Source organism: Numenius arquata, chromosome 2 (assembly GCF_964106895.1).
Source record: "Numenius arquata chromosome 2, bNumArq3.hap1.1, whole genome shotgun sequence".
NCBI classification, from domain to species: Eukaryota; Metazoa; Chordata; class Aves; order Charadriiformes; family Scolopacidae; genus Numenius; species Numenius arquata.
Genome location: NC_133577.1, coordinates 6,348,939 through 6,458,138, shown reverse-complemented (window position 1 = coordinate 6,458,138; position 109,200 = coordinate 6,348,939). Strand labels below are relative to the sequence as shown.

General features: G+C 40.0%; 2 protein-coding genes across 11 annotated transcripts; one reads left to right on the top strand and one right to left on the bottom strand.

The window, feature by feature from the left end:
* Positions 1-18,420: 18,420 nt before the first annotated feature.
* On the bottom strand, positions 18,421-44,231 carry ABRACL (ABRA C-terminal like). Of its 3 annotated transcripts, XM_074169048.1 has the most exons (4): positions 43,953-44,231; positions 42,502-42,633; positions 21,740-21,806; positions 19,652-20,212 (listed from the first exon to the last, which is right to left on the bottom strand). In XM_074169048.1, exons 2-4 carry the CDS (start codon positions 42,517-42,519, stop codon positions 20,028-20,030), a joined length of 270 nt encoding a protein of 89 aa, XP_074025149.1. In that variant the 5' UTR covers positions 42,520-42,633; positions 43,953-44,231; the 3' UTR covers positions 19,652-20,027. The 3 variants fall into 3 exon arrangements, with proteins under 3 accessions (XP_074025150.1, XP_074025149.1, XP_074025151.1); XM_074169049.1 differs by lacking the exons at positions 42,502-42,633; positions 43,953-44,231 and adding an exon at positions 23,931-23,970 and having other exon boundaries at positions 18,421-20,212; XM_074169050.1 differs by lacking the exons at positions 42,502-42,633; positions 43,953-44,231 and adding an exon at positions 24,896-25,329.
* Positions 44,232-44,530: 299 nt separating this feature from the next.
* Positions 44,531-106,912, top strand: REPS1 (RALBP1 associated Eps domain containing 1). 8 transcript variants are annotated; one of them, XM_074164265.1, is made up of 20 exons: positions 44,531-44,809; positions 60,950-61,073; positions 65,429-65,625; positions 73,994-74,147; positions 80,708-80,835; positions 81,319-81,481; positions 81,791-81,854; positions 82,712-82,866; positions 88,013-88,134; positions 93,273-93,353; positions 96,347-96,434; positions 97,065-97,166; positions 97,474-97,543; positions 99,523-99,641; positions 100,344-100,408; positions 101,523-101,708; positions 103,481-103,576; positions 104,181-104,329; positions 104,972-105,077; positions 105,926-106,912. In XM_074164265.1, the coding sequence occupies exons 1-20, from the start codon at positions 44,600-44,602 to the stop codon at positions 105,992-105,994; spliced, it is 2,448 nt and encodes an 815-aa protein (XP_074020366.1). In that variant the 5' UTR covers positions 44,531-44,599; the 3' UTR covers positions 105,995-106,912. The 8 variants fall into 8 exon arrangements, with proteins under 8 accessions (XP_074020366.1, XP_074020358.1, XP_074020352.1 ...); XM_074164257.1 differs by having other exon boundaries at positions 97,471-97,543; XM_074164251.1 differs by having other exon boundaries at positions 87,995-88,134; positions 97,471-97,543.
* Positions 106,913-109,200: the final 2,288 nt, after the last annotated feature.

Sequence of the window (109,200 nt, the reverse complement as noted above, 5' to 3'; positions counted from 1 at the left end):
TCCCCAGGATCTGTCTCCTGCATTGAGGGGAGCGGCAGGCAGGGGATCGGTCTCCCGCTGTCACTAACGATGTGTAAACACCTGGGTTTGGGGATTTATAACGAGGTCTCAGGAGATGGGTTCTGCTAATACTAATTGCTGTTACTCGTTTGAACAGAAAGATCGGTTTAGACATCTGTGGTAGGGAAACCGCAAAGCACTGCAGAGCTGTACGTGAATCATAGAATCACAGAATGGTTTGGGTTGGAAGGGACCTTAAAGATCATCCAGTTCCAACCCCCTGCCATGGGCAGGGACACCTCCCACCAGACCAGGTTGCTCAAAGCCCCATCCAGCCTGGCCTTGAACCCCTCCAGGGATGGGGCAGCCACAGCTTCTCTGGGCAACCTGTTCCAGTGTCTCACCACCCTCCCAGAAAAGAATTTCTTCTTAGTATCTCCCCTCTTTCAGTTTAAAACCGTTACCCCTCGTCCTATCGCTCCACACCCTGATAAAGAGTGAAATTGAGGAACGTGGTGGTGTGTGTGTTTGAGCGTGCTCGAGTTTGAGCGCCAACAACCTTTGAGTGCCAACAACCTTTGAGTGCCAACAACCAAAGGTGAAGGTCCTGACTCCAGCAAAGCATGAGCATGATGCTCAGCTTGTGCTGAAACCCGTTCCTGCCTCCCCAGATCTTATTTCCCAGGACCAGGATGGTTGCAGCTACAGCACAGGCATGGGGTTTCTCCACCAGGCTTACCTGTCCCTTCCCAGTCACGAGGTAAAGTCCTGCGTGGTGATAACGGTCAGTCTTTCCATATTCCAGGTCTGAAGACATCATCAGTGTTTGTTAATAATTGCCTCTGCCCTCGGCTGTAAGCTCAGTGCTCGCCGTTCTCCCACCGTCCTCGCTCTTGCAAACAGATGGGCCCCGTGTACAAGTCATGTCTCAGTTGCTTTTAGCAAACAAAAGCAACGATCAAAATCAACCACTGCGTCCACAAAGAATAATGAGGAATTAAGAGTCTCATCCAGCGTACCGGGAGGCTCATTTGCATTCCCTGATCTGGCTATTCCTCATTTTTCCATTTTATGGAAGGATACTCCCCCACTCCCACCCCATACGTCTTTCTGTCCCTGAGACAAGAGAGCTAAAAGGCCTTCAGCCGTGGGTGGGGGGTACGATCGTGTTCATCACATCTCCTTTATACATAACCCTTACGCATCACGTACTCCTGCCACAATTATCATTTAATTCACGCTTCTCCAGAAAAAAATACACCCGTCGCCTCGGCGGTCGCCCTGTTGATCATCTCCGGCTGCGGGGGCCGGTACCGGGCAGGTGGGAGGACAATGGCTGGCAATTCATTTCTCTGCACCAGCTGTTCCCCTCAGCGTGCGCCCAGCCCGGGCCCTGCTGATGAATTTTATTTTTAAGAGCTAATCCAGACCGATCATTCTGAAAGCGTGCCTAAGTGTAGTGAGGGGTAAGTATATTTTGTAGAAAGGCGTATTCCGGGCTTTAAATCTGTCACGGAATAGCTTAGAGGTCTACGTGAGCTTTTGAGGTACGGGCTGGTGGGATGAGGTAACACCAGGTAGTGAATCTCCACCCTGCTATCGGCGTCCACCAAATTCCAGCATATGGGTCAAATCGTGACTTGAGCCACCAGCGACAGCAGTCACGAGTCCAGAACCTGACAAAAAACTGGGTGGATGCCAAAGAAGAGCCCGCAGTATATCTCAGCCCTACAAAGACCCCGGAGCCAGCAGGGAGCCCCTTCCCTTGGGTCTGCTTGTGACCACGGGAGTCGGTCTGCACCGAGCAGCTTAGAGGTCCTAGGACAATGCTGCTCCCGGGTTTTTGTTACATGGACCCCAAAATGAGGAGAGGAGAGGAGAGGAGAGGAGAGGAGAGGAGAGGAGAGGAGAGGAGAGGAGAGGAGAGGAGAGGAGAGGAGAGGAGAGGAGAGGAGAGGAGAGGAGAGGAGAGGAGAGGAGAGGAGAGGAGAGGAGAGGAGAGGAGAGGAGAGGAGAGGAGAGGAGAGGAGAGGATGCTGCTGTTAAGGAGTTCGTAATGCACTGATGGCCCAGGAAAGAACAGAAGATTTTCTAACTAAATCTCAAGAGGCCCTTGAAGCTTAGATTGAGGATCCAAGCCCTGGTCATTTGCTTTCAGGAGCGTGAAATCGGTAGTTTCCCATTTAAAAGGCAAATAAGACTATCTGGGTTTTCAGGGAAATTCTGGTTCTGGCTTCAAGTTCTGCTGTTCACCAAAAGGTTATCTGTGGGGTTTTTAAAGATTGCTTTGAACAAGATGTTTTGTAACAAAGGGGGAGATAAAATTTGCAGTTGTATGAAAACAATGCAAAAAAAAAAGAGAAATCAAACTCGGAAAATCTTTTCTTGGCCTCGATGATGTCATTCATACATCTCTTCCAACTACTTGCTTTTAAATTAATTTTTCAGCTAATTGCTTTACTTCCAAACCTTTTTCATTAATATTAAATGGAGGCAAAACCGGCTGTCTTAGAGCTATGGCAGTTACATTTAACTCGCATCAATGGAGCTTTTCCTTCCCCTCTTCCTTCTCCCAGCTCAGTCTATTATATTATCAGTCAAAATTCCCCACCAAAGAATATATACTCCTGCCTCTGAGATTTCTGCTCTCTTCCCTCCAGCTGAGAGGAGGAATTTGCCAGTACTTTGACCTTTCTCTCTCTACTAATCTAACTTGAGTCGGTAGATGCCAAAGGTGGCTTAGTTATTTCATATTTTTCCAGTTTTATCTGCTGACCTGCAGAATAGTACATTCTGTTCTTCTACGGGCCAACAAAACAAGGGAAATGGGATGCTGTAAATACAGTAATAAAACTCCTGAATAAATGAAACTTTGAGAGAGGTCACTCCGAAATAGCTTCAATTCCGATAGACCCTGTATTAGTGACTCAAAATCACGTACATAGCCAATTAAACCAGTAGTTCACGCTGAAGATACAGAGATGGGAACTGCTGCCTGGTTTTTGTGGATATTGACTTTCCTTCCAGGAGATCTGCCTTCTCTTCCCAGGATGTTGAGCAAACCATCCTTTCTCTTCAGTTTAAATTTTCCCATCCGATAGAATTAGCACCACGATATGGCTGTCCTTTGTAAAATGCCTCGAAGTCCATGGGCGAAGCCAAGCCTTACACTGAAAAATCACCAGCAGTATGCATTTACAGAGCAACTTCCGAGAGCCTCAGAATGCTATCCTGAAATCATACACAAAAACGCATGCATTAATTCAGGAGTGTTCAGGTTAGATAAAGTTGTCTGAAAAGGCCATATTCCCAGTTCATGGACAATTAGATTTTTTTCATTTTTTTTTAAATTCATATCTGGCCCAAATCATATCAAACTTAGAAACGATTTATATTTCCCACAAATAGGAAATTCCAAGGGAAAAAAAAAAATAAAATAATCATAAATGCCAAGGAGGGATGGCTTCCAAAAGAAATTACATTCCCGAGTGAATCCTGCTTTACAGACAATGGGTGGCTCAGGTGGGGAGTAAGGAGGAAAAGAAAATTAGTCTTGCAGGATGCCTGAAGAGAACCAGACACGTCTTGTGTGTTTAAATTACCACTCCTCTTCTTTTGGTCTTTTAACCCTAATGTTTATCCAAAATTCAAGGTTCTGTAATCATTTTCTTTTAGAAAGAGAAATTTATGATGAGAGAGGCGGGTGTCTTTGACGCAGCTCCACTTGTTTACAAATAATGCAAAAATCTTGCTTCCTCGAGCAGGGCAGAAACCAGCAGGCTGGAGACAGCTTCTCAGAAGGGGGTCTGATGTGAACCAGCCACAAGCGTTCGGCTCAGCAACATCCCAGATTTTCCGAGCACCATCTTCTCCACACTCATTCACACCGTAACCCCTCTCATGTTCACAGGTCCCCCTAGGCTGCTCACACGGAGGAACCATCCAGGCAGCAAGTGTTGCACCTTGAGGTGTCTCTCCAAGCCCCCGTTGCTGGGCGCAGCATCAAAATAGCAGAGTTTGGCTCTGATGATTTCAGAGAATAGTTGAAAAAAAAAAAAAAAGCTCTCAGTGCAATCTGAAAGCTCAAAAAGGAGAAGATAAGAGAACCCCCAATGTAGTTTCTTCACCGCAGAAAAATACCATTAATGTGAGGGCATTTGTTACCCCGGGTCTGGCTGCAGTTTTGAACATCTGAAATTGGTGGGTTTTCAGGATCAAACCCCATTGGGTAACAATTCAGTACATTTCTGCCACAAGAAATACTCGGCATGGTGTGAGCAGGATGGGGATGGGTGAAAGTGATAAATAACACAAAGGTGGTACACAGATGCCAACAACATCTCCACTTGGCACAGCCATCTTTTGCCAGACTCAACCTCCTTGCCGTTCCTGTCACAGGTTGAAAGGTCTCTCTTGCTGTAAGCAGAAATCTTTTTTTCAACTCCCAAAGGAAAAGTGGATCATGTGTCATGGACTCTCACACCAGGAAACGTGCATGAACTCAGTGTAAATGATAATAACGTATAAATGGAATTTCCAGCAGCAAAAAATCTGCTACCAGTCAGGAAGGAGGAACTACAAAAAAATGGAGAAGTCTTTTTCGTTATCTAATTTGCCATCATTCCTTGATTTATAGAATCATAGAATCACAGAATAGTTTGGGTTAGAAGAGACCTTTAAAGGTCATCTAGTCCAACCAACCCCTGCAATGAGCAGGGACATCTTCAACCAGAGCAGGTTACTCAGAGCCCCATGTGAGAAACCGACCTTGAATGTTTCCAGGGATGGGGCATCTACCACCTCTCTGGGCAACCTGAGCCAGTGTTTCACCACCTTCATCATAAAATATTCCTTCTACTTAGTCTAAATCTTCCCTCTTTCAGTTTAAAGCTGTTACCCCTTGTCCTATCACAACAGGCCCTGCTAAAAAGTTTGTCCCCATCTCTCCTGTAGCCCCCTTTAGGTATTGAAAGGCCACAATAAGGTCTCCCCGGAGCCTTCTCTTCTCCAGGCTGAACAACCCCAGCTCTCTCAGCCTGTCCTCATAGGAGAAGTGCTCCAGCCCTCTGATCATCTTCGTGGCCTCCTCTGGACCCGTTCCAACAGGTCCGAGTCCTTCTTGTGCTGAGGGCTCCAGAGCTGGACGTAGTACTCCAGGTGAGGCTGTAGGCTCTGGGGGTAGACCATTAAGGCTCCTTTCACTTTTTTCTGTAGTGTAGACCTCTGCACTACAAAAAAGAGAAGCTGGCATTGGACCGTGTAGGGATGCCCTGAGCTCTAGCAATTCTGGCAAATCCACAGAGATTTTATGGAGGATAGCCCCAGGCACATGATCAGAAGAGCAGACAGAGTGAAGGTGATTTTCAGTCTTTGGAAACACTGAGAAAAGCTGAAGTTTCTTAGAAGAGCTGAGCATTTTTTCTAAGTTCCCTCACCTCTAATGAGCAAGAGTACTTCTGTCGGGTATTGAGTTTAGATTTAGATTGCAGTGTTGTTCACTACTCTCTTACAAATGTCAAATAGATTTAATGTCCAGACCTGTAAATCTTTTGCAGTGAAACAGGGAAAAAAAAATGAAGTTACAGAATGAAGACGGGTTAATGGGAGTGTGTACGCATGAATGGCCCGTAGGGTTTTCTCATTAACTGCTGTGCTGATTTATACTGTTGTCATCGCAATCTTTTTGTGTTATGTTTCATTATATTCAAAGAATGTTGTTACAATTAGTTTGAAATTTGTCTTCACAGGAGGCATTGCCCTCACTGAAGGACAAGTAGGATATTCCTGGACAACCTGTAATGCAATTTGCCACCTACGGCTGCCAGGTCACGTCCACTGGATCTTCATCACCCGGCAGAGGGCCAGCCCAGAGTCTGGGGAATGGTTAACAGGGTGATTTTGAAACACCCACATCTGTACTAAGCCTTCAGGTAAAAGACAGACAGACAACCACCTTTGTGTGGGACTGAGGAGGGGAAAGTCCAGGCACCTCCCTCCCCGGTTCAGGAAGAGTTGGAAGCAGCTGCTTCTGCCAGGGTTCGTGCTCACGCTGCCGAGAGCAGCCCGAGGACGGCCTGCCCAGGGAATATCTGTGCAGGCACTGCAACTAATCACACTCTGTACATCACACTGTAAAAACAAAGACCAATTAATCATCATTTCACCTTGCCAAGTAAGTCAATACTACTACCCTCATCTCACACACAGAAAAAATGAGTCATCAAGCCATCACAGAAAGAGCTGGGGCCAGTGCCAGGACCAGGAAAGAGGTCTCCAAACCCTCCAGCATCCTAGCTCTCCTCCTGCTCCACTCGGGCAACAGAAGTGATCTCCCGTGGAGTCAGACTCGAGCTGGCTCCTCTGGAACAGGGTAAGGCAGCAGCCAACGTGTCCGGATGTCCCATGGACCACCTGGGGCAGCAGGACCCTGCTCTTTGCCAGGAGCACATTGCACTTCCTAACTTTTGACTTCTTGTTACCTGTTCTTTGTTTGTTGAGAGGAACTGGGGTCTTGAGGAGCCCCATGCAGTAGTTCTAGGGGCTTCTGCTCTTTTCTATAGTAGCAAAATAGCAGGCACAAAAAATAACAGTGGCAACCTTAGAAGACTAGCTAATGTTTCATTTCAATTTGATTTTCAGCATTTCTTATATGTGCATACAAACACAGGTGCAGATTAAAAGCTTCTCAGGAAAAATAAATCCAATAGCCTGGACTTTCCTTAAACTCAGAGGCATCACAGCAGATGCTTTGCAGGTCCCAGAGCTGACTCTGTCCTTCTCAAACGCAGACCAATACAAAGCTCTTGCTCCCGGTGCTATAACTCAGTTCATCCTGTAGACTCACAGCTCGTAGGCCCATGAGACTGCTTGTCTTGAATTAAGCATGCAGGTATTCTTCAGCCTCCAGCCCTTTCCTCTCACAGCAGAACAAAGAGAGAAACTCTAATAAATAAATAAATAATTTTTAAAAGCCTGACATCAAACTTTGCAGAGAAAACAAGATGCTTGGCCAAACCTACTTCTCTGGGGGAGCTAACAGTTGATTTGCCCTACGAACACATCAGTAATTCTCTGTGCTACAAAAGAACTCTGTGGTTCAGCTTGTTCTCTCTCGGGGCTGGAATCCCCATGCCATATACTCAGGAAGGGATCCTTTTATCAAAAAGCTTTGCTCTTTGCACCACAAGTATTTTGTACGTAGCCGATGTTGCCCTTCCATTATACCCTTGAACGGGACTGACTGCAACGACGTGGCAGCGATGTGGTGACAGCAGAATTTAGCCCCAGTTGGATGGGGATAAGGCAAACACGTAGATTTGGGCACTTACACTCAGGAGGGCTAATATCAAGGAGAAGGTCTCTGTCAGCATTAGCAGCCCAGTGGAAAAACCCTGCCAATCCACATTCAAAAGACCAGTCCTCAAGGAGGGCGTTGTACGAGGATGCTGGAAGAAAAGGAAAGAAGGGTTCAGAGGCTGCAGTCACTGGCCCAGCAGCAGCAATTGGAGCTCACTGCAGTTCTGAGGTTGCCTACTCCAGCTGTACGGGAAAACGAAAATGCGGTAAAGAGAATATGAGGAAGAGAGAAGGATTTGAACCTGGCTGCTGGAGTCCATCTCCAAACAGACCCAGCATGAGTGAAGGTAGTGTTTATACACACAAGGGTAGAGGGGACAGATTTTGTGCCTGCAGCTGATTAGGGAAGGCAATAAGATCTTTCTGGAAGGTAAAAGGACAACCTGTTCTGCATTAGGAAAAAAAAAAAAAAAATAGGAAAACAGGAGAATTTCCACACTGGAAATTCTTACCCCACCTGTGCAAATACCTTAGTATCCGTTGGCAACAAATCTGGAAGGTCCATCTGTTTTCAACCAACACACCAACACCCACTGATCCAACACCCACATGCTCTTAACTCTATGCCCCCCACTTTACTAGATCATAGAAAGGGAGGAGGAGGGAGAAATCCAATGGATTTACTCTAATCCCTGAATGCAGCTTTGGATCTGCTTTGTATGGTCTCTGACCCACCCCCCGGGCTATATAAACAATACCCCACGCTGAACAGGCGATTCTGTACAGCCCATGGGGAAGAAAAAGGAGAGTAGAAAGGGTAGTGAGAAACAGAGACTGATACAGTTTAGGTAAGCATAATATAATAGTGGCAGAGTTTGTATATTTTATGCCAAAAAAAAAAAATCCCACCAGTTTTCTGGGCCTTTTCACTAGAACTTGCTGAAGGTAAGACGCAGAGAGTAGTTTTACAGACTCTGACACATTTAGCCTAATGATAGAGCAAAAAGCTTGGGAAATACCTTTCACATTCGAATGTACGAAATAATACATCTCGTGGTTTGTATCAGCCTGGCTTTCTACATGCCTAGGATTTAAATGTAAGTCTCTTTGCCAAACATAAGGAGTTTTTAAGGGTGTTAATCACATAGCCCTTTTTACAGTGTGCGAAGTGATTTGAAATCATTGGGGAGCATTAATACCTTGAGGGGAGAGTTCCAGGTTAGAAGACTGCCGTTTGCAGCACTGTTAAGACATATAAATCACTTCAGCTACGGTGGAATGTGATGATTTGAAACCATCGGGTTTGGAAATGGAAAAAAGCCGTGATCTTGAAAGATTCAAACCGCTTTGAGTATGCTGAGCCCAATCCTACAGCTCTGATTGAGACATATTCTACAAACATCAAAGTACAAGCTGCAAGATCAAATACTTTCTGCTGGAAAACTTCCAGTCAAACTTACCCTTTCTAGCTCTGCATAGATTTAGAAACACTGGGCCTAATTGTGCAGCAGCTTGCACTTGGTGTAATCCCCTGCTGTTGTGCAAACTGAGCATAAAACCACCTTTTTCTGATCCAGTAATAATTGTACATCATTTTGCCATCTTCGTGAGGTGCAAAGCCCCGGTGAACGAATGCTTCGTTCTGCAAGGAGAAAGAAGCTGGAGAGAAAATGTTCTTGCTTCCAGGAGATTGCAAGGCTATCGTAAGCAGAAAAAAAAAGTTGGCAAAATGAAGGGCCCCCACAAAATTGTGCAAGTTACGTCAAATGGCAGTAGAAAAAGAATGGAAGCGCAGCAGCTTTATTCCTGCAAGCAAGGTCAGCTGGAGAGTAGGAAAACCTTATCATCTTTACCATCTTGTCCTCTAAGCTCGCTCACAGGCAGGACTTGAGGACTGCAGGGAAAACACAGCTTGCATCCAGTTTATGTACTATTTATGCTGGACCTGCACCGTCTGAGACCTAGTACCGTGCTGATAGGAAATTTTAAGAAAGGAAGGCTCTAAAAAGGACTTAGGAACAAACAGCTGTCAATTGGTGATGCTCAGTAAGATGTAATTAGTGACACTGGATCAGATGGGATGCGTTTAAACATTATACTCGCTTCTAAAAGCCATCGTGTACCCACAGGGAAAAGAACGAAACGCATTTCTAAGTTTATCAAATTTCTAAGCCTACCAAATTCATTCGAAGTTCCCCTGCCTTCTGCCATGACTTAGTTCAAAAGTGAGAATGGTACGAGAGACCAAACTGGACTTGTATGTGCAGGTTGTGATGAGGAGTTACATATTTAGCTTGATTAATATTTTCTGTTGCAAAAGACACCTCGCCTTTTTTAGAGGAGCTCAGTTGCTACCTCTTCCTTGTAGCAAGCCTTTGCAAGTCTGGAGGGGAGTGGTGACAAGCGCTCTTCCATGGAACTCCATTCCAGCTTCGATAACAAACGGCGTTTTTCATGTTGCTGGGCTCCTTCTGCCGTCTGCATTTGCACCACCAAGATCCTGCCAAAATAACCCAGCCCGAGCCCTTCCGAAGGGGGAGGACGGAATGTGCTACCAGGAACAACTCATACATGGATCCAGAGTGAGACTCTTCTTATCCACCTTCCTCACAAAGAATTTTTACGTATATATTCTTATTGATATGGAGATATGCTTATTGACACGTATATATCACAGAATCATAGAATTGTTGAGGTTGGAAGGGACCTTTAAGATCATCAAGTCCAACCATCAACCTAACTTTGATTAAAAAAAAAACACAAAACCATCACTAAACCATGTCTCTAAGCACCATGTCAACCCGTCTTTTTAATATCTCCAGGGATGGTGCCTCAACCACTTCCCTGGGCAGCCCATTCCAAGGCTTAATAACCCTTTCCGTGTAAAACTTTTTCCTAATATCCAATCTGAACCTCCCCTGGCGCAACTGGAGGCCATTTCCTCTTGTCCTATCACCTCTTCCTTGGGAGAAGAGACCGACCCCCACCTCTCTACACCCTCCTTTCAGGGAGCTGTAGAGAGCAAGAAGGTCTCCTCTCAGCATCCTTTTCTCCAGGCTGAACAACCCCAGAATACGCTCTCACATACAGCACTTACATAATATCCTTTAGGTTAAACACTCTAGAACTATCAATAACACCTTCCATGCAGCCTTAATTCAGTTCCTTGTGTAAGTGCAATAAAAGATAACCTTTAATTACATTTTCTTCCTTTTTTTTTTTTTTTTTTTAAAAGGATCCTGTCATATGGTGAGATCAGCGATAAGAAAAAGAAGCAAGACTGGGCAGTAGTGAGGCTCCTCGCTTCATTTGCTCCACTGTGTAGGAAATGCAACTTCTGCAAAGAGCAAAGGCAGGAGACTGCAAGAGAGAGCGTGTCTTTTGGAATAAAGCAAGTGAATATTACAAAATAAAGCTGAAGTCGCGTCCGTGCCGCTGCTACAGACTTCCTCCCTGACCGTAACCACAGTGGTCTCAGTCTGCCTCGCGGACAGTGAAGCTACAGTTTAGACACGACAGGGTGGAAAAGAAGCGTGTGGCTCCTGGGCCAACATTAACGGTGTCTTGCAGCTTTGAAAAAAACAGAGAAGATCAAGTCTTTGGAAGAATAGGAAGGCACAGAAACAGGACACGACACTCAGTAGGATTAGGTATCTACTGATATCCTGACTCTATGTGATATGATACAGTTCTTCCACAATCAAAAATTTGCATTTGGCAAAATTCCCCTTGGGACAGTTTTTAAGCTCCACTCCAACACGTGAAACACCCAAGTTTTCAGAAAGACCAGTTACTCTACTTGAAAACAACAACAGAAAGTACTTCCCCAATTTTTCTTCCCGTTACCACCGGTACATTAAATGACTTCACATCAGAGGGGAGCCAAGGAGCAGCTTAGCAGCTTGTTAGAAGGAATAAAGGAAAGATTTGAAAGCATCTGTGTAGTGATCCTGACCAAGAGATGGCTGTGCATGGAGGAGTCGGTGGCTGTCCCTGCAGGTCCAGCGTGGCCCTCAGCCTGCGTTGGGCTGGCACATCCCTTGACACAAGTGGGCCACCTCGTTATAGATCTCGTTACAGCAGAGAAGCCTGAAGGCAGCTCCCATCTGGTACCAGGGATTGTGCCATCTGCCTGGCCTTGCCTTTATCTGAAAGTCACAGAATCACAGAATGGTAAGAGGTTGGAAGGGACCTCTGGAGATCATCTAGTCCAACCCCCTGCCAAAGCAGGTCCACTCAGAGCAGACCACACAGGCAAGGGCAGCAAAAAGTTCTCCTGCAAACATCCCCTAGGAATAGCGTTGTTTTTTGTAAGGACATTATTTAATAGGTCAAAGGACCAAAAAGGAGGAACGTCTCCTTGGAAGGATCTGCCATGGAAAAATCCAACTGGGGCCTGTCCGATGCTGTGCAAACGTGGAGTGCCTGGTGTCTGAAGGGACCGTAGAATTGCTCACTATCTATGTTCTTCTTTTTATTCTGTCTTATTAAAATGGCTATTTTATTAATCTATTTGGTTTTGAGCCATTTGTTGTTTCTTATTTCTCCAGAAAGAGCCCTGCACCATCTCTCTCTCTCTCTCATCTCGCCATCACCCCTGGTGCAAAACAATGTCTTAAATGAATATTTTTTTTAAACTCTTTGCTGTATTTGTGGGAAAGAAACTCTTGACAAGAAAATATTTGGAAAGCTACTAAATGCAAGTTTAGATGATACTATCGTTTGCAGCATTGCATCAGTAAAGCAGGTGTTCCAGTCAGGAGTAGGGTAGTGGTGTATAACACACATGGACAAATTCAAAGGAACATCACTTACTCTGGAGAGCTTCCACCGCAAAGCCCTGGTGCTGCCTGGAAAGCCACAGGGATGGGCTCTGTGATCAGATGCCTTTACAAGAGCTTTTTCTAGGATTTATGGGCTAAGACCTCTGAAAGGGTTATTTCGTCTACCTGTTATGCAAAAAGATGGAGATATTTTGCAATATAACAGGAGCGGAGCCCCATCTTGCAACGGTGGGCAGGACGGGGCTGAGCACCCAGCAGGATCTCGGGCTCATTCAGGCATTTCAGCCTGGGCTACCGGTGCTGGGGACGGGAACGTCCATAAATAGCGAGTGCAGTGACGAGACCTGTGATTTTTAACCCCATTGCCCCCTTGCTTCTACAGCCAAGGCCATACATGTGCCCCACTGGCTACTAAACATTTGCAAAAATAAAGGTCCTGTGAAATGCAAGAGCACTTATAAATTCAATGCAAAAATTATTATTTCTCTTGTGGCCTTACCTTAACCATAGAATACCCTCAGATTTGAGATTTAATAAAAACCTTGCCCTTGTACCATAGAGAGTGGCTTGGAAATAGGATGCATTCACAGCCAGAAAAAGAACGGGAAGCAAAGAAAAAGCACCTAGAGCATTCTTTGCCAAAGAACTTTCCTAAACCTCATCTTTACATCAGCCTCTCGATATTTTCGCAGCCTGACTCATAAAATGTTGAGTGTGTGTGGGAGAGGGAGAGTGGGAGGGAAGGGATGGCACTGCCATTTTAAAACCGATTATAAATAGATAAAATGCCAACTGTCTGTGTTTTACCCTCAAGACATCATTGAGCAGCCAAGTTTATTGCCATCGTCTATAACTAATAATGCGAAGATTATTAGTTTTGTTTCTTAAATTTAAAAGAGAGTGTCATGAGACTTGAGAGCAACACATGCAGTTTGCAAGGTACGGATTTTTCTAGACTGTTTGGGTGACATTTCTTTTTTTGTTTAAAAGGGGGATTATCAACACAGCAATTTAAAACAACGCGCTTGCAGGATCGCAATGCAACAAAAATCCGCAGTATCACCTATTTCGGGCTGTTTATGCCGTTGACTTCCTCTCGCCTTCTGCTGAAGTGCGTGGGTTTCGTTTTTCCCTTCCGCAGAAGCCCCGGGCGCGTGTGTCATGTGTCGTGTCCCCCACCACCACCTCCGGCTGTCACCCACTGTCACATCCTGCCAGCGCTGGGGCCACCGACCGACCGAGGCGGGCAAGGGCTGGCTTCCACAGCCCGCTGCCTTCGGCTGCTGTAAAAAACACTAAGAGAAGCACGTTTGGTACAGGCCTAAGCTTAGTGATGACAGCGGGACTGGAGTATTGCCATTTCTTTTAACCCTTTGTTTTCTGGGCCACTCATTGTTACACTTTTTTAAGACAAGATGTGTTTAGTAATGTCAACAACTAGACCCCTTCCAGCGTGTGAGTGGGGTCCCAGGCATGATTGGGAGCTCTGGGGTCTGGGGAATAAGTCTTACGAGGAGAGGCTGAGGGAGCTGGGGTTGTTCAGCCTGAAGAAAAGGAGGCTGAGGGGAGACCTTCTCGCTCTCTACAGCTCCCTGAAAGGAGGGTGTAGAGAAGCAGGGATTGGTCTCTTCTTCCAAGTCACAGGCGATAGAACAAGAGGAAATGGCCTCAAGTTGCGCCAGGGGAGGTTCAGATTGGATATTAGGAAAAATTTTTAGACTGAAAGGGTTATTAAGCATCGGAACAGGCTGCCCAGGGAAATGATGGAGTCACCACCCCTGGAGGTATTTAAAAGACGGGTAGACATAGCGCTTAGAGACATGGTTTAGTGATGGTTTTTGTCAGCATTGGGTTGATGGTTGGACTAGATGATCTTGGAGGTCCCTTCCAACCTTGACAATTCTATGATTCTAAGATTCTTTTTCTCACTCTGCAAGGCATTTGAGAGGGAACCAAGCTGATGTGTGCCTCGAACTTACAAATCCCTTCCAACTTGAGATGATATCCTATGGTTCTATCAACCACCGAATAGATTATCGAGAAGAAAACAATTCTGAGAAGTCCCACTACGGCAGTTCCCCTCTCCCTGGCCAGCTGGCTGGGCTTGCTCAAGCATAAAATACAATAGAAATGTTAAGCACACAGAGCGTGCTTTGTTTTCCACAACACAAAGACAGAGACAGGTTAGGGAACGAGACTTTGGTGTTGAGCCCAGACAAGGTGGCAATGCCTGTGGGTACATGAAGGCTTGCATGGTTTTAAGTTCCCAGCAAAGTTTTCCAGTCAAACCTGTGGACTTGGAGCTACCCGAGTACCTTGCAGATGTTATGAATCACATGCTTGAGTTTAGGTACTCGAATGCCTCCGAAGGTACCTATAATGCAATTATTTCCATCTTTGGACCTTGACTTTTGTGTCAACCACTACATAGCGTTGAACCCCTGCTGAACGGTGGTGAGCATCATCAACTGCTATTGTCTTTATGTCTTTTTAGTTTTCTAAGAAAGCTGAAAACAGGTTTCCAAGAAAATCATACTGTGCTCTTAAATACCACTTTATAAAGGAAGTTTTTCAGAACATTAGCTACAGACTAAGGCCTCCAGACTAATAAAGACCTGGCAATAATATGTCTTCTGTCACCAAAGTAGCTTCACAAAAGACCTAATTCTGCAAGATACAAACTCTCAGTTATTCTAGTGTGATCTCCTGTGGCATTTAGCAGCCTTAGCAGAGACCAGAAAATGCAGCTCACTATATTCCCACTCGAACATAATTATCATTTACTGATTGTTTCCCCACTGGGAAAAAAATAGCCAGGTTTTGAGTACATGTTGTACCAATACGTACACATAATACGCATATACAAATATACGGGATATACTACTATTGTCCTCTCTGGAGAACAGCTTTAAGGATGTCAAGGTGGCCCTAAGACTCTTAGCGACACTCAGCTTGCAGCGGTTGTGCAGGAATAAGCTCCAAAAAGGAACAAGGTCATGGACATAACGCTGCTATATTTGTGAAAGTGCTGTACTCGAAAACGCCCAGGTCTGACTCCAAGCGTTTCTCCAAAAGGAAGTTTGATTGGGATCTGATCTGACAAGACTCTGGAGCGTGTTTGTAGCTCGCACTACTCCCTCCCCAGGTACCAGCCTGGTATTTAACCTCCCCGAGCCGCTCAGGTGCTCTGGCAGGGATAAGCATAATTTGCGATGACATCCAGACTACACTGCAAGATAACGCTTCTTCTGGTGCCTTATTCCAAGTACCTGCCAGGAGACCAGCGTCAGCTGCTTAAATAGGCATCTGCAGGGCATCTGTGGCTAACGCTGTGGCAGAACTAAACTGAACTGCCACCCTCAGGAAAACTTCATTAGAAGCATCTCACATTAAGCAGTTTAGATCTTAAAGACACCGACTTTCTAGAAACACTGTCAATCACTTATCCTTAATTAATCAACTCCCTTTTTTATTTAAAAAAAAAACAAAACCAAACACAAGTACCTGGAAACACTGACCATATGGATTCCTTGGAATCACTGCACTGGAGCAACTCTTCAACCTGCTATTGATTTTCTTTGAGAATGCCATTTCAGATCAAAACGCTAAAGTCTTTGCCTTGAAAATCACATCCTTAGATCTAAGTCGTTAGGGGTGCTGCAGCTTTGAGCAAAGGCAGATCGTATTTTTTTAGTGTCACTTGTAACATTAACAGTCTTGACTTGGATCCTGTCTGCATGTTCTGGAGAGCAATAACTAATTCTTTTGTCCTTGTCTTTTTCTCCAGTAACAAATGCACCAAAGGGGACAGTTTGGGTCTTCATCGTAAGCTTAATGGACAGTTTCCAAAGTAAAAATTGACTGGTCTGTAGGGAAGACAAAAAAAAAAACCAAACCACAGAGTATTTCGATGTATATCATCATCTTTTGGGTTGCAAAACAGAGTATGTCATATTGACTTTCATCCTGACAGGTATTCAGGCTTAAATATGTCACTGGGTCATCAAACTCATATTCTTCAACCCAGCCAGATCATCTGTTCCAAAGAGCTGTCAGAACACTGAAACATATTTTTTTGTTCTAGAGGTTCATTTTCCTTCACATTGCTTTGTTCACGCCTAGTTCTGTCCTTTGTGGCTAACTTTGAAATGAATCGCTTTCTTAAACATCAGAAAAAAAAATCCATTACGGAGCAAACGTCCCATATTTGTTCAAGAAGGATGTGAACAAGAATTTTGCAAAATTATTGACTTTGCCAGCTTCCAAAAGAAATGCATGTTGGGGTTTCCCCCCCCCCCCTTTTTTTTTTTTTAAGACCTTGAAACCATGATTCTCATCATACAATTATCAGACAGAGGAATTTCAGGCAATACCAAACACGAATTATGCTGCAGGGTGTACACCAATCCTTTAGGACTGTTCTTTTACACCAGGTGGAGGTGACACAAAGGTATCATTGACGGTTAGTGCTTTGATACGGAGCCATAAGGCCAGTCCTGTGGCATTCACTGGTTCATCTCAGCAAAGGCTCTGCAACTGTTTAAATATGTTTAATAGCCACTTTGTGCTGCTGGAGTAGAAGAGAATCTCAGCCTATTTCTGAAACATCCAACTATTTTTAAATAGAACTGATGAATTTCAGTAGTAATATAATCAGTTTTCAGCATGTAAGAACTTCCTGCTCCTCTTACTCTTGTTTTTCCTTAAAGTGGTTTGGGTTTTTTTGTGAGAAAGAAACCAAGTAAAGATAACCAACTTTACACAGATATGAATGGCGAAAGTGACATTGCTGTCACCGAGAGAAATCTCTTGAAGCGGAAAGAACACCTCCAGCAAAGCTTCGGAGGGGAGATGAGAAATAAGCAACAGCAACGTGCATTTTCAATATTCATTCCACCATGAGAGAGGCATGGAAAAGGAGAAAATATTGCGTACATTTCAACCCTTCCTTTGCTCACATTCCCAGCAAAAACCTATGCTCACAAGAGAAATAACTGCAAAGTTTAAGGTGTTACCACCCTTTGCCAGAGGTTACACAAACCTGCACCTCAGCACCTTCATACCTTAATCAATCAGAACCGCTTTGAAAAGCACATTTCTCTCCAGTCACTGGATTTTGCACGGAAACAACCGAGGTGCGGTGGGTACGTACGCTCCACTCCATCAGCTACTCTGACAGTCCCTGCTGAAGACACACAGTGGTAACATCTTAAATTGTACCAGCCAGATTTGCCTGGAGTTCATCTAACCTCTCTTGGAGGTTCCACCATGCTCTCAGATCCTAAGTAGATGGAGACCAAATTAACTAAACTACTCTTTCACTAATTTCTCAGCATTATCACAGGCAGGCAACAGCCATACCCACAACTCTTTTATGCTGTTGTCTAAGTCCTCTGTATCTTCCTACTTCGAGCAGCCAGAATGACTTGCTGTTCTGGAATCACTGGTGCAAGACCTACAAACTTCCTTCAGACCCATGGCTGGCGAGGTTATGAACCCATCACAGGGGACTTCTGATTGTCCTACTGTTTCCAAAAATAGGTAATGCCTTCCCCATAGTTAGTTTTTCTGCTATCGTGTCAAGTGCTTCAGGAAATACAACTAGTGTCCAGGCCATTTGCTGTGGAAATTATTTCCTTCACAGAGGCGTGGTCCCACGCATGTGAAGCAATGCTAGTATTTGATTTTCTCTGCAAAAAAAAAAAAAATATAATTAGAAATTAAATCAACAGTGCTTGCATGTAATCTGAAGTGAAGAAGCCTACACAGTTCTGGGGCCAGTAGACACATTAAGCGTTGCGCTGAGGGCAAGTTCTTAGATGCACATCCTTGTTCTCGTTGTTCCTCTTCTGCTTTCAGAGGCAGGGAGAAGGAATCTCAACTCCTCTGGGCAGTACAGAATCACATTCGCCTTGATTGTTTTAGTGCCAGGTTTCTCTGTCTCCTTCTACGCAGTGTTCCCAGAAGCCCTCAATATCATAGAATGGTTTGGGTTGGAAGGGACCTTAAAGATCATCTAGTTCCAACCCCCCTGCCCATGGACCCCTCCCACCAGACCAGGTTGCTCAAAGCCCCATCCAGCCTGGCCTTGAACACCTCCAGGGATGGGGCAGCCACAGCTTCCCTGGGCAACCTGTTCCAGTGCCTCACCACCCTCACAGGAAAGAATTTCTTTCTAATATCTAATCTAAATCTCCCCTCTTTCAGTTTAAAACCATTACCCCTCATCCTATCGCTCCACGCCCTCATAAAGAGTCCCTCCCCAAATACATTTATTAGCATTGCTAAGAAGATAAATCCAAAATGAGAGAAATATAAAAGTCTCTTCACAGTCCTGTCTCAGCTCCAACTCAGAATTGAGCCTTAAATTTACTGGGGTTTTTATTTGTTTGTTTTAGTAAATTTTCCAGACTGGGGCCCCTTCAGTCCTTAAAGAGCTGTCAAGAACACACACAGAGAGCTATACCCTGGCTGGGACAGGCTGGTGCCCTCCTGTACCAAAACAACTCAGACAACCAGAAAGCACTCGGTATCCGTCAGCACACTCAGGCTGTCCTGCCAACCCAGACAATGACTCAGGCCTTCACCGAAATAGAGGCAGAGGAAAAAACAACTGTGGTTATATCTGCTAACGCGGAGCTGTCTGGTCTCACCCCAAATGGAGACAGTCTGGGTCTCAGTCCCTCTTCTTTCCACCAGCGCAGGGATGCAGGCACTTGTCAACTCAGATCTGGAAGCAGAAGAGCAGCACTGGAGTGATACTGGAGTGACAAGCTGTGCCGAGATCCTGCTCTGCTTCTCGGCTCCAGCTGGCTCGGACCCAGACAGCTCGAGTTTCTCTGCATATCACTTCCTCACTCTCCAGATTCTGGGGCCAGCCCAGGTCTGTTTGCACACAGGATTTCAGTTGTTTTCCTGTCGCGCGAAGCAGAGCAAACAAAGACGAAAGGGGCAGCAGCTGGAATTACACGGCTTCCTGGAGATTCCATAACCATGTGTGCATTTCCTGTATCTGGAAATAAGGAGACGCTTTGCAAGCATTTTGCACTTGTAAAAGGCTGCCAAGTAAAGGGAAATTCACCCACCCTGCAACTTTAAGAGGTGCAGGGTGGAAGCACAGAGCAGTTTGCTTACCTGCGCTGCTTTCCCCATGCAGCAACTCTTTCTCCTGACTGGAAGGAGCATTTTCACCTGCTAAGAAGAACTAGCAGCAAGCTAGAAAACAACCAAAAGCGCTTATTTTCCTCCCCTCCCACTTTCTGCCTGCAGTGATTTAGAGAAAACATAATTTCTGCGAGGAAAATAATCACAACCTGAAGCTACCGTACCACCTTCTGGTTACCACTGCATGGAAGCATTCCGGGTAGCTCCTCACCCACTTCCTTCAAAAGTCTAGAGGACCAAAAAATGAAAGAATATTACACTGCCAGAGACGAATGAGGTACCTTGTATGTACCTCATAAAAGTCATGCTTTCTGTACAGTTATTTAACTATGTTCCTTACAGGAATTCAGTTTGCTTTCATTTCAGACTGCAAATAAGAAGAGAAACAACAGCAATAAGAATTACATAAATTTAAGCATGTGCTTTTATTTCATACTTTCATGGCACACCGATTTGTAAACATTAAATTACCAGGCCTCTTCTTTGTACATTGAAAATAACCACCAGACTTTTGAGAGCATTACCTGAGATTAAAAATAAAAAAAATTTACAAAAAAGAGAAAGATCTGGCATCTTTTGCCTTACATACAGTACCATTTTAGGAAGAATTACAAAAGGGAATGTTTTCCTATATAGAACAGTTTCCTTTTGACTATAAAGATACAAATTGGATGCTTGGATGTAAAAATACATCCAAACACCTTAGAATGATCAGCCTTATTTAGAGGATGTTGCAAGTCACCGTCTGAAACAATTCCATTAATGCATAGCTGAAACACTGCATCAGTCCTGCAGCAGCATGATATCGACGTTGTCGTGAACACCTTGTAAAAGCAGCTCCCCTTGATAAGTGACAATTTTCCGTCGTTTTGCAGCCTTAAGAGTTCCCACTAGGGCTTCAAAGAGGTTGGCACACTTTTCATCAGCAAAGAGCACACCAAATTTCACGCTCACTTGGCCGTCAGCATCTAAATCAAAGATATAACAGGAAAACACGTGCAGATTTTCTTTCAGTTAGGAGATTACCGGGGAAACACAGTAACAAGCAGCCAGAACGTTGAAAGTAAACCCCATGGTGTTTCCCAGTTTATTAGGGAACATATTAGGAATGCCGGTGACAAACAGTAGGCAAAACTCCTGCCACGTATGACTTTCCCTTTTTTAACAGAGACTGATACCAATGACCAAACACCAAACACCTACTATGTTTATTTTTACTGATGACTTCCTGAAACCAAATGAGGAGCACAGGCTACTGAACCTCTTCAAAACTTAAGGAAAAAATTAGTTTTAAATCATTAAAATATTTTTTTTCCAAATACTTGTCTTTTTTACTTATTAATATTTAAAGTTCACATTGAAAAAGGTGCAACGTGAATTCATTTCTCACACAAAGCAAGAATTTTAAAATAAATGTTAAGGTTAGCTAGGTTATTCCTAAAAGGCAGATGCAGTCATATGAAATGCAAGACATATGTATCCATTTAGGCTTTGAAAAATGAATGGAACTGAACTAAATTGCATCAGAACTGAAATATGCGAGCACAGAATCACAGAATGGTATGGGGTTGGAAGGGACCTCTGGAGATCATCTAGTCCAAACCCCCTGCCAAAGCAGGGTCACCCAGAGCAGGTTGCACAGGAAAGTGTCCAGGTGGGTTTTCAATGTCTCCAGAGACGGAGACTCCACCACCTCTCTGGGCAGCCTCTTCCAGGGCTCTGCCACTCTCACAGTAAAGAAGTTCCTCCTCATGTTGAGATGGAACTTCTTTTGTTCAAGCTTGGGCCCTTTTCCTCTTGTCCTGTCCCTGGGCACCACTGAAAAAAGACTGGCCCCATCCTCCTGACACCCACCCTTTCAGTATTTATAGGCATTGATCAGATCCCCTCTCAGGGATACTCCCTCAGGCAGCACATCCACAAATTGCATAAATATTTTTAAAGAAAGAGAAGTTTTAACAATGAAAAACAATCTTCAGAGAAAAGGCTACCGTCTAAGCAAGTTTAAGGAAAGTTGGGACTACACCCATAACTCCTGGATTAGTTTTAGGCACACAGATCAAATAATACTATGATGAACAGAATTGAAGTGTATGAATTCTGAAGTTCAGGAGTTACCAAGGAAGGAGGTGGAAGGAAAAGGTGTAACTTTCTTCTTTGATGGCTGTGGAGTATTGGGAGTCTAAAGAAAAGAGTAATTTTGCAGTTGATTTTAGTGGGAGCCAGTTTTCAGGCCTATATCCTCTGTCCTGCAGAGGCTTAAATGTTTTAACTTCATAACAGAACTACTTTAAAGGAAGGGACGCACGGAGTACCATATAGTCCAACACCAAGGCTATATGTAAGTTTTCACGTTACCTGAGGCTGTTTAATTAAATTTGCCAAGCTCATAGGTTGATATAACATGACTATATCCATATGACGTGTATGTCATATATATACATGTATGTGTAACATGACTACATCTGTACGATCAGGGATATTACCATACTTACTTTTGGTTCCCAACCGCCGAATCTCCTCAACTAAGAGGTTGATTTCATGTTCCACATTCATTGTGGTCTAAAAAGTAAAATACATTTTGACAAAGTTATTAGGAGACCCATAAATCCTGAGCTGTTGTCAGTTCATCAGGAATGTCACAGCACTTTGGTAAATCCCAGTAGCCTGGAGACACACGGCTACAGGATAATCTGAGATTTCAGTCTTGAATGGATAAAGAGCCTCCACACCTCCACATTTGAGAGGAAGCGAACAGAAGCTACAACCTAAGTACATTCTAAACACAAATATAAGGAGCTAATCTCAAAATATGAAAAATGTGGGAAGGTTGGGGCCAAAGAGTGTGTGTTTGTTTTAAAGAATGAGCTCAGGCTGCCACAGAATCAGAGCACCCTGGTAACGTCACAGCTCTTCAGGGGCTTTGCAACTTTCTGTCAATGCCCTCAATAAAAATGGAACATCTTCCTTTGAATTCCTCTCCGGGATATGTGATAATTTGGTTTTTTTACACCACACCACAGCTTACCACTTACCCAGCTGGTTACAGCAGGTCCAGGAGCACCGTGTCCAAAAGGACATCAGCCACCGCACGCCTGCTACTGAGAGCAGAACTGAACCAGAGATGAACTACGCAAGTGCCTCAAGAAAGTGCAAAAGCAGCACAGACACAATGAAACCTTTAGACGTGGAACACCTTAAGCGAAAAACAGGCATCCAGGTCAGCACAAGGAACTGAGCCCCACAGGCAAAGCAAAGCGACAAATGCAGCTTCCACCGGTGCTTACAACGCAGCCTGGAACGGGAGCTGTAGAGAGCTCCTGGAGCCGAGCACTTGGTGAGCACCGAGGCCCTCTCTATTGCTCAAGAAACTACGATTTCTGCACAGATAAAAAATTGACATCTGGATGCATCACAAACTCTTCTTAAGGGAAAAGCTCCCCCTCCTTTCTTATTTTTCATTGAGTTAAAATAGGGAAGAGTGACACAGTTCCACCTCCTGACCCCTCGTGACTTACCCAAGAGGCAAAAAAAAAACCCCGTTTGTAACAGAGTCTGATTTTCAGCTCCCAAATTCGCTTGCAAAAATCTGTCTTTTTGACATGCAAAACCGAGCAAGCTTAGTATCAGCATGGGCTTCAGGCAAAGCCCCATCCAAACCATGGGTCCATCCCTAACGCAGTGGATATTAACAGGTGCCATGGCAAGAGGATGCGGTGACGCGGTCCCAGCTCTAAAAAAAACCACTGCCTTAAAAGGGCAGGGCTGCAGAGTTTTCAGCCTCTAGGATGATTGCTACAAACTTTCAGATTTTGTTTAAGTGAGCACTAAATATACTGTTACAAGTCACAGAGGAAAGCATGACCCATCCACCAAAGAGCTTAGGCGATCATTATGGATTTGTCAAGCTGCCAATTTTAATATTGCTCATTACAATGGCATAATTAGCTTCTCTTTAGAGATGTTCTTTTAACTTTAAAGGCTTCTTCACTTTAACTCTTTAAATTCACGTTACTTTAAAATTCTTTTCCCTCACACACACACTGCCGATTTAAATAGTAACATTCAGAATTTTTTAACAAATAATTCATTATTTTTCAGGGCTTTGGGGCTCAGAGAACGGCGGCTGTGTAAGGAGTAAGGAAGAAGGGACTCCAGGTATTTTAAGAACACTTAAATATTTACTTTATATTGTCACCTACTCGACAGGCCAACTATTAAACTCTAGAGTTTCGTGATGCCAACACACTGCTGGAAGCCGGCGTGGTTGTTCAGGACGCGGTCGGAAAAACCAAACTTTCTCTTTATTTGCTGGAAATTCACCTCAGGGTTATCGAGCACAAACGCGTCCTCCGAACCAACCGCACCGACCCCTCCCGCTGCGGATCCCGCACCCCCCGAGAAGATGGGGGTCGGTGGGAGGCAGAGCTCGGTCCCCCTCACACCGAGCACCCCCTCACACACACATACATACACACACACACCGCCTCTCCGGGCTCTGCCGGGGCCCGGCCGGGCCGGGGGGCTTCCCCCGCCGCCTGCGCACCGGGAAACAGGCCCGGCCCGGTCGAGGGGCAGCCATCCCCGGCTGCCCGGGCAGCGCCTCTCCCCTCTCGCAGCGGAGGGAAGGCCGGCTCCCCCCAGCGCGGCACCCCAGGCCCGCTCCCCGCCGCCGCCGCCACTCACCCGCTGCCGTCGCCGCTCTCGCCGCGAGGGGCCGCCGCCGGCGGGAGCCGCCTCAGGCAGCGCGGGGGCAGGGCGAGGGGCGGGCGGCGGTAACCCGCCCTCCGCCGGGGCCTGGCCTCGCCCCGCCCCGGAGCTCCCCGCTGCCCCGGTGCGGCCATCTTGGGTTCTGCCGTTCAGCGCTGCGGGAGCGGCTGTGCCCTCTCCCCGCCATGGCGGGCAGCAGCGGCCGCCGGGTCCCCCGCCTCGGCCGCCGGGCCCGGCCCTCGCTGGGCCCCTCGCAGGCCGAGCGCTGGGCCTGCATTCCCCGTTGAATGGCTGTGCCGTTCTCCCCCCGCCCCGGTGAGGGCCCCGCTCCTTCCCGCATCGGTGACTCCCGACTATGTGCCATCGATGGGCTTCACCTCGTTTCCTTCGTGAGTGTGTTCGGGAAAACGCCTCCCGAGGCCAGCCCTTCCCTAACTCCCTCCCTTCCAGCAGGTCCGCTCTCAACATAATACTCTCTGTTGCTTCGGTGTCTTACCGTCACGGTATCATCTCCTCCGGCGTCCCCGGGTGGAGACACTATAGAATCACAGAATCGTCGAGGTTGGAAGGGACCTTTAAGATCATTGAGTCCAACCGTCAACCTAACACTGCCAAAACCACCGCTAAACCACGTCCCTCAGCACTACATCTGCCCGGCTTTTATCTCCAGGGATGGCGGTTCCACCACTTCCCTGGGCAGCCCGTTCCAATGTTTGATAACCCTTTCAGTGAAGAAATTTTTCCTAATATCCAATCTAAACCTCCCCTTGCACAACTGGAGGCCATTTCCTCTTGTCCTATCGCCTGTTTCTTGCGAGAAGAGACCAATCCCCGCCTTGCTACAGCTATGCCACGTTCTTTACACCCCCCACATTTGTTTTCTCCTAGAAAAACAGTTCTGTTTCCACAGAAAATGAATGAGCTAGGTTAGTACCATTTACCTTCGATAAATTCACGTTGGGGTTTATCTAGTTTTTCATTCAGCGCCACGTCCTCGCACTCTGCACTGTGGGGAGAAGGCAATTTAATTTCTTCCGTCTCCTATCTGGGTATTCGTTGCTGCTCTTGTCTCTCTCACTTCCTCTTCACCTCACAGAAATGTTTACATCTCCTCTCAAGGACACAGGCACCAAACCCCGGAGCTGCGTTAACTGCCACAAAGCAACGAAGCTGCCACCAACCCGCCTCTCCGGAAAACTCATCGGGCACAGCTCACGGCATTGCCGTTCCCGGCTGTCTCTCCCACCTTCTTGTCAGGCGTGACTGCCCCCAAAGCACAGTTGGTATGAGAAGCTATTTCCAGCCCTTGCAATTCACATTTTCATCCATCAGCTGCTGGAGGTGAGGCTGAGATACTTTCTCAGACTGTGGGCTGTGCCAGTCAGGTCTGGTCCCTCGCTACAGCCTCCCAGCCCTGCCGCGAGGATGAATAAACGGCACCTGAAACCACTACAGCAAGCTCTGCTAGGGCTCGCTTGGCAGAACCTGCAGCCAGATAAATCAATTCACACAGTGGAAACGATGCCAAGTAGATCACATTTTTATCACTCCAGGGACGTCTAAATGGAGTTCAAGCCCTTTTCCGAGGGATTTTTTTGATGATTTTTTTTTTTTTTGAGGCATTTTTATTAAAAGATTAACTTTTCCTTAGCATAACCACTGTTTATCAGTAACAGAATCTTTGGTTAGTCAGAAAAAAAAAAACCCATGCTGCTTTCTGCTCAAGGAGCTATATATTGAGCAGACAATAGCGCATCAAAACATTTTCCTGAACAGATTAGCTGTATTTAACATCAGTAAGAGGTGCTCTTTAAAAAAAAAGCAACACCAAACCCTGAAGTTAGGAAAACAAGTTGAAGATTGAAAGGGCTCCATTCCTAAATCCTTAATGAAATTAACAAAATTTAAATCTGTCTGAACTGAGTCAAAAGACAGCGGAGAATTCTCAGAAAAATGTAGTATCTGAAGAGCATTGATGCTGGGTGCATATGATGACATCTGTGCTCATATGAAGGCATACTGCTTTTCCTAAGATCTTCGTTGTGTTGGCCAACACAATGCTAAATACTGGAGTAAAAAGCATAGAATTTTAAGGAAAATTTGAGATAAACCTTTTAAAAGAGAATCTAATTAGTGTGTTAGCAAATATGGCAAATATTCCAGTTATTTAGCAGTATAGAATAAAAGTGCTTATTTTCTGTTTTTATTGTTAAAAATATGCTTTAAGTTGTATCACGCACATACTCTAGATTTCTTAATCATCAGAACACCATTACATTTGCACAAATAATGTCCTTTACTCTGCATAATGTGATTATGGATAATTTTGTTTGATCAAGTAATATTTTGGGACTTTTCAGACCAAAGATATTATAATGATGATGATGAAATCTATGTCAGAAATTCATTTCTAAGTCTGTTTTGAATCATAGCCACTAATTTATAAGTAAATCAACTATACATCTGAGAAAGATGAACAAAAATCTGTAATTCCTTATCATTTTCTTTCAACCCTTTTTTTTGAGGAAGTACAATTTGGTTTTTTAAATTCTGTCGTTTGAAAAGAAAGCGTCGTGTACCCAAATATTGGTCTCCAGGAACACAAGGAGATTATCAAAACATGGTATGCTTTCATTACTATTTCTTTCACGGCCCTTCCTTCTCATGTAATAGAAAATAATTCTAGGTAAATCAGTACTCAAAACCATCTGTTACCATGACAATTAAGGGAACGGTGACGCTGCCAAAGTATGAAAATGAGCTGGGCAGCATCAGGACTAAGTGACCGATTATGTCCTTACAGGTGCAGCAGCAGAGAGCAGGAAATGTGAAAATTATGGAGATGATGAGTTTCAGTCATTCTGCTTCCACAGAATGATACTTTAAAAAAAAAAGTTAAAAAAAAGTGCAAAATAGTCCTTTACAAGCACAGAGGACAGACATGGAAATATTACTCATACATATTTCATATAACTGGTTACAGTCATTACCAGACTCATAATTCATATTTCCTTTTCTGCATTTACTGAGTGCTCCCCCAAAATCATTAGATTCTGCCTTAAAACAGACTATTCTAATTTGACCTTCCTTGGTATCTCACTGTACTGTTACTGTCCCCTCGGATGCACCGTTTTACACCAAGGCAGCCAAACACAGGAATTACGCAAGGTTTAAAAAACACAGCTTGACAACACCACAGGACATGTACTGGATCTGATCAGGCAATCAATTTAACCCAACATTCTGCCTCCAGCAGTGACCAACAGCAGGCATTTGGAAAACAGTATAATCAATGAAAACTGTCAGTTGATTCCGTGGCTTCTCTCCTGGCTCCTGGCACTTATCGGAGCAAGTAATTATTGCATCTCCTCCCTTCTCCATCACGTTCATGCCTACAGATCATCTTATTTTCAAGCTGAAGAGCCCTAGTTTTATTTAATATCTCATGTAAAATGGATGCCTTTCCATGTTGCTGACCCTTCTTGTTGTTCTTTATAATTTTTCAAATCCGTATTCTTTTTTGGTATCAAATGAGTAGAACTGTTAGCATTATTCAGCACGTGGGTATAGTATATACAATGACATAATGATGTTTTCTGGTCGGTTCTCACTTGTAATAATGCCCAACATTTTACTTGCCTTTTTGGAGAGTGCTGAGCACCACCCACACTGGTTTCAAAAACAGTTCCCAAAGTGGTAGTAATTAATTTCTCTTTCAGTTGTTTATTGATTCCGAATGGAGCCTGTCTTCTTACCCCAGGAGAAATTAGTTTTCTAAAAGTATTTAATGTTTACAGTAAGCATGTTGTAAATATACCAGTTGTAACAGGTTTCTCCAGAGACAGGCACGTAGCAGCACAGGCTAAGCCTGAAAAATGTAGGAGAAAGTTACAGGGTTATTTGCTAGGTAATGGCCTTTTTTTTTTTTTTTGGTTTTCCAGCATATATTAATTAAATATTCTCACTTTACTAGTATTTCTTGGTAACCCATGCTGTTCTTGTTTTGTACGATACTATTCTCTTGAATTTTTGTTGCATTATATGTGCTTGCAAATAGGCAGACATACACCACGTGTCCGTACACGCAGTTTTCTGTTGAGATCCTCCCCAGCTGAAAAACACTAGAAGTGCTTCCGGCATTTGCAGATTTCACTGCTAGAAGAGATCATCTTATCTGTCTTCTTACACAATCCGGGTCTTACTTTGTTCTTTCAGCACGTTTTTGTTTGACTCGTTGATTTAGCAGAGAGACGAGTTCCTGCCACACGTGCCTGCATCCAACCCCTTTGCTTCAGCACCAGCAACTTACACCAGTGCAAATGTTTGAGATTCTCCTTCCCATCTCCAAAGCTGGACAGAAACTACAGGGCTGTGATTCAACCAGGAGTGAGCGTATGTGCCTTGTCTTAGCCCATCCCCACCACGTCCCTGTGCCGCTGTGGCCTGCCCTGAGTCACTTCTCCACACGGGTGTGCCATATGACGCAACCCATGGCAGGGTTATGACTCAACATGAAGTCCTGAAGCCACTCCAGCCCAGGCTAAAACAGGTCTTTAAAAATATGTCTTTGCAGGATTTAAAGATTTCAAGTGGTAGAGGATCTACTGCATTCCTTATTCCTGTGGACTTTGTAACACTACAGAAAAAGTAAGATATATTTTTTTCTTGGCTGCAATAAGAAATTAAAAACCACAGCAAGTCAATGCTGTTCTAGAAATGTGAGGGGAGTAAGCAATATTCAGAGAGTATTGTTGTTAGAGACAGTCAGAAGAACAACTATATTGTTTGAGACAAGCCAGTCAACCAAGAAAACAGCTCTCTGTTCTCTTACGAACTCCATATCCAAAGCATCTCCGTCATTTTTGGTCCAATCATTAGTCTTACTTGGCCGCTCTCTCTGTCCTAAGTCAGCAGTTGTTTCAAGGGAGAAAATTATTTTATCAAAATGAAAAGCATAGCGATGCTTTGGGAAACTTTCCAAGAATTAAAGATGTAAAGTCATGTTTTTAAATATTAATTGTATGGGGTCTTAGCTTTACTTTTCCTATAATGACCAAAAAAGTCCAAACCAAAACCTTTTACGCTGTTACTCCCCTGCGTCTGTCCAGGAGAGGGGACTTACTTCAGAAATGGCTTCAGGGCATCACACCCTTCTCGTTATCTACTACGTGCCTCAAACAATGTAATGCTGCTGCTTCTTAAATTAAGCACGTAAATCTTTACTACAGTTCAATAGAAAAAAGGAGTACTTAAAATTGTGATGTAAATCACTGAAATTACTTGCCCTACACCTAACTCAAGAGTAAACCTTGTATATATAAATAAATATATTGTATATACATATAAATACTGTATCGGTACAGGCTAAAAGAGGGGGCCCATAACGTTAGCACACACTGTAAAAAAACCTATGAGATGACCCTAATCGTGTGTCTGAGAGTAGTTACTTGAAAACTGTAAGACTGAACTCAAAACCTCCATAAATATGCACAAAATCAGAATTAACAGGGGGTTTATTTTGAGACTGGGTGATGCTTTTCTGCACATAGAGAAAAGGAGGCTGAGGGGAGACCTTCTCACTCCCTACAACTCCCTGAAAGGAGGGTGTAGAGAGGCAGGGGTCGGTCTCTTCTCCCAAGTCACAGGTGATGGGACAAGAGGAAACGGCCTCAAGTTGCACCAGGGGTGGTTCAGATTGGATATTAGGAAAAATTTCTTCACTGAAAGGGTTATCAAGCCTTGGAATGGGCTGCCCAGGGAAGTGGTGGAGTCACCATCCCTGGAGGTATTTAAAAGACGGGTTGACATGGTGCTTAGAGACATGGTTTAGTGACGGTTTTTTATCAGAATTACGTTGATGGTTGGACTAGATGATCTGAAAGGTCCCTTCCAACCTGGACAATTCTATGATTGTATGTGAAGTGAAGAGGATGTGCAGTAAAGTCTTGAGGAAGCAGAGTATCAAAGAGTGTTTGGAGACAGTTTACAAAGAGAAAAAGAAATATATAATAAATGTATAGCTGATATATATATATCAGCTGAAATAGCTGATTATATTTGATGTGTTTTATGGTGTTCTTTGCTACAACAGCTTAATATCTCAGAGAGAGGAACATGAAGACTAACTACTTTCTCAGATTCCTGGTATCAAAAAATCTCCTGTAGCAAGGAAACAGCAGAACATCTCCTGATCTCCAGACAGTGTGGTAACAGCTGAATCACCCACTCCCTCTGTCCTCTTGTTTGGTATGCACAATGGGGAAAAAAAACCAAACCACCTCCCCTTCTCTCTTTCCCTCTACACTTCTACATACACATATTGACATTTCGGGAACTTTTTCAGAAAACCAAAAACACTGGCTTTGCATAAAGATGTCAAATAATGGTAGCGGAGATGACAGTTACATTAATATAGAGTTACTGTTCACATCCAGATCAAATACAGCTCTAGGTGTAATATCTCTATTTATTTGTTTAATATAAATTTCCTTCCTAAAGCTCAAGCATTTATAATGACTCGCGACAGAAGTACATCAAATCTTTTCCTGAAGGAAATCTTATTGAAATGGAACTGTGGATTGACATTTGTCAGAATGCATTTACTTAACATATGAAATCTTGTCATGGCAAAAGTCATTATATTAAATATATATTTTTTTACTGAAATGTCAAGACCTCCTGCTGGCCATGCAAGCATGGTTCACAGAAGTTTATAGATGGCTAAAAACCATAAGAAAACTTTCTTTATCATTGGATCAATGACAGATAATAATAATTTAATGCAAAAATTCTGTTTCCAAGCATTTTTAGGGATAAACCTGTAATTTTGCTAGTCTACATTCCAAGTTCTTAGCTCAAAGACTGTGTTTAAGGTGCACATGGGATCATTTGAATCTGATAATCTTCACAACTACACTGAATTTATGCTATATTTTGAAGTCAAGTACAGGAGCACTTTATTGGTTCCTGCATACGGGGAAGTGTATTTTTAGGGTCAAATTTATATATAACATGCCTTTTAAGAATTCTTTTCTGGTTTCAAGATACAATGCCAGCTCTGAAATCCAAGTGAGATTCAAATTCGTAACTGATCAAACTTTATTAATGTCACTGGCACTGCAGCCACAAGTCTTTTGATCCTAAATAATTTGATTTCCTGCTGTTTGAAACTGCAGCACAGAACAAGGATCAGATTCCCAAGGCAGCTTCCCATAGAACACTGCTAACAGCCTCACCTACTGACCTAACAGCCTAGCAGGGATTTCTGTCACGGTGTAGGAGGTCAAACTGTATGTTAACTCCAAATAGTAGACAAATATCTAACAGGGAAGTACTATAAGAACATCACATTAATTTACATTTTTAAACAGACCATATGGTTTGATAACAAATGATGTGCCAGTTTTCTCCTTCATCTAACACCTCAGTTTTATGAATTTTCATGAATTTTTAATCTGCAAAGTTAGTTGTAATTGCAAATCCCAAACTTCTTGGATAAGTCTTACCCTTTTAAATTTTTCCTTGAGGAAATTTTGTTCAAGCATCTCTGACGTGTTGGAGAAGCTTAGAGTTAAAAACATAGTTAAGAAAATTAAGTATAAGCATCTTCTTGTTTGGTTCATATGCTACGTAATTGTGTTGCATGTATATAAATAATATTTGCTTCTCAAGGCATTGTGACGTCATACTTTGAAGCAAATATTATTTGTTCTCTGGCACACGAATATCACAAATGTATCTCACTTCCCTTATGTTTAATGAAGGAAGCACAAAAGCTGTCTTGCACACAGGCAAGTGTTCTCTTTGTGAACTGTTAACAGAAACTTCCCAATGTACTTCCTCTGAATCCAAGTCTTCCTCACCTAAGTTTAGACCAGCTTCAACTTCCTTCCGCTATTACGAACCAGCACATTACTCCATTTTATAAAGTTCATCTCCATTTTGAATTTAATGGAAGTTTATAAAATAATATAAATAAGATTAGATGACACAAAAGCATGCTTCTGATGGTCTGCAAATTTGGCAGAAACAAGGTGGGGGGTGTGATGATTCCAGAAATTATATATGTATTTCTGCTCTAAAACCCATAAATAACTGTAATTATAGTGCTAACAGGAAACAGAAATGGGAGGAGTAGTTTTATTTTTTATTTAGACAATCAGTTGCATCATAGACTAAGCAAAGTAAGTCAGTGCAGCAGGAGGAACTTCCCAGCTACATAAACAAGGTATGCGTGTCCATCAGAGGGAGAAGGTACATGTGGGCATGGATAGAGTATTTGGGATAAGGTACAGAGAAAATATTAGCCATCTTCCTCAGGAGTACATTCAGGAGAGGTGGGATCTTGAAATAAAAAACAGAACAGGGACTTATTCTCAGTTATTTTAGAGAGTCACATAGCTGGAGCTGTAAAGGACAGTTGACAGAAGTCCTCTGGGTGGAAGAAAACTGGAGAAACAATCTCTAGAACAGAGGCAACTGATGATTAGGTCAATCACTGGATCAGTTCTGTCTAGTGCTAAGCATGCAAAGCCAAAGGCTCCAGCCAGCCAACTTTCCCTTTCCTCCTATTGAATTATTTCACTTGGCAGTGAAAGCAAAGGAGAAAAGAGATCTGATGGGAAAATGTAGTGAGAGCCTACCCTCTTGCTTTTTATTTAAAAGGGTGTGTTGGGACCTTTCACACTCTAACCCTTTAGAAGACCTCTCTTGACCTCAGCTGGCATTTTCTCAGTGCACCTTTCAGAAGAAAGACTGACCACGAGGCACACTGTTAAAGTGGCTGATGTTGCACTAGGATGTACATCAGCCATGGAAAACTGTTTATCTGCAGATGTAGCAAAGTAGGACTGCTCTGAACTGCATAGAGAACAATTAACGCTCTCCCTGAAAAGTCAGCAGGCGTTTAAGAAATCATTGGGTAAAGTGCAAAGGCTAAGATTTTGGGTAGGAGTTGAAAGGTCCCTAATTTTCAGGATTTTAAATTGTATAACTTGTGCATACACCTTGCATTAGTAAGGATGGGATCAGACAGCATCAGATAGGATCTGATGAATGCCTATAAATACTTAAAGGGTGGGTGTCAAGAGGATAGGGCCAGTCTTTTTTCAGTGGTGCCCAGTGACAGGACAAGAGGAAAAGGGCATAAACTTGAACTTAAGAAGTTCCATCTCAACATGAGCAGGAACTTCTTCACTTTGAGGGTGGCAGAGCCCTGGAAGAGGCTGCCCAGAGAGGTGGTGGAGTCTCCATCCCTGGAGACATTCAAAACCCACCTGGACACGTTCCTGTGCAACCTGCTCTGGGTGACCCCGCTTTGGCAGGGGGTTTGGACTAGATGATCTCCAGAGGTCCCTTCCAACCCCATATCCTTCTGTGATTCACCCCACCAGACTTCAGCTACCTGAAAGTAAGGTGTCTATCTGAAATTGGTTACTTGACTAACTCTCTGCATGTAGACACAGTTATGTCTCTATAGTAAAGGAGAGAGATAAACACCTCACCTTCCAAAAAGCAACACTACGGAGAGAGCTTCAATAAGTAGGTCAGAGATGACAACTAAGTTTTAGGTAAAGACACGTGTTCTAAAGACACAATAGTTCTTCGGTCACAGCTGTAAGCTAAAAAACACATAAACTAAAGTACCAAGGCTGTATTGTTGACCCCATTCTGTCAATTAACCAAAGATTCTCTAAGCAAACACACAAATTATCCTCAGTATCAACAGCTTCTCACAATAGCATGTAGTAGTCAATAAAGACTTGCTGCATCAGTTAATTGGTTACTACAGATGAGAATGTTTCCATCACCGAGGCAAACACAAGGTGGAAAGACTAGTATCTCACACCAGAAGAAATGCAGGCGTTTTGTCGTTCACTTGCTTTCTAAGGAATACACATCCTTTATTTCATTACTGGGAAGTAGAGTCTGTATGTGTTCCCAAGCTAAAAACTGACTGCACAAGCTATTTTTCTCACAGGTCAGATGTGAGGAAACAGAGCCATTTCACTTCCTTCAAAACCTCTATATAAAGAGAAGAGGAAAATGGTACCAGACCTATTGTTCTTACAGTTTCCTGCCTCCTTTTTCACTATACCTCATTCGAAAAAGCAAGGGTCTGCCACTCTTAATTCATCGTTATTACTCAGTGTATTTGGATAACTAACAATATATAAATGGCTCTTGTAGCACACAGAAAATATCAGAAAAGCCTTTATTTGATAAGATGGTTGTATGCTAAAGATAGCTGCTGCCTCTGTTTTTCTTTCATATAAAATATAGTAGCTCTTCACTCAACATGTTCTCTCTCTTCCAAGATAATAAGATCGAACTATACAAATCAATAACCTGCCCACAAAATCTCAATAGGCTATTTTTGCATTTCTTTTTCTTAGCTGCTTTTCCTGAGTCTTCAGTCATTTGAATGGCTGGAGTATGATGATCGAATATAAACAAGAGAAAGGCCTGAGTTATGAAGTACATTTGGCCCACTCTCGGCTGCCCTAGTCCCAGGCTTTTTGCCAGGGCTGCAGCAATTCTCATTGGAATGAACTGGGAAGCGGTACAAGAAGTTTCTGCTCTCCCTCAGCGACGAGCTGTAACTGGAGGTCTGGGGAAGCAAGCACGAGCCCACTGTACGCTCCCAACAAGCCCCTGCTATTTATTCTTCCCTGCTATTTGCGGGATCCTCTGCAAAGGAATTGCAGGGACCATGCCCGAGGCTTGTCCTCTCTGTCCCTCAGACACCTATAAATACAAGTGCTAGACATTTCCCAAAGCTGGCCATGGAGTAACCTACTGGTACATCTCTCCCTAGGTCAGGAGAGGAAGAAGAGGATGAGATAGCCTCCTACCTTCTAGCACCTATTCAAGCAGGAGATGAAGGCTACCCCCAAGGCCAGGTAACAGCAGTGCTTGGGTTCCTGCAAAGAATCAGTGTTTCCCTCTACCTCAACCATTTTTGATCTACTGGGGAGTACAGGAGAGACACCAAAAGGGCACACACAAATTAACAGTTACATGAAAAAATGTGTGGACAGCAAAAGATGCAATTGTCTCTCTGTATTTATGCGCATATATTCATTCCAGCCTGCCAGTTTCTAATACGCTCGTGTCATGATTAATTTAAAAAAACTGTAAGAACGAAACCTTTTTCTAGAAGGAACAGGGAGAAATAAAGTACTTGGCAATGATTCCACTTAAATTCAGAGCGCTGAGCACCATGTGGGCTTAGCCCCAATTCTACCAAATATAGTCCCTCTAAAATGACTGGAACAGAACATGATGTTTCAAAAATAAAGAAATGTAATTCCTTTAGAACATTTGAATGTGTGTTAATTAAGTATATTTCCACTCTGCTCAAATAATAGGTTTAGTTCAAATAACATTTATTGATTTTACATTACAGGAGTGTCATTAGCATTTGCTAACTGAGTCAAGTTTAGCAGGAAGTTATGATGGTAAGAGCTTTGCTTCAGGAATTATTTATACACTAACAGGAAAACTACATCTTTCTTCACTGACATCTTGAGGCTCTTAATGCGAACAGAAGCTTCAATTCTTGTGGATGTTGTATATACCTTACTGTTGAACTCAAAAAAATGGGGTTTCTGTGGACAGGAATGATAGTGCAACGAAAATGCTATTGTACTTCAAAATCAATTTCTGCTCCCAAGTACACTCATGTAAATGTAAAGTTATACACCTCAGTGTGAATGGAATTCTAGATTTTACAACATATTTAAGTTGGGAACATGGAGGTGAGGTCAATGACCTAAAGGTAAGTGGGGGTTTGGCCGTAGGGGTCAGGGCCAGCTGCCTTAGGGGCAGCCGCAGCCAGGACCAACCTGGTCCCGTGGGAGCTGCCTTCACCTGAGGCTCTGCTGCAGGGCCTGGACGGAGCTGCAGCCCCACCACATCCCAGCCCTGTCCCCAGCCACGGGACACTGGTCCAGACCTCCCGGCCCTGCCCGGTGCCCTGGCTGGGGGTGGCATGGTGGGACTTCAGTTGGCAAAGATGGCCATTGCCTGTTTTGCCATCACCCTTGGCTCCTGGCTTTCCTTGCTAATCCCTGACAATAAATATGGATAAAGAGAAGTAACTTGAAATAGACCTTCAAAATAAGTCAAGATGTTCGGAAGAAAAAAAAAAAAAGAAAAAGAAAAAGACAGGGAACAGAAAAAATGAAAATTAGAAAGTGTGAAGAAATGAGTCTGTAAAACATATTAAAGCAAGGCTAGAGAGAGAGAGAGAGAGATCTTTAATTATTAGACTCCTTCCTACAGCCACCACAAATGGAGCAGGCAGCATTCTTAATAGCCCTCCTATACCTGACTCAAACAGCAGAGAAATGTCATAACAGCATTGTTTTTAACAAAAGAAGCAGATTTGAAAGCACACTAGGGTGTTTCTGATCTAGAGGACTTTAAGAAAAAGAAATAAACTAGATTATTGCTATCTTAAACAAATATAAGACACAGAGGGAGTTTTACATTTTATTTATCTTAACATATCAAGAGCAGCCCACATCACCATGGAGAAACAGGAAGGGATTAAAATCCTTGGGAAACTGATCTTAATGGAAAACAGCTAAAAGAACAGGCTGAGTCTAATTCTGAACAAGAGGCAGAACCACACTGTGAAATAACAAAGTGGTGAACCCAAAACAGAGAAGGTACCAAAGCACAAGGAAAAGGCGACTTGGAGTACGAACCCCAGGACTACCAATATTGTGGAGGATTGTACTGCTAGTGTGAGGAAAAAATATGTAGAAAGAAAGGTTAAAGGGAGGAATTAAAATCCTTGAGTAACTGATTATAACTGAAAACTCTTAAGGAAAAAATAGTAAGATGGAAACTAAAATATAAGTGAAACGGAAAAGGAAAGATACATCTATACATACAGCTAAAAGCAGAGAGTAGGAAAAGGAAGGAGGGGTGAGAAGTGTGTAATATGGGAAACAGAGATGTGAAATTTTGCTTTCAGGACTTCTTCCCACCTTGTCACCAATTTCTCACAAATTCAGTAATGTGCCAGAAGTTTCCTGAAGTAGCCATTAACAGCCCTACCAGATGGAGATCATTATTCAATGGAATAATGATCCATTAGGAGGGGATAACATCCTCTTCCATCAGCAAGTTACAGTGCACTTCCACATTCAGGGAGCAAGAGGAAAGAGTAAAAAGCACGAGAACAATGAGAACTGCTCAAGAATCCAGGGAGACCGGAGCTAAGGAAATAAAGGCAGTGAAGGAGGTATAAGACTGTTTTCAGACTAGCTGGGGCTTCAGTAATATAAATTCTAGAACTTAAAAACAAGGAATGATATTGAGGGACTACAAAGGTAACCCAAATCATTAAGTAAAAGTAATTTGAATATACGCTTTTTGTACTTCAAGGCAATTGTTATCAATGTCTAAATACTTTTATGAAGAATTATGTATGTTAGGCCCAAAAAGTACAAAGAAAAGTTAAAATCTTACTCCTCCTGACTCTACAAAATTATAGAAAAATTTTATATTTATAAAAGAAGATGTAGACGCTGTCATGAATAATGTGCAAGTAAATACGGCAGCAAGACCAGATGGATTTATAGTTAAATGTTGAAAGGCTTTAAAAGGAGTTTTAACTTCTATAAGAAGAGACTTATTTGATAGTATCATGCAAACAGGAGACATCATCTCCTTTTGGAAGAAACAAGGATAGTTTTAAACTCTAAAGAGAGGTGGGATTTGATCAGCTGCTCAGGCTTTTGAGGTGCTGAGGTAAATATGAAAAGCCAATCTCCCTTCAGCTCATTCTCTGAAGGAATTCCTTTCTGGAACCTACCAAACACATACAGTTGTTCTGGGGTGAGGGTGGGTGCCCCCCACATTCTGAGATGCAGAGATGAAATCTCATGCAGAAATCTGCCAAAATCATAAAGGAGTAAAGGTTTCTCCTTTCCAGTATCTTCCACTTTGATTTTTTTTAATCAAAAAAGTTTTCTTTTAGAGGCTTTTGACTGCTTACTCCTTTCAATCAATTGATGTATTTGAAAAAGGGGCAATTTTTTAAATATGTGCAACTTTTACAAGGACCGTGATAGAGATACAAAAATAAAAAGCTTAAAGGAGAGACTGAGGAAAACGGAGAAGGTGCAAATGGCGAATGATATAGAAAAGGTATTATTTGTTCTCCATTGAGGAAACTTACTCAGAGAAATTATTATTAAATACTCTACAGATAGTAGATGTCTCCAGCCAGGATACATATTTCAGTGGTGACACAGCACGCGAAGGAGGCTGCTGAGAAAGAAGCTATTATTTTCCCTTCCGGGATGTGCCTGCACAGAGGTGCAGGAGGGACCAGAATGATCACATTGTGGTGAGTAACAACATCGCTTCAGAGCCACCGTTTGCTTGGTGAACACTCCTTGCAAAAGCACTCTGCTCATACAGAAGGAAAAAACCAATTCCCCTCTCGTTGTTACTGTCTGCTACATGGCTCTGCATGGAAAGGATTTTTTGGTCCACCATGGAAAATCTCATAGCCTTAAACGTGGGATGCCCTTTTCATGAAGAAACAACTGGTAGAACAGAGGGTTGGTTCTTTGAAATACAGATGCCATTTTGTAGAAGATAAAATCAGCAGCAGGTAAAACCCAACTGTATGACAAAGTTTTTCAAAATTTTAAGAACATAAACATCAAGGTTGGGAAGAGGTTGTAAACTGTAACACACAGAACATACATGCAGAAGTTTACAAAAGTATGGGTACAAACATCTGTAAAGTAGCTATATTTGCATTAAAGTGTTGCTTCCATACAAAGGAAATAAGGATGCTTTTAGAAAAGCATAATGGGGAGCAACAGACGTCATCTACCTGGACTTATGCAAAGCATTTGACACTGTCCGCATGACATCCTGGTCTCAAAATTGGAAAGACATGCGTTCGATGGATGGACCACTCGGTGGATAAGGAACTGGCTGAATGTCCACACTCAAAGGGTTATGGTCAATGGTTCAATGTCCAATTGGCGGCCAGTGACGAGTGGTGTTCCTCAGGGGTCGGTACTGGGACCAGCACTGTTCAACATCTTTGTCGGAGACATGGACAGTGGGATAGAGTGCACCCTCAGCAAGTTTGCCGACGACACCAAGATCAGTGGCGTAGTCAACACGCTGGAGGGAAGGGATGCCATCCAGAGGGACCTGGACAGGCTTGAGAGGTGGGCTTGTGCAAATCGCATGAATTTCAACCAGGCCAAGTGTAGGGTCCTGCACCTGGGACATGGCAATCCCAGGCACAAATACAGGTTGGGCAGAGAATGGCTGGAGAGCAGCCCTGAGGAGAAGGACTTGGGGGTGTTGGTGGATGAGAAGCTCAACATGAGACGGCAATGTGCGCTGGCAGCCCAGAAAGCCAACCGCATCCTGGGCTGCATCAAGAGAAGCGTGGCCAGCAGGTCATGGGAGGTGATTCTACCCCTCTACTCTGCACTCGTGAGACCCCACCTGGAATACTGTGTCCAGCTTTGGAGTTCTCAACACAGGAAGGACATGGACCTGTTGGAACAGGTCCAGCAGAGGGCCACGAGAATGATCAGAGGGATGGAGCACCTCCCCTATGAAGACAGGCTGAGAGAGCTGGGGTTGTTCAGCCTGGAGAAGAGAAGGCTCCAGGGAGACCTCATAGCAGCCTTTCAATATCTGAAGGGAGCCTACAGGAGAGCTGGAGAGGGACACTTTGTCAGGACATGTAGTGACAGGACAAGGGATAATGGTTTTACATCGGAAGAGGAGAGATTTAGATTAGATACCAGAAAGAAATTCTTTCCTGTGAGGGTGGTGAGGCACTGGAACAGGTTGCCCAGGGAAGTTGCGGATGCCCCATCCCTGGAGGTGTTCGAGGCCAGGCTGGATGGGACTTTGAGCAACCTGGTCTAGTGGAGGTGTCCCTGCCCATGGCAGGGGGGTTGGAACTGGATGATCTTTAAGGTCCCTTCCAACTCTAACCATTCTATGATTCTATGACTTATTTCATTTGTAAGTGTTAACATCATCCTCAAAATATTCTTCTGTCTAGGAATAAACTATCCAACCTCCAAAGGTGTCTTCTTTTTTTAAAAGATCAGGCAGCAACAATAAAACAGCTGTAAAGTCTGAGACAGCAGGTATTTTTAAACATCTCCCATTTGTTTCTAGCCTTAATCTACTTGTCTTTCTACTAAAGAATCAGGATAGAACAAGTTCCCATAACTCCTGATGAGCTGCAAGTAAGGGAGTATATTGACAGAGATTGTAAAACCTGCTCCACAGCATTATGTATGCAGAAGAATTTAAAAAGGCAATGACAAATAACCTCGGGGCCATTTTTCTAAACTTGGGGAACCAGGTGCAAGATGGAAAGTGGACCCAAATACATACTTAATAAGGTTGAAAGTTATTTGAAGGTGTCTAAATAAAAAAAAAAAAAAAAATCTGAGCATATAACTTACTTTTGTGCAAACGAGACCCACTAACTCAGAGATAGAGGCCCACCAAAAGGAGGCAGACCCTAGACGTGGCACTCCCATGACACCTGATGGAAGACTAGACCCTGTATATGTGTATGAGTTATGTTTATTTTAAGAAATGAGTAGTCTCAGCATGTGTAACAACTAGTTTTTAGAAACCAATATTAATTTCACGGCTAATAAAAGATACTGAAACCTGAGCAGTGTTTTAACTGGCATTTCCCTTAAATGAATAAAACATTGCTTTTTTTTTTTTTAAGTAGCAATAGATATACATACTTCTGGTCACATAACAAGTTGTAAAAGTATTTCTTTTCTAAAAAAAAATTAATGTTTTATTGATGTACAATTTGGCTCTGATTCTAAGCATTGTTATGGGCAGCAAAACAACCTTGCTCTTCTTTCCATCTGGGTCATTAGACTTGGCCTTCCTATGACAATGATGATTTTCTCTGACTTTGATCTCTCGAAAGGATAACTGCTTTGATATGAAGATGTGTCATCTAAGAGTTGCTTCACAGAAAACAAAATACAGTAAAATTAGGCACCGTGTGGAGTATAGCTTAACTCTTAGCTATTCAGATCTCTGAATTCTAAGAAGATACATTAAAAAGAGAGTATGAAAGGTGCAATACCTAAAAAGCCAAGAAAAGTTCATTTTATTGCTCTGTTTAAATCATTAATTCAAGGCAGTTAAATCAAGTTTTTAATGTACCAAAGGCTGAATCTACCATATCAAAAATGTATCACTAACGATACATTTTGGTGGGTATTTTGCCATAAACCTTCTTCTTTGGGTACCTTGGGAAATGCTGTGATACAGATCTTTCCAAACCAAAAAAACTAAAGATAGAGTTATGGTTTCATTGTTTGGGTCAGTTGCACTGAAAAGTGCAAATACAGAGAAGTTAATATATCTTACAAACATGCAGGAATACTCTTTTCCTCAGTTCATCCTGTAGCAAACAGCATATTCTCCAGCCAAACAAAAGAAATCCTTATTGAGAATCCACTGAAAAGATTTTATTTTTTTTATATCCCAGTAGATGAGAAGTCTGGCCTGACAGGACCAGGCAATGTTCTGAACGGCAAATCCCTCCTTGGACTGGAGGTTTGCAAGGGGCCTATAGGGGGGGAGGTGGGGAAGGGAGATCCCATAGTCAAAGATGCACCCCCCACATGTAGCTCTTGGGAATTAGAAATTAATTTGCTACGTATCATGTCATTCCTATTCTTTCTGCTCAGTCTTCGAACTAGCACAAAGCAAGAGGTGATTGGGAGGTGATCGTCCCCCAGTACTGGGCACTGGTGAGGCCCCACCTCGAGTGCTGTGTCCAGTTTTGGGCCCCTTCCCACAAAAAAGACATTGAGGCACTGGAGTGGGTCCAGAGAAGGGCAACGAAGCTGGTGAGGGGTCTGGAGCACAAGTCTTATGAGGCGAGGCTGACGGAACTGGGGCTGTTCAGCCTGGAGAAAAGGAGGCTGAGGGGAGACCTTCTTGCTCTCTACAACTCCCTGAAAGGAGGGTGTAGCCAGGGGGGGTCGGTCTCTTCTCCCAAGTCACAGGCAATAGGACAAGAGGAAATGGCCTCAAGTTGTGCCAGGGGAGGTTCAGATTGGATATTAGGAAAAATTTTTACACTGAAAGGGTTATTAAGCATTGGAATGGGCTGCCCAGGGAAGTGGTTGAGGCACCATCCCTGGAGGTATTTAAAAGACGGGTTGACATAGTGCTTAGTGACATGGTTTAGTGATGGGTTTTATCGGAGTTAGGTTGATGGTTGGACTAGATGATCTTAAAGGTCCCTTCCAACCCAGGCAATCCTATGATTCTGTGGTTCTAAGAAAGTAAGTTTAGAGCACGGGAGTTGGAAATGAGACTCAAGAATCTGTTTTCCAAAATAGCTACCTAAACGTCTTCAGAGCGGTGCTATTCGCAGAGAAAAGCCCAGCATACTTCCCCAAAGCCTACAACTCTCCAGTAAACCATGACATCAGATTTTCACAGGACACATTGCTATTTTATTGAAATAAACAGTTAGTAAGCTTACCTTAGAATTGTTTGGCATTTGGACATGTGGGAATAGTCCATTCTAGGGAACCTCCTCCCTGTATTACTCTTTGAGTCTTGCATAAACTGTTGCAGCCGAGTGATCCTCATTAATGTCAAAAGAGTGCACCCACTGCAAAAATGACAATAATAAAATAGCAACTCAATTGAAAGAATAAAATTTTCAGACTATTTTTAGACATAAAACTCAAAATTATTTTGGCAATAAAAATATTTTGAGGTCCTTACACTAACTTATGAAGAACTTTATAGGTACAGATATATATATATATTAATCTTTCAAACTCCCCTGCCTGAACTAGCATACTGAACCTGAAAGAAGCAAAGGCACTTGAACCCAATCATCTGCTAATAAGTGATTTAAAAACCTCTTCTACAAATGGCTCTGTATAACTAATAGAACTGCAGTACGTTATTCAGCTGTGGAGGAAAGGTTACATTTGTTTTACTTGCAGAGATACTGATATGACAATAGCTCCAATTAAGTGACCTATGATGCTGTCAGCCTTATCTAAGTCTATAAAATCATAATAACTAGACATAATATTTAAAAAGTTAATTACTCCTTCAGTATAGGCTATTTCGAGGAATTTTAACTTACTGAGAAATGTGATCAATCTGTGTGGTTTCACCATTAATATAATCTGGAGTTGCAAAAGCTCGGTAATGGTACATTTCTGGGAAAATCCTTTTGCCTGTTATTTTAACTGTAAGCGAGCATATCAGTGGTTTTCAGAAACTTTAGTTCATAGCAAAAGGATATACTGTGTATATCAAATGGCAAAGAAGACGAATCTCTACTTTTAAGTTCAGAACATAACACCATCTTAAGAGGCAGAAAGAAGGAGGTGTTTAAGTAGAGTAGTCGACAACAGCGATCTAGAAAAATTGAGAGTTGTGAGGGAAAGTGAAGTGGAAAAGGGAAGAAGATAAATTAAAAATGAGAGGATGCCTCTAAGTGTGAAGTACCAGACTGCCACTTTAGCGGGATTTAAATCATATGAGGTACTCAAAAAGGGTCTAGCGTGGCACTGTGCTTAGGCCAAGTTACTGTGTCAGGGATGTTAAACTCCCTCCAGAAACCCAGGTAGCTTGGAGGGAAGTAACTTTGCTGTTGTTCTGCAGCGAGAGCACAGATTTACTCAGAGAAACACACAAAATCCAGGAAAACGCAGCCAAGAGACAGGCAGAGAGAGATCTCTGGCTGAAGATATAAGTGAGCTCATCTCCATTCTTTCTCGGAAGACTGATGCACCCAGTCACTATCCAGGCCACTTCTTGTTGCGTGTTAGGCGGTGCTGCTGCATAAGCCATTGATGGTGGGGAGGGGCAGCATACTGAGGAAAGTTTCTATCACTTTACTAATCATTTATAGCAGGGCCAATGTAGCAGAACGGATAATTCTTCCCCAGTTACCAGGAAAAGCCGTACCTGTGCCCCTCGGAGGACGGCCGGCTGGGGCGGCCCCCAGCCCTGCCTCAGCCCCTCACGCCGCTGCCGGCGGGGCAGGCGGTTTGCTCTCCAGACTGATCCGCGAGAGCTGAACGCTGCGGAGTTTCTTTGGCAAGCACGGCAGGCGGCCCGCACAGCCAAGGCCCCTGCCAGGAGGAAAGCGGGGTCTCCCCGGGCGAGCACCCCGCGGCGGCGTCAGGGCCCGCTGAAGCGACCGGCCGCCGCCCCCGGCCCGTCTCCCTGCACCGCCACACCCCCAGGGGGCGCTGCGGCGCCGCGCACATCCGGGTCCCCGGCAGCGGCTGTTGGCTCCTTTACCCCGCTAACCCCGCCCTCCCGGGCCTGCCGGCTTCCGCCTCCGCTAGGCGCAGGCGGGGTGAGGGGAGGGGGGGGGGGAAGGCGCGCGCAGGCCGTTGGTGAAGGAGAGGGGCGGGCCCCGGCGGGGGGTGGGGGGGGGAGGGAAGGTGTGAGCAGCCGCTCGCGCGCGGCGGTTGGCTGGGGCGGGCGGCGCTCGGCGGCGTCGTCGTTAACCTCCCCACCCCCCCCCCCCCGACGCGGGCGGCGTGAGGCGGCCCCGCGCGCTCTCCGCCCCCCTCCTCCCCCGCCGGCCCGGCCGCCGCCGTTGGATGCGGGGCGGCGGCGGCGGCAGCGCGGAGCGGAGCCGAGCCGAGCCGGGGTGTAAGATGGAGGGCCTGACGCTGAGCGAGGCGGAGCAGCGCTACTACTGCGACCTCTTCTCCTACTGCGACACCGAGAGCACCAAGAAGGTGGCGTCCAACGGGCGGGTCCTGGAGCTCTTCCGCGCCGCCCAGCTGCCCAACGACGTGGTCATGCAGGTATAGCCGCGGTGGGCTACCCCCCAGGGGCGGCGGGCCCGGGCACCGCCCCGCCGTGACTGCCGGCGGCGAGATGGCCCCGTCCGGGGCTACCGCCCCTCCCCTCCGCCTCCCTCGCCCCCTTGCCCGGCCCGGCAGCCCTTCTGGTGGGGGTCGTCCCGCCGGCGGCGGGGAGGCCGGAGCGGGAGCCTCCAGCGGGCTGGGGGAGCTTTGTCCGGCCACCTGAGCCCCGGCGGGAGGGGAAGGCTGAGCCTCCCCGGCGGAGAGGGGAGGGCGGGGGGTGCAGCCCGGTTGCTGCGCCGAGCATGGCTGTAGAAGGCCCCCGCTTGTGGGGCCTCTGGCTACAAGGTTAGGAAGGGGCTGTTGGTAATCGCTGTTGGTAATCTCTGCCGGCCACCTCCAGCAACTGGTAGGGAAGTGTCTGGTTTGTTTCGTGTCGGCAGAGGCCGTTCAGAGCGTGAGAACCCCACAGCGTTTTGGGGATGCGGGGGAGATTGGTCCCACCGTCTGCTGGGGAAAAGCAACACCGGAGGAAATCTGGGTTTGTATCGGTGGGTGCTAATGACGCTGATTCACTTCACCGAAGCCACCCCGTCTTTTTTGGACATCAGTTCCTGGCAGGTATTAACTTATTTGTAGTCATCAAAACATTTCTAACAATGAAAAATGCGGTGGTAAGAATGACACGGGCCCATATTTGCAACATGTACGTGCACAGTTTTAGCACTTACTTCCTCAGCCAGGTTACGGCTAAAAGGTGTAGCAGTATTGCAGAGCTACCAACATAGAAAAGGGGCAGTCTGCTCTGATGTGCCTTGTGTAATTATTTGGGGAAAGTATTGCCAGGGAATCGTTCTTATGAACAGCTATTTGTAATAATTTGCTGCTTCTGCAGTTCTCTCTGTCATTGTTGAATGCTTTAAAGTTTAAGTAGTATTTTGAACTGCTGTGGGTAAAACTGTAGCTAAAAAGCCCCGCTGCCTTTTATGCAGTTTCATCCTCAGCCTAGTGAGATAAGCAGTGCTTTTAACAAAGCATTAAAGTTACTGTAGCCAGAAATACAGTACACAGATGTCAGCATTCTGTGATTTCAAGGGAGTACTTGCACTTAACTAGGGTTATACTGTTGATGTGCTTTGAGCTCCTAAGAGCAACTTGGTTAGTTAAAATGAGTTTAAGATGCAAAAAAGTGGAAGAAGGCTGAATAAGAAATGATTCTTACTGGTAAAACTAGTAATCTTATTGGATGACTTGCTAGACTGGACTTAATGGCGAGAGAGTCTGCGTGCTCAGTATTATGAGTGAGGTTTCTCGAGGGCCTGTTGCTTTTTGCATGTGGCCAATCAGTTTCAGAAAAATCATCCCAGGAAAGGGAACGTTTACATATTTGTTGTATTTAAAAATCTATTTTCCATCAAAATTGTCTGGATCACTGTAAGGATAAAGTAGGCTAGTGCTAGAGATTTTGTTTTATGCAGGGATTTAATGCAAGAACTTGGAAAGATTTGGAATTTAGAATACCAGTGGCCAAAGATTTTTATCCTTATCTGTGCAGAGGAGGCCAGATATTTTCTTGCAAAGGAGATCGCATCTGAAGAAGAGAAGCTACTCAGGCATCATTCCATGGGTTCTAAATAAATTAACTCAAGAAGCAGACCTGGCTTATCACTGTAGTGATCGCAAAGAAAACTTTGCAGTTAAAATGGCAAACAAGATATTAGATTGCCTGAGGAATGAGACTGTAAATAATACAAAGAAAGTCAGAATGCCCTTAGCAGCCTGACCCATTACAAATATCTTGTGCAGTCACTCTTGGTCACCTGTGAAGTACCTTGTACTTGTGAGGGAGAGAAGCTAGTTGTATTGAATGATATTCTATGATATTGAATAGTTATTATAACTAGTTATAATTGAATTATAGTCTATGATATTGAAGTATGGCTGTACCTCCGGTTAACACAGGCATGAATACATTGGATGGGGGTTCTTCCTAGGGAAATTGCATCTGATGCTTTGGAAGCTGCAACTGTGTAACTAAAACCTCTAGGTGATATAGCTTAAGGAATAAGAAAACCCTGTGAAGGAGGTGGAACTTTGCAGCACCACATGGTCAAAATATTCTTACCTGTTTGAAGCACCTGATGCTTGCAGGGCAAGGAACTTGACTCAGTTACCCAATTCTTATATAACGCTGGAATACAAGTGTAATGCTAGTCACATGAATGCTATGTCCCTTCATAGGTAGGTGTGCAAAACATAGTACAAAGTAACCACTCTTCATACTCACAGAGAACAAGTAGTCCTAAGGAGCTACCTTGAAGTTTTTCCTCTGCAGTACTACAGGTCTGTAGATACCTTTGAATGATTCAGAACTGATTCTGTTGGAAATGCAAATGTGTGCATTTTTAGACCCACAGTTTGTTTTGCTTGCAAATCTGTTGTCGAAAGGCGGGGGACACATGCAACTTTTCCTGCAAAGATTTGTGTTTATGTGAGATATCTGTCTTGCAGGAGGAAAAAGTTAACACATGTGGCTCATTGTTCCTAATCATTTTCATTTCTGCCTCTAAGGGACACTGTCAACTGCCTATTAAATGGGAATAAATGAACATATAGAAGACTGAAACAGTTATGGTTGCTGTGTACAAATCATATGCTTAGAAAGCAACAAAACCCTGGAAAAGAAAAGCTGTACGTCCACTTAGTACACATCTACAAAAGGACAGCCTTGTTACCAGAACAGAAATACCACAAATTATGTTACAACCTCGACTGCACATGTGAGAACACCAGCCTTTATTAACCCATATTTCTGCCTTTTTGTGAACATCCTTGAAATTAGCATGAAGGTAGAAGATTTGCATAGAACAGTGAATAGAAGTACGTGTGTTGGGATAGCAAGTCCAGCTACTTCACAACAGTTACATGAGTCTTTAAATTGCTCTCAGGGTGTGGTTTCACACTGCAGCTAAACCAATCTAATGGTGAGTTAAGAAGGTGGTTTGATCTTCCCCCAGCTGTGTGCTGCTGCTGCTTCTCCTTGCAGAGACATTAGTGCCTGTCCGATGCTGTTGTATGCTGGCACTGGGGGCTGTGCAGGTAGAAAATTAATCACAATTTTTTGGTGATTTTAACTCTGGATCAGTTGACAGTGGGGTTCAATTAATGTCAGTTCCGGTACAAGGAAGGAGGCAGCAAAACCATTTGCTGATGGAGGGGAAGAGGAGAACTTTCCTCTTTCTAGAGCAATTGGGTATTTCAGTTGTGACCTAGCATGGGTTTTATGGTAGCTTAAATCACAAGAAGCTGGAGCTGCCTTGTGCTGACACTGACATTTGTTTGACAGTGAGCTGGTTCAGGGAACTTGTTCAGCCAAAAGTTAGGGGGTTTTGTCAAGTTATTTTTCACTTCACTCAGCTGCCTGAGCTCATGGCTTAGTTGTATATGCATTGTTGTTTGTATCAGCAAGTAGTGTGACACAACAAAAGTGATACCGAGGAGCTGCCATCCTCCTTGTGTATTTATTTCAGAAGCATTCCTTTGATAAAGTTCTGGCCTGATCCTGTAGACTGAATGTTAGCTGAGATTCATTAGGTACACTCCTAGGGTGTATCTTTTAGCTTAGCTTCGTATAAAAGAAGTCTAGTTGCCTATTCTGGAGTGGCTGCACAGTATGACCCAGAGCAGTGAGGATGACCTTTCTGGTCATTCATTGGCTTCAAAAGCACGTTTTGCATCTGCCCTAAAACGCTAGTGTATATTTGCTATTAAAGCCGGTTCTTGGTGCCTCTGTACTGGTGGTGAAGTCGCTTGTAAAAGCTCCAGTCAGCCAAAAAATGTATTGTGAAGTTTGTTACGTGTGCATGGGATTAATATAATAGCTGTCCCATTTGTTCAGTTTGTAGAATTCTTATTTAGGTGATTTAATCACGGAACGTTTTATGAACTTGCACTCTTTGATTATGAATCATAGAAAAGAAGCAAATCAGTTGTGCATATGATACTTGTCTGAAATTAATGAATCAAGGCATCTTGCTTTAAAACACATTACTATAAAACAACAAATATGTGAGTATTTTCATGAACTTTCTCTAAAATAAATGAATTGTCATCTTCATTGTTGGCATTGTACCGCAACATTACCTGACTTCTAATTTAGTGTTAGAAAGACTTTGAAATGATGATGAATTATACAGTTATGCCCAGTTTCTTCAATTACAATATGCTTGCACTAGCCCATTAAAAACCTAGTGTAAAGCCTATTTTTGGGTCTTGTTAGCTAATTTCAAGCTTTTTTTTTTTATTTTTTGTGCGGAAAACCAGCTAAGGTGCAGGCATATGCTGTCTTCTGTTGTTCTTGGGGTGACAGCTTTTGGCAAATATAGGCAACGGAGAACATGGAATGGTGGTTTCCTCAGATGTCAGAGCTCATCTGTGGCATGCAGTGCAATTATAATTGGAACTATGATCCATGGGCAGAACACAGCAAAACAAAATCGCAGGTTCTTGATTTAAAATTTTGGCTTCTTTGTTGGAGAACGGGTGTTGAGAGAAAGGGATCTAAGAAAATACAAACTTGTTAACAGTCATTCTGTTGTTGCATTTAGTGTTTCAGTGCATTTTTCTACACAAAGAGTACCTGTTTATCAAATCAGTAGAATTTACTACATGCCAACTGCAAATGGAAGCTGAGCCATGCTTAGGATTACCTGTGTGGTGGTGATGTGCAGAAGACTCAACCTCGTCCTGTTTAATTTGCTGAATTTATTATCTTTTTTCAGAGCTGGGGGGGTAAGAAGTTAGAAATCCTTATACCCTGCAAATCTCATGCCCTCCTTTCAGTGTATATTTAAAAATACACAGCACTTTCAGATCTTTAAAAGAAATGTACACAGTGTAAAAAGCTTTTCTCTCCTAATACTGAGCTTTACCTAATCTGCAAACAAGTCAAAATTTTAAAAAGAGATCACTTAATTGAATGCAGTCCATATATTTTGGGTTTATAGTTTTTTATTTTGAAGCTTACAGCTTTTTTTACATGAAATTTTAAAATAAATTAGATTTCTTCTGAAGCAATATTCGCAACGGGTTCTTCCCAAGGCATTTTTCCAGTGTAGAAATGTGTAACGATAGCATTTTTCTTACTCGTTCTTAATATTTTGTTAGCCTGAGCTAACAAAACAAAGCTTGTAAGTCTGTAGCCTTTTAGGATTATAATCATATGTAATGTATATATAACATTTATATATAGTATTTATATATTTAAAGGATGTTTGTCCGTATATTGTGCTGTATCTCTGTTCTTGTTTAGGAAATAAGAACTGTTAGAAAATCTGTTGTAAATACAAACAGTACCTGGATCAGCAGTTAAGAATATCCAATTTGTGAATTATGTGGTTTTTTTCCCCTCAAATGTTACTGTAATAGAGTATTTTTCTTTCCTCTCATCTGAGCAGTAGGTTAGTTTTGTTTCTCTGTAATGATGAGGTATATAAGCAGTCTACTTTCTGCTAGTGTGAGAAATTGCTCTTAGTCTGTTTTGCATCCTGTGAACTGTGCTTTGAGTTTTCTGCACATTTCTGGTAAAAATGTTTACTTTAGAGTTACCTTCACAGAGATTGCAGTGGGCTGCAAATTGTTTTCTCTTTACGGTTAATTAGCTTGAGTAGTCTCATATCTCAGCAGCGTTTAGTCAGAGAATAATCATTGTTTTTGAAACGAAAGGCAGGAAGTTACTGGCAAAACTTTAGGGCTGTAGATTAGGTCTGTTAAATTTACATTTGTTTTCAGCTGATTTCTCAGTGTAATTGACTGGCATTCAAACTGTGTAGTCACTTACATAGTAAATAGTTCCTTCGTAATTCCATATGCCAGCACAGCACTCAGCTAATTTCAAGTATCACAGCTCAGCTTTGTTTGAAAGCAGTTTATATTTTTCTTTTTAAATGTGCAGTCAGATGACAGCAGGGATTATTAACGTCCATTCCCACACCACTGGATAGAATTTTAAGATCTCTTCAGAAATATCAGGGCCCTTGGCAAATACAGCTGTCTTAAAATGAAATTAGCTGTACAAAATTGTGGATGGTAAACCTGATCTTTTTCATCATCGATACAAAAGAATCATCTTTGGTATTAGAAGTTTTGAGCACTTCACCCACTGTCTTTGAAAATTGTCAAACGTGCCTTTGGCTTAGTCTAATCCTCAATAAATATTGCTGCAGATATTATAGGACTTAGCTGTCTCTATGACTTTTCAATTATATTTGGGAGCTTTCAAAATACTAGTCCTTACAGACAAGTTTCATGCCTATTAGGTCATAAATATTTGCTGTTTAGAGTAGTCCTTCTTGTAGAATGCCTAGACTTCAAATTGGAGTTCTGCCCTTTGCTTAAAAGAGTTTGAAGTCAGAAGTGAGTGCAGGAGCAGTATGTTGGCTATCAGATTTTTCTTGCTGGAGTTCCAGTAATGATTATATTTCCCACTTGTTCTTTTTCCTTTACCATTTCCTTAGATCATAGGGATATTATTAAGCCAGTGGTGTGTCATTCTTTTTAAAATAACATACTAAGTTGGTAATCGTGTTTGTCACTTGCTTGTTTTTCCAACTGGGGTTAGGTCTAAAGAGTTAAATCATCCCCTGTACTTGTTATACAAAAAATGCCTGTCTGTGTATAGGAACTGTGTTTTGATAGGTTAAAGGACTTGGAAAAGATGGCAGTCTGACCTGAACTTCTGGAATGATTGACTTCTGATGTCTAAAATGCTCCTGAAGTATGGTAACAGAGAAATTAGTAGACTCCGTTTCAAATACGCCTTTCATTTACCCCAGAAAAGGGTGACCATGACAGAGCTGTGTAGAATTTAGCAGTAGGTGCCAACTTTCTTCTTCAGAGAAGTTCTGCTTTAGACTATTAGATGGGAATTTTGTAGAAAAGTCTGTTCTCAATAGACTTCTTAATAGCAATAGCGTGTACCACTTGTTTTTTTCTGAATTAAAATGTCTTAAATCGTTTAAGACCTAGTGTTAGCAGCTGTCTCAAATATAGCTCTGTAAATGTGCAATTTATAGAATTTTAACTCAGGTCTGTTTAAACTTTGATAGACACGTTGTTAAGACTTGTAAAGGCTTTATTGGGAGGAGAGTAGTGCCAAAGCTACTTACCAAAGCTAGGTAACTAATCAACACTGGTCAGATCGATGCTCAGAGGAAAACAGATTGAGATGGGAAAGCAGTGTAAAGTAATGGGCACAGAAGCTTCAGGTAGACTTGCATGGAAGTGCTCTGAGCAATCCTATTTGGCCAGGCCACAGCAGAACCACTAATTCTGGGATTAGAGAAGGCCATAAATCTTCATTTTACGTTAGGAAAAAAGACCCCAGAAACTTGTGTTCATCTTTGAGGCTTTTTTGTCTCAGCTTTGTTCTGGTATAGTGATGAAAGGTGATGTGTGGAGAAAATACTAAAGTAAAAAAAGTAAGAAATTCATTTTTAGCAAGGGATATCAGTCACTGGAAGTCCAAAAGAAATCAAAACATCTTATAAATGCTACTGTCTGAAGCATTTAGCACCTAAGTAGAAATTTTGCGGGAAAAATATTCAACAATGCTGCATGGCAGGAGCATCCACAGTAAGAACATCCATGTGATCTCCCTTGCATTATTTGTTAATGGAATAATAATTTGAAATACTAAATATATTATTGCTGTAAAATACCCCTCCAATACCTGCTGAAGCTAGATGCTTTCTTGGCACTTACATGGACACTTCAGCTGCTACTTCTTGTTCAGAAAATACAACCACTTGAGTGTTGCAGGGTCATCCTGCAGTCTCAAATAGTCACAGACTGGCTCAGGCATTGACAGTTCTTGCTTAAGTGTGTTTCTTCATCTCCTATTGTTTGAACTCTTCATGGCACCACCAGGAGAAAGGAGACACCCTTGTTTTGAGAGCAATTCTTGGCAGTCTGGTACGTGAACATATCTTTCCTTTCTAAGGAGGGTTTCTTTGGGCAAGGCAAAGAAGGTGGAGTTGCAAGTGCTCTTGCTTTGATGTTCTGTTCAGTTGCCTAATTTCAACCCTTTCTGCCCCTTGTAGATGCAAAGCACGCAACTTTCTTGAAGCTGCAGCCTTACAAGAGTTTAGAGTCAAATGAACAAGCTGTTGCTACCAGCCATATGTTCCCATGTATCTTGTAGCTGCTGAGGTGTCCGTTGGTCATACAGCAGACAGATTGAGTTTAATAAAAGAGCAGGTGACTGACACAGGAACTTTTTGCTGACTTACTGAGTGCGGCGATTGTATTGTGTGATCAGCCAGATGAGCAACAGTTAGCGCTCAGAAATGGGGAACTATGCAGCTGAGAGCAGAGGTGGGAGGAGCTGTTTGGGGTAAGCAGTAATGTACAATTGCATAGGAAGAGGAGACAGGTATGTGGAATATCTCCTTTTTAATTCTTGATGCATAAAGAGAGGTTCTTTTAAAATGGTTCTTGTAGGTTCCCAGGCTGTATTTTTCTGCTTCAGGTTTGGTGTTTTTTGTTTTGTGTGTGGTTTTTTTTTAATTTCCAGTTTTTCTTGCTGCTTTATTACCATTACTGCTCATAAGGCACTTTTCTCACGAGCACCTACTCTGCCAGAAAAACAGCAGTAGAGAGAATCTTAATGCAAGCAGATATAACTCTGCCTTGAGGTCTTCCAGCTATGACTTTTTACTTGGGAGGATAGTAGTTGCTTTCTACTGAGTGTTGATCTCGCTGTCTGGATTTTCCTTTGTTGGTGCTATTAAATGTGTCAGAAAGGAATAGGCTTGTTTATTCTGTCCTCTTTTTGAGGGTACTTGACAATAATATGTTTACAAGTTCTAGTTGATTAGGACAGTCTAGATCTTTGGAGAAAGGGCCCCTCTGAATCAATATACTGAACTTCTTTGTAGTTGCATGTAGGGTGCTTCTACCTCATCTTTGTGGATTAGCTGATGGTGGTTACCATGTAATACCAAATTAAGAAGGGAACCACTGGCTCCTAGAGAGCTGTGGAGCTCTGCAGGTAAGATTCATGTGTTTGGCTTGTAACAGCTGTTGCAGGAGCTGTTAGCAAAGCTACAAAGTGATTGCAAACGGAAAAATCAAAGCTACTGCATTAGGAATTGTCTTTGATAAGTGAGGCTAATCCACCATGAACGTACATGCTGCTAGGAACAACAGGAGATGCTGCAGTCCCCTTTTTGAGTGGGTTGAGGTTAGGAATGACATAAAATATAAATGGTTCAAAAATTGCTACAGTAGGTGAAAATTCTGTGGGTTTTTTGTGTGTGTTTGTGGTGTTCAACACATTCACTTAAGTTACGTATTTATTATGTACATCTGTCATAAATCTTGAATTTTCATTGCTTTTTGTCTGCTGCTTTTCTATTAACAGAGTGAAAGTGTGACTCCAAATTTGCCAACCCTTACTCAGGGAGTGGACATCCTTGTAAAACATATCCCAAAGTACAGGGGCAGAATAATTTCTGAGGCTTAAAATTCTGGTTCATTTTTTTTGACCAGCTAATTAACTTCTTTCTTTCTGATGTGATTAATTCTGAAATGTCATTTGATTGAAACAGAAGTATGTTTGAATCTCAAAATGGCCTTAGAATGGAAAAGTTTAGTTCTAAGTATCTATAGAGAATTAATTTTCAGAGCTGATGAGTAGTTTTTTCTTCTTGTTGGTGTTTTAGCAGTAGGCTTCCACTGGATACGTGCAGTGTGAAAATGAAGGGTGGAGAAGTATTAGGAGAGGCTCAGACAGTAGGAGACTTAAAATAGTTCACTGCCAGAGAGTGTGTGTTGTCTTGGAAGTCCTCCAATACTATTGGTTTTATTTCTTTAAAGGCCTCTGTTCTGAAGCCAGGTTTGTGGCATTGACTGAGATCCATCTTCATGGAACAGTCAGTTAGACTTAAAAGGAAGACCTTACAATTCGTTATGCAATGAAGTACAATGTCCCAAATATACCCTGTGCCTGGGAGTTCTTAGTATCAACTAATTAAGTACATTTACTACTGTGCCTCTTAAGTACCTGATCAGATAAATGTATGTATTAGAGGTAATGTTCATGTGCTGAACAGCAAGAATAACGTTTCCTACTTCACACTTACTGAATCAAATATAGCAGTTCTCGATATCCTTCATAAATGCGTTTTGCAAATGATCTTCGGGTAGGTGTAAGCCTATTTAAATGTTTGTCATATACTGCTATTTGTGCTGAAAGATAGAATTCAGAGCAATACTTGAACAGGTTTTTAGCGGCATTTTTTTGTCCCATTTCCAATTTTTTTCTTGTGTGCTGCCACGTGCCAAGGTTTGTGGATCCTTGCAGAGAACTGGGTCAGAGGCTTGACTTGGTTAAAAATAACTCATCAAAAGAAGGATCTTTGTCAGTTCTCTGTCCTGTTCCTGCTACGCAGCGCTGTCAACAACTGTTGCATCTTAGAAGCTACCTGTTGAGTGAGATTTTTCTGAAGAAAAGTTAAAAATTCTTGATGAATAACTAATCAGTATTGCTTTGTCCAGTTGATGATAGATGAGAGACTGTAGTTAGAAAACTGTGTCAGGCTGTGGTCTGTAATTAGTGAGACAGATTGAGATAAATGAAGTGACAGGATTTGATCTATTGAATGGTGGTTGGAGAGTAACAAGATTAGAAGGTAGCGAATTGTTAGGGGAAAAAAAAATGTATTCAATTTAGAAAAAAAGGGCAATGGAGTTTTTCCATAAGTCTTTGATATGTAGTGATGGTCAGGGTTGTTTTTTCTGCTACAGTAGCAATGTTTAGGAAGTGGGTTTTTTCAGCTTCCCTTACACATTCCCAGATTATACTATACTGTAGAGGTAACGGTTAATTTTTGTTGTAGCTGAGATGCGTGAATTACATGACTTCAGGCAAGCACCTTTGTAGGACAACATATTCTAGTACCCAATTTGAGGCTGTATTCCAATAAACTTTTAATTTGGAAAACATCCTGTCATATCTGTTTAATGCTTAAGTTTGCAAAGAGCTTTAGAATTCTTGTCAATTGTTTCTTAGGAGATGCAGAAATAACATTGTTGATATGATAATGTTTCTCGTTTTAAACTGTGAATCAAAATCAATCTGGTCGGTTAAGGTTTTGTTAAATAACCTAAAAGTGAATGTAAGTTATTCTTTTTTACCTTTTTTATCTGAAGTAAACCATTAGCTTTTTAAAAATGTATTGCTTGTTTTCTGTTAAAAGGTTATTGTCAATATGCACAGTAGAACTCAAAAATCATGTGCTAAAAACTGAAGCACAAGTATATTCATATGGTTTGGTTTAACTCAGGTTTTTATCCAATATGTAAAATGAATGTGATAACTTGTTTTGTACCTCTGGTGTATGATTTATATGCTATTGTTCATGGTGATTGTTTCATTTAAATATAAGAGAACACTCTCTTACTGTAAGGGGGATCAAACACTGGAAGAGGTTGCTCACAGATATTGTAGAGTCTCCCTCCTTGGATGTACTCAAAATCCAACTGGTCGTGGTCCTAAGGAACCTGCTGGAGTTGAGCCTGCTTTGAGCATGGGTAGTGAAGTGGATGATCTCCAGAGGACCTTTCCAAGCTCAATTATTCTGTGATTGTACATAGGGTTTCTTTCTGTTTATTAGTTAAAAAAAAAAAAGTCTTATACCGACAATACAAGCATGAAAATTCCTGCCAAATCACAGTAGGACTACTAGAACACCTCAAATTAAGAATTGTGTTAATAAAATCAGGACCAAAACATGTATTCTGAATCCCAGTTCTTTCTTGCTTTGTAGCATGATGTGACTTTTTTTTAATATATTTCTTTTTCTTATTTTTATTGGATAGACTTAGGTTAATGTCCTAGTTTGGATGAGGTGACACAGGAGGTCCTCCTTTGACTTTGTTCATGCCTTCCTCCTGTCAGCATACACCATGTGTATTGTAACTTCCAGCCTTCAAAAGTTGTCTTAAGGTCTTGCCTTTTACCACCCTCTGGTATGGCACAGTAGGTGCTTCAGTAACTCTTTCCAAGCAGCTGAAATGTTTTTATCTTTGCTATGTAGGTGGCATGCGTGTTGCTTCACTTATAGTTTTATCACTGAAGTCACCCCTGCTTTTAAATACTGTTGTACTTTTGCATGAATAATGTTTACAGACAATGGGCTTGATTTGCCTTGTAGAAAAACCCGACAGGCAGGGGGAGTGTGATATTCTGGAAGGACTCTCCCATGGAGGTTTTCTGTGTTCCGGAAAGTGCATTTCACCACGTTGGATAGAAATGTGATTTGCTCCACGTCACCTGGAATTTCTAAAGGTTCTCAAGTCTTAATTTTTTTGTTTCACAAACCTTTTCAAGTTCAAGGACCTCTTATTTAAAGCCTGCAAGAGTTGTAGAAGGTATGTGCTTGAAACACTGCCCTTTGTCAACATACAGCTTCCTATGCGGGTCTGATCTGCAGCAACTCCTGATACTGTTGATGCTGCTGTTACTTCTTTGCAGTACGATGACAGTGTGCAATTTCATAATTTACAGCTACTGCACTGAAGTTTGGTTTTTTTTGTATCAACAGCTTCCAGCAATTCTGGAGCTTCACAGAGTTGTTTGCATTAATCTGGTTAATTGCAGTAGTGTGATCTCAGGATCTTCACATCTAGGGAGATGAAAATGGTCGTGGAGCATTTTGTCTTGAAGATGGCTGTGCATTCCTTGAAGAGTTTAAGGAAATTCCTCATCCTCTCTCTTCTGAAGAAGATGAAAACCCTAAACATAAATCTTAGAGAAGCAATCCCTTGATTATTTTGTTTATTATTATTCCATTCTCCCTCCCCCATCTGTATAGCTTCTTACCTGTTGAATGTTTAAATCCTCCTCCAAGGAGATTATAGGTAGGCTGTTTTGTGTATGTTTGAGCATGCTGTCACTCAGCAGAGGAGTCTTCGCTTAGATGTTTGCATTTAATGATTTTACTCAACCTTCAGTCATGTTTCTGATTGTGTTATATTCTGTGTTTGAAATGGAGGACTCCTTTAGCTCCCTATGGGTGGATTTGGCAGAAACTTGTTCAGCAGCATAAGCGTTTTGTTTTTTTTTTTTAAGGGTGGTTGGTTTTTTTTTTTATCCTTAGCTTCTTCCTTTCCTTGATACTTAGATCTGGTGTATTTTCTACATTTATATCTATTTACTTTGAATCCATGCTTGTCTTTCCCTTCTAATACTTATCTGCTATGGTAGCTTATTTATTAATTCAGTTTTTAACTGAAGTTTTTTTCAATCTGGCAGTACTGACTAGCTCCAAACAAGATAATTTCTAGTCCAGTGCTGTCTTTGAAATTGCCCAAAGCCATTACTGCCTAATGATTCCATAGGCTCCAAATGCCTGTGTCAGTGCTTCCTTTCATAAGAAGCTTTTCCAGAGTCTGCTCAGTTATTTATCTGTCAGTGCTAGGCCACTGGGTCCACAAGCTTTTTCTGTGTGGGGTGTAGTAAAGTATATGGATGTTCATCAATCTTGCAGGGTACAGTGCTTTAAAAAAAGAAATTGCTCTTGCTGTTGCCCTGGATTTGATCGCTACCTGTCTCTTGAGTCTCCACAGCTTTAGTGCTGCCAGTTATTTAAACTTAGTGTGATTATTTTTGGTGTTAGATTGGGTACAGGCAATTTATTTTAGATGTTTATGCCTCAAAGTTTTTGTTTGTCAGTTTACACTGTCACTTCTTTCCTCGTGGAGCTTTTTGTAGTCCAACCAGCCTATTGAAACTAATGTATTGTATTCAACTGTATTGAATCGTTTTAGTTAATGAACTTTAGAAAATGCTCTGTTACCCTCTGACTTATGTATAGACACCATGCTGCAAATATACTACAATGGGAAATTACAAGTAGCACAGGTGCTGTGGGACCATGTGGGAATGTAATGCAGCCATAGCCAAATGATTTAATGCAGCTGGTTCTGTGCAGCAGGATCTGAGCTGCATGCACAGCCTGAGACCTGCTGATCCTCTTGGGACTTCTCTGGGACTAAGTGTGTGTCAACTTCCCACGCCTTCTTGTGACAGGTTTTGCAACAGCTTATTTTCAGGAGGCCCTAGAATCCTGGTGCATGGGAAGGAAATACTCAAGCAGCTTCTTGTTGAGCCATATCTAGCTCAACTGTTTGATCGTACGCAGATACTAAAGTCTTATTTCCTTTTTCAGCAACGCTGAAGCGTACAGACTAACTCCTCATGGATCATGTCGTTCAGTTGCTGCTATGTGAAAATGTAGTTGTCTTTTTCAGTTGGAACTTGCCTGCAAGCAGGGCTCCTCTGCCCTTCAGAAAATCTTTCAGGACAGCTTTCTCTGAGTCCAATAACAATCCATCCCAGCAGTTAGGAAAATGAGCAGATGTGTCAAAAGACGGGACTTGCCAAACAGAACTTGAGACTCCAGTAGGAAGGGTGAGAAGAGAAATTAGTGCTGGTGGATGTAGGTGAGACTGAGATTCTCAGTGCCTTCTCTGCATTGATCTTCACAGACAAGGTCTCGTGGGCCTTTGTGCCTGGAGATGGGATTGAAGGAGGAGAGAAACTAGTTGTACTGCAAAAGGATTGATGGATCTCATGAGAAATACCAAGTTCATGGGATGCTTCTGAGGGTGCTGAGACAGCTAGCTAATGTCCTTGCAAGCCATCTTTCTTTTTGAATAGTTGTGGAGATCAGGGATGGACCTCAGTGACTGGAGAAAGACAAGTTGCAGCTGTCTTCAGGATGGGCAGGAAGATTGACTTGGGGAACTGCAGGCTGGTCAGCTGCACTTTGGTCCCTGAGGAATTGTGTAACAAGTCTGCTTGGAAGCCATTTCTAGGCATGTGAAGGTGAAAACAGTAATTAGGATTAGCAAGCATGGATTTACCAAGGTTACCAGATTGTCTGCTGTGATGGAAAGACTAGAACTGTGGTTGAGGAGAGAAAAAGTGTATCATCTACCTTGACTTCAAGAAGGCTTTCACCATGGTGTCCGGGGGCATCCTTGTGTCTCATCTGGAACATTACAGTCTGGTAGGTAGAGAAAAAGATAGTCTGGATCATTGAGCTCGGAGGATCTGATTTGGAACATGTCATTGTTAGTATCTTATCAGTGACCTGGCACAAGCAGGAATGCACCCTCAGCAAGTTTGCAGGTCTTCGATGTGGAGGAGTGTCAGTCAGCATGTTTGAGTACCTGGCTGCTGTCTGGAGGGACCAATGTTTCTCAAAATTCATAACAGAAGACAAAACCACCTTTCCATTATATAGAACACCAGGGCAAGAAAAGGGAATAAGATAACACCACTTCTTTGTTGTATTTCTTAAATGAAACAGCATCAGTGACATTGTTTGGAGAACCTAAAGTTCTGCATTCTCCTGTAATGCTGACATCCATGCATATGTATGGCTACTTTGTGTTGTGAATGAATGCTTCATAGGTTTGTTTTATAAGTTGAGATATAGCAAGCCTGTATCAGAAAGGGCTGGAAGGTATCTTTTGCAGTTGTCTAGCTTTTTTACTTTTTATAAATTCTAACCTTATAATTGAAATTCTTCAGGGAGAAATTTGGGGACAGATCATTTTTGTAACTTGGGCAGTAACACACTGTTCAATTTCATCTGAGAATTATTTGAATGTCTTCATTCTGTGTTTCTGGATTACATCTGACAATGTAATATTATTGCAGTTACTGAATATAGCTGCTATGGAGGAGCTAATAGTGGCGTAGGATGTTTAGTATGTGCTTTCTTGGTTGGTTTGTTTTTGTTTTTTTTAATGAAAATGACCCTAGTTACTCTCTTACTCTACCTCACATCAGCTCCGTAGAACCTCTAGAATACAGATGAAAGGAAAGGTACATAATTGGGAAAACCTTAAGTTTTAGACTTTGTGCTTTTGATGGTTGTGAGGAATCCCATACTCTGACTCCTGTCACATAATATTTGGAGAATGCACATGAAGGTGTTACTGCATGATTGTGTATAGGAAGTAGTTACAAGCATTGAATGCAAGGCATGCTGCTCTTAAATGTATGAAGTCATTTCTGTAGAGTGTGTTTTAAATTTCTTTGTAGAGTAACTACATGTTTTGTTTCAGATTATGGAGCTCTGTGGTGCAACAAGACTTGGCTATTTCGGAAGAAGTCAATTTTACATTGCTTTGAAGCTTGTTGCTGTGGCCCAATCTGGTCTCCCTCTAAGAGTGGAAAGCTTAAATACAGGTAAATAATGGGATTGGGGGGGGCAGGGGGGTGCGGAATTAATTGCGAAGCAGAATTCATATACTTGACTCTTGGATTCTTGTAGAGTAACCTTGTAAATTACTGTGGTATGTCTTTTTATACCTGTTGCAAACTTATAATTGTGGAGAGACTATGAGGGAGTGTATTCTTACTATGCAATAAATATGAGGTGAAATACCTTACTCTTATTGAATAAATATTGTGTTCATCATGGGGTAAATGAACTACTACTGACTATTATGTAGGTACAAGTTCATTCTACAGGTTACTAACATGAGAACTTGCGTGCTGTATCCTCTGAATAAAGTACTAATAGGACTAATGTGAATTGGAAAGAAAAGAAGAATGCAACATTTCCAGGCTTTTATAGTTGCTGAGTTTGTGAAGCTTTGATTGCAATAAATGTCATCTTTTCTAAAGTCACATTCCTTCGCACTTGGTTTGACAGTTTTCTCCCTTCTTAGTGCAAATATGAAGATTAGTGGTTTAAGATTTTTCTAGCGAAAAACCTGACCAGTACAAGATCTTTGAAGTCTCTTATCAGCCAAAACACCTGTTATCCTACTTTCCAAAGGTCAACTGTGGTGTGGGCAGTGAAACAGGAACAGGAGACAGATTCACTCTCAGAAGATGGTTCAGAACAGCAGAAGGAGCTCTGATATGTGGCTCTACTGCAGCCTTCTGAGTGATATAAGTGGATCCGCGTCGGTGTTGCTCTGCAAGATGAAAAGAGACTTAGGAAGATGAAATAGTGAGTTTTAAGCCACTGTAGCCCTTTGCAACACGGTACACAACTTGCAACTCAAAAATATTGTCAGAGCTCAGCTTTGCATTAGTGACTTCCCTACTAGATTTGATGTCTATAGAATAAATGTTATGATATAATTTATATATGCTCGTAGTTAATATGAAGTTTAGGAGTTTCTTAGTCTAAAGGATATAGATTAAACAGAGTAGTTAAGGACACTTAAAAACAATCTGATAGGACTCAAGCATGTGGCGAAGCTATAAAAAAGGAAAGAATCATAGTGTATACTTCTATAGTTATGTTTATTCTAGGCTTGTACAAACAGTATATACTACTGTCATGGTTTTTTTGTAGCTCTTTGGAAAAGTGCATGGTTTCAGTTAACATTTTGCTAGTATTGAAGTTCCTTTCTGCTCATAAGCCACCCTATGTTTATAGGCTGTTTTCCTAGTTTTCCTGATGAGTGTTCCCAAATCCAAACCTTCAGCAAGCTGTAGCAGATTGCCCTGGAATTAGAAAGTTGGAAAAGGGACCTTCAGCTCTTAATATCCGATAGAACCGGGGCTTGATGTAACAATTGTGGAGTTTCTCATCAAATGCTTGTTGAAGAAGGTAAAGACTAAAATGTATGTAGCTTTTTCCAGGGTTTTTATATGCTTGGTTTTATTTTAATGCAAGATACCTTATCTGGAAGGAGCTTTGCTATTTAAAAAAACAAACCAAGCAAACAAACAAAAAACCGCCAACAACAACAAAACGAAACAAAACAAAAACCAAGAAAAAAACAACAGAAGAAATTTGAAGGAAGGAATTGAAATGCAGGTACGGAATTAATTCCAAAATAGAAAACAGGCTGCTGTAAAATACGTAGCCATTGGAACTTCTATAATGGAATACATTTCCTTGATTCACGACAATACTAGAAATACTTCTAATGGTTTCTGGACTTCTAGGAATAATTTTCTGTAGCTGGTTCCAAACCTACTAAATAGAACAAGTACAATTGACAGAACATTTATTTTTACCCTAACTGTTTTTAGCTTTGGTTGTCTGTTGCCTTGGTTGCAGTGGTTCCAGTCCTGTCTCTGAAGTTCCTGCTCCTAGGATGATTCAAGTGTTGTTGTAGCAGCTACTAAGCAGCTAAAATACAGCAAGCTGAAGGCTCATAAAATGATTCTGAGCTTGTGTTTACCTTCCTTTGAAAACTGTGGTTCAGCAGCCTGGGCAGCTGGGTTCTGCCCACAGTCCATCTCCAAGAGGTCTTGAAGAGGAACTGTTAGAGCCATCCTAAAACTAAACCATATACTCTTTCTCTCTTCGAAGTAAAACATTTAAAATTAGTTAAAGTTTATATTTATCCACCTTTTAGCTCTGCATTCTATGCATGCTTTATTTAATGATTGTCGTAATGTTACTTGTTCCTATCTTGGTGTTTTCACTGCTCTGCTTGTTTCTTTTGCCCTTTGTTTTAGTGTGTTTCTCTTCAGTAGACAGGCAGCTTGCTTTGTGTGAGTTGCTGAGTGGGGGCTACAGTCACATTTCGAGTACTAAGTCCATCCAACACATCTAGTTGATTCTTAGTTAAATAAGTGCTTTTTTTGATTATTCAGATGTGCAATGTAGTAAAAATACTGGCTTTAGTCGTTATACTACAAGCCTCTAAATCTGTTATTCCTTTGCTGTCCCAGAAAATTTTCCTTCCAGGAAGCTAAAAATTGAGGAATTAATGAGCACTGTCTATTCCAAAGTAATGTTTGTTTTCTAAGTATGGAATACAGTTTTTGGAGGAAGAAAATGTTAACAAGGATGTGGGCATAAAAAGCATGGAGATCTTTCTAATTTATTCAATATCAAGATTTAATTCCATTCATAACAGCTCTTGCATTTATAATTGAGGGAATTCTGAGTGGTAACAGATACAGTGTTAAAACAAAGTTTTTCTGCTGCAAAGACAGAGGAGAAGGGTAAAAATGGCAGATTTCAATTGGCCACTTAGAAACAGAGTAGAGCAAAACGACCTATATTTATCTAGTCTTGTTTTTAAAGAAGAGTGTTTTGTGTTCTTTGTGAGCCCTCTATTTTACTTTGTGAAATAGTGCTAGATATCTCATGCCAAAGCCTCATGTTGGAACAACCGATTCATAGGTTGTTCCCCTGTGTCAGTTGGATGTTCTAGCGTCTGTGTTACCCCATTTTGCAAGCATCCAAATTCTCACTTGTATGCAATGACTATTTCACTTGCTGTCTGGCTGTAGCTCACTGTTTAGCTACTTGAAGAACTTTCCTAGTGCAACATATGGTGTACAATGCTAATGTGAAAATGGGCATCTAGGACCGAGGAAGGCATCAGAAATTGCTTTAACAGTGTTTCCATGTGATGGGTAACCACAAATTTAGTAGAGAGGCTGTTGCATCCTCCTGCCCTGTGATGAAAGCTGGTTGCACCATTATGCTTAGTGACAGAGGCTTAAATCAAGAATTCGTTCTTACTGGAACTCTGTTCTTTAGTACTGGATATGTAAAGGTGTCTGTGGATACATAAAGGTGTCTGTAGTTGTTGAATACTATGGATTCAAATGACACTCTTCAAATACAGATCAGTTTAATGTTTAGCTTTTATGTAATGAACTATATGCAATTTCATCTGATATTTTAATACAGTTAGTAGCACCACTGACTCATTTTCAATACCAAAAGTAACTGATGTAAGCAGTCAACAAGACAAATTAAATATGAGCCATGCTTATAAATTTGGTTTGTGTTAGAAAAATAATTTCCAAGCGAGCTGTATAGCAAATTCACAATTTATTTGTATTCACAGTGGACCAGTAAGAAAGTTGTGGTTGGAATTTAGAAAAATGGTAGAAATCTTGCAGCGAAAAATTGAAGAGTTAACATGGCCTCATTTTTCTATCAGACAACTCTGAGCCATGGTAGATAAAGCTAAGGACCTTCTAGGGTCTTGTAGCAACTTTGCTTTATAGGTGTTTCTGCGATCACCTTACTCTGTTACAATGCTCCCAGTTGTATCCCAGTATACCAGCTAATTTGGCTTCTATTGTAGAATGGTGTATGCCGATGTGTTTAAGCAATAGTTGTAGTTTTTGCAGGAAGACTAGATCATCTGTTGTAAATATAAACGTGACATGTTTTGCTCATGAACCATTATTCTGTATGAAGACTCTAATTTTATATATGTGCTAGAAATGGTAGGTGAAACTTGGAAATCACACTTCAGTAATTAAATGTTGGCAAAACTAATAAAAAATGAGCTAAATCCAGATTATCTGATGGCTACTGCATTTAAGGCAGAGTTCTAGTGCAAAACTGTTCTGGAGCCATGTGAAGTCCTCTGTATACCAAACCCAGAACTTGGGTAGCAGAATGGTGAAGTATAATGCAGAAAGGGTATTTGCTTTTTTTCAACTGGCAAATGTTGGCCTGATTACAGCAGCAGTCTCAGTGTTTAAGTAATTGAGGCACCTGCAAAGTTTTAACTACAAAATAGTACTGCATTATTATTTTTAAGAATCATGCTTCTGTGTAGTAAATGGCCTGCTCTCCTTTTTTTTTTTTTTTTAAACAGTAAAGGACCTCCCTCTTCCCAGATTTGTTGTGTCAAAGAATGAACAAGAGTCAAGACACACAGCCTTGTATTCTTCAGATGCTGATAACCCAGCTTCATATTCAGGTGTGATTCCTCCTCCACCTGGCAGGATACAAGTCAAAAAAGGCTCTGTGAGCCATGATGCAGTTCAGCAACGTACATCCACTGACCAACAGGTAAATTAAAAGATTAAATGGGACTCTTAACCACTGCTTTGCTGTGTAGGTGTCAATTTGATAGACCTCCTATTTATTACTTTCAATAGAGTTTCCTTAAAAAAAAATCATACTGGTATATATTATACATAAAGACTACATATTCTTCTGAAATACTTGCATGTAGGAGACTTTTTTTAATGGAGTCTTAAAACCTGTGTTTAAAATATTGGTGGTAATGGACAAAGAATTGGGACAGAAAAGAAAATGTGTAAGATACGGTAGCAAGTATCAAGTTGAATTCATTATGATGTGATACTGAATGCCATGGAAGACTTGATTTCTAGTGCTTCAACATATTCCAATACCTTTAAATCCAAAATACTTTACTTTTTTTTTTTTAAATCTCACAGTTAATTTTCTCTGCCTTACGTTTTATTGTTCAGCTATGGAATTGTTAACTAGAGACAATGAGAACCAGAAATAAAACAGACGTTTTCACATGGCTTTTTATTGTGTTGTTATAATGAGAAAATTGATTTCCTTTTGCTCACTGGTTCTTTCATCTTCAACTACAGGATATCTGAATAAATGAAAACTGTAAAGGCTTACAACTCTGCCTCATCATCATTCCTTTTTTTTTTTTAGTAGTCTTTACAGTCTCTTTCCATGGGGAAATCTTTTCTGATAGTCTTTTCTACAAGCAAGAACACTGAGTGCAAATATTAAATTTTGTTGGGTATATGTATGTCTGTGCATAACTGTTGAATGACCTGTTTTCTTCCCCATGGTATGTTCTTTTCTGGACTTGTTTTGTAAAGAAATGTGGAACTTGAAAACATCCCTAAGTCTCTCTGGGAATCAAGGAATCACTTGTAAACTTTTATTAATCTCTCTGGAAATAGCCCAGACTGATCCAATATAAAGAAAAAGAAAGTTAGCAGAGGCCATCTGTAATCAGTGTTTGGCTGCCACTTCCTTTCTCCCAAACTGGAGGTGGGGACTGTAATGAAAGGAGGGCTGGAAACAGATCTGAAGATGGCTTGTCATGGTCTAGTTTTGTTTTGTTTTGTTTTTTCCTTAAACTGTTTACTGTCTTTGATAATACACTTGGCACTTCAAAATACATTGATTACATCTTCATCTTTAAAAACTGGGTTCATTTGTGTGCAGTTTTCCATATTGGTGAGATTTGTCATGCATAGGTTAATATCTTATAATTAGAGATGTAAAAGAATTTAACTTAGAATATTGTCTACTGAAATGTCCTAGCTAAAACTATTCCTTTATCAATGCATTATTTTGGCATTTCCCCTCAATGAGCTTCACTCGAAGGCAGGGCATCAGCAAATGGCAATCAGGTTGCATTTCCAAAGAGTAGCTATAAATGAGGTCATCTTTTAAAGCAAGTGAGAGATAAGTTCGGTGACATCCTTTTTCTATCTCTAGTCAATTTTGTGGTGGCATTTTTAGTTTATAATGGCTAAGTATTCTGTAAATATAGCACTGGCCAGAAGTTTATATCTTTTTAATATTGTTAGTGTTAATAGGAGATGACTGAAATCACGCCCAGCTGTCAGGGGAGCTGCAGAACTGATTCTAGGAGTCGAGCCAAACAAGGAGAGATGCGTTTACTCACTAGACAGCATGTTGACTGCACATCCTAGTGGGGATAAAACATTGGGGGAAACCATTTTCTTTTCTGCTGGGAAAATTTCTTATTCCTAAGTAATAGAGGCTAAATAGATTTGAAAACTTCTGCTGACAATGTAACATCTATACAAGCACTTTTGTTATCGTATGTATGTGAACCATGGTGTATAGAGATATTTGTATTCCTTAGTAGTAGCAGCTATGCTACTAAAAATGTTAATTGATGCCAATCTTGAGAATCTAGATTCTGTTGAGTTCTTGTGCTTTTTAAAAAGAAATCCTCCTAGTAGAATTGGGAGCTGTCATTGTAGATAGAAACCTTTTTGTTTTTTTTAAATTTTTTTTAAAGGAATAGGACAAATGTACTGAAAGCAATTTCTTAGAAGCAGCAACGTTGACATTAGGAAGTATTTTCTTTCTTCTGAAAGTGACTAAATGTTCTCAATATTAGTGTGTTAGATATTGCCTTTGGATGTTTTGTGTTTTGTTGTTAAAGCCAAAAAGCAAATACTTTTTCCATTGTCTTTAAGTGTGATACAGGTGTTGATCAGGTACTGCTTTAGGATACTTTCACCTGGCTTGCCACCTTTTCCAGGAAAGGAGGGTAGCTTGTTTCAATAGATCTTGAGGCTCTAACAGCTGAAAAACATGTATGTGGCAAATGCTCATAGGCTGGACCTTGCTGTATCCAAGTGAAAATAAAAAGTACTCATGTCCCTTTCATTTGATCATTTCAGTTTTTTTAAACTACATGAGAAGTTGTGTGACTTTCTTTTAAGGTTTTATCACTAGCCCATTTCTGTTCCCTTCTGTTTTGTAGATTGAACAGATAATTCCAGGTAAAATATATCTGGTATTAAATAAATCATTTAAAAGCACAGAGCTCGAAAATACCTCTTGTGTCATTGAGTCAAACCCTCTATTATCTTGAAAAATTGTGTTAGATAATGAGTTTTAAAAAATAATCAGGGTTCTCTCTTGAAATCACACTGGCCGTGTTGGGGAAAACTATTCCAGAGCTTTCACAGGAATATAGTGGAGTACCTATGGGAATATGGTGGGAATTGCCAATTAACTTTGTTTAGATCAGGTAATACCTGTTCTTTTAGCAACTTGGTCCTTACTGCTTGCTACAGAACACCACTAGTATTTACTAGAAAAACATCGTATTCCCCCTGAACTTTGTTTCGCTTGAAAAAGCAATCCATAATCTTAGTTTTGTCTCAAAGTAGTTACCAGTAAACCTCATCCTTCTCTGCCTTTAATCCAATTTGAATTTGTTCTTATTGAAAATATTTTACTAGGTTTGTATTTAGCATTCTAAATTAGGTCTCACCAGTATTAATACTATTTTGTAGGGTTCTTCCCTACTTCTGCTTGATTCATGTCATAGACTTTAGCAACTGTGAATAAAGCAAATGTCATATTTAACATATTGTGGTGGTCTGATAGTTGACATGTGCATCCAGTGTTCTGTTTTCAAGTGCTTGATTCTCATTGTGCACTTAGGTATTAATTTCCACTATGCAAGTCACTGTATTTTATGTTTTAAAACTTGATAGTTTGTTACCAATGTCCTGAAAGGAATCCATCCATCTGATGCCTCCTTACATTTGTTGTCAGAATTGATCAGCATGTGATTTAGTGTGCATAAACCATTACCTAAAGTATCAAATTAGGTCATTCCCCAAATTGGTCATTCAGGAGCATTATTAAAAACTTCCCTTCAATCGAATCAATTTGAATAGTTCCCATTCAAATACAATCCACCTTTGTTCCTTCCATAGCCTTAGGTTCTTGTGTTAATCTCCACATTGTTGGAATTATCTTCTGTGGCACCCCACTTGAAGTATGCTGAGGTTCAGGTTAAACGTAGTGCAGTTCCTTTGTCTAGAAAATCACAAAAAAATACCAGCCAACTTAAGTAAAACTTCCCATGCTGTGATTGATCCCTTTTCCATTTGTCTTTGTGTTTTTGAAAAAAATAATAATCAAAACCTAGGCTAAAACCTTTCAAACTGTTGAGGTCAGACTAAAAATTGGCAGAATCACACCGCCCTTCTCTAAAAATGTGCAATGCTGCATATGGAGAGGTTCACATTGAACCTTGGACTATTTTGTTCTTCAGTAAGAATTCTTAATTGATTACAAAAACATGGGTTCTGGAGTGCAGTTACCATCTCTAGTATCATCTTTCTTCATGATGGATCTGTTCGCTGACTCTTGCGCAGGCTGTGTGGTATCAGGACCTAGATCACAACACCCTTAGAGCTACCCTTTGGATACCATGTCTGGCTTCCTTGACTCTAGAATTCTCCTTAGGAGGCTTTCTTCTGGCCTGAGATGTGAGATCCAGGAAAAGGTTTATCATCTCACTTGATTCGTGTACGCTTGCAATGCTCTTTTGAGGTTGAGATCCCTCCAGAGTTGCTTTAGCGCAGTATTGTGTTTCCTTACGCCAGTTTGTTTGACTTACCTTCACTAAGGTTCTTCTTTTAGAGCCATCTATTATATCACCTTTTTTAATTAATCTACTATTTTTAGTAACTGCTTGTCGGTCCAAAAAAGTCCCAGGTTCTGAGTCCTTCATAGTGTCTTGGTTTCGTAATTCCAGTTTGACAAAAATCATGGTTTTTTACAACTTTTTTAATGTAGTTTTTTTAATTAAGGTTTACTTAATTTTTGCCTGTTAGCTATGACCTTTTTTTTTTTTTTTATTAGTTATTGAGAAGAATGTTCTCAGCAGTTTGATTTAACATGAAAATGGTAAATAGTTATTAACTACTTATGTCAACATGCTTTTATTTAGATCCGTTTTCTGGAATAATGTGAAGAGGAAAAATAAAGGTCTTAAGATAGTAAAACCCCGAACGTTGTAATTGGTATGATTTTCATTGATGTTTCTTTGGAGAGAAAAGATTAAAAGCCTAGTGTTTTATATGTTTAAATATAATTGCATTGAAAGTGCTAAAACAGTTTACCAAGATAAGATTTTTTTTTTTTAATAGCAGCTGATCTAGTAAGTGATACATCAACTACAGTTTGCGGATGGTGAATAAAATTGTCAAAGTTCCGAAAGAGAGTTCTGTTAAAATTGGTGAAAATCAAAATCGCTAAGTTATCAGTAACCCAAATTAGGCAAACTGTTGGTAGTTGTTACATGTTAGGATTTTGAAGAGCAATTAAGTTAGGTTCTGTACCCTAAAGTTCCCAGAAAAATCTCATCCTGGCTATTTCAGGCTTTCAAAATTAGTTTCTTTAATTAATAGATCGAAGAGATGAAAGTGAGCAACTCTAGTTCCTCAGCTGCAACGTGCACTCTCATGAACTCTCAAAACACTCTCAGTTTATGGGAGTTACGTTGCAGCTGAGGAACAGAAGTGGTTCTAATGCACATACTGTCTCTGTTTACTAAAATGTGAAGCTCAATGCAAAACTGAGGTGGCAGCTCTGTACAACAAACCGTATTTTCTAAGCATGAGTACATGAAAATGGCAGCTTCTTACCCACTGCAAAGGCAGGTACATAGTTGATGTTAACCTATATATAAAGGGGTGAATGAACCTGTATGTAATCACAATATCAATAAATCCCCACTCGTGTTTTTTCGTGACTGCTTTTGAATCTGAGTCAATGTTTCTACAGTCCTGCATCCTCCCCAGTCTTTTCTGGCTTGCATCTTCCTTCTTTACAGCTACATCAACTACCAGCATTTTGGCTAAGCTGTTACACACGTGTGCACACACACACACGAATATATAAATAATTGAGTTTAGTTCTCCTAAGATTCTAGTAAGGTACATCGATGAATGCCACGAGTGGTGTATGACAGTGACTGCGATTGCATAGGGGAAAGATGGTGCCAGAGTAATGCTGTCTAAATTTGGTTTAAGTCGCTTTGGAGAACATATGTTTTGTAGTAAAGTAAAGCCGAAGATGTGACTTGTCCCTCTTCCAGAAGCTTTATGACATCAGAGTTGGTGACATGCGTTTGCATTAAATAATTTTGGAGTCTGTAAGCTGAAGCTCCAAATCATTTGTGGGAAATCTGTAAATGTTCAGAATTCTGATATAACATTAACTGGAACATTGAGAACAAAACTATTATGCTTGTGCTTCTGATGATCTGATTACCATTATTACATGCTCATATGAACCATGTGTAAAGTAAACATTTGAAAGAATTGAAGTTGCGGGTCATATTTGCAATTTTTCCCGTGTGTCATATTTGCAATTTTTCCCGTGTCCCATATTTGCAATTTTTCCCGTGTCCCATATTTGCAATTTTTCCCGTGTCCCATATTTGCAATTTTTCCCGTGTCCCATATTTGCAATTTTTCCCGTGTCCCATATTTGCAATTTTTCCCGTGTCCCATATTTGCAATTTTTCCCGTGTCCCATATTTGCAATTTTTCCCGTGTCCCATATTTGCAATTTTTCCCGTGTCCCATATTTGCAATTTTTCCCGTGTCCCATATTTGCAATTTTTCCCGTGTCCCATATTTGCAATTTTTCCCGTGTCCCATATTTGCAATTTTTCCCGTGTCCCATATTTGCAATTTTTCCCGTGTCCCATATTTGCAATTTTTCCCGTGTCCCATATTTGCAATTTTTCCCGTGTCCCATATGGCCAAATGTTAGAGTCTTATTGAGTAGTGACAGTTGTGAGCTTTGTTAGGGCAAGGCTGCTTCATGAGGACTGTGTCAAGAGTTTTAATGTTCACATGCAGTTACTAGAAGTAGTGAGGGGTTTCCTTTAGGCAGACTATCATATGTTTGTCTGCCTGTGGGTTTTTTTTCTGTGTCTTTCTGGACCATCTGACTTACCAGAGTAGGAGTACTGGAGTAAGAGAATAGTGTCTGTGACTAAGCATAGCTTTCCCTGTGCTTACTCATGGTATTTCGTCTAAAAATTCAAACGTCCTTCAAATCTTGTTTGATAAAAGATGGCTTGTATAAAAGCCAATAGAAGAGGAAGCTTTTCATTGATTTCAGTGATGCATCATGATGGTTCTCCTAGCACTTGCTGCACTACACTAAGCAGACTAATCGTTCCACCTCGGTTCTAGCTTCCAGCCTGCAAGGGGCGCTCTGGATACCTTCTCTCCTTCCCCTCTTGCCTCCATGTACCTGTAAGGGTAAGAATGTACTGTCATCTAATATAAACGTGCTTGTCAAGTAGGCTGCTGAGAGAAGGAATCTCCAGGTAAATTTCACAAAGGCATGTAACAGCAGCAAAAAAATCTTGAACTGGTGATGCTGTGGAAAAACAGTCACTTTGTGCAATCAGCTGGTCCCTGAATTAGAAATTGAAGCGAATTAGTATTGCTCCCAGCCACTTTCTAGTACTCTTTGCCAATACATATGGGCATCATTTAAATGCTTTGAATGGAAAGTTCAAAATCTTGTGGACTAGGAACTTATTTAAAGGAATCTGACTAAATGGTCAGAACTTTCAGAAAATACTTCAGTTGCAGAATCAACCAGGCTGTCCCTGTGTCCCAGGAAATAAGAAAATCAGAGGGCGGGGGGAAAAAGTGAAGGTTTACATCAACGTGTTAGAAAGTATCAATTGTCGTGGCCCTAAAACATTTTTGTTAGGATTCATGTATGTATTTTTCTTGTAGAAAAGCTTGTTTCTGGCACTTTCTCATTGGCTCTTAGACTAAAAAGCGTAATGACCTTTGAGTCTTTGGCAAAGTAAACCAGTTCACTCTTGGGAATCGTGGAAGCCTACAGACAGTCTGGCTGTTGGTACTTGGTAGTATGTTAACAGTTGTTAACATGGAGTACCACATTTTTTTGTGTGTCTACTGCTGAAACGGATTTTGAGATTATTAGCTTTGTTTTTAATTTTCAGGAAACTTGGGAGTTCAAGCTTTGCTTTCTTGTACTGGTTTTCACTAATACAGTTTAATTCAAACTGGGGAATCGGGCAAACTGGAATTTCAAAAGATCTAGGTATAGAGAGGAAATTACTTTCTACTGTATAGATACTTTGTACGATATAAATTTTTCTGTTGTATTTTGTTTGGAATGGAATAATCTGGTAATCTGAATGTCTCATGAAACAGGTAGAAATTGCACGTGTGATTCTGTTTTTCTACCTGTTCAGGGAGAATATAGTACAACATGGGATTAAAGAGAATCTTGAGCCTTAAAGTTAGGGCAAAACTACCTCGTCATTTGTACAGCAGAGAAATATATCCCAGATGGCATTGTTCTGATTTGAAAAAATTACATCTATGTTTTTGTGTATTAAAAAGAAAAAAAATGTGGCCTGGCTAGTGATTTGGTTTTTTCAGTGTCTAATTCTGATTTGTTTTTAAATGAAAATAACTGATTGTGAATCACTTGATGAAAATTAATTGTACAGTAAGTAATCTTTTCCTTTTGAGACCTGGGTTCAAATGTAACTTTTATCACAAGTGAAAGTAAGTCTTATAATCTATTTTACTTTGTAGCTAAGTCTTTTAACTTGGCATTGCTGGTGTTTTAAGAATGCCAAGTTAAAAATAGATTAGATTATGTTGGTTTGAAGTGAATATGTCCAGTGCGAGTCATACTGTACCTGACTTCTCCTGTTCCCTCATTTTAATAAGTACTAAAACTTTCACTCTCTAAAATGAGACTTTAACTGCAGTGATGATTGTTCCTAGATATAACCGTTTTAGACAGGCTTTTATGTATTTAGTTATTTAGTAAAAAAACTTAAAAGGTTCCTTTGTTTTATTAGGAGTCCACATCTCCAGTTGTTTCACCACAGCAATCCCCACCAACCTCTCCACATACATGGAGGAAGCACAACCGCCATCCCAGCGGAGGGAATAATGAACGACCTCTTGCTGGACCTGGGCCTTTTTGGGCTCCATTTAGTGAAGCACAACCAGGTATAAATGTCTTCTGTTATGCTTCAGCTCTAACCCAAAGTTGTGGAATTCTTAAATAAGTATATTAAATGAGTTTAGGGAAGTTTATCTTTGTGTTTTCCAATCCTGGAAACTTTCTTGCAGATTTGAATGTTCATGTTGGTGGCAGCACCGTGGAATCTGTGGTCTTGCATGTGGCGGATCCACTTCTTAGTGGGGTATGGGAAATGTTTAGAGTTTGGGGGTAGGGAAACAGAGTATGAAGGTTTCCCAGTGGAAAGTTTTCTAATACAAAACTAACGTCGTATTGAAATTGTGCAGGGACTGTTAGTATACCCAAAAATGTGGGAAGCTCAAGGGAAAGCAGCAGATAATGTATTGTTTGTTTGAATTATGTTTCTGGTAGATTAGATGAATTGTCAGAACAACTAATTGTCTTAAGAGGTTTTTTTTGCTTTCCTGAAAGTTTATGTAAACAGAACTGAAGCTACTGTATCTCCAGTCTGTTGAGGTGGAACCACTTGTTTCAGTACAGCTTTTCATCCTTTGTTGTTCTTTGTTTAACATGAAGACGCTCCCTGTTGTTGGAGACTGCTGTATTTGGATTTAAAAAGCTTTCCCCTTTAACTCACTTTTCAAAAAGTTCTATTTTCTTTTCTGATATCTGATAGACAATAAATATGAGAACAGTGGAGCAATTCTAATTCAGGTTCTGATTTTGATGATACTGATAAATAGTGTGTTGTATTTTATAGTCTGTAGATTCAGATTGAACAGTGTTTGGTTTATTTCAGTTGTGATAGTCTAAAATTGATCTGTTACCTTTTTAATTTATTGTCATTCGGTAGATAGAAGCATCTGTGGAGGACCAGGGATTCTGTTGTTAGAATTGGTTGGATAAGGAAATAAAACTTATTTTAGAAGTGAAGTGGTTTGTAGGCAGAGGTTTATGCCAGTGTCCTGGACATTGTTTGCTGATAAGTGACAGTAATTTTAGAATAAAAAAATAAAGATGATTAGTCTGCTCATTGCATATATAATCACTTCTGAGGGTTCAGTCCAGGCATTGTAATTTCACAGCAGTCAAGTTCTTGACTTTTTTTCTTGCATAGTTTAGTTGATTTGCTTTTCATGCAAGCTGAAATACAAGTTTGTCTGGTAACTGATTTCTAACTTGTGAAGTTTTTCTAAATTGTGAAGTCAGGGACTCCGGGAAAGTATGCAAATTATTCCTGCTGTTGAAGAGTTCAATGTTGTCCTCTTAACATGGTATTAGAACTTCATTTTCATATTTCAGTTTGGCAATGCTTTCCCTGGGCTGTCTAGTGGATAATTTTTTTCAGTAGTTGTCTGAAAATATTCTGAACTAGCTTAATATTAATTGATTTTATATCCCACACTGAAACACATTCATAGTGTGTTTAAAGTAATTTGGAGATTCTGCTATAGAAGGTTTGTCTGTTCCGCCAATGCTAAGATTAGAGTGGGTTTTTATACATTAGTTTAACAAAAATTGTCATCCTGAATCACTGTGGATGATTCTTTGGCACTGCAGGTGATTAATTATTCCTTTGAATTTCAGCTGTTTTAGACAGTTTGTCATTCTTTTTTCCTATCTTGAGCCTACTTTTTAAGGATATCATTTTGTAGAAAAATGTTCTGCTGATAATTGGGTAGAACCAGACAGACTGTTGATTATTTTTCTTAAAATCAGCTTTGCAAGCTCGTCTTGGTTCCAGTGCAAGATGTTCTTGAGAAATCGGGTAACATGCAAATATATGATACTATTTCAGTAGGATTTAAGGCAGGACTATATCATTTCACTTGTGATCCAAGAAAAATAAGAACCCAGGTCTCTCTGCTTGTGTTTCACATCATGTGAAATGTTGTTTGAGGGTAATGGGATTGTCAACTGAAAGCATGGAACCTCAAGTGTGAAAATGTTTCTGATGGGTCTAATAGTAAACAGCATGTTGCCTTAAACTGGAAGGACAAAAATCAAAACATTTTTTTTTGTTTGGAGAAAGGTATGTTCAAAAAAGAAGATTCTGACTTGTGCATAGGACTCTCCATTGCATCAACATACTCCCACTGTGAACAAAATTAAATAGTGTTTTCTGTATCAACTTGGGTTGCAGAATAATTATTAGATGATGACCCAATTGCAGTTTTTTAAAAAATTTTACACTTTGTCTTGTATCAGAAGTCTTAAGCATAACTTATAGCTGTAGTCCTCAGTTTCTTGAGGAAGAAAACCTGTTCTCATCTCACAGAGCAAAACTATTTTTTACAATTTTTTTTGCCACTGTGTTATTCAGTAATTCAGTTATGAAGCATCACTAACTCTATCCTAAGCAGCTGGACTCTGAGGGACTGTCAAGACTAGGTCAGTCTTACACATATGCGTACACATATGAAATCAGAAGCCAAGGTTTGTTACCATCTTTCTTCAAGCCTTTTTGCAAAGAGAGCCCCAAAGGGTGTGCATGTATTTTACTTTAATATCAGGAATTTAAAGTTCAGTGACAGACGTTGATCACCCATGCAGAATGACGTTTAGAGTTCCTTCAGGTCTCATCCTTAAATGTCAGAGTCAATTCTATTAAAACCTGAGTCTCTCAAGTCTTCTACGTGTCTTTGATTTAACAGTTTAAGATAAATCTGTTCAAAAATCATGTCTCGGTTCTGGCTTGCATCTCTGGATCAGTCTTAATAGAATAGTGCAGTGGATGACAACCTCTTGTAGGAAACAGAATTGTATATGAGATGAGAGCCCTCCGTTCCTATAGTTACGAGAGAGAAAGAAAATACTTCATACTTTTACCTTTTCAGCTCATTTTGGATCACAGCTTCAGCTGCCAGAAGGATGCTGACTGTGACAAACTTGGGAGAAAGAACCCCTTCCCCACTTCAAATGATAGTTGAGTAGCATGTCAGAACAGGGGCTGGAAATTATCTTTTGTTACCTTGTAATCTGTTTGGAATGGAAGCAAAGCAGGGTGTTTATGTTGGTAGTATCCAGATAATGATTTCAAACTAGTGAAAAATCTGAGATGTTCTGTTCAGTCATAGGACCTCTGTTAGATTTCTTTGGTGTTACATCAAAGTTGTGTTTTGATGGCTGCAAGTTCTCATACATATTCAGACATAAGCCACACTTCTTTCTTGTCCTCATTGGGAGAGATTTTGCTGCAGTTCATGAAATCAAGAACCAGAAAACTTGATGGACAGAAATGGAACATGGTTACTGTACTAACAGTTCGCTTGCATCTTTAGAGTCCTGAGATATTTACTGTACTTGCAGGGGACTGAATAGTCCTTTGTCTCCTAGTCACTGCTTCAATAACTGTTGACAATTGGCCTTATTACAGGTTAAAAATTATTTATAAAATTTTAAGACAAAATGCTGTAGAGCTCTTCACTCCCTTAGTAATCACATCCAGGTACTTACCTTCTGATTTTGTTTCATCACAAATTGGTGTTAAGGCGAGCTCTTGCTAGTTCATAAAGTTAGTTGAAAGTTTACTTCTCTGTAAGTAAACCCACATTTGTACAGTTATTGAAAAGTACAAGCTACTCGGATATTATCTAGACAGACAATTTCTTACACTTAACCCCTCACTTTGAGCTACAAATTTAACTTTTATCCCAAAGGAAATTAGATAGTTTTCCACAAGTTATCAGTGTGTTGGTAAAATATTCAGGCTGGAGGAGAAGGATATAGAGCAGCCACAGGAATTCAAGTTAGATCTTCATACTAAAGATAGTGCATTAGACTTCACCAGCTGGTTCTAATCTGATAATTGGTCTTAGGTCTATGGCCATTTAAAGTGCTATTAATGGCGTTCTTATTGATGAAAATGCAGAGAGACCACTGGAGGTTGTTTCTTCACTGGGTTCAAATCATAAAATGAAAATACGCTGATTATTCCAAGTCTTCTCTGTGACCTGGTTTTATTCCACCTTTCCTTCTATCTCAGCATTCCCAGTCTGGTTTTGTAGTTCGAGAAGAAAGTGAATGGTGGCTCTCTCTAATTCAAATGTCAATTAGATATAGTTCTAACGATTGGGAATTAAGTTACTGGCTGGTGGCAGCCCATGAGTATGTGTGCAGGTCCAGATGTCTGTGTTACTAGGAATGTAATCATTCTGCAGTGTTCTTCAGCCTTCCCATCCCATGTCCTAAAATGTTGCATCACAGAGTGAGTAACAGGAACAGTGAAGCACAAGTTTATTCTCAGGATGATTTGGACAGAAAGGAAACAGTTCTTGTAGTCCTTGTGAAGTATTCTGAAGGTGGGACAGTATGGTGCTACTGGCACCTCCATTGCTGCCAAAGTACTGCTTTGGAAGAGGTGCTGGGCTAAGGGGGTTACAAATTGAACTGTACCAAGACAACTTGTTGGGAAAAGTCAAAGCGGAGTAAATATATATATAAGTTAGTGTAATAATATCAGTGTCTAAGGGGCAGAGAAGGGGAGAGCCATTGTATCAAAAGTAACATTTGAGTGTGGCACATGCATAGGAGAGAGGGAAAGGACTTGTCTGTTGGTCCTGTCCCAAGGGAGACCAGGTGGAGAGAGACACAGCTTTTCTGCATATTTCTTTCTAGTGTTTCAGAGTGTTCGCAGCTCCTGAAGAATAGCCCCAAGGCAAAAAGCACTGTCAAACGCATCGCTTTTATTATCAGTTTTGGATAAAGTCACTAGAAGCTCCAGGCCACATCAGGGGCTTCCAGAAGTGGAGGACATATTTAGGAACAAAAGGAGTAGGTAGTAGTGGCTTTTTATCCTAGTAAAGCTAACTCTGGGGGGAAAAAAAAAAAAAACACAAACAAAAAACCCCCACAAAATGAAACAAAAATAACAACAGCAAAAAACCCCCACCAAACAACAAACCCCTAAAACCCCTTTGTGGTATTATCATATTTTGATGAAATTCAGAAATAATGTAACCTTTCAATTTTGTATGTTTGACCTTTAGTACTCCTTCAGAAAATCTTTCTTCCCCTGGAAATATCAATTTTTGTTCTATATAATTCAAGATTCAATGTATTGTGCACAATTACAGCTATTGTACGTAGCAGAAGAGCAAAGATAAAGCAGTTGTAAGCATTTCTTTAATTACCTTCTCCTATGAAAAAGGTCATTTATGGAATGAAAGAGTAATTGCGTGTTGGAAGATTTTATATATCAATTTTGTATACTAACAATGTTGCTGTTCCTTGAGATGTTAGCCCTCAGTGTGCCTCACTGATTCTCACATTACCTTCACTGCAGATTGTGTGCTTGTAGTGTCATCAGTCTCCAAGAACCTGAAATTGTTGATATTTGTCAGCTTAATAAATAGTTTGCTTATATATAAATGGACTTCTGATAGCAATATTATTTAGTCAACATCTTGACGATAAATTCTTGAGTTTCATTGCTTCAATTTAGGTCTTAGTGGCAGGATTAAAATTATGTTAATATCATCTGTCTTGTTTGTGGATTGTATGGAGGGCTTACAGAAAATCAGAAGAAATGGAACTGCCTTTTAAAAGGAAATCTGCTTCTACAGAAATTCCTATCTAAGCATGATTTTATTTAATGTATTTCAAGAGAAAGCATTTAGTTGTGCAAGAAGAGTAGATTAAAGTCATCGGTTTCACAGCTGCTGTTTAGATTTAAGGAGTTCAGCATTACTTTTAGGAGTCAGGAGAATGGAGTCCTGGGATTCTTACAGACTTGTTCTAGGTGGTTTGTTTTCCTCTGATCTGAATTCCTTGAATTTTTAATTTACAAGTGCAGTTGAAGAGAATTTTGAGGACTTTGTACATAGAGCAGTGGGTGGCCCAATCGTTCTATAGTTGCTTCATAGTTATTTTAATATTAAGACATTGAACATCAGCAGTACTTGAGAAGTAGATTATAACAAGAGACTGCGTGAATATTAATTACTGTGTTCCAGATAGTTAATACACTGCAGATGTCAGCACTCTATATGGATGCCTTTTATTATTCTTGGCCTGTTTTTAAGCAACTGAGTTAAGTTAGTCTAGAAATAATTTAGGAAAAAAAATTACCTGTACCAAAAAGCATGATTCATAAGAGGAGTTTCCAAGGCTTTGTTCTTTGAATGGCAAACTAAACCCAAAAAAGAAAAAAGTTTAATAATAATTATAATAAAGTTGCGTACTAATATTGTATGCTACTTTTAAATAAATGTCCATACAAGTGTTGCTCAGTGCAGTTAGGAGAAAATGTGGAGTATTAACTAACTCATTCAAAACACATTAAATGGGTAAAACCCAATATACATTTTACACATGTTGCAATAAGTTTGTTCCTCTCGTCTGTCTTTTTAGTACAGATTTAAGCTGACCTAATGTAAAAATCTACAGAAGTGAGTTGTCAGGAGGTGAACTTTGTCAACATGGTGCAATTTGGTTTTTATTTTCTTCACCATTCTACAAGTGTGTATCTCCTTAACAGGAGCGTGTGCTTCAGGATTATTTTTTTTTTGACCGCTTTCCATATCCATAGTTTTTACTCAGTTTTCAAGGTTGTCTTTTGAAAAGGAAATGTTTCTTCTACTTTCAGGCTCATCTACTTCTAGTGATCCCATATGGTCTGGCCATTCACCACCACCCCATCAAGAAAATTGGGTCAGTTTTGCAGATACCCCACCAACCAGTGCTCTTTTAGCCATGCATCCTGCTTCTGTCCAGGTGTGACACTTTATTGGTATTTGATTTGCTTCATTCAGATTGATGTTGCAATCCTTTCTTTTTTTTTTTTTAAATATAGTTTCATTGCAGATGTTTACTGTGTATCTGTGCTGTAGTGTGTTCAGTGCCATTTACCCAACAGATACTTGTTTCATTGAGTTGACTTCATTTGAAGTGATTAACTGAAAGCTACTAATTTTAAAAAATGTCAAAAATTATGGCTTTAAAACATGTGTTTAGCTTTTTTGCATTTGTGCCATACCTTTTTTTTTCGTGCTTACATATCTGCAGTCATTCCTATCCATATGTATCAGTGTGCAAAAATCCCCTGCCATTATCCTGTAGATGCAATCTGCTGATAGTTTCCTGCAGTTGTTAAACTACTGTGAGATTTAACTATGCTTTATTTTTTGAAGGCAAGAAGTTGAGAATTCATAGAAGCATTTTAGGTAGATAATACTGAGGAAAAATATTTCATTTCAGGACCAGACAACAGTACGAACTGTAGCATCAGCTACAACAGCAAATGAAATTCGTAGGCAATCAAGTAGTTATGATGACCCCTGGAAAATAACTGATGAACAAAGGCAGTATTATGTTAATCAGTTTAAAACGATTCAACCTGATCTAAATGGATTTATACCAGGTAAGTTACTCTTTAAAAAAATATAATTGTGGGTGCAGCAGTTCTGTTACAAAGACTTTGTTGTGTACTTAGGTTTGCATACCATTTTGAAGGAAGTTATGCATTTTACTGATAATGGTCTAGTAAACTCCAGTGTAATTCAAGAAAGGACTTGAAACCAGTTTGCCTTTTTCCTTCTTTTAACCCCAGTAGTTAGTGTCATTTTTCCTAAAACCTTTGCTAAATAGCTCATTTTCTTTACCATAGCTCTAAGTCTTCTAATGATTTAACTTGCTTTAAATATTAAAAATGGTTATTGTAATTTTTCAGGATCTGCAGCTAAAGAATTTTTCACTAAGTCAAAACTACCTATTCTTGAACTTTCTCATATTTGGTAAGTGTTAATGTGTCTCGATTCGGGATAATTATTTAGAAAGATGACAGCTATCTGGCAGTCATCTAATAATCTGCTTACTAGAAAGTGCTATTAAGTGAAATTTCACTATACTCTAATATGTTCAGTCCTACTCTTATTTATGCCAATATTACTTTAGTAGGCTTCAATGAGTCACAGCTGGCACTATTTGCAAGGCATTTTGTGCTTTTGAGGAATTTTCAAACACTTCAGAGTGAGAAGTAATTTATTTGAGGTTTTTGTTGTTGAAGATGCAGTTACATTTAAATAATTCCTTATCTGTATTTACTCATTCAAGTCTAAGTTTAAATATAAATATATTTGCATCTATACATTTCAAATGCACTTACTGAGACTTGATGACAAATTTAGCTTTGACTTGGTGCAAAGCTTGTTTTTCATTGTATTCTGGAGTTTGTTCTGCATCATTGCATGCTGTCATTAAATGGCTTACTTTGGCAGATTTGATCTTTCTTTCAGTGTAATGATTTCTAATTCAGGTATTTTCCCATTTGAAATAAGTCACATTGCCTCAGCACTATCGTTTCTTGAGTAGACTTTGCCAAAAATCAGAGGCCAAAGGTACTGTGTAGTGCTGTCTTAAATGAGTTAAAAACCTGGAGAGATAAAAGTAGGTTTAAATGATCTTTAAGCTCTAAGAAATGTTATTGATGAAGGCTCATCTTTTGAAGAGTAAAGCATGTAGCACTAATATGAAGCGTGTAATAGGTTGAAATGAATTATAAACTGCATTATTTGATTCTTCCAAGTAGAAGTGTCTTTTGGAAATAAAATAACCTTAAGAAACTTTATTTATACTAAGTTTTCCTTCCTAGGGAACTGTCAGATTTTGATAAAGATGGTGCGCTGACGTTGGATGAGTTCTGTGCTGCATTTCATCTGGTAGTTGCTAGGAAGAATGGGTATGACTTGCCAGAAAAGTTACCTGAAAGTTTAATGCCCAAACTGATTGATTTGGAAGACTCAACGGGTAAGACCATGCTTCAACACAAATTTTGCTATTTTCAAATGATGGTGTAGTTGTTAAAGTATATCAGCAGATATTTATAGGTTTCTATAACGCATTAGTCAGTATGAAGTTAAGCAATGTGCAATTTTTAGAACTTTAGTACTTGTTTCTGTGCAGGGAGAGTTATTTGGGAAGAGTACACGTATTGACCATTGCATTTGGAAATGCTGCCTGTGTCCTTTAAAGGTTAAGGAAAACAAAATTGCCACAGGATGGATTTTATTCATGATCAGCTGTTGTGTTCCAAATTCCCAATCCAGCTATAGTTCAAACTTGCTTTCAAATGAATATGCTTCCAGTTCACCCTCATTTCTGAAAATATGACATGAGTTTCTAAGTCTTGAAGGTACTTAGAAAGTATTCCCAGATTTAGTGTGAGAGGTGGGACTGTAGTTTAAAAGTATAGGATCAGTAGCACAGATTTTTTTTTTTTTTTCAATTCTACTCCTGACTTGACAGCAGGATTTATACTCTGTTGCTTTGGCACCTCGTCTTTCCTTGCGTAGTCCTTTACCTTTGGATGCTCCCAGATAAACCAGTGAATGTATGAGTTTTGGTTGTTAATGTTTACTAAAACCTCAGTCCCATAACTGAAAAGCAAACTACTGGTCCATGTAAAGTGATGTTTTAAAACAGCATGTTTTTGGCCATCTTCCTTTTTTTATTTAGAACAGATAAACAAATCTGAATATTTTAAAACTGCTTTAGGTGACTTTTTAACAATCAGTCTTTGCTTGGAAAGTCAGGTCATGCTGTGGGTGCACAGCTGCTAAGTTTTCCTAGGATTTTATTTCTTTTTACTAAATGCTTCAAAGGGGATATCTTCATACTGTGTTTGTAGGATGTCAAAGACTTTCATCTGGCAATTATTGACGAGTTCTTCAACTAGATATTGTGGCTCTTACTACCTCTGCTTTAATTATTAAACCATTTTCTGTGGGAGTATCTTGGCTCCTCAAAGAACCTTTCCAACTGAAGTGTTTTCAGTATGAGTAAACACGTACCTGATCTTCTACTGCCTTTATTGGTAGTAGATTTCAAGGCTTTTATCGTTCGGCTGAAGTTGTCTGGAAACTTTATAAATTAGACATTAAACCAGAAAGTGTTATGTGTATGTTTATTATTCTTATTTTACAGGCAACTTTGTTAATATCAGACTTTAACTTATTTCCATGAGGTACAAAATGGTCTTAAAATTTGAGGAAAAACTACTTTTAAAAGTAGTAAAAAAAAAATATATATACAAATAAATGCTTTTTGTAATATTTTTTTCTTAATTTGGGCCACCAGTATTGGAAATAGCTCATCTATAGCATTTAACACAAATTATCACTGAGTATGTTGAATAAAAGACCTTAGGAGAAGTTACTGATGTGATTTTACTTGCGGTAAAAATTCACCAATTCACCAACATACATTTACTATTTTAGTCTAAATTAAAAGTTATTCATAGGTAGTATGTGCAGACTGACGTGCATGATAAATTACATGGGTTCAACTTAAGGACTGTCAATCAGCCTAGAAAGATCAACCAGTTAAATTTCTGTAATTTTTACTTTTTAGTTCCCATAAAAGCTGTATTTCAATAAAGCTTCCTTCCAACAGCCTGCTCAGAAATAGAAACTGAAAAATACGGCACCGGGGTGTCTTTTTGAGCGCACTTTTTTTATGGGATGCAACTTTATTTGTAAAGAAATTGTTAGTCATCTTCTGCTGACTGAAGCCTCAGGGTGAATAACGTACTTTCAAAATGTTCAAGGTGAATTACTTGAATGTCTTTTTTTAAACCAGTGTGTAAGAGGGGAAACTTTAGTTCAAAAGTGTCGACAGTACTCTTGTTAACTCTGTCGTTTTGTTAGAAACTTTCCCCTTGGTCTTCCATGCTTCTGCTCTGGGCTTGGAACTTGCTGTCTCTTTCCATTTTGACTTTTGAGCTGGTGACCGGCAGAAAGAGAAGTATCAGAGGGCTCGCTGCGCCCTATGGCTCTGACGGAGGGAAGGAAGAGCTCTCATGGTCTGCTCTGGCAGCCTGTCTCCCCTCAGCCCCTGTAAATCTATTACGTGACCAACTGAGGTGTCCCAAGCCTGTTAACGTATTGGTTTTGTCCTACATCTGGTTTCATGACCAGGGATGTGTATTTCTCTCACATGACATAGACCTATTGTATACTAAAGCATTTATAGTGTGAGGGTGGTGAAGTACTGGAACAGGTTGCCCAGGGAGGTTGTGGATGGCCCGTCTCTGGAAGTGTTTAAGGCCAGGCTTTGAGCAGCCTGCTCTAGTGGAGGTGTCCCTGCCCATGGCAGGGGGGTTGGAACTCAATGATCTCTAAGGTCCCTTCCAACTCTAACCATATGATTCTACAGAGTTGGTCTTTTTTTCTCGTATAGCACTACACTTCTACAGAAAAAAAAAAAAGTTAAATGAGGTGCTAATATCTTTCTGCTGACAAAGGAGAGAAATGTTTTAAGTTCTTAGAATCATGTGGTAAATCTACAATACAATTGAATGACTTTAGCATTTTGAATTGGGTCGTACACTTCAAATAATTATTTGGATTGCAGCAGTTCCAGTTACGATTTAATGCCGTGTTGTGGTATTTGTAGATAGAAAATGTCAGCTCTTCAGAATGAGCAAGATCTGTCTGCGTAAGAGCAGCCTGTAGAAGAAGACTGCAGTGAATGAAAATGGGAGCATGAAGTCATGCAGTTTTACAAATCCTCTAAGTTCTCATAGATTTATTTTATGAATTGAATACTGTTGATAGCATCTGCATCTGTCTTGGCGGAATTTGATCTGCAGCTGAAAAGAGTACTAGTCTCACATCCTGTTATGTAAATAAATGTAAATGTTTTCCTTTAAACTAAATTTTATCTCCATTAAAGGTCCCAACCCTTTACAAAACTCAAAGCAAGTTTTGCTTTTCTGTGAAATTGTTCTTTGTTTGGGCTGCTGCAACAATGCCATTTCTTTGTAAGAAAAGCAATCTGCCATACTTTGTGTCTTACACAACTTAATTACTTGAACCCTGAAGTTTTCCATAGGTGCCTTCTGCACATTTCATGTAGACACTTGCAAAATTCCTTGAATTATGGGTAGCTGTGCAGTCTGTCCACAGCAGTTCTCAGCTTTATCCTTTGACCTTGTGTTTAACTGTAGTAGTTAGTTCGGTTATTGAGTGCTCCACTGCTGAAATGAGAATTTTGATTGTTTAACACATCAGAAAATTTTAGTCCATATTACACTTTAGAGCAATTGATATGCAATACACATTCCCAAAATATTACCACAGGCATATTTTGAACTTAGTATATTATTTCGTATAAAATGACCACACAGTATGTCATCTTGCCTACTTGGTGCCATCATTCCATCTGTAAGTATCAGCTTGATGTAGAATATTTTTTTATTGCCAGTTGCTTTTTGCCTGAAGCGGGTATTGATGCAGTTTCTATCTGGAACAATTTGTAAAGCCGTTTTCCTTAAAGGACAGTTGTGCAAGATGCTAGGTGCTGAGCACAGTTTTGGGAACATCGAGTCTCAATCTCATGTCTGGGTATTTACAGGAAGTTTAAAAGACATTTGAAATCTTGATGAGTTTTTGGTTTCTGTGTGTGGCTTTTTTCATGTCAGTAGCACCTCAGTTGCCCCTGGCCTCAAGATGGGACAATTAATTTATTTCTGGACTTCGGTGTTTTGGTTGTTCTTTTTCAGCTGTGCCCCTTGCTGGCCCCAGCACCACTTTGGAGACGATAACGGCTTGTTTCCAGTTTTCAAAGGTGCAGTTAGTCACCATTGGCTATTCAGGTCTTTCCAGTTCAATTTGACGCTGGATTTGTTAGGAATTTCTTCTGAATGGAAGACAGCAGACAGAATATTGAGCTGTTGTAGCAGAAGAGCAGGCTGCAGAGCTTGAAACAGTCCTTTTTATAAATTTTAATCAATTTTTGGTACAGTGTATCTCACATTCTTGTGGCAGTCATCTTGAATTAAACTTCTATCAAGTAGTCCTTTTAAATAGTAATTTAATTAAGCCATCTTTTCTCTTGTGCAGTATTTTGTCTTGTTCAGGGATTTAATTCTACAAATGTCTTGTTAAAATGTCCAGCAACTTATCAGTCACTCTGGCAACTCTTCCTGTTACATTACACAGTTGTAATCTGAACTTCAGCTTTTTGAGGCATTCGATCACGGAATTCTCAGAGTTGGAAGGGACCTCTAGAGATCATCTAGTCCAACTCCCCTGCTAAAGCAGGATTGCCTAGAGCACATTACTGAGGACTGCTTGCTTGTATTGTAAAATAGAAGACACAGTAAGTAGGATTTTACTGTGTTATGCGGAAGGCTTAATCTGCTGTTTGGATTTACTTCACCCAATTCTCTAGTAGTTTGAACAGAACAAAAATAAGCGTGCTGCATCATGAAAATGTGTACAGCTCTGAAGGAGGAGTGTTTCTGCAAGGCACTGTTCTTGCTGAAAGCTCAGAGGAAACTGAAATAACAGTAAGAATGTAGAGTTGCAATGTGCCAGCTGCTCTACTTGTTCAGTTTGCAAAATGTAATCAATGGAAATAATTGTTTTAGTGAGGAGGCTTAAAACTTAGATTATTCTCCAGAGAATATTTTAAAGGAATGGTTTTCTTCATCTGTTTTCATATTTCTGGTTTGTGTCTGCATCGATAATACTGTTTTTGCTTTAACCTTTCATATAAGGAAGTATTTTATTCTGTAAAATAAACTTCTCAGTGCTGGATTTGATGTAATAAACATTAGTGTGAAGCTATTTTCTCTTAATGTAAGAAAGAATTATTTATTTCTACATGTCATCATCGAAATCTAAAAATGCTGTTTAAAAGCCAAAGTACAGGCAGATGATATGGTAATCTTCAAAGTCCAATTTTCAGGAAGATCCTCAAAATAAGAGTAGCACTTCATAAATAGTATATTTGACTTGAATGTGTGTTTTTTGTCTGTTGCTAAGTATTTCCTTGGAAAAGCAGAAACCAAAAAGGTAATTTGCACTTTCCATGAGACGTGAGCAGCTCTTCTGAGAATAAACTGAATGCAATTCATGATTTTGGTTTACAGTGATTCCTGTCATTTCAGAAGTTGGGGAACAGACTGGCGAGGTAGGTTACTCCAGCTCTCCAGCAGAAGCACCTCCAAGCAAGTCTCCATCAATGCCATCCCTAAACCAGACCTGGCCAGAATTGAATCAGAGCAGTGAGGTCAGCACTTTGAGTTATTTCATTGCCAGTCATTAACTAAATTGTGTGTGAATCCATAATTTATCATAAATGGACTGTTGGTTGCAAATTGTGAAAACGTTATCAGGACTATAGACACAGGAAATTTCTACACATGTTAAATTGTAAAAAAGGTAATGTTTTCCATCTGATTTTTCTGTGTCATTGTGAGATGAGCTACTATTGAAAATGTTGTCACTAATGGTAATTAAGCTTTATATTAATCACAAAATGATCTCATAGCATTTATTGGAAAAGTTGAATTAATTCCTGATTTTCTTCATTTAGGGCGTGTTTTTGGTTGGGTGGTTTTTTTGTTACCTCTGAAGGGATATTATAGCCACCAATTTTGCAAAACTTCAAAACAAATTTCTGTCAGATCTGGACACTGAGACTTATTTCTGGAGGTGATATTTACCTTGAAATATCAAATATCAATATATTGAAATATATCAATATATTGAAATATATGAAATGTCAAAAATCACACGAGTGATGTAGAGAAGTCACAGCTCTGGGTTTGGTTAAGAAGCAAAGACTCAAAGTTGAATTTGAAGCCAACCGTTGGCTAAATCTATTTAAATTTTAAATTCTTGCCGATATGTACTTATGCTTTATCATCCTTTACAATATATATTTGCTATATAAGCAGTCTTATATAGTAAAGGTGTATTTTGTTAGGATTTGAAACGAAGTTACCAAACAGGATGTTTTTTTTTTTTTCCACAAATGCCCATTGTTTAAAAAGCCTGTAAGAGATTGATTCCTAGAGTCTTTCTTGTTGCTCTGTTTTAACACTTTTGCCTTTGACTTAGAATAAACCAATGTTTTATTCGAAGAGCTACCTCAGATTCAAATGAGTTCCTGGTTGCAAACATACTACAAAGATGATGTAGGCTTATTTTTCATTTGGGGAGGGGAGAGGGAAGGGGAAAAATATTGAAATTATTTTTGGAAAACTCTTTCCACTTAATCTGAGTCTCTCAAGAAGAATCTAAAACTTGTTTTAACATCTAAGGTAGTTCTGTCAGTAGCTGAGTATTATCTTACCTGCTTCTCCTGTTGAAAGAGCTTTTTGTGGCTTTCTTCTTTCTTTGTTAGACTTCAAGTGAATAGCAGATTGGTAGTAAAAGATGTAGACAAACCAAAGAAGAGTCAATATGAAACAGAAAATAAGCAAATTTTTAGGATTAAAGTTAGGAGCAGAGGAAATTTTCTTTCTCTCAGGTGGAAGGACTTTGAAGTCTGCCATTCCTCTTAAGGGCAAATGCCAGCCTCACAGTGATGTCCTTACCAAATGAAAAATGTCGGAAATTATGTAGTGATTCTTAGTTGTTCTATTTGACAGAGCAACTCTTAGACTGCTGGTAGAAAGCTATGCTTTAGGAGGGAGGTGACCAGATACTCAGTTGTTGCTAACAAGCTGTAAATGTCTGCAACTGTATTGAAATTTGCATTGATACATTGCCTCATGTTTGCAATAAAGATTTAATAAGCTAATAATTTGGTAAGCTGCATTGTAATTGAAGAAATTCCTTCAGGGTCCAGGGCAACAGTGTCCAGCAATTAAATAAAGTAGTTGCACTGGTGGAACAAAGTTAATGACAATTCTCTGTCGGTCAAAAGCTTGTCTTACAAAACTGACTTTGTCCATTCAGATAGATAATGTGGTATTTTTTTTCTGAAAATCTGCTAAAACTTTAAGAGGTTTGGAAAAGTTCTCACACTAAATGTACTACCAGATACTAACTATACTAAAATGAGTTGAACAGTTATTAAATGTTAGGAGTTCTGTGTTCTAACACAAAGGAATTTGTTATTTTTCAGCTATATTGCTTGCTTCTTGCTCCTCAGCATTTTCTTCTCAGCATGAGTCAGGTCAAAGTCCTCAAGGTTTTAATGCCATGAAAAAATTTCTGGTATTACTGAAGGCACCAGTCTAATTGAACCTCTTAAAACTGTCATCAACAAATGAATTGCTTGAAAAAGTTTTGCATCTTTGGATTATCTTCCTTTCCAAGCAGATTCATCCCCATAAGTTTCAAAACTGTTGGTTATGCTGTTCTTTATAGCTCATAGTTGATTTTTAGGTCCCAGTTGTCAGGCTCAGTTACTGTAAGCTCACAAGTATGGACCAAGATCTCAATCTCAAACTTCAGAATAAAGGGAGCCATGACAATCCACCTAACTCTGCATACTACATGCTTCACACTCTCATCTCTTCACTTCTCACTTCAGACATACTTTCCATCCAGTCTCAAGGCTGAGCACTAGGTTCTTAGAGCTTAAAAAAAAAAAAAAAAAAAAAAAAAAACCAACAACAACAAAAAAAAAAAAACCCTGAAAACTCTACTAAGTTTTTGTTGAAAACAAAGCTAATGGCCATATTAGCTTTGACACAGATACGGAGATTTGCCGTTTGAGTTCACAACAGTTACGCCTTGTTTCAAGTGTCTTGGTGTTCTTTTAGTAACAGTTCAGGTTGCTGTGAGTTTTAGTTTCTAGTAATTAACCTTTTGAAAGTATCTTTGAAACATTTTTGCAAGTCTAGGAGACAACTATCTTAATTTCAGCTAGTAGAAGTTTTATCCTAGCAAATTGGTTATATTGTCAGTGCTCTTAAACTTTGCACAGGGTTTGAGATGCAGTCCAGTAGATCCTTAATGTAAGTAGCTTTCTATTAACCAGGGAATTAGCAGTAACTAGTTTCTTATAGTAGTTCAGGGTGGAGCACAAATAGCATATTCCCAAGACCAGTCAGGAGGTGTCGGTGTTCATTTGTCCATGCCTAGCTAGGGAGCCTGAGGACAAGTAATAAACGTCCTGCTGTTTGGCTTCAGAGGAGTAGAATAAGAGGTAAACTCAGCAGCATCTCTAAAAAAGAATATTTTAGCATTGATCTAAACTATAACATAGAATGGTTAGAGCTGGAAGGGGCCTTAAAGATCCAGTTCCAACCCCCGGGCCATGGGCAGGGACACCTCCCACCAGACCAGGTTGCTCAAAGCCCCATCCAGCCTGGCCTTGAACCCCTCCAGGGGTGGGGCAGCCACAGCTTCTCTGGGCAACCTCTTCCAGTGCCTCACCACCCTCACAGGAAAGAATTTCTTTCTGGTATCTAATCTAAATCTCCCCTCTTTCAGTTTAAAAGCATTCCCCCTCGTCCTGTGGCTCCACTCGCTGATCAAGGGTCCCTCCCCATCTCTCCTGTAGCCCTTTTAGGTACTGGAAAGGGCTCTAAGGTCTCCCCAGAGCCTTCTCTTCTCCAGGCTGAACAACCCCAATTCTCTCAGCCTGTCTTCATGGGAGAGGTGCCCCAGCCCTCTCACAGTCTATGACATAGATGCTGTATGCCTTTATGGAAGTTTTGAAATACTAAGAAACAATATTTCTGTAATGATCTGTTTGCCAGTCTCACTGGTAACTTTGAAGCCACTGGCCGAATCAAGTTTAAAAGGGTAGTAGTCCTAAAATAAATACTAATGCCTGTTTGATGAAAACGAGCAGCTGTGTAAACGCAAGAGGCCAAATCAGGGGAAGGGCTGGCAGAACTTGGCCAGTTTCTGCCTTGGTAAAAACTGGCTCACTCGGCTGTAGAGCTCCAAGCTACTTGCAACACTGCCCCTTCATGAAGGGATGGTGACACAGGGATGAAGTTTAATACAGGGAATGGGACAGAGCGGTTAGGGAAACCTTACATCCTTACTAAAAACCTTTCAGTAGATTTTGTCCATGAAGGGGGTAGTTTTCTGTGTTTTTAAAAAAGACACCAACCACCCACCACCAACAAAACAAGAAAAAAAACAACACCCCAAAAACCCCATATGAACAGTATCCCACAATCTTTGCCTTAATTTAAAGTTTGAAGTGAGGAGAGAAGGCTCTGTCTCTACAAGGAGCAGCACCACGCATGAAAGCACTTAGAAATTTAGTTAATATTTTTCTGAATTTAATTTCTGCGGATTGAAAACGGTTATTTAGGAATTTCCATAAAGAGTTATTTTGGAAATAACTGTTTTAGACCAGGTTCACATACAGGCTATTCACTGAATGTAGCTTGGTGTAGAGGAGCATGTGAGTGTAGGTTGACTAACACCATATTATTTGTCCTGGATCTTCTGGAATCATTTACATTTATTTGCCTGTAGAGGTGGGACAAGAATATTGATTTGTTTTCACAACTACACTAACATAACTTTTGTCAAATTTTCTGAGCACTAAAAATTTTGTATTTGTAATTTTTGTTGTAGTGTTTGGAATGTGATTAATATTTACTTGTTATTTTACCAAAATATAACAAATTTAGCATTCCTGTTGTCATTTGTAATCTTGTTTCTGGATCAAAGACTGATTTTATGTCCTTTGGTACTTTGTTGATCCAGCCGTGGCTGTAGCTTGATTTAAGCATGAGGACTCTTGACAACCTTGTATTATACAGCATGCCTATGTCTTACAAAATTGTTCGGAAATTGACTTATTTGCTCTTTAGTAATCAATAGTGGTTTTGGATTTAATTCTTTGCCTTGTCAGTGATTTAGACTTGTAAAAAATACTCTTTTACAGCATAGAATCACTTCTCAGGGGTTGCATTGGCAAGCTCAACTGGTGTAATTGGAGTATTCTGCTCTGTGTTGATTTGTCTAAGATTTTGTAAGAAAATCAGCATTTACAAAATACATTTGAAACTCAGCAGCTACAAAGCTGAAGAACTTTTATAATTGTATTTTATATATTTTATATATATATATATTTTATAATTTTATAATTACACAGTTTTTGGCACTGATTTTATCTTTACAGTATTTGAATGGCTTAACCAGATTTTTAATTGTCTGATTTTCATTGGCAAAGGTGAACTCTGAAAGTACTCGTGTGTTGACTGTGCACCTGTATCTTCATTATCAGATGTGAATGTAAAGATTAATATTGCCAGAGAACAAACTTGGTGGCACAACAATCTCAGACTGAAATAGAAATACTTAACGTGTATGAATGTGCTCTCCAAGGCAAGTCCAGTGCAAATATAGTGCTTTCCAGTGCAACCTCTATGCTAAATCTCCTCAGTGATCTTTTACTCCCATCTTTCTCATCGTGCTGACTTCTCTCCTCTGTCTGTTCAGCAGTGGGAGACATTTAGCGAACGCTCTTCAAGCTCACAAACTCTGACCCAATTTGATTCTAACATTGCACCAGCTGATCCTGTAAGTCAATCACTTAGCTTGCTTGTTTGAAATTAATTTTATTAACACTGAATTTCCATTCATTGTATTTAGCTGTTATGCATGATTCCATGGACTGCTTTTTGGGGAATGGTGGCAGGCTTCTTAATTTTTGTCCTTATTTTCGGAATACAACTTTTCTCGTACTGCTCATGTTTAAGATCTGAGTGCAATGAATGCTTTTTTTTTTCCTTGATTTTGAAATAATACAGTGCTGCCATAATGTTGTTTTCAAAATATTTATAAATCAATACAAGGGCAACTCCCAATGATAAACCAGTCTTGTTTTAGATTTGTCTTCAGTGTTGTTTTTGTTTGTTTTTTTTAAAGTTGCAGAGCTTGATTTGCACAAACTTTTAGGAGCTGACAGTATCAACTTCACTGAAAAAAATCTACTGGGCTTTAATGGGTGTGGTATTTCATACTCCTAAAGTTTTCACCAAGTTACTTATTAATAAGGCTTTTAGTATTTCTGCGGCTAGACCTGTGCTTTTTCTAATGCTTTACTCGGTGAGGAGTGTTCTGAAGGATTATGTAGTTAAATATCTTGCCAGGTTTGGGAGCCAGAAATTCACTACAGCGTTTCAAGTTCTGCTGGTTTTAAACTTCACAGCATGTGACATTGAAGCAGTTCTGAAATTCATTAAATTACTTCAGTATTTAGCTGCTGCTTTCATCCTGCTTTTCTGACGAATTACCACTGTTAGTGTCCGTTTTAATTTAATTATGGTGTTAGCGTCCATTTGATTATTTAGCAAGGTGTACATAGTACGCATCTAACTGCTTTTGGTATTTAAAAGGTCACTTCTGAAAAGATAAAATACATATATTTTAAATACATCGGTGTTTCTTGCTCAGAGTTAACACTGATATTTATGATATAGCATTTCTAGATGGTGGAAGCTAGAATTCAAACTGCACTGTTCCCTGTGCTCAGAATTGCCCTTAGTAAACACCCAGGAAATGAAAAAGTTATACTTAACGTGAAAACCAGCCCTTTCTCATCTAAGAGAGACTTTTTTAGTTTAAATGTACTGTATTTTTTATGTTTTAATGAACTAAACATGATGGAAATCAGTTTATAGTTGTTTCTTACTGTGTATAATTGCTTGTCAGTAAGGAGCTATCACTGTCTTGTTTCCACAATAAGACAGTAATTTATTTTTACACATAATTAGTAAATGACAGAAATCTGAAGTTTGAAAATTTTTCCCATATGTTGATAATCGAAAAAGAACAGTAATGATATATGGAAAACTCATGTAGCCATATATATATATGTGTGTGTGTAGAAACAGAAAATCAATAGAAATACAAAAAAAATACTGGGAGATCACATTCTTGAGTTGTTTTCTTACAGTGCTTGTAGTTGAGAAATTTTAAAGACTGAGCATCTTTGCTGCTTACTAAGGTTTTGGGAATAGATACTTCAGAGTCTTTATTTTTGTATGAAATTAAGAACGAATGACAGCAAATTTTCAGTATGAGTGTGCAGACTTCTTACTTTAACAGTTTCAACAGTGATTCATTGAACAACTGCTTTCCCAAAGGAGACAATCAGCTTTCTTGAGCAGTTGTTAATAACTGACTAAAGAGTAAATTCACAGACCAGTTCTTTTCACTTTTTGTGGGAAAAGTAGCTGCTTTGGAGGCAAAAGATAAGTGGAATGAGTAAAACAATACATTCATCTCCCGGTATGGGAACATAATTTGACTATTGTGAGTGAAAATTGGTAATACGTTGTTTTGTGTAAAGTTAGATTCATGACCTGAATTATGAATTAATACATTGTACAGAAATCCATTTAACTATTTGAGACATGATTTTTGTAGTAGCTGCACATTAATTTACAGCAGAGGACTGAAGTAGCTACAGCAACAGTGATCTTTGCATGATAACCCCATTACAGGGAGGGGAAAAAGTAATATATTTTAAAGTCATGATGGTTCGTAAAAGCCTGGTGCAACAAGAATGTTTGAACTGCAACTAGAAAGTGGTTTTAAAAGTTTATATTTGCAACAAGAGTAGTGCGAGTCAGTTTAAGCCATTTTAGAAAATATTAATGTAAATTATGGTGAAGTTGATCTAGTTGAGTAGTCAGAGTAGATTAAATTTCTGATACAAGGGTAGTTTTGAAACTTCTTGTTATTTCTAGGGACAGGGTATAATCTGGGAAACTTTTTTTTGTGTGCTGTCATTGTCCCACCCATCTACTCTGAATATAGATGACAGACAAAAAAGCTCAGTCAGGTATGTCTGTATTTTTAGGTTACTTGTGAACAAATGTGAAAGTTTTGAGATCTTTTTTTTTTTTTAAACTATCTACACTCAGTCTCCAAACCAGATGGAAAGGGCTATCTATAAAGTACATTAAAATGGAGTCCCTTCTCTGAACTACAAAGAAAACGCTTCAGTGGAAGGTCAATGCCTATCTAGAGATATATTCCATAGGGTTTATTACCCTAAAGTTTAGCATGCTTTACTATTTTAAAGACTTCTAAATCTATTTACCTATTAAAATAGGTACTTCATAGTAGTTCGTAGAGAATTAAGCTATTTAAAGAGGCCATAACTGTCTGAGGTATAAGTAAGGTCAAGGAGTGGGGTTTTCAAATTATGAGTTTGGGGTGGGTTTTTTGGTTTTTTTGAAGATGCATTTGAAGTAACAGGTATCTAATGTGCAAAAAATGCTGGAAAGCTGATAAAATTCAGGTCCTATTTACAATCTGTAGAAACATTTCTAGTGCCCTTTTAAAGTAGTATGCTAGGTTATACCTGAAAAATTGTTAGAGAAACTTCAACTTATAGAGCTTTTGTTTTATGGATGTATTCAATTCCCTGGAACTGTGTAAAAAAAAAAAATCATTAAATTTATGAACCTCTATTTAGAAATTAATTTCACATGGTGTCAGAGACACTTAGTAGGGCAATTTAAAACTAGGTTAATGTCACTTAACTCTCATCTCCTCCACAGGACACTGCAATTGTGCACCCAGTTCCCATAAGAATGACTCCAAGCAAAATCCACATGCAGGAAATGGAGCTTAAAAGAACTGGAAGTGGTAAGATATTTTCTCTTGCTAATGAGAAGTTTTGTACAATTAGAGTTGGTTTTGCTTCCTCAGGCATGCTGACTTTTTTTCTTCTCTTTATATGAATATATCTGGAGTTGTAACATAACCTGCATTGATAAAGCTTGTTCTACTGTGATCAGAAATATTATTTTGAAACCTGACAGCATTTGGGAGTATTGGCAGGCCTTTTTTTTTTTTAATACTCTGGCCAATAATAAGTAGGTTTCCTTAGGTTTGATAATTTTCCTAAAGAAAAAATGGATTCTCAATTTACACATGTCCCAATATGCCAGTATTTCCTAAAGTCATGTAACTCATGTAGAGTCTTTAGCATATGAGAATAAAGAACTATCCACAACACATTTCTTTTAAATTTTCCTTGCCCTTGTAAATAGGTAAAGATTCCCAACTGTTAGCACTGAAAAACAGAAATAACACTATTACTATGTAAAACTTTAAAGTTGAAATAATTTGTACACCAAAAGTGTTAAAATACGACAATTTTAGTCTTGAGTGCAGCACTTCAGATAAGGGCAGAAAACTGATGTAAAGCTTTGGCATCAGAAGTAAAGGCTAATTTGAATACATTTATTTATTTAGACTTGTTTTTCCATCTAGATCATGCTAACCCTACTAGCCCACTACTTGTGAAACCACCTGATCTCCCAGAAGAAAACAAAATGAGTTCATCTGTAAAATTTACAGCTGGAAATACAGTTAGTAAGTATCAAAGAACTTTCTAATCTCATTTTTTACATTACACAGAATGTAGTTCTGATATATTCAGTGAATGAGAACTTGCTGTGAAGGATAAGTTTATCTCATTTTAGAGCCCTTCTGTACTCCATTTTCCTTATCCGAGTATAGTTTAGCCTTTTATAAAGGGCCTGTAGCTGTACTTATACCGAGAAGTGTATTCCGGGTTTTATTTTTTAAAAATAAAAATGGATATTTGAAATTATATATAATCTGTATCTGTTAGGGTATATTAATGATGCAAAACGAATGTACTTTCTTTTACCAGCAGATGGTTACAGCAGTTCGGACTCCTATGCTTCAGATCCAGAGCAAATTGGAAGCACTGTAACGCGGCAACGGTCAGTAGAGTAGCAACTGAAAAACATAAATAAAAGGTGTTTAAAGAAGCCTGTTCTGAGCTTCTGGTTGTTTGACAACAAGCTTGTAAAACGATGGCTAAATAGATTCTTAACTTTAAGACTCGTGAATCTGGAGGCAGTCTGTTTTCTAATGCATTAACAATGTATGCCGTTCCTGTTAACGCATAAAGTGAAAATTCAAAAAATAATGTAGTCTGAAAAGCTGTTTGGGATTGGCCAATCAAATGAAACTCCACATTCAGTCATTGATCTTGATGAAGGCTTTCTCCTTAAACACAAGGGAAGGTAAGCACAGGAGATCAGGATGTTGCTTGAAACCAATTTTTTTTTTATTCTTAAAAATGTCCATTAGACACTAATGGAGAAGGACCTTGTGACTTTGTAGCATAAAAGTAGAAGAAAATATAAATTCGAAATATCACGGCAGTAACTCAGTCTCTAATAATGGGCTTTTATAAAATGAAGGGTAGTCATGGGCCCAACAAATTAAGGGATTGGAGGAAACTATGCAAGCACATAACCAACAACTGCATCATTTGACATAAAAGAATGTGCTGTACTAGCTGGTGCTAATTGTTCCCATTAAATCTGCCTGAATAGGATTAAAAACCAGCTACGCCATTAACCAACTTACAATCAGTTTCGGAGGTAAGTTTCGAAACAAAAATAATCAGGGTGACTTCAATAGCAGAGAAAGATTTGCAATTGCCTCTCAGTACTGCAGCTTGAAAATTACTTTCCTCCATTGTTACTTAATGGCAAATTTGATTCTCTCCTGCTTCTACATATGGTTTTGTGCTATCAACATGATGGTTTTGACGTGTTCTTTTCATCTCTGGTTTTGTGTTGGGTTCTTTTGCTGAATTTGTGTAGATGAGTGAAGCCTTCTGATGAGTTGCTGCTTTACGGTACAGGTACCTTCTGTCCAGATCTGGCAGTTCTGGCAGTGTCCACCCAGGAAATTTTTCTCCTACATCTTCTTTTACTTCCTTCCACTGATAGTATCTTCTACCAGTTGCAACTTTATAGAGATGGCATTGTCCTTAACGCTACCACTAGTCAAGAGTACTTTTTGTATTTAGTTACCTCTTACCTCTCCTAGTTTTATATCCTAGGATAGTTATAGAATAGTACAGAAGTCAGTTTTAGAAAATATTTTTATCGTTTATTTATCAGTTGAATGAAAGAGTACTTGTATTCACGTCAGTGACTCAGCAGATCTGTCTTGCTCAAATTGGAGTAGTTAGTTTCTGCAAGCTGTTTCTGAATGGAAGCTGTACAAAAATTCTGTATGCAATAAATCCCACTTAAATGGCACTTAGTGCAGTACTTCATCCTTCTATCCTTTCTGAATGTGTGCTTGATGAACTTACAACAGGTATCCACTAGATGGTGATCCTACCTAAGAACGACTTAAAATTTCTGGATGCTACCAAGTGTATAGATTTGGAAAATTTCAGAGAATTCAATAGCTATCTTGTACACTGAGATACTGCTTAAGCTCGGTATCCATGGAGGCAGATCCAACAGAAACTTGATATTCTTCTTCAATGACATTGAACTTAACCCATTTAAAACCTAATCAGGATGTTGACTGCTTTGCAAATTACAGTGACTGCCATCTGGATGGAAATACTATATTTAGGATTCTGTGTTCCTAAACTATGATTTTTTTGGGATGTGTGTCAAGCTATTGGTTTCCCAAAGATAAATTACTCATGGTAATATAAGAATAATTTGGAAAATGGAGATTTAAGTAAGTAGAAATATAAAAAACAATTGTGAAATCAAAGAATACCATAAGTTTTCAACTGATTTTGCAATCTTCAAAATCAATGGCAATCAGGCTCTTTTCCATCTGTCAGACCTTATTTTTTAATTGTACAATTTGAAGAACTTTAGAATTTTTTCTGTTATAGCTGCCTAAAAATCACTACAGGAGCTTATATGTTTTGCAGATCGCATTCAGGAACATCTCCAGATAACACTGCACCGCCACCACCCCCTCCAAGGCCTCATCCTTCTCATTCTCGATCGTCATCTTTGGATATGAACAGATCCTTTTCAGTTACTCCAGGTATGCTGTGTTCCTAGTGTTTTTCAGCACATACGTTCCTGAAGCAGACATGTACTTTTTTTTCCTCTAAAGAAAGATTTAGAGTGTGTTTTTAAGACACTGCTTCTGAATGAGAAAGCTGAAAATGTTGTTACTTTTCCTGTTTGTATTAAAATTTGTAATCCACTTTGCTTAAACAGATAATTTAGAAGCAAATTCTGGATGCTGGCATTGTAGATGAATGTGGGAAGCGAAGTCAGGAAAGAACATTTTGGTAGTGCCCACGTTGCATCTGCCGGGAAATTTTCGAGGCTTTTTGGTATCAGGTTTATTAGAGATGAGTGTTAAGTATTTCAGTTCGGAGGAAATTAAAGATCACTTCTGATGCTCTGCTTAAGAGTTTTTATTGTACTTCTGACTTGTCAGTACTTTTCAGGATCACAAAGTATGAGAAAATGTTAAGAGTGTATAATGACGGTAAAAGAGAAAAAGGACCAAGATCAGAAAAGTATGACCATGTCTGTACTTTGAGCTGGAACAAAGGACAAGACCCATGTTCTGATCCCTGTTTTGTCTGAGATGACGTTACAATTATGGTACTCAATATGACGGGTTAACATATAGACAAAATAAAAGATTTCTTCATGTTGACAAGTCAAAAAAATTGGACAGCGCTGTAATGTAAAGTGTAATAATCTTGGCCAAATGTGATGTCTCTTACAGGACAGCAGCAGGCTGGAGTTGTTGCCTATCCCCCTGCAGTGCCTCCGAGACCACAGCCCTCACAGGTGGTGATGTCATTTCTGAAAAATCACACTCTAACTTGGTGTATCTTTTTTATCTAACTCTGCATTTTAACTTATATCTAAAATGAGTAGTATTGCTTGATATTTCTTGAAACTGCCAGGATGTGAATGAGGGCAAAACCTAGACTACAGCCTAATGCTAGCCTTTCCCAAATAAAGAATTGCTTGTGGTGGAACCATGGAAAGGTATTAAAGTGGAGATTGAGGAGAAATGAGTGGCTCTGGAGCCCTGAGTTGTAGGAAAGAGGAAAATTACACCTCTGCCTTTCTTTACCTGTCCCTGTATAGCTAATAGGCTGCAACACAGGCCATGAGAGCAATCTTTAGAAATTTTGCAAAATAAGTGTTTGTTTTCCATCCATGTCTGGCACAGGGTATAGTTTTACATAAAAAGGCTACTCCCAAAAGGAGTGATCCCTCTTCTTCCTTTGTCATAGACTTGGGGATCTTTGCAGTCCTGGTCTGAGTCAGTTCAATTAGCTGATTTGGTACAAAACCAATCCTGCAAAAGTTGTTTTTTCCTTTCAACCATCTGAATCCTTTAACTGCTGACATGGGACAGATAAAATTGCTTTTCAGTAGTTTTTCAGCAGCAGCTACTTGTTAGAATCTGAGTTACCAGAAATTGAAGTCAGTCGATGGATCCAGAAACCGTCTGCGAGGAAAGAGGGTACAATGGCAGACATATTCCATGCAGTGTGATCACATAAGCAGGTTTCCCTAGGGAACTGGACTAAAAATCTGTATCAAGCCTGACAGAGCCAAGCTAGACTGTGTTCCAGCAGAAACATCTACTGTCCGATGAGTCTAGATAGCCCCAGGGTGCATCCATCTTTAATCTCATTCTCTGGATAATAGCACATCTGATTGAACTTCCTTTTCCCTTAAATATTTCTGTTTTTATAAACACAGATTGATCTGTCTGTCTGTGCCTTGCATGAGATGCAGTTTATCCTACTGACAGGATGTAAATCTTTGTCTACTGAAAGAATAAATAATCTTTAACATTCTGTCACAGACTGTTCGGTGAGATTGTTCTTATGATAACTATCTGATACAAAGAATGTTACTAAATATTTTTACTATTTTATTGCAGGGTGCAGGTCCTCACGTGCATCGCCCAGTAGATGCTGAAGGTCTAATAGCTCATACCAGTACCTCACCTCAGCAAATACCAGAACAGCCAAATTTTGCAGACTTCAGCCAGTTTGAGGCATTTGCTGTTTCAGGTGTAAGCAAAGAGGAAGAAGATGAAATTGAAACGCACTCAGAGGTCTTGCAGGTGAGCAGAAGTGAAGGTCAATTGCGTAATACCACCAATAAGACTTTGTTAAAACCTATTTCTGTTTTCAGGGTTTTATTTATGGTGTCCCAGTCCATTGCTAGAAAGCAATTACTTTACACAATGCTGCACACATCTAGTAATTGCCAAACACCTTGGCAGAGGAAACTCCTTTATTCTCAGTTCTTGATTGTAATTCAAAGGATTTTGTACTTAATAGCATATATGTGCACAGACATAATTGTGTTGGTGCTTTTAAGACTTAACACAGGCAAAAAGTTTCTGCTCGCTCTTGCCAGCCTTCCAAAGGACTTACTGGCAAGTTTTAAAGTAATTTGTCTTAATAAATGAGATGACTGTCAAGTATCGTAAACATCTGCTAAACCTCCATTAATTTGGTTCCATTCAAAGCCATTGGACAAACAGCTAAAGTGAATAGAGCTCTGCATCCTCCTATAATAGATCATTAGAGATGTTTACAAAACCATGTTTCCTACTACAGACACTGGACTTAAAAGTTTGGAAGCCTCAAGGTTTATTCCTATTAACATCATAATAACTTACTGCTATTATATGAATTACTTCATGTTTTCCTTTTGTAATTTGTAGCCTTCATCTAGATTGTAAGTTCTCTGGGGCACTTCTGTATCTTCAGTTGCAAAAGTACCTGTGGTGCTTCAAAGTTCTCCTAACTATCAGCAGTGTGTTCTTGCTTCCTTTAATCAGGAAGGTCAATGATGTAGAACCATTTGAGTGCTCTCCACGTACCTCATTGCAAAATGAGCTCTGTTTAAGCTGCCACTGAAAACTGCTTAAGTTAAACTTGCTGGTTGTTTTGCTTTGAGGTGGGTGGGGAACAGCTTCATTGTGTTCCACTGGAGGGATTAACCTCTGGCAGTAACAGATAATGATGGTAACGTAATAGCAGTTGGTCATCAGGCCACAGCCTCTTTTTTATACTATACAGTGTCTCGTAACATCAGGGATTTGGCTTTATTCAGAGGCCTTCCAACATCCGGAGTTCAAAAGAGCAGAAGACTTTGAAGTAACTATTTTGTCTTTTTTTTTTTTTCCCCAGTAATTTTAGATTCTGTATCAAATCTTAATTTCTGTATCAAAAGACAGGTCTGACTATTGATTCTGGAAGTACAGCTTTTTACTTGCCTCCTCTGCAAGCTGCTCCCAGGCCAAAACAAGATAGTTTTAGATCATAGAATCATAGAATGGTTAGAGTTGGAAGGGACCTTAAAGATCATCAAGTTCCAACCCCCCTGCAATGGGCAGGGACACCTCCCACCAGACCAGGTTGCTCAAAGCCCCATCCAGCCTGGCCTTGAACACCTCCAGGGATGGGGCAGCCACAACTTCCCTGGGCAACCTCTTCCAGTGCTTCACCACCCTCACAGGAGAGAATTTCTTCCTAATATCTTAATTTGAATCTCCCCTCTTCCAATTTAAAACCATTACCCCTTGTCCTGACACTACACTTCCTGACAAAGAGTCCCTCTCTGGCTCTCCTGTAGGCTCCCTTCAGATATTGGAAGGCTGCTATGAGATCTCCCTGGAGCCTTCTCTTCTTCAGGCTGAAGATGATGTTTTTCCTCCAAAGCAGGTGGTGGTAGCTTGTGCTTCTAAAGAACACTTGAACTGGAATTTTAGGTGTTAACTGTATCCATGTATCAGAAACGCAGCGTACTTGTATTTATTCCAACTGTTGCTGAATGAAATATCTGTTAAGAAGCAGTTTTCTAAATATAGTTTATATCCCTTAGGTTGAAAAGCCCTCTGATTCTGCAAGTTCTCTTAGAGGTGCCAAAGCAGATGGAAGAGTTGAAGACAAAGCCCCTGCTAATGTCCCCAGTAGTGCGGTATGAAAGTACACTTGGAAGGAGAGCGCAATTGTCTGATATATATGAAATTATACCTCTGTTTTGATTTGCAACAGCACTTTTACATGCTTCCACTTGAACCCAGTTTTCTGAAGTCCAATACGTGTTTGAAATAGGCACGTGTATGGTGAATTTTTGTAGCAGATGATGTTCATGATTAGCTTTATTCTTGACATATCAGAAAATTAAGATACTTGCTGTTTCATAAATTTGAACGCTCACCAAACTTTTAGTGTGAAACTTGGTCAATGGTAGCTTTTTTTTATTACAGACATATAATTACTGGGGGATAAGCGTGCTCTGCGGTGTTGTGTATTTGCAATTGAGTTGTGCCATGGTGTTTCTGCTTGCACAGTTCTTTGTCAGTGTGTGGCAACTCACTGCCCTTTCACCAGGGGGTAGGATCGGGTTTTTTTCCAGTCCATAAGAGAACGCAGCTAGATGCCCATCAGAAAATGCCTGATGGGTTGCCAGTTCAGTTGGCTCGGTAACCGGTTCTAAGAATATGTAACACAAATTTTCAGGTTATAATCCAGGTAAAATGCGGTTTGTGAGAACTAACAGGCCGTGTTTTCCTCTTCAGGGTAAAGGCACTACCCCACTTGCTCCACCACCAAAGCCTATTCGCAGAAGATTAAAATCAGAAGATGAGCTAAGACCTGAAGCTGAGGAACATACACAGAAAACAGGTGTCATAGCTGCTGTTCTTGCTTCACAGCCATCTATTCCTAGGTAACCCAAGAAGTGTATAAATACATCTGTTACTGGAAAGTTTGCATTTAAACAGCATACACGCTTTCTGTTCTAGGAGTTGCAAACCAGTTCAGTGTGTTTTGAGTTAGATTAATTTAACAGTTTAAAGGTTCTTGTTTTTTTTAAACAAGATCATCCTGAAGCCTGTACTACTGGGAGACCTTTTAGAGATCTTGAACTGTGGAGTGTGAACTCTTTTTAACTTCTGCAAGTATGTTGGAAATAAGTGGTGGAAGTATTAAGATACAGTGATTAACCAGTGATTAATTTTAAATCACTATGAACAGTCCAGAATGTGCAGTTTTTGTGTCCTGGCATGAGAGTAGACTGGTACATTAGTCCTTTGAGGTAAATGAATGTGCTACAGTGTGTTGGAACTTCAGAAAATTAATTATGACTAGTATTTTAAAACGTGCTGCTTGCTCTTTCATTGCAACCAAGAACGTGAGGCTTCCATGCGAACGAGGTTAATCAAGCCAGGCAGAAGAGGGGAAACTAAGTGTAACAAGTTAAAAACATTTGAAAAGAGGATTCTGCTCATTTAAAAAAAGAGGGACTGTAAATGAGAGATTCAGCTAATTGACAAAATGACTTATTACCACACTTCTAATATATTCTCAGATCAGTGGGGAAAGACAAGAAGGCAATTCAGGCATCAATCAGACGTAACAAGGAAACCAACACTGTTTTGGCCAGATTGAATAGTGAACTACAGCAGCAACTAAAGGTAATTCCGTAATCTTTGTCTAAGAGAAGAGCCAGAGAGGGCAAGATGTTAGTGATGCACAGTAACACGCGTCTCTGCAAACCAGTGATATACATAGTAGAGAATATTGATATAAAAAACATAGTTGTTTTTGTATATCATTGAATATACCTAATTTTGACAAGCTTTGTGAAATTACAAAGGATGCTCTTAATACAAGAAAACACATTTTTCCGTGTATTGATTTGTTCTCAGTGACACAAAATAAAGCAGAAATCTTAACTTAGTAAGATTAACTTAAATGCAGCATTGAGAAGAGCAGCTGGAGCAGCTTGCTTGCTTCTGAAGGAAAAAGCAAACCTTCAAGTCTTAATAAAACTACAAATATTTTTAAACAAATATTATAATCCAGAATACAAAACTTGCATCTTAATAAGAACAACAAATAGTCATTTGTTTATTTAGGTCAGCTATTATTGTTTTGGGTTTATCTGTAGGCACCATCTTAACATCTTTCTCTGGCTGTCTGTCTTAGCTTTTACCTTTGAAATATTTTAGACTTCATTTGAAAATATTATGGTTGGGTTTGCAGCTGGTTGGTTACAATTTTGTGGCTTTGGGTGATTTGAAAGAAGTGAAGAAAGACTAAATGGCTTCACCTTTGAGTAAAGTATTGATTTACCTTTTATGAGAAATTGCTGGCTTAGCCAGGTTTCTATTCAAATTATGAGAAGAGTTCTCCAGATTCTAGAAAAGACTTAAACATTAGTTCTCAAAACTGAAGTTGACCTTTACCAGTTTTGATCACATGAGGAAATTTTTAATACCCATTCTCTGAGGACAGTCAGTAGAAAATCTTTCTCTTGTAGGATGTTCTTGAAGAGAGAATCTCCCTGGAAGTTCAACTGGAACAACTTCGACCCTTCTCTCACCTCTAAGCCTACTGCCGTTAACTGTGAATTTACTAATTTTGAAAGGGGTATTGGTTTCAAAGCCTATTTAAAGATCCATGCATCTAGCTCAGTGCACTCTATTCTACATTAAATGTTGTGGTTCTGTTTTGTCAATTTGTCCACTTTTGTATTTAAGTATTTTAATTTCAGTACAGAGAGAGAAAAAAAAACTTTTTCCTGGAATGTGACACTGCCTCTCACATCATTTTCTGTGAACATCCGTGATCTTTGTTGGACTTGAGTTTGCAGATTTTTGTCGCCAAAATTTCCAACTGGAATTTTTTAGTGTTTTCTTTTTTTTTCCCGTTGAAACATCTTTGCAGAAGAGGATTGCTAATCAGTTGACTCTAAGCACATAAACTTTTTTTTCGCTGTGGCATTTATTTTATTGTGCCAGAAAAGAGAAAAACCAGTAATCCGTCATCAGCCAACGTTACTTCCCGAGCTGCCTTTCACAATTGGAAAGTTGTTCACAATTCTGGAAAGCCTGCCTCTTTGCAATAAACCACCTTATTCAGGTTGACAGAGTTCTCGCAGGCTGTTTGCCACATCAACTGGATTTGATTTCGTGTTTTGTTTTGTTGCATACATTACAGAGTATGTAACCACAGATTGCCAGGTGTTCACATCTTATCCGGTCATGACCCTGATTGAGCCGCATGCACAGAAAGATTGATGGTACAATTGGTTCTCTGTCAAACAGACCTTTTTCAGTCCTCCCTTTTGTGGAAAGAGTTGGGCGTAAATCCCCAACGTATTAATTACACATTACCTAAACACCACCTGTAATTGCATGTTTCACACATTACCTTTTAATAACAGATCACATCCACCAGTCTTCACGATAACAAATTGTATTGTCAAGTAATGTGTCAATACCTCTATGAACTTCTAATTCCCAGCAAAAAAAAAAAAAAAAACTTAAAAAAATTAAAAATGAACAGTTTGCTTCTTAGGAATTCTGGGGTACCTGCTGTCATCTTGTCTCCAGGCCTTATTTCTCTGGCATATAGACAGGCTTTACTATTAACAGAGTTCCTTGAGTGTATCCTGCTATTCAGGTTGATGTACTGTATTAGGATTTGTTGTATATTGTATGATACACACCTTTTGATCTCATATGTAAATTTGCATTAATTGCTGACTAACAGCAGATATTCTATTTAATGGCTTCTTCTGGCTGTGGGATCATAGATGTTTAACTGCATGGATGTATCTCTGCAGAATCAGAACTAGCAATTGTGTGATTTTTACACCAATAAAACAGCACAATATTTTAATTTTGTTGATTCATCTTTACCTGGGAATTGAAACTAATTCAAATAGGGTGGGAGGGTTCTATTACAGGTCTGCAGGGATTTTTTTTTTTATCATTTTGTGGCATGTACAAGAAAAGGTTGATCATAATCCTTTGGCCACTTTCTTCCCTCATTTTTTAGCTGTTGATCAGAAGTGATCAAATTCTCATGGTAATCTGTGGCTATAGTCCTTTTGTATCCTCCTATAAGTAAATTTAATCGTTGTAACTTATAAAAAGTAAATGCAAAGTACTGACTTGAGTCAAAGAAATGTATAGTTCTTTAATTTTCATTTCTGGTTTGATTTCCTCGAGTACCTTTCCAAATTAAAACTAAATGGATCTCCTGTTAGCAGTTCTTATCTTCACTGTCTGTCTGTGCTTATAAATGAAATTCCCTTACAAAACCATAGCTCAAGTCACATTTTTCCACTGGATATGCTGTTTGTTACAGTGAAAAATAAGTATTTCTCTTTTTGGTTATCTTATGCAGACTGAATAATTATGGTTAATTTTTATTACTATAACTATTCCAAGATTTTTTTTTTTCAAATGTCCTGGAAGTGTTACAGATGGCTGATGTATATAATCCAAAGCAAGATTCCCTGTTATGAAAGATACAAATGTCATGGCTGTGTGAAAGGTGGTACTTCCTATTTGCCTGTAAAGGGATTAAGAAGCGGTAGCTAAATGGGCGCAACGGTTACATTTAAATTACATTTCAACTATGCCTTGCCAATTAGTAGATACAATGCAAGGCTTTGACTTCAAAAAAAAAAAAAAAGACAGAACTTCTGTCATAACTGCCAAGTAGCAAGAAAGGTGTTTAAACAAGTGAGGAAAGTGGGTCGCTTACTGTAGTCGAAGAATGTTGATTTCAAACCAACTGTATCTTGTCCATAGTTTATTTTAAAGTTTAAAAATACATTTTTAAAATAGAACTATTTTCATATTAATATTTAAGTATTAAGCCTATGTTTATAGCAGCGGGATTCTTAAATCAGATTCTAACATTTTAAGCTTAAATGTAAAAAGCCTTTTACATTCAAATGTGACATGTACATACGAATTTCTGTAACACCCGTATCTTCCTAGTAGAGTGACAAGTTAATGTTGTGTCTCAAGTGAAGAACTTAAACAATCTGAACACTTTCGTGTCTTGCCAACAAGTCTGTTTTTAAGGATTTTTGTGGATTACTTTTAATGCATCATTCAGTACCTTTTAAACCTGTTTTTCATGATCCAGAAGAGCTTCTAACTGAAAAATTACTTATGTCTTAAGAGCATCACTGCCAATGATGTTCCGAAGTTACCTCAGTAACGTAACCCAACTTTAATCCCTTATAAAATTATTCCCCCACCTTCTCCATTTGTTTGATCTTGACGCAGTTACTGGATACGTTCTATTTTACGGACTTAGATTGTAAGCTCTTTGGGGCAAGGGATTATGTACTGTACAAGAGATGTGCTTTCTGTATTGCAAGTATAACCGTAGACTACTAAATAGTATGGAGTGTGATTCACGTACCCGGCTGGGATGGATGGACGGCACCGTGCATTACTGAAACACCCGCAAACCCTGTTTCTTTGGACTCTGTGACTGGAGGAGTGTCTCCTTTTCTCGTTTGATTTGAGTTTCCTTTGTTTCTCCTACTAATGTGCCTCCTCCTTCATTCCACCTGCTTTGGAGTTGCTTTTTTCTCCATTCGTTGCCTGTCTTTGGACTGCAGAGATTTCCAAAATGCAAAGGTAAAAAAGCTGAAAAGCCACTTTTTTTTTTGAGCAGTATTTTTAGTCTACCCAATGTAAGCTAGTATTTTCAATTCTTTTTGTACTTCACATGCCCCTCATTTTACTTGCGATTGTACATGAACTAGAGGATCTCTTATTGCTG

What these genes read in the sequence shown, in the direction of transcription:
- ABRACL (XM_074169048.1), bottom strand. An exon ending in TCGGCGGTTGGGAACCAAAA is followed by an intron (nt 20,213 to 21,739) that starts GTAAGTATGGTA and finishes TCTTTGATTTAG; the next exon opens with ATGCTGACGGCCAAGTGAGC.
- REPS1 (XM_074164251.1), top strand. Translation starts at nt 44,600, where the DNA reads ATGCGGGGCGGCGGCGGCGGCAGCGCGGAGCGGAGCCGAGCCGAGCCG. An exon ending in TCTAAATGGATTTATACCAG is followed by an intron (nt 81,482 to 81,790) that starts GTAAGTTACTCT and finishes GTAATTTTTCAG; the next exon opens with GATCTGCAGCTAAAGAATTT. An exon ending in CGAGACCACAGCCCTCACAG is followed by an intron (nt 100,409 to 101,522) that starts GTGGTGATGTCA and finishes ATTTTATTGCAG; the next exon opens with GGTGCAGGTCCTCACGTGCA.